Source organism: Helicoverpa zea, chromosome 26, assembly GCF_022581195.2.
Source record: "Helicoverpa zea isolate HzStark_Cry1AcR chromosome 26, ilHelZeax1.1, whole genome shotgun sequence".
Lineage (NCBI taxonomy): Eukaryota > Metazoa > Arthropoda > Insecta > Lepidoptera > Noctuidae > Helicoverpa > Helicoverpa zea.
This window is the reverse complement of record NC_061477.1, coordinates 3,426,884-3,538,803: the sequence shown is the minus strand read 5'-3', so window position 1 is coordinate 3,538,803 and position 111,920 is coordinate 3,426,884. Positions and strand designations below refer to the sequence as shown.

The 111,920-nt window shown below is 35.6% G+C and overlaps 8 protein-coding genes, 1 long non-coding RNA gene and 1 other non-coding gene across 12 annotated transcripts; 5 read left to right on the top strand and 5 right to left on the bottom strand.

Moving 5' to 3' along the window:
* The first annotated feature begins 289 nt into the window (after positions 1 to 289).
* LOC124643015 (zinc finger protein 26-like) lies at positions 290 to 13,928 on the top strand. Of its 2 annotated transcripts, none has more exons than XM_047181853.1 (3): positions 290 to 415; positions 9,550 to 9,855; positions 11,851 to 13,928. In XM_047181853.1, the coding sequence occupies exons 2-3, from the start codon at positions 9,571 to 9,573 to the stop codon at positions 13,873 to 13,875; spliced, it is 2,310 nt and encodes a 769-aa protein (XP_047037809.1). In that variant the 5' UTR covers positions 290 to 415; positions 9,550 to 9,570; the 3' UTR covers positions 13,876 to 13,928. The 2 variants fall into 2 exon arrangements, with proteins under 2 accessions (XP_047037809.1, XP_047037808.1); XM_047181852.1 differs by having other exon boundaries at positions 305 to 536.
* Positions 13,929 to 16,414: 2,486 nt separating this feature from the next.
* On the top strand, positions 16,415 to 31,028 carry LOC124642976. The gene is made up of 2 exons (XR_006985850.1): positions 16,415 to 16,477; positions 30,883 to 31,028. It is a non-coding gene; the product is annotated as an uncharacterized LOC124642976 (long non-coding RNA).
* LOC124642975 (F-box only protein 28) lies at positions 18,309 to 29,033 on the top strand. The gene is made up of 9 exons (XM_047181803.1): positions 18,309 to 18,565; positions 20,633 to 20,760; positions 21,447 to 21,567; positions 21,935 to 22,127; positions 23,196 to 23,311; positions 24,458 to 24,545; positions 24,835 to 24,924; positions 25,288 to 25,404; positions 25,953 to 29,033. Exons 1-9 carry the CDS (start codon positions 18,482 to 18,484, stop codon positions 26,258 to 26,260), a joined length of 1,245 nt encoding a protein of 414 aa, XP_047037759.1. The 5' UTR covers positions 18,309 to 18,481; the 3' UTR covers positions 26,261 to 29,033.
* A 7,088-nt stretch (positions 31,029 to 38,116) lies between the features above and the next one.
* On the bottom strand, positions 38,117 to 58,680 carry LOC124643002. Its single transcript, XM_047181836.1, has 3 exons — positions 58,533 to 58,680; positions 41,784 to 43,069; positions 38,117 to 38,713 (listed from the first exon to the last, which is right to left on the bottom strand). Exons 2-3 carry the CDS (start codon positions 43,062 to 43,064, stop codon positions 38,498 to 38,500), a joined length of 1,497 nt encoding a protein of 498 aa, XP_047037792.1. The 5' UTR covers positions 43,065 to 43,069; positions 58,533 to 58,680; the 3' UTR covers positions 38,117 to 38,497.
* Positions 58,681 to 64,415: 5,735 nt separating this feature from the next.
* Positions 64,416 to 64,487, top strand: Trnap-agg. Its single transcript has one exon. It is a non-coding gene; the product is annotated as a tRNA-Pro (tRNA).
* Positions 64,488 to 64,940: 453 nt separating this feature from the next.
* Positions 64,941 to 69,484, bottom strand: LOC124643124 (ommochrome-binding protein-like). The gene is made up of 2 exons (XM_047181989.1): positions 68,975 to 69,484; positions 64,941 to 66,921 (listed from the first exon to the last, which is right to left on the bottom strand). Exon 2 carries the CDS (start codon positions 66,884 to 66,886, stop codon positions 66,002 to 66,004), a length of 885 nt encoding a protein of 294 aa, XP_047037945.1. The 5' UTR covers positions 66,887 to 66,921; positions 68,975 to 69,484; the 3' UTR covers positions 64,941 to 66,001.
* A 147-nt stretch (positions 69,485 to 69,631) lies between these two features.
* Positions 69,632 to 77,197, top strand: LOC124643123. Its single transcript, XM_047181988.1, has 2 exons — positions 69,632 to 69,651; positions 75,973 to 77,197. The coding sequence occupies exon 2, from the start codon at positions 75,981 to 75,983 to the stop codon at positions 76,962 to 76,964; it is 984 nt and encodes a 327-aa protein (XP_047037944.1). The 5' UTR covers positions 69,632 to 69,651; positions 75,973 to 75,980; the 3' UTR covers positions 76,965 to 77,197.
* On the bottom strand, positions 70,477 to 72,663 carry LOC124643125. Its single transcript, XM_047181990.1, has 2 exons — positions 72,612 to 72,663; positions 70,477 to 71,351 (listed from the first exon to the last, which is right to left on the bottom strand). The coding sequence occupies exon 2, from the start codon at positions 71,343 to 71,345 to the stop codon at positions 70,506 to 70,508; it is 840 nt and encodes a 279-aa protein (XP_047037946.1). The 5' UTR covers positions 71,346 to 71,351; positions 72,612 to 72,663; the 3' UTR covers positions 70,477 to 70,505.
* A 626-nt stretch (positions 77,198 to 77,823) lies between the features above and the next one.
* On the bottom strand, positions 77,824 to 81,536 carry LOC124643097. Its single transcript, XM_047181951.1, has 2 exons — positions 81,483 to 81,536; positions 77,824 to 79,108 (listed from the first exon to the last, which is right to left on the bottom strand). Exon 2 carries the CDS (start codon positions 79,098 to 79,100, stop codon positions 78,093 to 78,095), a length of 1,008 nt encoding a protein of 335 aa, XP_047037907.1. The 5' UTR covers positions 79,101 to 79,108; positions 81,483 to 81,536; the 3' UTR covers positions 77,824 to 78,092.
* A 3,713-nt stretch (positions 81,537 to 85,249) lies between these two features.
* Positions 85,250 to 110,890, bottom strand: LOC124643064 (GTP cyclohydrolase 1). 2 transcript variants are annotated; one of them, XM_047181905.1, is made up of 7 exons: positions 97,850 to 97,956; positions 90,445 to 90,707; positions 88,736 to 88,843; positions 88,381 to 88,482; positions 87,979 to 88,144; positions 87,013 to 87,129; positions 85,250 to 86,345 (listed from the first exon to the last, which is right to left on the bottom strand). In XM_047181905.1, exons 2-7 carry the CDS (start codon positions 90,695 to 90,697, stop codon positions 86,216 to 86,218), a joined length of 876 nt encoding a protein of 291 aa, XP_047037861.1. In that variant the 5' UTR covers positions 90,698 to 90,707; positions 97,850 to 97,956; the 3' UTR covers positions 85,250 to 86,215. The 2 variants fall into 2 exon arrangements, with proteins under 2 accessions (XP_047037861.1, XP_047037862.1); XM_047181906.1 differs by lacking the exons at positions 90,445 to 90,707; positions 97,850 to 97,956 and adding an exon at positions 110,557 to 110,890.
* Between the last annotated feature and the right edge of the window lie 1,030 nt (positions 110,891 to 111,920).

The following is a 111,920-nucleotide window of genomic DNA, read 5'->3' as shown; positions in this document are numbered from 1 at the left end:
CGTGGGGTCCGAGTGCTCACGCGCTTGCGAAGGAAATTTCTAAGCGCCTTGTTGACACTTCTCGTGACCCAAGGGCTGGCTTTTATTTCGCACAGAGGTTGAGCATTGCCATCCAACGTGGCAATGCTGCCAGCCTTCTGGGTACATTACCCAGTGACAGCGATGAGGAGCAATTTTTTGATGCAATGTATTAGTTTTAAGTTGTATATATAAGTTTATTTTTAATTTATAAAATTAATGTAAATATTATTAAAAAAGAAGACCGTGTCAATAATTTAATCATTATTTTTGTGTTGACAACACAATAAATGTCAAAAATAAAAACGTCAATAATCTCATAAAAGGCCACTTTGGCCATTTTTCATAATGAATTATAATATAAATTATTGATTTTTAGCACAAAGGTGTCGGTTAGGTATGTCTAGTGAATAGTAGAATAAGATTTTTAGGTTTACAGAAGAAATGTGTGCGAAGTGGCAGCTGCTATAACTTAAGTTGTGAATTTTCGGTGATAAAGTTATGTTAGAGATAACTAGGTGAGTTTTATGACTAAATGACGTGTATTTCGCTATATCATCCGTTATTCGACATGAATAACCTTTAGAATCCATCGCTGCAATTAGTTATAGCATCTTTTACACTAATTTTGCTCCATTGTTTGAAAGAACTTTGTTTTGATATGTTACTTGATTAAAAGTTATATTTCCTTTATATATTTTATCTTTGGTTCGTCCTTGAACATGATTTATAGCTTTACGTTTATAATATTATTTCATCTAAATGTATTTATTAGTGTTGATAAGAATTTATTCATCTTAGTTAATTTAAAAAGAAACATTTGTGAAAACAGTTCTTATTCTAAATTTCCATTTTTGTAGTGATCAATTTTTTTCTGCATATATATAACTAGATCATAAGCTTTTTAAAATTTTAGTATTGATAATAATGTATAAAAGTTACATTTTGACCTGTAACAAAAACACAGTGTGTTTTTTTTTTCTTTTTCTAATAACAATCTTTACCTTAATTTTCAATTTTAAATGAACAATCTAGCAACAGTTGCAAATACCAACCTTATCTATGCTGTCATAATAGAGAGGATATTTTTTTTGTACCCTAGAGGCTCTGAAACTACTACTTAATCCAGTTTAAATATTCTTTCACTGTTGAAAAGCTACACTATTTCCAAGTAACATACCTAGGCTATATTTTATCTGGGTGTACCCTTAGAATGCAAGTGAAACCACATGAAAACAGTACTGCTGAATATCGCTAAATAGATTGCAATACAAAAATTAAAAAGAATTACCAACCTTTTTTTTTTTTTTTTTTTTTTTTATCGACGTAAAATCATCAAATGACCCCTCCCGCTGTGGGTTAGCAGCGGTGAGGGAGTGTCAGACTCTTACTGACTAAAATCGTCGTGTTCCGTCATAGGCCTTTTATGTACCAGGGCCGCGGTATCTCTTTCGAACAACCCGCAGCCCCGGCAGGCCTTGGCCCTGCTGGGCCCCGCTGGGGTTGCTGACGTCTCTTTGAGGAGCGCGTGGAACAACGCGCGCCGTCGACACGGGTCTGTCGTCTAGGAAGACAGAGGGACGATGAGCCACCCGAACTCACCGCCCACAGACCCACGCCTACGGTGGCCGGGAGTCATCTCGCGACACCCGGCGCCCATGGTGTCTACCTGGTCCAGCGCGGCGGCCGGGATGAGAGGTGCGGACTCTCTGGCGTTCCGCCTCCTCCTTCTCGAGCATGACCGCTTCGCAGAAGGAGGCGACGGCATCCCATTCCCTCTCGCCCCGGACCATGGCCTGAACCAGGGCCGGACGCGAGAGGTCGCCGCCGCCCAAAGCCTCGACGAGCACCCGGCGGTGCCCCTCCCATGCGGGGCACACCTGGACTGTGTGGTCCACCGTGTCCTCGGGGCTGTCCGCACAATGGTGACACCCGGGCGCCTCCTCACGACCGATGCGGTGCAGGTACCTCCCGAAACAACCGTGTCCGGTGAGGACCTGCGTCATGCGGTACGTGAGGGCGCCGTGACTCCTCCCGAGCCACTCCTCAAAGAGGGGACTTACCGCCACGATGGTGGCGTGCCCTGCACTGGGTTGCGATAGTCGCTCCCTCCAGGCCACCATGAGATCGCGCCGGAGCTCCGCCCGCTGCGCGACAACTTGCCGCGGCAACGGGGTTTCTCCCCGGCGCTGAGCCTCCTCGCGCCAGTCGTACAGGCGCAAGAAGACCCTCGCCTCCAGATCCCACGGTGGCAGTCCAGCGAGTAGGCCAGCTGCTTCGCGGGAGATCGTGCGGTACCCCCGGATTAGCCTAATGGCTATCACCCTTTGGGGCACGTTCAGGTAGTGCACAGCCCGCGGCCGTGCCGAACGTGCCCATACCGGGGCCCCGTAAAGGGCCATGGACCGCATGACCCCCGCGTAGAGTTTACGGCAGGGGGCGTTTGGGCCTCCCAGGTTGGGCAGGAGCCGCTTGAATGCAGCACCTGCCTTCTCCAGTTTGGGGCCCAAACGTCGGAAGTGCTCGACGAAGCTCCACCGGCCGTCGAGGACGAGTCCCAGGTACTTCATCGCCCTCTCGACGCCGATGGTAGCCCCCCCCACCGTGACTTGGGAGCCTGAAGGTGGCGCGTTCCGAAGCCCATGAAAGCACATGGCCTCGGATTTGTGCAAGGCCACCTCCAGTCCCAGCAGCTGGATCCTCTCGATGACTATCGCAACCCCGCGCGTCATTATGTCGGCCGCCTCCTGGTGCGACCTCCCTTGTGCCAGAACCAGCGTGTCGTCAGCGTAGCAGACCACGCTGACGCCGCTAGGGAGGTCGGCGCGCAGCACCCAGTCGTAGCCGATGTTCCACAAGAGCGGCCCCAGTACCGACCCCTGCGGAACACCGCACGACATCTCTCGCCGGTTCCATTCCCCGTTGTGACCAGGGTAAATGATGGACCTATCCGACAGATAGGCCTCGACCACGCGACGAAGGTAGGTCGGCACCCGGTGATACCGGAGTGCCTCCCTGATGCAACTCCAGGGAAGGGTGTTGAAGGCGTTGGCGATGTCAAGAGACACCGCCAAGACGACCCCCCCCCCGGGACACAGCATCCCCCGTCGTGAGAGCTCTCACGCGCATGATGGCGTCCACCGTTGAGCGCCCCTTGCGGAAACCGAACTGGTGGTCCGCAAGGTCCGGCCCTATCCCCCCAAGGTGCGCGACGAGGCGGTGTGCGACAACTCGCTCAAAGAGCTTGCCCACCTCGTCGAGCAACACGATAGGCCGGTATGCGGACGGAGAGTCCGCAGGGCGCCCCGGCTTCCGTATGAGGACCAGTTTCCCTGTCTTCCAACGAAGTGGGAACTGGCCCCTCTCCAAACATGCGCTGAGAAGCCCCCTAAGTCGAGGCCCGAGAGCCTCAAGGGCCAGGACCCAGGCCTTGCCAGGCAGGCCATCAGGCCCTGGGGCGGTGTTTTTGGCTTTCAGCCTAGCCACCGCCACTCTCAGGTCCACCCCAGTCACCTCGGGGACATCGTCGTCGTCGGAAGTGTGGTCCGTACTTGACACCGCGGGTTGCAGAGACATGGGCGGGGGAGAGTGTTCCCCGCGCGAAGGGAACAGAGCGCTCACCACCTCCTCCACCAGCTGAGGCCGAAGGCTCTGGGTCAGCGGGGGGGCCCATGGGCGGAGCTTGCCCCGCACCATTTTGTACGGGCGCCCCCACGGGTCCCTGTCCAGAGACCCCAGCAGCTCCGCATTGGCCACCTCCTTGGCCTGGACGATGGCCAATTGGAGGGCGGTCTTCGCAGCTCTGTAACCCTCGTACAACTCTGCTTCCCTGGCCTCTGCATCCGGAGGGCGGATGCGCAGCCTGCGGTGTCTGGTGTACAGGTGCCTCGCAGCGACGCACGCCTCTCGAAGGGCGGCGATCTCGCGAGACCACCAGTACACCTGGCGTCGGGCGCGTCCTGGCGGGACTCGGGGCATGGCCACGTCACAAATCTCGGACATGGTCTCCCGGAACCACTCCGCCTCGTCGTTGATGTCGGCGGGCCTGTCCGGTGATGACACCCAGGCCTGCACGACTGAGGCTTCCAGGAGAAGCTCCCGGTCAAGGTGCCTCAGCGCCCAACGTGGACCACTCGGGGTCTGCAGGACCGGCGCGCTAGGGTTCTGGGCGGAGACGTCAAACCGGATGTACCGGTGATCGGAGTAGGTCTCCACCCCCTCCTCCACGCGCCAGTCAAAGACACGCGGTAGCAGAGCGGGGCTGGCGAACGAGATATCCACCACTGACTCGCCCCGCATCCGTACACACGTGGGGACAGAACCCCGATTGAGGACGACCAGGCCTGCTTCCAGCGCCCAGTCCTCCACCATCCTACCCCGTGCATCTGTGCGTCGGGAACCCCAGGCCAAGTTCTTGGCGTTGAAGTCCCCTAACACTATCACGGGGAGGGAATAACTTCCGACGACGACGGACAACTCCAGGAGGGAGTTGTGGAACTCGGCGAGAGTTCGGCTCGGGGAGAAGTACACCCCCACGACGACTATCTCCCCGAACCGTGCTGCGACGCAACCCCTTCCACTCTTCACCCCTTCGAGGGAAGGAGTACCAGCGGCGGCCGACGATATGATGGTCACTGAGCCGCTAAGGTCCTTGACCCAGTCATCCCTGGGAAGGACAAAGTACGGCTCAGCGACCACGGCGATGTTGATCGACCACTGCGCCATGCTTTGGAGCAGCAGATCCTGGGCACGGGCGCAGTGGTTGATGTTCGCCTGGAGGAAGCGCAATGGAGCCAGACTAGCACTCCATCACGTCTTCCTCCTCTTGAGACGCAGACACGGGCGCCGCGACAGCAGCAGTGGCGACGGCGTTGACAGCGGCGGCAGCGTTGGAGGCGGCGGCGGCCGCAGGAGCTGCGGTTGTGGCCACTGCGGAGGTGGCGGTGGTGGCGGCGACGGACGGCCGGCCCTTGCCCTTACTCTTGGTCTTGGCGGGTGGGGCACAGGACTTGCTCCCCGCCCGGTGTTCGGCCGGCTTGCCAGCCGCCGCGCACGCAGTGCAGTGCGGCGTGGCGCTACAAGCCACGGCCTTGTGTCCGGGCTGACCGCAGCGGAAGCAGAGGGCGCTGCGGTCGACCTCCGAGGTGCAACGAACACCCACATGATGCCCGACGTGGCATCGGAAGCACCTCAGCGGTCGGGGGTCAAGCAGCTTGACCTGCGCCGACACCCAGCCAACCAGCAATCTTCGGCCGTCTACGATGCGCTTGGCCGCCGTCACGGGGCAGCTCACCGTGATGGTGCACGTGCCCCTGAAGTCGGGACGTATGGTGCCCGCCTTCACTTCGTCGGCAGAGCACCCACCCGTCCTAGCGACGGCGGCCACCACCTCCTCCGCAGTAACTGAGTCGTCCAGGCCCATGATGCGCAGATCCGCACACTTGTGGGGCCTGGAGACTCGGGCATCGTCCGCACTTATGGACGCCCTAAGCCTCTCGGCTAGAGCGTCTGCGGCGGGCCCACTGGCCGCTCCTGGGACCTCCAGCATACGGGCGCCCGTTGCGGTCACCCTGAGCCGGAGGCCGGAGGCGATACCCAGCTCCTGCAGGTTCACCGCCTCCTTTGCTTGGGCGAGCACGTCGCGGTACGACACGCCCCTTTTGACCGCGTCCGGCTGTAGTGTGACTACTACAGCCGCGGTTTTGGGGGCGCGGAGTTTCGCCGCGGCGGCTCGCTCCCTGCGCCGCTGTTTCTGGGCCTTCTTTTTGGCCGCTTTGGCCGCCCTCCGCCTCTTTTTCTTTTCCCCCACCACCTGCCACTCAGACTCAGTGGCAGAAGAGGTAGGGGCCGCAGACGGTGTCGGCTTTGGAGGGCGTTTCGCCACTGGTGCCGATGACGGAGCCGGTGCTGACGTTGGCACCGGGGGCCTCTGCGCCTGGACCGCCCTTGCGGTCTTGGGCTTTGGCTGAGCGGGCGCCCTCCTGGTCGGTCCGTTCGGCGCCGCGACAGGGGGCTTGCTCGGCGGTCCCCTTCTGGGTGGGAGTGCCGCTGCAACCGCAGCCGCATAAGAGGCCCTTTGGGCCGCTGGGGGCTTCGGCGCCGCGAGGGGAGGCCGTAGGACCCTGCCCTCCAGGACGGAGAAGCGGGCCTGGAAGGCCGCCATCTCCTGCCGAACCAGGGCTAGGACCTGGCTCTCCACCGGGGAGGACTGCGGCCGCTGTGAAGTGGTCCCGCTGCGTTCGGCCTCCTGCTCTCTCATCTTTCTAAGGTCCGCCCGGAGACTCCTGTTCTCCTCCAGGAGCGAGTTCAGGGCGGACGTGAGACGAGCCACTTCTTCTTGCAGCTTGGCCAGATCGCTCTTTGGAGCCTGGCCGAAGCTTGCTTCGGCTGCCGCAATGATTGTGGCGGAGGCCGAGTCAATCGCCTTCCGCTTGCTGGTCCCGAGACGCTTTTGGGACACGCCCTTGAACGCGGCCGCTACCGTCTTGGCGAAATTGGCCCTCCGCTCCTGGTCAGAGCCGACGGCCGCCGAGTCCTCCTCTGAGGAGCTCTGTTGAGCTGCTCCTTCCTTGTCTTTGGGCGCCTCAGCGACCCTCCCCTTCTCCGGCCTCCGGTCGGCCTTTTTGGCCGGGGCCCCGCGGCCGCAGGAGGAAGACCCCAAGTCGTCCTTCTTCCTCTTTAGGAAGGCATCGGCTCGGTGGTCCTTCTTACTTTGGGGGACCCTAAGGTCTCCCGCCGTTCCATCGCTGGACGCGGACTCGGAGTCCGAGTCCTCGTCCCACTCCCTTTCATCATCTTTGTTTTTATTATTTTTTGATAAGGTATCCATACAGTTCCCACGATTATGAGAGCACTAAACGTCGACCCCGGCAGTGGCCTCATACCGGGGCAAGCCTACATACTGTTGGGGGCGGCTGGCCCCAACAGGGGGGAGCGCTAACGACCGTGTCCCCCACGGCCATTCATCCCCTCGCCGCGCTCCCAAAACTTGGGATTGGGTGGTTTTTTATCTAAGAGGTGTCCTTCCTCTGGGCCGGGCGATTAAGCCAAGCCCTCGGCGGCGGCATTAGGCATGCCTCCGTCTGCTGTCCAGCCATCCTGGCTCAGCAAACCCGCCGAAAGGTTTGCTCTTCGTTGTCCGAAGAGCAAACGAGCACCGCTTTAGTGCGCCTGCACCTCCGCGGGTATGGCCGCATCCTTGCCATGTCCACAAGCGTCGACTGGTCAGGAGCGGCCCCTCCCTGGGTCCCTCTTTGTCTGGCCTCTCCCCTGAACCTTTCCGGCATGAGTATCTCTACCGGCAGAGCTTCAGGATCATTGAGGCACACAAGCCCCACCACGACGACAACGTGGGGACCCCCTCGGTGGGGAAGAATTACCAACCTGAGGTAGTTATCAATTAACTTCATCATTAAAAGGCCCATTTATTGCTTCTAGTTTACTATGAATTATGTACCAGATTAACGCAACATTGAGCATCAATCATATTTAATAATCACTCATAATAAATCGAATTTTAGTATTAACCTGTTGTATCGAGCGCAGATACACGCATAACATAATTCTTTTTTCACATTTTTATACTTTATATGTGACATACACAGCAGTTAATCATTGGGTACATCACTGTCCTAAAATAAAAAATAATGTAGGTTTCTATATAATGTAAATAATGCAACAAAAAACAAATAATTATACCTTCTCTTGTTCCTGACCTGTGAACTTTCTTAAAAACTAATTCGGCTATGATTTAAATAATCACTCATACAGTCTACGTATTTTCAATATATTTTTGGGACTTTAAAACAATAAAACATTAATTGCATTAGTAAAGATGTAATACGGCTTAATAAAAATAGACTGAAAACCCTGATAGCCTCTGAATGTGATGTCTTTTCACGGTTGAATAGTAAAACCAGTTTTATCTAAACGGAATAAACATGCCAAAAAAAGATTGCCGCATGTTATGTTACCTTCTTATTCAATAAAGGTCACACTTGTACATTTGTAGTTCTTTCCTGCATTAAAATAACGTTTTCTGCACTCTTTTTAAGAAATAGTTCAAAAACCATGTTTTGGAATACATCTTTTTACTCTTTGCCTAGCTAATTTCATGCAACTGTACTTTGAGAGCCTAGATTTAGATTTCACCAAAGCGAAGCAGAGGCAGAGAACTTTTTAAATAGCCAATAAACTTCGTTATTAATATTGTTTCCACCCCACTCATAAAACAGTGAAGGTAGAGTTTGGCCCTAGTATACCAAAAGTCTATGAACTACTATTAAGGTATATTCAATCCCACCCAAAACAAAAATGTGAAAGACTGCCAAGTTCGATAATATGGGAATGCTTCGCCTATACAAGAAGTGAGATCTGAATAAGTACCAAGTTCCATACACATACCTCAGTTAAAAATAGTTACTTTTTAATGATGTTACTTGGCAAGTTTTCACACACCTTGTTATAAACCTACTAAACGCAATGAATCAAGTATTTAATTTTCTATTAAAACTTGCCAAGTAACATCATTAAAAAGTAACTATTTTTAACTGAGGTATGTGTATGGAACTTGGTACTTATTCAGATCTCACTTCTTTTATAGGCGAAGCATTCCCATATTATCGAACTTGGCAGTCTTTCACATTTTTGTTTTGGGTGGGATTTCATTTATTTTTGTAAGGTTGTTTATTTTATTTTTTTCTTATGATGAAGTTATTTAAAGAAATGTCTCATTTATACTATCTTTCAGATTTTTTAATATGCACTATGTTTCTTACAAAGAAATGAACTAGATTAACTAAATGGACTAGATTTACCAACTGACTGACATGACATGTTATCATATATTATGTTCGTGGATTAAAGTTACACATTCGTTATTTTCGAAAGTGATTCACACTTGGCCGTTTTCAGATTTTTACTTTACTTTGACTAAATACAAACCTTTGTAACGAATTTCAGATCGGTACGACCATTCGAAGATATATTATATATATATAGATAAATTTAGTTCGTTTTAGTTCCTTAGGGGTATAAATTTACACCGGGTACAAAACACCTTTATTATTTTGAAACCGACTCACACTTGGCCATTTTCAGATTTTTCCCTTTACCTTGACATAAAGACCTACCTCCATGCCAAATTTCAAGTCAATACGACCATTGGAAGTGGTCTAGGTTTTTGATGAGTGAGTCAGTCAGTCAGTCAGTCAGTGAGTGTATAGTAAAAATAGCGATTTTCTGACGTCAATATCTCAAGACCTACAATAGGTATATTAATGAAATTTTGTATTTTAGATAAGTGAGGGGGTCACAACAGATACTAGAAATTTGATATGCGTAAATAAAATAGATTTTGAGTTACAGGGGGGTCGAATTTGGCCCGAAATGGTTCGTGTAATATAATGGTTCGTGTAATATAACCCACGGCCGGTGTGTCGCTTTTTTTGCTCGAACTTGGCGGACACACTGTCGTGTGTCTAGATTACGTTTTTAATGTAAGTAAACAACAATTTTTATTTTCTATTCCAGGTTAACTAAATATAAGCAACAATGGCAGCTCTAGACGTTAAAATAAAATATGAAAACGATGATAAAAAAGAGGTTAAGGTTAAAATAGAGAATGAAGAATCAAGAAAAGATCCTACCTCATTTCTGCCTGAAGAGCCAATGTCTTATGAAATTAAGAAGAAAAAGAAAAAAAAGAAGCGGTTGCAAGAAGATCCGTTTAAGGATATCGATGATAAAATGGGATGTAAAATTGAACCTATGAGTTTGTTGGATCCTGAAGTTAAAATTAAAGTAGAAGATATTGAAGTGGAGTTGGATTTTAATGATGTAAGTATTGAACTCTTGTATTTTTACTTTAGCCTTAAAAATACTGGTCTTTAAGTGTTAATTTATCTTCCAAGTTTTGTGGAAAATACCTAGTATTTCACGTAATAGCAGTTCCCACTGCAATACATGTTAATAGTTATACATGTTTAAAATATAGATCAGCAGTCCAGAATGCTGGCAACATCCATCTGCCTAACATTTTCCGAACTATGTCGGTGTTGACTTTCAATATAACCGAATGTAGCTGAACATCAGTATTTACATGGGTTGACTGAGTATCTGATATCAACCAGGTCACGCGGGCAACTCATTACCTTTTTTTTTTAACGACGTCAAAAATCATCAAATGATCCCTCCCGCTGTGGGTTAGCAGCGGTGTGGGAGTGTCAGACTCTTACTGACTAAAAACCGTCGTGTTCCGTCGTAGGCCTTTTATGTACCAGGGCCGCGGTAACTCTTTCGAACAATCCCGCAGCCCCAACTCATTACCCCTTGGTGAGACTGGTTGTCAGACTTTTTACATCTAACAAATACCTACCAATTTGAGTAAACTCTTTAGTTGTAATCATTTGAATGCGTAGTGAATCAGTTGTGACTGATTCTCGAATTCTCCGACATGCTGACTAGTTAGCCACTAGGCGTGGAAACTAGAGATGGGTAACTCAGGAGTGATAGATACAAATGATATGAATCATTCCATTTGAATCAATCACTCTTCATATCTTTACATATCCGAATGTGTCAGTAGTTCAGTATATCTTTCTTTACACCTCACTCACTCGTCGGTCATCGCGTCGGGTACTAACTAATCTGTGGCGTCGGATAGCTTCGTCGCGCGCCATTGGTTGAACGTCAAGCGAGCCGTCTCGCTCGCACCCATACGATTACGAATGTCGTTACTTTGACCACAATAAGTTGACACCCAATAATAAGTTGTTAACTCTATTGCTCACGCATAAGGCTTATAATTGTTTGTCCTTAGTGAATATTTCGGTATTATAATCTTGTCAAATGTATTGAAAACTTACCGCCTACCGAACAAACATGTTTTGACTCGAAATACACATTTTGAACTAAAATTTAATTTTCACGTAAATAATTTCGTAGGTAGACAGTCCTAAGCCTGTGTAAAGTATGAAAGGAAATCAGAAGGCTATTTCTATTTTTATTTTCTAATACTTACTAAACTAATGCTTATACTCAATACTAGATTGCGATTGACTATTCATTGAACTATTATAATTAACATAAAAGAAGTAGGTTGTACCTACAGTCATAAGAATAGTATTTTTTTTAATTAGAAAAAAGTTGTTCAATCGCAACCGCTCAATATATCAGAAAGATGCAAACAACAACCAACCTATCACTATATCTGAATGATCTATTTGAATGAGTGAGCCGCACACGAGTTGCGAGTTTAAACGAGCTACTGAGTTATACTGAACTACTGATATAAAGATATGAAAGAGTGATTCATATCCCAGTGATTGAAAGATGCATATCTATCTTTTCTTTTCAATGACACATTTTGCCCATGTCTAGTGGAAACCCGTTATACCTACCGTTATGTGAAATTATATTATAACTTGTTGTATTAAAAGTAATATTTTTGCTCTGAGTGTAACGCAGTACATATCAAAATTATGTATTTGCTAGGTTTCAAGAACGACTCCGCACACAGGGTTAAAAATTGTTTATAACCGTTAATCCATATACGGGCTATCTAACACTAAAATAATTTTAGTCAATACCTATTTACTATTTTGCGTGGTGGGAAATCGCTCAATGATTCCTACCGTAAGTTGAGTATTAGGCACTCTCTGAAAACCCATTATGTGCTTTACCCTACCCCTTTTGACCCTATAGCTTAGTGATCCATGGTTGCGGACGTTGCGGTAAATCTTTCGAACAGTCCCGCAGCCCATATTCTTCGCTTAGCTTCATCTTCTATGGAATCTTGGTTTAAATTTTTACTTGAATGTTTTTAAATTCCAGTTTGGTGACACCGGCCTGGTAGAAGGCCCCCACAGCGAGGAAAGTCAAGAGCCAACCGTTAAGATAGAACCAAACAACCACGAGGCAGTTCTGCTCACATTCGAGAGCGTCATCAGCCAAAACTCGCTCTTAGACAGCTCAGGAATTTACCCCTACAAATCTAACCTGCCCACACAACTCGCCCCTACTCACGTGTGCAAAGTCTGCCATCTAGTCTTTCAATCCCAGAAAACACTCCGCATGCATCAGAAAAGAAAACACAAGTCATTCAGGAAATACTTCAAACATATCTGCGATTACTGCGGAATGTCCTACGAAATGAAGAACAGTTTAGTCGCTCATATAAAGAGAAAACATGGACCGGACTCCTTGCCTGATGACCGGGAAGAAAGAACCTGTGACATTTGTGCTCTAGTCTTCAAAGGCATGACCCGGTTAAGAATGCATATGAGAAGAAAACATGGAGCTTTCCAGGATTCCTTCAAACATGTTTGCGATGACTGCGGATTGACTTATGATAAGTACAGGAGTTTGATCGTCCATATACAGCGTAAACATTCTCATGAGAAGAAACCTGAGATCAGTCAGTGGTATAATTGCCCGTTTTGTCCCAAAATGTTTACTAAAAGGGAAACTTATGCCCGACATGTGCAGCGCAAACACCATGTTTCGGAAGAAAATGTCCAGGAGGAAGCTGAATATTTCCGGAGTTGTAAGAATGAGGAAACTGGTGAAATCACGTGTAAGGAATGCCCTCTAGTCTTTTCTTCGATCAACTACTTGAAACTGCACATGAGGAGAAAGCATAACGCGCTGAGAGAAGACTTTAGATTGAAATGTCGGATTTGCAACTTGTCGTACGACAAGATTGAGAGTTTGAAGAGACACGTGCGAAGGAAACACGACAAGGGGTCACATTGTGAAGTATGCAACAAGCAATTTGATACCCGGGAGCTATATCTCAACCATTCTCACATGAAGGAGATAAAAGAGTGCAATATCTGCGGACTGATCTTCGCATCACAGGGCGGTCTAGCAAAACATCTTCGGTGTACCCACAAGATTGCCTCCCCTAAAATAGTCTTCTGCAACATATGTAACGAAGGTTTCCACGACAAACGGCAGCTGAAACCGCATTTAATGAAAGTGCATTTAAAAGTATCCTACACATGTATATACTGTAAAAAAGTTTTTAAAGCTAAAGAGAGTTATCGACGTCACATATTTGTTAAACACCCTAGTGTTAATCATTACAGTGGTCAGTTGCAAAAGTGTGACCAATGTAACGAGACATTTAAGGACGAATTTGATTTATGTAAACATATAAATGTTGTTCACGGTCAAACTGATGACTCAAAGGAAGAAAGAGCAGCTGTAGATATTAAAAATGAAGACCCGGATATAAAGAATCATTTCCAGTGCACAAAATGTCCTGAAATATTTATGGCATGGGATCAGTTAAAGTTACATTATGAAGCCAATCATCATAACGTTGAAGAAACTCAGTGTCAAATATGTGGACAAATTTTACCCGGTAACGAATTACAGAAACACATAAAAGCTCTCCATACAGATACAGAAATGCAGTGTAAATACTGTGAATTTAAAACAAACGTTAGAGTTAGTTTAACGCAACACATGTTAAGGCATAAGAACGCTGAGACCATACATTGTGACTACACCGGTTGTAAATACAAAACGTTCTACGAAGGTGCTATGGAAAAACATAAGAGAAAGCATGCGGATCAGGGAGTCAAACTCCAATGTACGCAGTGCCCGTTCCAAACAATGAATAAGTACATACTTAAGTACCATGAGGAAGCTCATGAAACCGGTAAGAAACGGTACATGTGTGACCAATGCGAATATGCAACGATATTGCCCGCTAACCTTGTGCAGCATAAATACAAGCATTCTACAGAGAAGCGGTTTAAATGTGAAGTGTGCCCTTTTGCAACTAAATACAATACTTCTTTACGGTTCCACGTTAGGAAAAAACACTGTGATCTCCCAACTTTCAACTAAATATTGATGTTTTTTTTATAATTATGATTAAAGTATTTGGTGTTATTTATGTTTTTGTGTGTTGTTTTTTTTTATTCTGACAGAGGAGTACTTTACCTATTCTAAAAGCTATCTATATATTTGAGTAGGCACTGAACTAAAGGAAAACAATCTTGATCAAGCATTTTACACACATACATATTTAACATGTAAACTACTGCATAAATGAAGTTTCAAGTGATTAAGTAACTAATTGTTTTTTATTGTTTTTACATTGATTTTAAAAATTAGAGAGACAGAGATTGTTCACAGTTATTTAAGTGCCTATCAAAATGGAGTATGGAATTAGGTACCCGACTACCTACTTATTTTGCCAACTGACCCTATAGGTTGGTCAATAAAAGGCAATTCATCATCATCATCAGCCTATCGCAGTCCACTGCTGGACATAGGCCTCTCCAAGTGCTCGCCACTGAGATCTATTTTCGGCTTCTCGCATCCAGCTCCTGCCAGCCGTCTTGCGCAAGTCATCACTCCACCGTGCCTGAGGACGTCCTACACTACGTTTGCCGAGGCGTGGTCTCCACTAAATAAAAGGCAATAACATCATTTAACCTATATAAGCAAATGCAGGATTAATTCACAACTCCAAAAGTCCCAATTTATTTAAAATAGGTACATAATAGGTCGCATGTTCTAGACTGTCACACACGAGAGCAATCAGAATAAATTCATATTCACGACTCTTCTAGAGATAACGTGGCACGTGATTAGGGTGTGGACATAGAAAAGATTTTTTTTTTGTTTCTAGCTACTTGAGTAATAGGTATGGGTAAGGTGTGTACTAGCTAACATGTTTAGGTACTTGCTTTTTTTATACAAGTTTATGTGTATAATTTTGAGTGATATTTTTTTTTTTTTTTTTTTGTATACGGTTCTTCAAACCATACAGACAGAATTGTGTTGCTGGGGAGTTTGTTCCACCACTTCTTCTTCCCAGCAAAAACACATAGGAAGTGGTGAAGGGCGGGCGTTTTGGGTTTGTCTTTTGTAGATTTGACGTTCAAAAAGTGCTGATTTTCAGCCTACTTTGAATGATTTTTGAAAAAGCGGAATGAATACCAAAGCCTTATAGCGTTTTTGCTTAGGTGTACCTACTACTATTGCAAAATTGTATAATAAAGATGTTTGACCGTAGGATTCCTACTCATTTTGTAGTTTGACGTAAGCGTCAACTTAACAAACATCCATTATAAGTAAGAGATCAGGGGCCTGATTCTCCTAATTTTACTTAAGCGACATACGATTCACATTTGACCGCGATCCAATCACGACTCGATTACGATTGAAGCGTATGTGGCATTCCGCTATTTTTTCTTTGAAATTAACGTTTTTATCTTTTTCTGTCATTCAATAATGAATCATTTTGTCTGCAAATGATTTACGATTGCTATATGATTGTAGAGCAAACTATCGTATAGACCAAAATCACCAAAATAGCAGACCAATCGCAAACCAATTGAATGTCGTTGGAATACGATTGGTCTTATATTAGTAGCAGAATGCCCGATATGGTTAAAACTGCTATTGCGATCATATTGCGATTCAATTTCTATTCTATTCTGACATTATTAAATTAGGAGAATCGGGCCCTAGGTAAATTGTACTTCAACCCTTTACACAGAATGAATCGTCTCTTCTTCATACGAACTAAGGTTTAATCCACCGAGGTGGGTTGAGCAGCAATTACTGTCAGTCAATAATTGGGTTACATTACAGTGGGTGAAGGACGCTTTAACTTCTTCCAGAAATTACCCGGCATTCTGCCCTGCTGATTCAATAAAACACTCATTGCATGGACTCAATACATAGAAAAACAAGTTCCAGTAAAAGTCTGCAATGGCTATAGGGGCCCGATTCTCCTAAGGTAATAATGTCAAAATCGAATAGAAATTGAATCGCAATATGATCGTAATAGCAGTTTTAACCATATCGGGCATTCTGCTACTAATAAAAAACCAATCGTATTCGATTGACATTTGATTGGTGTGCGATTGGCCTGCTAGTTTGGTGATTTTGGTCTAGGTATACGGTAGTTTGCTGTACAATCATTTTGCAATCGTAAATCACTTGCAGACAAAATGATTAATTATTGAATGACAGAAAAGGATAAAAACGTTTATTTCAAAGAAAAAATAGCGGAATGCCACATACGCTTCAATCGTAATCGAGTCGGTATTGGATCTCAGTCGAATCGAGTCGAACGTGAATCGTATGTCGCTTAAGTAAAATTAGGAGAATCGGACCCCAGCATTTTTGGCTGGCGCTTGATTGGTGATTAATTATCACAACTTCTCATAACTAAATACATAATATAATAAGGAGATATACTATAGTTCGGCCATTCAGAGAATGCGTTCCTGACACGTCGCGATTGAACTGACGACGTAACTACATTCATTGATTATTGATATAATAATGTTGTTTTAATGCTCCTCAATTGTTAAAACGGTAAACAACCAGCAAAAATATTTTTATCGTAACTGCAACGCCATTGCAAAGTTACGTCGTCAGTTCAATCGCGACGTGTCAGGAACGCATTCTCTGAATGGCCGAACTATAGGTACTCATATTAGTAAAGCTTACCCGCTCCGCTTGTCGCCCGCCAGTTTGTGAACGCAGTCAAAGCACGTGGGTCCAATGAATGACAGAGCAACGACCTTGTCACGTTCCGCCCCGAATTTTAAATGTTGTTATTACATTACGTGTCTATTACACTGAATTAGATAATGTTTGCTGTTTACTACTACTGTTAAACGTATTTACAGGCTTAAATTGCTCATTAGAAAGTAGGTTTGAAAGTTCTTAATATGTATTTTTGACGAAATGAGTGATAAGTAAATGAGGGTAGCGGTAGCCTATTAACCCTAGAAGCCTAATCTACGCCTGCGAGACGTACACGCATTCGAATATCGTTTGTTTTTTTCTGACGGTTGAGGCTAGCGTGTGGTGCTCTTCTGTTACCTCCGTGGCCGACGGGAGCTAGAGGATGGTGCCCGTATCGTTGAGGTAAGTCCCGCCATTTTTGATTTATCGAAGTGTTGCACGCCTGCGAGACGTATGTTTAGGCTTTCTGTAACTTTTAACTGAGATTGAGTGATTTTACTATTGTTTGTTTTTCGTATATTTTATATCTTTTTTCGGCATTGTTTCAGGTATAAATATGTCACGGTATAATATATTAGACGAAGACGATATTTTTGCAATTTTGAACGAGGAAGACAATCCTTCTCAGGAAGATTCAGATTCCGAAGTTGAGGATAACCAGATTATCGACAACGTTCAAAGCGAGGACGAAAATAATGAAGTGTCTGAGTACGTTTCGTCTTTACAACAATCTGGAGCCTCTGAAGAAACCGACCCCACCCTTGTTGCAGAAGCTGGTCCATCATCTGGCGCAGACCGTGTTTTACCACCTACCAACTCGGAGCGGATTTATCGTGTTCGTAATCGAACTCAGAATGGACATATTTGGTAAACTGTTAAAGCTCAAATCTGATTAATTGTAATGTTTGCTCTAAGAATAGATATTAGCGTAAAAAAAATATTTGGTATTCAAAAAAAATATATATGTTTTAGCTGATTTTGAAGAAGTTAATTTTTTTGTTCCAATTTATGCATATTGTTTTTGTTGTTGTAATAAATAACTGTAATTATAGTTATAATTAATAACAGTGTTGTTTTATTTTTAGTTTATATTCCAAATTAAAATGTCTGCTCAATAATAAAAATAATAATTAAATAATGTACCTAAAATCGGGGCTTTTATATGTGTACGCCTCTGAGACGTATGTTAAGGCTTTGTGTACGTTCGAAATAGATTAGGCTTCTAGGGTTAAACTTAGGTACGTATCTCTGAGGCGGTGTATAGTAAAATTTCTATTATAAAATTTAAAAATGAAAATGAATGATAGGAAAAGGCTCTGTTATCTGCTTTAACCATATTTTTCCAGAAAGTATTAAATTATATAGTTTTCGATATCGATGATGTCAACGATCGATCGAAGTTTCTTCTTTTCCATTCTATAGATTGGTTAGAGTAGCGTGAAGATAATGGTTTTGATAGAAACGCCATCTTACGGCTGTAGTGTCAACGAAATTTTAAACTATGTCGCTTTGTTTTTGTACATATCGAGTAACAAAACGCGTATGTAAAGATTTTTAGGCAATGACAGCGTAAGTGGCTACAAGAAATGGATAAAAGGCTGATTTTAAGCAATTAATTGCACAGTTCTCTGACTTTCTTTGTAGTAAAGTTACGTTTAAGCAATAAAAGATGGCGCTAGTTTCTTCGCTTTAGAATGAAGCACGATCTCGTAGCACGATAGCGTTTGTGGCAAACGTCAAATTTTATTCAGGGATCTTTTTTCTCCGTCACTCGTATATAAAATAAACACGTGCGAAAGCGATAGACGCGCTGCATCATGACGGAATCCAAAGAAACGTCGCGAATTATAACCACTTTGTTTTAATTTAAATGTGTAAACATTGCAATTATACTAGTTTTCACGTGTGGCTGCGATAAATAATATTGTGCCATTGAATTTGATGTTTGTGGAAAGTTACAATGGATCTACTGGGGCTTCCCGTTGTTATGATTGAAAACATTTTCTCATATTTATCCTACGATGAAATCGCAAAGAATAGATTGGTGAGTGATTATTCAAGCAATTTATTAATAGCAACGAGTTTGTAGGATTAGAAAATCGATTATTGAACGTTATAGTCATGAATTTCATTTCATAAAAATCACGTAACAAGTATCTAGATTCATCGCATCGTATAATCGTTCTAGGAGTTTCATGTACTCACCTACTATTATTATATACTTGTATGTCTATTTATAACTGTTTGCTGATGTAAATTCTTCTGTATTCTCGCACGTATAGCGTACAATAATATTGACGTGCTTCCTGGATCATTGATTTCAAGTTTCTTTTTCATCATGCCAAACCCAGTTATGAAATTTTTACTTAGTATTTACTGTTAGTACCTCTTTGTATCAATGAAATTATCCGACTTCCCTAAAAGAAGGAGGCTCTCATTTGAGTTCTGCGGAATCTTTGTTTTATCTTTCATGTAACTGTTGACTTATTAACAATATTTTTTATGTTCTAATTTTCCTTTTATGTTCATAATTCAGAAACCTTCAGAATGTTCTATAGAAAAGTTAATAAAAATAATAAAAAAACAATACTTTTTTAATCAGAAAGTACAAATTTTTGTCCCTTTTAATTTTAGTATTTTGCTAGCCTTCAGTTTTATCATTAAAACTTATAACGGTTTTATAAATAAAACACAGACTATTTCTAGACTATGTTAGAAGTTTTCAAAACAATAAATATCTATGAAGTCATGATTGTAATAAAATGCAAAACACATGCATAATATATGTACAAGTACATATAATAATATGTTTGCAAATTACACGTCCTTCTGATAAATAACTGGCTTCAAGAGTCATTTACTGATTGGAGTACCATAACACTAGAAAATAGCAGACATATCATATTAATATTTAATGTAAAACTGGGCTATTTTGAAACCTGATACTTACATACTATGGACTTACGCACGTAAATGTCGGTCCTGCGCCTGATCTCTCTCCGGTCGTGTCGGATTACCGTCCCATCGGGCTATGAGAGTTAAGGAATAGTGAGTGCACCTGTGTCTGCGCAAATGCTCGTGCACTATAATATGTCGTGCGTAGTTGGCTAATCTCCTTACGTGAGAACAGCCGTCGTAGCCGATAATCGGCTAGGAGGACATCATGGACTATTTATAGTCCATAGTATGTAAGTATCAGAATGATTGAAAGTTCTTTTGTTATGTTATGTTTTATGATAGATCTGGACTGTTTAAGGCAAAGGAAAACACTTACAATGTATAGTCTTTGTATGATAGATTTTAAAACAAAAACACTTGTACCCATATAAAATATATCATGGCTTACAATATTGTTTTTATACTTTAGCCACTTCACTTTCCACGATGGAGACACAATAGTAACACAATTAGTGTGTAAAACTCATGGGACACGGAAGTTAATTAAAAAAAAAACAAACTACCAATGGGTCACATTATAAGATTACACACATTAAAACTCCATATGAGGTTTTTGTATTCAGAATATCTGTCTATTTCATCACACTTCTGCCTTGTAAAATTATTCAAAACTAGCCGTTCCCCGCGGTATTACCCGCACCCGGTGTATTTTTTGCCGCTCTGGTACATGGTGAGCAGTAGCGTCTACCTACACTTAGTATACTCATATAAGTTATGCTACCCTGGTACACGGTGAGCAGTTGCATCGAAATTTCGTTATTGGTTATATATTTTGTGGTTCTGCGGCATTCCGTAAGTTGGTTTTTGTCTAATCACTCCCGTCCCGGGAATCTTACTCGCAATTTTTTTTTTCCTTATTTGCTCACCGTTTAGACCTACCCTGGACTACGACAAACATTTTAAAACTAAAATCAGCTCAATCGGCCCAGCCGTTCTCGAGTTTTAGCGAGACTAACGAACAGCAATTCATTTATATATATATATAGATATTATCAATCTATCTATCTTTTTTCATTAAACTCCTTAACAACTCCTTACCGGCTTTTTGCATTCCTAATATATATCTATTTCATCACACTTCTACCTTGCAAATTACCCAAAAATAACAACCTATCAATCTTTTTTCTGAGAAAAGCCATCAATATGATTGCAGGTTTCCCGAGCATTCAACGAGATATGCATGAGGATGTTGAACCGAGGCTTCATGATGATAGAGAGGAGACACGCCATGGCTCTCAAGAGTGTTAAGGCACAGCTGCCTCGCAGAGAGTCAGAGCGCAGGTAACTTGTTTAATACATACATTATAAAATGAGTTCAGGTATGGTAATTTTCGATATATCGATATATCAATGAAAAACTTGTTGATAAAATGACTTGGTTCTGCAAAAATACTGTACATTACTTTCTGAATCATTTGGGTGACTGTAAGCAGAAGCCCTGAAAATATCTATTAGTTGTAACCATTTCTGGTTTGTGCACTGATGACAAGTTGAGTTTTATGTTGGTACTATCCTAGATGGCATACTCTGAGACCTTATGTAACATGTCATAAGAGCATGTATAAGATAAAAAGTCATTTATTCAAAATAGGCTGAAAATTAGCACTTTTTGAAGGTCTTTACAAAAGACAGCCCCCAAAAAGCCTGCCCTTCACTTATAGAGAAACTAGCTTTTGCCCGCGACTTCTTTCGCGTGGAATAGTAACTTCCGGTAGATTTTTGGTTTGACCAATAGGTGGCGCTATATGTCCGGAATAAATTTAATTTTTATATTTTTTTTGTAATAAAAACTATCCTATGTCCTTTCTCAAGTTTCAAACTATATCTGTACCAAATTTCACACAAATCGATTCAGTAGTTTAGGCGTGAAGAAAAGACAGACAGACAGAAAGACAGACAGACAGAGTTACTTTCTCATTTATAATATTAGTTAGGATATTATTTTTTTAAATCCTGTTTTGTTTCAGATATCATCATCTTTCCCGTCACTGTGATATTCTGACATCTATTGAGACACGCATCTCTATGCTCAACATGACATACTCTAAGTTCATAGACAATGGACTCTGCTGCTTCATACCTGGGAAGGTTAGTTCACTTTGAATTTATTTTATATAAAATGTGTAAAGCTGTAAAACAATTGAAATAAATAATGAAAGTAGGTTTAAAACAAATTAGGCAAAAATCTAGGTACAAAGTTGTAATTTAAAATATGTATTCATAAAATTATAAAACATTGATTTGCCAGAAGTTACTCTTAAATATCTAGGATTTCATAACAATACAAATTCGGGAAAAAATATTTTTAAAAAATCTGGAAAACATTCTGTGACTATAACATCCAAAATTGAATCTTACGCCGAAGCATTATGGTTCAATTTAGCAAAACAACAGTCCAATTCTTCACAAAAATTCTTGATAAACACATGTAAAGGTTGGTAAATGCACTACCCAGGTTATAGACGAGATCAGACGCGTGCTCGCGCTAGTAGAGACGTCGACCACGCCGCCTCGCGCGCACGAGGTGCTGCAGGAGCTGCGCGATATATCCAGCATGGCCATAGAACATTTTGACGATAAAATTTCACCGGCTTTCCGGAAGAGATTGCAGCAGGGAGTTGTGCAGCCGACGCCTAGGCCTTCGCATAGTAAGAAAGATTTATTTAATTACATATAGTATTGTTTATTTTTTCTATTATTATAAATACTGTCCTATACCTACTGTATTTTTTCATGGTAATTGTGATGAAGTTTTTTTTCCAATTTCAGTACCCAAGTAAGAAGTAGACTTAATGTTAATGTTAATATAGCAGAAAACTTTATAATTTATGCTAATATTTTTAAGCTGAATGAAGAGTTGGTTGGTTATTCTTGAACGCTGTACGCTTGAACTATAGAATCGATTTAAAAATATGTATATCAGTGTAAGACATCCTATTTATCGAGGAAAGCTATAGATTTTTTATCGAAGTAACTCCCAAAGAACGCGGGTGAAACGGCTCGTAGAAGCGAGTCATTTTATCATATTATACCTGCAATTTAATCTATGGGTAATTATGTGTCAACAATAGACCATAGTCTTACTCGATAAATAGCCTATCAAAGTATTTTTCAAGGAATAATTCTTTCTTCATCATTATTATCATCATCTCAGCCGTAGGACGTCCACTGCTGAACATAGGCCTTCCCCTTAGATCTCCACAGATACCTGTTGGAGGCGACCTGCATCCAGCGTCTTCCGGCGACCTTTATAAGGTCGTCTGTCCACCTTGTTGGTGGACGTCCTACGCTGCGCTTGCTAGGCCGTGGTCTCCACTCCAGCACTTTTCGACCCTATCGGTTTACCCTATTAGTTTCAAATTATAGCTTTATAATATTATCATCATTGACGACCTCGCTGGCGCAATGGTCACCATGCCGGACTGCCGGACCTGAGGTCCCGGGTTCGATTCCCGGTTCGGTCGACATTTATGTGATGAGCATGCTTGTTGGCCGTGGTCTGGGTGTTAAAATATGTATTTATAAATAAATATGTATATATAAATAAATATGTATATATGTAGCTATATGTAGTTTATCAGTTGTGTTAGCACCCATAACACAAGTTAATTAATAACTTACCATGGGGCTAACCGACCGTGTGTAAAAAGGTGTCCCGACATTTATTTATTTATTTATTTATTTATTTATAACCATTCCTATTGGTATTTCCACAGCGGTTCTAGCGCCCCTAGCGGCCCGTCAAGAGATGATCCACCTGCGGCGACGTTCGATCCTGAACGCGAAGCTCTCGCTGTACCTCGCGGCGCAATACAAGAAGTTCTACAAACGGGTTAGATAGTTCTTTGTATTTAACCCTTTGGTACTTACTCTGTAAGATTTGCTTAACCCGGTTGGTGGTGAGATGGGTGGCCGGTGTGTTGAGGGAAGTATTGTTTTGATACATTTTTAAGTTAGCAAAGGCTGAAATATTCTATTTTTATTTTATTTTTAACTAGCTTTTGCCCGCAACTTATTTCGCGTGGAATAGTGACTACCAGCAGATTTTTGATTTGACCAATAGATGGCGCTATACAAGGTGTTGATTTGCATTTGTGCCATACTTCAGGAGGAGGACATAAAATACGTAAATAATCGATTGGAATTACAGTAGACGGGAAATAGCTAATATGCACTGTTTTTTTTTGTCATTGTAATGTCGTAGTATTTCAGAAGTAATCCAATTTTATGAATGAAATTAATGAATAATCGTTGCGTATGCTTTGTGTTCGCGTTTGTGTGAGGGAGCAGTACGGTTTTGAGGCCAGTAACATACGCGCCGAGTTTGAAAACGGGTAAGTGACATTGACGAATTTCCGAAAAAAAATTAAAATCAAAAATTTTCGTACCAATTTTTTTGTTGATTTGGGTTGAGAATCATTAGTATAATCACGTCCTTGACTATGGCACGCATGCAAATCAACAGCTTGTATGTCCGGAATAATTTTATTTTAATTTTTTTTTTTTTGTAATAAAAACTATCCTATGTCCTTTCTCAAGTTTCAAACTATGTCTGTACCAAATTTCACACAAATCGGTTCAGTAGTTTAGGCGTGAAGAAAAGACAGACAGACAGACAGACAGAGTTACTTTCGCATTTATAATATTAGTTTGGATAGAAAAATTGAATGTCTGAGCCGTAATTAACATTGTCTGGCCAGTAATGATTTTGTTTTTTTTTTTACATTATTTTAATTTTTAGGGGGAGTAACCTAACAAGTTTTATTAGCTCTTTCAGTGTTTTAACTAGAATTTAAATAAAAATCTTCAGAGTCCCATTCAAGTTCATAAAAAAGTTCCTCTTAGTATGTTTAGCCGATTATGTAAGCGCTACCTTACTACGTTTGTAAATTAGTTATCTCTTTGATACGTATAGAGAATTTTCCATTTTAAAACTATATTGCTTCTTTAGTACTAAAATATTACTCTGTTTTCACAGATGATGGATTACAAGAAAGTGGCGTGGCGTCAACAGAAAACTATCAGAGAGCTCACCAAGAAACAGAGGGATCAGGATGCTGCGATTGGTAAGTAATACAAATTATAGGTTATTATTATAGGTAGTTTGGGAAATTTTATTGTAAGTGTGATATTTTATTTTGCTAAATGAGATAGAAAATGCACAGAAGTCCAATGAATAGTTTTAATCCAATAAAACCTTTGGACTTTTGTTCCTAAAATGATGGATTCCCAAAGCAAGGATGTACAGCATGAAGGATGTTCATACATAAACTACGTTTTACGAAATTGAGGCTTATTATCATTACATAATTAATATTATTTTCCTAACACTATATTTTATTTATATTTCCACAGCTGATTTGAAGAAGCGTATAGAAGAATGCGATATAAAGTACAGCGAGCTCACTCACACCAACCAGGCTGTTGGAGGGAAAGCTATTGTTAGTGAGTACATTGAATTGCAAATATATTGACCCTATATGAAGTGACTGTTGGTTTTTTTCTAAAAAATGTAAGCAGATTTTCTTTGTAATCTACAAAGAGCGATTTTAATGATTTTTAAATTTGTTATGTTTTTGCTGGTTTATTTCTATTACTTTAACGCAGTATGCGTAGAAAGACATCGCGAAAGAAGTACCCACCCAATATGAATTATGTAACACATAACTTACATAATTTAGTTTTTTATACATATACATACAAGGTCAAATACCATGTATGTCAAATATCGTGTATTTGTATATAAAAAAAAATAAATTACAATAACCCAGTTGATTATTTTTTGATAAATATAAACTATGTTTCTAGCGAGCACAGCGGGCGAGGTAGCCGCTACATCGACACAGCCGCTGCGTCACTTCTCCAGCCAAATCAAGCTGGACCTGTCTGTGCTGCCCATCGGAACGTCGAAGAGGAATAATAAACGTAAGATATACATATTAAACACCTCTTAAGCCTGGTTTTTGTGCGAAATCTTCAATTACCGGTGAGGGAATATCAGTCTCTTACTGACTAAAACCCACGATGTTCCTTCTCAAGCCCTTTATGTACCAGGACCGCGGCAACTCTTTCGAACAATCCCGCAACAGCTGTTAAAGCTCTGTTAAACTTTTACTTTAGGACAAATTATTAAAAAAAAAAGAAAAATGTTACTTAATTGAAAAGTGAGTTTAAAGTACCTATTGAAAATCCTTATTATGTATCGTAAAGTGAGAAAGAAACTGAATCTATTAGTATGATTTTGGTACGTACATCTGCAAAACTAAGTAGCTAAGTATTACATATAAGCAAAAAATGTGTTTTATACATATTTCTGCACCTGGGAACAAAATAATTAGCCCATCTATATTAAGTTAACCCTAAACTTAAAGCCACAACACACGTATTGTATGATTTTCATACAACTTTGCTTTCGAGGCATTTGAAAAAAAAAACATTACAATTTAAGATAACCCTTAGTATTTCTCCCACAGTACTGCCAAACATGAAACCACGTAAACCACTGATCAAGCTACCCAGCCTCTCTGAAGACGATTCAGAACCGCCGCCCAAACTTCAAAAAACCGAAGACAGCCGTCTCAGCCCAGCGCCATCGACTTCCGTCGACAATAGAAGTCCAAAAACGAAGTCCCTGTCCGCTATCGCCAAAATAAGAGGCATTACTAACGAAATTAGACATTTAAGTAATTTATCGAAAACATTGGAGAGTAAATTAAAACGTCCTTTAACTTTAAGCAGTGACGTTAATGTACCTGATTGCAAAAAGCAGAAATTAGATTAAAATCTTCAAAATCGTTCAATTTTGAACTTTATGACGTTGGAATTAAGACGTAAATTGTATTGGTATGATAATTCGTTATGACGTTTTGAAACGTAAGGCTTTCGGGCGAATTTGAAATAAGTATGGTGTAAAAAAAGTATATGATGCGTTTTGGTTGAACAGACATACAAATTTTGCATTTTAATATTAAAAATGTGTTGTAAAATTGCCTGTAGGACTAAAAATCTTTCAAGTTTTATGTTAATATTCTTTCCACAACCTTAAAAACAAGATTTCGTTTGTTTGATTATTTTATACTTTTATTTAAAGATCAAATGATTTATTGTCAGTTTCACCAGTTACTGATAAACTCTCTGATAACCTATCAGACAGATAAACTATAACTTTTGGTTTCATAGGTCTTGGATAGCAATGAATAGCAGAAATTGTAAGCAGCCTTTATCTGGCTGATAGCATTAACTATCAGATAGCTAACTGATACTTATCGGTAACCAGTGAAAATGGCTTTAAGTGATGTAACTAACATTATTAGTGCATAATTTAAAAGTAAATGATGACGCTAAAAATGTAAGTACAACCTTATATTACAAATGTTTGTAATCATTTAGTTTATGTATCTGTAGATATTTTTATCTAAATTTCGTGTACTATTTAATTTTTAACTTTAGTGTAGTTCGTGCCAAACTGATTGGCGCTATATAATGCCTTTAAAAATCGGAATGGTGTATATAAATATAAAAATTAGGCTCATTAACGTTACGTTATATTTCTATTCTTGTCACACAAAAGTTACATTTCAGAAAGAAAACAATGTTTCCTTTCAAGAAATGAGTTCTCTTTATTTGGCTTTTACGTCAAAATGACGTCACATTGACGTATCAATTGTCAAAATGACAGCTGAAGTATCTTTTTATAAACTCCGCAATAAAGAGCAATAATTAGTTTATTCAAAGTAAAACTTATAAATTGCATGCTGTAGATATTTGGTTTAAAATTTTGTTTTAGTGTAGTATTTGTCAAAGTATAGTTATTATTTCATTTTAGTCTGTCAGATTGTAGCCCATCTTTAAATTGGAGTATGTTGAGCTAGACATTTGATTGAAGATTTGTCAATCAAAGAATACATTTTGAATATTGTGTATGACTGAAAAAAGTTGACTGAATGGCAAATTTTAGATATACTGCGCATTGAACTTGATCTTCTCCACTAAACTTCAATTTGCTGCCTTTGATTGTATCAGTGGAAAGAAAATTTAGTTATTTAACTAAAATTTAGTTGTATAGTTTTGGTAAAAACCATCTAAAATTTTTATTATATTTTTATTCTGATCATCGACATGACACAGACGGCAGCTCATCAAGCCACTGCCATCCGTAATATATTCCCCGATCAATATTGAGTCTTATACTTTTGAGATAAGATTGAAAATCTCTTGAAGAAATTTGATTTGAGTAACACTGCCAGGTATAATTGTATTTGAAGCCATACAGTGCCTTTTATAAAAATAGTATTTCAAATATTGGTGAATATTACATTATCTAAATTACTGTTAGTTTACATATTTTTTTATAACTTTTGATTTTATTTGTGTAGTTTAGTATTCAATGCGTAGCATATCTAAAGGATATTTTTGAAGTATTGAAATATACTTTTTAAAATAGCCATTTAGTCATACTTTTTTTTATTCAATTTAAATTCTGAGTATGTCAAATTCCGCCTCAATTTACTTGTAGAGTCTTTTCTTTAGGATTATTCAAAATTAAGGTAAATTTTTAGTATGTAGATTGTATAGTTATCGGCACGGATATTGAGCTCTCGGCGGAAGAGTGGGGATCGCTTTGCGCACTGTACACATATGGCAATAAACCAATAAATCGCTTCTGCGCAGGTGAAGGTCATGGCTCAATATCCGTGCCGATAACTATAACATTATTATTTTGTATATTTTTTCTACAATATACTTATGAGTATATTGCCAAAAACAGTGTGTTATAAATTGTGTTTAAAAACATATTTATCCATATTTTGATTAATTATAGCGACAAATAATTTTAAAAATATATACTGATATATACGTAAATCAGTACATGGGTATATCGACTGCAAGCAAGCAATACCTCCTATCTGACATTTTTGTTACAAAAAACTCGTATCTACTATTAACTACCCTTAGACTCAAAATAAAAAGAAAAAAACTTTATTAATCGATACTATCCGTAAAAAAAGAAAACTTAGATTTTCAGTATCTCATTATACCTTGGAATAAGGATATTATTAAGTTTTATTGTTCCCCTTTAAAATCCACCCGGAGTCAGATAGGAGGTATTGCTTGCTTGCAGTCGATATAGATTTTTAATACAATATAGTTATGTATTTAAAGCAACGATTACTTGTGTAATCTTAACATTATTTTGTTTGTTCCAAATGTCACTAAAACCATAATTTGGTTGCTTTTTTTTACTTTATTTAACTGCTAACGTATGAATGTGGTTGAAAAAAAGAAATATACACATACACCATTATTTATTGTATCATATTATTTAACTAACCAACATATTTAATCGTTTTACCCATCCAATGTAACTTACTCAAATTTCTATAATATTTTAAATCCATATTCATTCAAAATAATATACATACAACCAAAATATAGAATATGTTTCATAACTCTTATAACAATATAGGTTAATTTTTATAGTCCATTGTTTTAATTTAGTTAGATAATTATTTTATAGTTTATGCTCTATATAACAATATAACAAATTATTTAGTTAACTTCAAATTTTTATTATTGCCATATAATGCACCTTAATAAATATAGTTTGATACCGATATATCACCGACACAAGTATGTAGGTTTTATTTTGGTCAGAACAATCAGTAAAGAAATACTGCAATTATAAAATAAAGCTAGGAACAGTCAGCTACAAAAATCCATTAACATAATCAAAATTACTAAATGGCTGACCACTAAAATCTCTCATAGTAACTGTCAAAACTTTAGCCTATCCTACTCCTAAGTTTGTCGGCTCAATATGTTTTCCGCTTCCATGTCTGTCTGTCAGTCGTAATAATAACATCCCTTCTAACTCCGTTCTTTTTCATGTCTTCTTTCAATCAGTCAAGATCAGTCAATCAAGATTAAAGAACAAAATAAACTGGATAAAAGAGAATTATAAAATTCGCTGAACACAGCTTTTTACATTTGAGGTTTTAGTGTTCATGTATTTTGTTATATTTGACTGTGTTAAAGGACTGTTTTTGCTGACTGTACAATAAGGGGAAAAAACAGAAATATTACATCAGGCTTTTCTTGATAAGTTTTGATGGTAACATCGGTATCAATACTTTAGTTAATATTAATATAACGTAGTTTTTTTATCCAAAGCGTTCACAGTGCACTTAATTTTTATTAAAACTAGAAGATCTGCTTACTTCTTGTAAAATAATAAGCGTGAGCATAATTAAGTTTGTATAACAGACTATAGTTCGGCCATTCAGAGAATGCGTTCCTGACACGTCGCGATTGAACTGACGACGTAATAACATTCATTGATTATTGATATAATAATGTTGTTTTAATGCTCCTCAATTGTTAAAACGGTAAACAACCAGCAAAAATATTTTTATCGTAACTGCAACGCCATTGCAAAGTTACGTCGTCAGTTCAATCGCGACGTGTCAGGAACGCATTCTCTGAATGGCCGAACTATAATAGACATATTTTTTGTATTTAAAAAATAGTGAGTTTATCCGCAATATCGATTGAATGCTTAGTCGATTAATTTATCGATTGCCTTGGAGTGTGATGACGATTCGATTCGAATATTGTATGCGCTTTACAGGCATAATTTAAGATATAATAACTGAATATTTAATCGTGTAGGTATTTGTATTTTTTCTTAGTTGGGGTTCATAGCAATAACTTTATTAATATCGGCTAATTTTATTGAAATTTTAGTCGATTTTGGGATTTGTATCGTGACTAATAGTAAGTTTAGTACTAAATAGTAACTATTTACTTACTGGAATGTGAGAAACTTCTTACAAGTTTTTACTTATATACCTGACTACATATGCTTGTACTTATGTGTTCAAAGTTGGTATTGTAGTTCATTGAATGGAAATTGATTGACCGATTTAAAAAAATAAAAGACAGTTGTGGGCTTACGTAGTTAGCAGGACTGTTAGTAAAGCAGGATAACTAGTGAAAGAAATAGGTTGTGTTGTGACCAAGTATCGTGAAAAATCCTTAATACAATATACAGATAGTCTAGAGAGTGACACAATACTTGGCCTACTTTTTATCCAGGTACGGGAAGTAATTCCCTTGGGCGGAATGAAATCAAATCCATATCCAATGCATAAGGGAAAGAAAGATAGTTACAGCCTTCCTACAAAAACTTAAACATCTGTTGAACACTAAAAACGTTGAGGCTGCAAAACGGACCTTATTTCTACGTCATAATCCGACATTTTTTTAGACAAGTGTTCAACGGACGATTAAAAGTTTTTGTGGTACGACGGTTGCAGTATGATGACGAATGCAATATTAACCAACTTATTTAGAAAAGTTCAATGACTTAAGCAGTCCTGTTTATTTCAAGCCAAGCTTGATTAGTCTTGATTTGATCTAAGCATCTTATATAAAAAAAATACTAACTAATGTGAATAATATAGGCATACTGTATCTATACTAAAATTGTCTAAAAAGTATTATATATCAATACTCTTGATTAGAAAAATAAATATTTACTTAGTTATTCATTTTGTGGTTTTATTCATTTGCCACCATTTTGTTTACCCGACTACGGAAGGAGAGTTATGTTTTTCCAAATATTCATATGTATTAGGACATTGTGGTGTGCCTGAGATTCAGTTGAAAGGCTTATGCCCGTTTTCAACAAAAATCTCTTACCGTTTCTCTATATAAATGCCACATAGAATAAGGGCTCCCCCATAAAGTAAATAACCACTAGAGAGCGCACTCGCCAATTTCTTCTAAGAATACGACTCACCACTGCGGGCCGGGGGACGCGGCATTATTCGCGGCTACTATTGGTCAGTTCAAGGTCGAGTTGCACGAGTACGCCCAGCAAGGGATGACTCTCTTTCAATTAAAAAATATCGATAAAATGCATTTCATCGTAGTAATAAATACTCAATAAAAATCGTATAAGAATATTTAATCAAATAAGTCTATTACAAAAAAGAACTCTGTACAAGACAATTATTGATTCTTAAAATGTATTCATTTATATAGTATTCGTCCTGTATTGATGGCAATACTTAACAACCCCATGCAGTTTCTATACATATTTGAATGAATTGCTTCAAGGTCATATCTTTACTTGATTGCGACAATATTTAGCAAGGATACGGTGTGTAAAGATGAGGACTACCAGGGACTTTATGTGGTTGTTTTTGTTAAAACATTCGGTAATTTAGAATTTTATAAGCTGGCAAGTAGATACAGCCAGTATAGGACACACTTGAGAGCACGTACGGCAACTTCGCCGTACGGCCGCCGTGACGTGGTGTTGCCGTCTATGCTCACGGGCCACACGCGACAGCCTCAAACGCCGCCACAAGAAGCAAGAAGCGGCCACAAAAGTGGCTGAAGCGACAAAAAAAAGACTGGGAAGTGGGTCAAATTAAAATGCCAAGATTTCCTTACATAGTTACATACATACAGGTCGACCTAATAAGTAAAAAATCACTTCACTAACCATTCAATTCAGCAAAATATTGTAAAATTATGAACAAAGTGAAGTAATAAATTATTTATTTATTTATTCATACACTAGCTTCCGCCCGCGGCTTTGCTCGCGTAGAGTTCGGTTATATCGCGTTTCCAAGAGAATTCTTCAAAAATCCGGGATAAAAACTATGTTCTTTCTCAAGGTCAACTCTATCTCTGTACCAAATTGTATTAAAATCAGTTCAGCGAGCGGTTTAGACGTGAAAGCGTAACAGACAGACAGAGTTACTTTCGCATTTATAATATTAGTAGGGATTGTAATTTATCAACTTTATATAAGACCACATTGTGAAGAGAGAATTAATTATATTTGTTTTTTATTTTTATTTATTAATATTATCTTTTCGGGTTTATTGAGACCGGTACTTGAAGTACCTATCTTTCAGGCCTAAGCCAAAATAAGATCCCTTTTTTTTCTCAGCCTGTATTGTTCCAGTGCTGGGCGAAGGCCTCCCCATTTTGTCTCCACACCTCTCATCCTTTGAGTCCTACTACAAATCAGGGTTGTAGGCATCAAGGTCCTCACGCCATCTCTTCCGTGGCCTACCCCGCCGATGGCCATCCTGTGGTAGCCACTGTGTGATCCCATATTTCAGATTAATCGTTAATTCGGGAAGGTGGATTATGTACAGTTTTCTAACTATTCGGCATGTATTTAATATGGTACCTTTTGTAATAATACGGTTTTAAAACTTAATTTTCTAGTTTATTGTAACCTGGTAGTTATTTATTTACGGGTTGATTTGGGAAAACGAATTTGATGCTGCATTAAAATTATTGTCAAGGTCTACAAGGACTATATATCATTACCAGCGGTTTCACCCGCATCCCGTGGGAACTTCGGCACGAACCCGGATAAAAAGTTCCTCAATAAATGGGCTATCTAATACTGAAAGAATTTTTCAAATCGGACCAGTAATTCCTGAGATTAGCGCGTTCAAACAAACAAACAAACTCTTCAGCTTTATAATATTTGTATAGATTAATTAGGGCTATCATTTGAACATGTTTGGCAGTCATTATGGGAAGTCTTAAATAATAAACGATCGAGAGGTAAAAATCATATAACGCGGTCTAAGTTGCGTACATACTTTTTACTATACTTCGGCCGTTCAGAGAATGCGTTCCTGACACCTATCAGTTAGTCACGACTAGTGATGGGCACAACATAACACTGAGTTCGTTACCGTTCCTTCAAAATGAACCGCCGCATTATTTTAAGATTATTTTCGTTTTAAATTGGCGGAATCATTTGTTTTATATTTTAGTTATTTAAGTGGAAACCAAAAAAAGGTAATATTCATATAATAAAATTGTTTTATTTATTCTTTGTTACAAGTACATTGAATTGAATGTGCGAACAGAATATTAATCAGACTCCGATTTGCTTGAGGAGGTGGTGTCTTCATCATCATCTTCGCCTACATGTATAATTATATTATTATCAATAACAGAATCAATCCTGATATCTCGGTCTAACAAAAGCCGGGTAATCAAATAAAAACAGATCGAAAACACTTGAAAAACGTGGTCTATGCGCACGAAACGACAACGGACGACTGTTTTAGCGTCACAAAATGGCGGCCCATAACGCCATTTGGGGTTACCATTTTTAATCTAAGTATAAAAATGCGGTTTGGTCATAGTTTTATTTTTATTTTTCATAAAAGTTATAATTAAGTCTTATAGTCCATTATTTTCCAATTCTTAAAAAGAAAATCAAAACGTATTATTTTATATTATAACTGTATAAGAACAGATTACGATACTTGCCTGTTATTTTTAGCACAGCACTACAAAATATAAACCGCTGACATAACCTTGTAATAGCGCAGTATAGATTTAGAAAAATATTGTTTACCAAGTTATTTGACATTCAGTTTGGCACAAAATTATAACATTCATTGATTATTGATATAATAATGTTGTTTTAATGCTCCTCAATTGTTAAAACGGTAAACAACCAGCAAAAATATTTTTATCGTAACTGCAACGCCATTGCAAAGTTACGTCGTCAGTTCAATCGCGACGTGTCAGGAACGCATTCTCTGAATGGCCGAACTATAGTATGAGTTTTTCGAATTAATGTTTTAAATAAACGTCGGCATTGTTTTATTTTTTTCAAAACAATCGGGAGTGAAGTGCCTCGAGCAAACAACGCTGTATTTTGTTGGGGTCCAATTTTCACTATTGATAGTATATATCCACTTCTCTTTTATTTCTGGAATCTTCGAAAATCTAAAATGAAAATATTCATTTTTTTCGATTACATTAAAAGTAATTTGTGGAGGCACCAGGAACAGCTGCCTCTGTCGTCGCTATGGTCAGTTAATTAACTCATTAGCCAAAATAAAACATATTTTTTAATTAATGTAAATGTACTATTATCGATATCCACTTCAACCTTAAAGGTAACAGCCCAAATTTCATCGATAAGAATACAAAGGGCAAGAAAGAGATGGACGCATTAGAATTTCTTAATGAAAGAAAGGGACTTTCCCAAAAGACATCAACGAGCGGGAGCGCGGTTCACCAACCACCAATTTAAATAGACCCCTGTGGTATTTCGTAATATAATTAAATCAAAGCCAAATTTTGGTATTGATACTTGCCGATGCCATTCTTTTTGTAACTAGATGTCCTGGATTGTGTCCCGCACCATTTCATCACGCATGTAGGCATTTTTTTATTTTTTACTAAATAAAATCCTCAGTAATTTAGCATGTTCGCAGGTCATAGACTTGGTCGCTACTAAAGGATCGTACTGATCGTAGCCTTATAGTACGCGCAAAATCACTAACGTTTGGCGAGCGTCGGGGCACTGTATGCGCAGTCAAGTGGTTTTATAGTCTTTGGGCTCCCCCATTACTTAAGGTTATAAAGGACACTTAAACTTTGGTGAATGAAATTCATATTAAGTGTTCCCTAAATGGTCTTAGGGGATCCCTAAATTTAGGTATTTATTGTTTATATAGATTGTCTATATAGTCAAATACAAAGTAATCGAATGCGCTGTTAACATACTAAGATCATGTTTGAAAAATTGTTTTATCTTTGATTTATAAGTAGAGGAGGTACCTAGTTGAAGTTATATTGAGTTCAAACCAATAAATACACTTAATATTTTTTGTAGATATCCATCTACACAGGTGCCTGTTGATGTGTGAAATCGTGCACACATTTCATTATAGGTCCACGATGCAATCGACTAATTAATTGTTTTGTGTAGTAATCAGGAACTGACCTTAGCTTTCAACATTTTAAGTTAGTAAGTACGAATACTTATGTGTATAAAACATAATATGCTGTGGATGGCGAGTAGGTATATTCATAAGCACCTATCTACTTGTAGGTCATCATCATAATCATCAGCGGCCTGATTCTCTTAAGTTAATAACGTCAAAATCGAATAGAAATTGAATCGCAATATGATCGCAATAGCAGTTTTTACCATACCGGGCATTCTGCTACTAATATAAGACCAATCGTATTCCAACGACATTCGATTGGTTTGCGATTGGTCTGCTATTTTGGTGATTTTGGTCTATACGGTAGTTTGTTTGCTCTACAATCATATTGCAATCGTAAATCATTTGCAGACAAAATGATTCATTATTGTGTGACAGAAAAGGATAAAAACGTTTATTTCAAAGAAAAAATAGCGGTATGCCACATACGCTTCAATCGTAATTGAGTCGGGATTGGATCTCAGTCGAACGTGAATCGTATGCCGCTTAAGTAAAATTAGGGGAAACGGGCCCCAGGCTTTTTTATGTGTCCATTTCGACCGCGCGGCCAACTCATAATATTTGATGAAACTTTGCCAGGAATTAGTAGTAATTTGTTACTTTTCACTCCTCTTTTCCTGAATTTGTTACAAAAAAACCAAGACGCTATGACAAAGAATAGTTGGCCGCTAGAACCGCCACTTGCCGTAGTCATCGCCCGTGATTACACAGAAACTATACAATGCAGATAGACGAATGATACATCAAAAGAAAGGGCTTAATTTGTATAATTTGTTACAAAAATTAAAAAAGACAAAACGTAGATAAACAAAAAGTTATGCAATGTTTAGTTTTCAGGTTATGAGTATGTAGGTATATCACCTTAGGTATCAAATTAATAGAAGCTAATGTGTATAGACAATTAGTCTTTAATTTGTTACAGCGAAAAAAGACAAAAAAATTCTAAAAAGTAGGTTCAATAATATGTTAGAGTCGATTTTAGTTGGCCGCTCGGACGGCAATATGCCTAAAATACAATTTCGTTTATATCGTTATTAAAAGTAGGTTTTAGCTTAATTAGAGTACTAAGTAGTCGATGGATAACGTAACCTAGTTTGAATAAATATAGCGAATATAACTGCAGCATTCATATTTTAGAAGATATTTACAAAAACACAGTGGTATGAAACTGTATGAGATTAGGGTGTCCATGTATTTTCACATATTTGAAATTTTCGATATTCACATCTTATTTTTTTAGGGAGAGTGCATACTAGTAGATGCATGATTACATTAGTACAAAGGCATGTTGTTAATTTTGTTATATTCGCTATTCCTGGCAAAGTTTCATCAAATATTATGAGTTGGCCGCGCGGTCGAAATGGACACTTTTTTATTGTCACACTGCTTGGCCTGTTCTCACACAGAGAAGGAATGAGCGTTAATCCCACTCGCGCTCAATGCGGGTTGGTGATTTCAGAACTAATAGTCCTGAAGAGATGGTTTTCCTTCACCCTTCAGCAAAAATTGGTGTCCAAGATATACCTAGAAAGTACTATGCTTATTTTACTAAGATCAGTTGCTTTGATACCTCCTTACCTGACCTAAAATCAAAATATCCACTCATACTTGAGAGGCTGGTGCTTAAAACACTAACCTACCAGCTCGGTAGGTCATCATCATTATCATAAGTCTTTTTATCATCCTTCTGCTGGGCACGGGCCTCCTCTCACGCCGAGAAGATTTGCAGTTACCTACATAATTTTAATTACCACCGAATCTATCCAATTAAACGCGTAATTCTGGCGTGTCAACCATATTCCTTGAACTAGTTACCAAGGTTGTATATCTATTGTCCTAACTACAACCACAAATTGGTCACAACTGTGCTGACAGTATTAAATAACGCTGATTCATTTCCGTGGATTGTTTTTTTTAGAAGCTTGTCTACACTTGATATTGAGCTCCATATTGTTTTGTGTTTATTAGATACGGTTGACAGATCTGTGCGTTGTAAAAACATTAATTAACTTAGTGACTGCTCGGTTGAGTTGAGGCAAACACCAATGTTAGATAGAATTTTGAGAGTTTTACAGACTTCAGTGTTGAAACCACTACAATCCGTAAAATTATTTGATTCCAGCTTTACCTCTGAAGTACATAGGTACTTATGAGTACGTACTTAGGTACTTTAGATTTCAATGTGGGTTGGGATTTTTTTGCAGAAAAGAGTAACTTCATTTGCTGTAGAAGTTATCTAGTAGGTATCTTTATGTTTAATTCAACATCTAAGATAAAGTCTTAAGAAATTTCAAGTTAATTTCGTGACCAAACTGCGCTTTGAAACATTTTAATGGTCAAAAATTATGATCATATTTCCTCATAAGCACCTTACATAATCTAAGTAATGTCGTTTGCAAGCAATGACATATGACAACACTTTCTATTTTCACTCGCATTATATCATTTGCAACTTTTGTTCTAAGCGTTTCCGCGGCCCGCCATATTGTATAAAATGGCGCGCTATGATTTTCTTTGGCGCCATATTAGTTTAGGCGTTGGTGCGTGAACATACAGCCTGGTTGGTTTAAAGAGGCTGTATTTTATATATTTAAATATTTATATACTAATTGTAGCAGTTAGATTAGTTTAACTTGGACTTTTAGAAAGATTACTTAAAGTTTTGAGAGAAGTCAGTTCTTGGATAAAGTAAGCTTTTCTTAATATTTATTGTACTTTCTTTGAAGACGTGAACAAATAATAATCTGTATTCAGCTATAGTGTATAAGTCATCATTGTATTTATTTGGAAATAAAGAATTTGTTCTTGTTTTGTCTTTTATTTTTATTAAAATTATCAATTTTGTAGATTATGTACAAAATAAAACAAGGTCCACATACAATAACTTAATAAATAACACATACAATCATATTTACAAATTAACAACTATTATTTACATTTAAAATATCGACTGACTTGTCTATCTTACAACTAAATACAACAGAACAATTTAAATTAAGTTAAAAAGTGAAAAACCAATTTTCCTTTAATTGCCTATTAAATTCGTTTTTAACATCACTAGCACACACAGAACCTCATTTAATTTTATTTTAGCACCATACCATTAGTATTTTTTTTAAAACAACTGTACACTTTGAAAATTGAATACAAAAAATCCTAGCAAACAGTTGTTGTAAGAAAATCTGATGGAATCTTGCTCCAATCACATAAAAAAACATGAAAAGCTCCTAAGCATTTCCATGAAAATGATCATAAGAAATATCAGCATGGAACCCATCTGGTCCTGCAGAATACTTGACTTGCTGCAGTCTACCATCAGGGAGCAACACGTGGTAGGACCCTCGGGTCTTGTCTCCGGATTTCGCCTCTTGATGTCCGAAATCGTTGCCAGTTTCGTGGTCTCGAACTCGGTAACCGAATTCGTAGTTCGCTGCGTACTGAATCTGTGAAAATAGGGGATTTGGTTAGTATTTTTGCTTTTAGTTTTTTGGTTTGGTAGGCCAAGAATCCTTTAGAAAAAGGGGTGTAAGAAGCTTTTATTTTAAAAGTTGATCTCTGGCCCTTAAAAAAAAGGTATCTACGTAGGATATTGAGACCTAAGAAGGACCTGAAGATGCAAACTGCGAGTTTTCTTACAATACTATAATTTCCCGTTCTAGCTCCGAAGATGACTAGGTACCTGCTAGGGTACAAAGCACAACGCTGCCAACTTCAGAACGGCGAAGCTATTTGACCGGCAATTTAAATAATATCTTGGGTCAATTCCCACTGAAAGAGCAGCGGCCGGCAGCGGCCGTAAGAGCACGGAAAATGTAAGAGCGCGGCGCGGTACGGCGCCGCGCGGCGCCGCGTGGCCCGCCGCGCTCGCGCTCAATCCCTTGCAATTACGGCCGCTGCCGGCCGCTGCCGGCCGCTGCTCTTTCAGTGGGAATTGACCCTAGTTGCACTCTGTTGGTTTCATAGTCTTTGATTCCCATAATCTGTCTCGACAGGGAAGAATTAACTCTGTATCTGATATTTTAGGCAAAGAGGGAGACAAAGCCATCACTAACTATTAAGTATTCATGCATACAATAAGACTTTGTCTGACCTAGGAATTGAAATCAGGTAGGCTAACAAGACTGTCTGTAAGGACTTGTGAAAGTGCCTACTTCTACTGTTCAATATGTATTTATTCTAGGTCCCAAGTATTGTATCAATGTAATTGCTTTTTACACCTGTATACATACGCATCGTGGGTGGTCTAGATTTTGTATTAGATACCTACGCATTTATCTATTTCTCAGGCATAAATTAAACAATGGTATGAGGAACATTCAGATAGAATCACGATTCTTAAAGTAACATGACAATTTATTATCTACCATTTATACTACTACATATTCATTTCATTCTTTTATTACCCCTTGTAAAGGAAATACATTAGAATTAAATTTTATTGTGTAGAAAGGAGTTTGTGATTCCGTATTGTCGGCTCTTTGAGTGTGATAGCATCATTTCACCAGCTCACCGTGAAATTACGGAATGCTTTCCGGGTTTATCCGGATATCTTGTTTTAACAAATCTAGATGTTAATGTTTCTTGTACATTTTATGCCAAATAAGTCTAGGTAGGTTTATGAAGTTATCCATTTGAGGCTGCACGCTAGATTTTGTTATGTTTGAGTTCTTTGTCAGCCTTATTTTATAAAGTGGAGCTTATTGAGTATTGAACACCATCATCATCTGCCTAGCTTTTTCCCAAATACCAACGTTGGGGTCGGATAAAAGTCAGTTGATGTAGCTGTTTTATATGTGGTGACTCCCTATCTGATCTTCTCATTCCTCAATCCAGTTACCTACCTGGATAACCACATACCCCAGACTTGCTCAAATGGGTGGAAGATTTTCAAGAGAGACTTTCAAGCTCCAGATTTCCTCACGATGTTTTCCTTCACTACAGTAGTGTCCATGTAGGTAGGTACTTAGAAAGTGCCATGACTATGAAAAAATCATATTGGTACGTGCCAGATTTCAAATTGGCACTTGAGATAGGTGCCATAACCTATAGCCCAATACGACTTTTTATTACATCAGAAAATATCATGACTTTACCATTTTTAACCTGAATGAATAAATTAGACAGTACATGTTTAATTTAACAGATTTCACAAGTCAAGTAGCTTTGGGACAAATAGAAATTGCTGACTAAATGGCTGATCAGTTGACATTTAATCATGATTCAATGTGTGACATAATAATTACGCAATTTGAGAAAACTGCTGACTATATAGAGTTTCTTCAGTTTTAATTTCATATATTTTTACAGTTTTTAAATATTTGTAGTTTGTTAATAATATTTAATTGAAAACCCATTACGGTAAATAAATATATGAGAATCCTTACAAGCAAAAAAATATTTATTTAAATAACATAATAAATACTTTAGTCTTTACTTAAATTACTTAAAATTAATTTAATTTATTTACGAATATTATAGGCAACCTACGGTAACTGTCAGTTTTTATTTTGGCCATTATAAATTAAGAAGCTATATTAATCGGTTTGAGAATAATTAAACCTATATGTACCTAAAGCTTTTTTAATGGTATACTAACTTATTTAATTTCTTAAACTTTGTTAAATTCAATTTCCTAGGCCTCCTACGAGGCCTATGTTTCTTATTTTTCCTAGGATACCTATGTTTAGGCTTTGTCAACGGAGTATATTGAAAAACATCCAAATGTTGTACATTTACATGTCTTGGCCCTACAATGTCTTTCAATTGAGATTCCGTTAACATATACACAGGTTCTAAAGAATCCAGCAAACTGGTAACTTCTGGAAACTGAGTAGGAGATCCATAGTGCTGTTTAGGCCCCCTAAAATTGTATTTAGGAGGCCCATACTGGGTGCTAGGGTACCCATAACTAGTGCTCGGTGGGCCATAAATAGGGCTGGGTGACCCATATTCGTCACTAACTTCAGAATGGAAATCGTTATAGCTTGGATGTTTAAATCTTGTATATCTGTTTGAAAAAGCACTTTCGGAGTCTGTATTTTGGTTGAAAGCTGGTTTTCTTTGTCTGTTAGGATTATGAAATGGTGTTGGTGGTTTAAAATGGTTGTGTGCAGTGTAATCTATGTTTGGGGTACTGAAATCATCTTCTGGGTCATAATCCCCTTCGTAAGAATAATCTCTACTGTTGTCATCATCGTAATAGTCGTAATCTCTAGCTACACCAGCGGGCTGGTCATCATCAAAGGCTCTATAACGTTTCCATTCATCTGCTTTAGGCAATGTTTCATTTCTATCAGTAACATTAACTATTGTTTTATTAGCTGAGTCAATAACAATATTATTAGTAACTACAGAATTTTCAAAAGATTCTTTAAATTCTTTTGAAGTGGTGTTATTATTTTCACTAAACTCAATTTCATTATCAAGTACAGGTACTTGAGTTGTACTTTCGTTACCAAAGATAAATAATTCTGTATCTAACTGACGTTTAGTCCTAACTTTTGTTTTACTTACATCATCATCTCCGTATGCTGAGACTCCAGTGCCGTCTTGAGATAAATGCTGAACTCCTGAAACTTGAGGCTGAAGATATTTCACTCCTTCTGTACTGTGTTCAGGAGTATAGAAGTTCAAAGGTTTTTCATACTTCAGCGCCGCGTAATTTGGCTTATTTTGAGAGACAAACTCAATATTCTTCCCATGTTTGTTTCCACTTATAGTTTGCTCCACTTCAATTTTGTAATAATTACTCTTAGTAGTTGCAGGGTCTTCATAAACGTGAGGAATAGGAGTCGGTGCTGGCTGTTGGTACTTTTGTAGTTCTGCTAATTTCTCCTCATCTATATCATCCACCTCTTCTGTAATCGGTTTGTGATCTTCGTAATTTGCATACCCAGTTGCGTACGGTGCAACATAGGCATTTTGTACATTATATTTGCTGCTGTCTTCTGCTGTATTTGGGTTGTTTAAGTAGAAATATAGGTCAATAGGCGTTTGTAGCACATCTTTACCATATTCCTTGGGTTGTGTGAGTGTGTTTAATTCTGTTATTTGTTCTTGTGGTGATTTAGTAAGTAGAGTATTTAATGCATGAATATCTTCAGCAGACTGGTAGGAATGCATTTGATTGTACAATTTAGGGTAAACATACTGAGTTTTACTTGGTGATATTGCTGTGTACAATCCGGTGTGTTCTTTTTCATAGTTATTCAGTCCCACATTTCCATTAGGTTTGATAGTTACACCCTGATCATAAGTAGGTCCTGGTGCCGTATTAATTTTATATTTTTGTAAAGCATTATTATAATTATAAACAGAACCGAACGATCTATGATTTCTATTCTTATCTACTGCATCGGCTCTAGTTATTTTAATTGGATCTAAATTACTTCTGCTTCTTAGATTTGTTCTTTCCTGTCTTGCTTTAGGTTTTTTATCTTTTTGTGTTGATTGCATTTGTTCGAGAGCTAGTTGGTGGTTTTCCTGTGACTCATGGTAAGCTTTCATATAGCTGTCCATTTGCTGAGGAGCTTTGTTCCATCTTTGCAGCTGTGCTCTATGTTGTCTTACCCTTTCAGCGTTGAACATAGCTTGTTGATGCTGAGCATGTAGTTTTGCATTTTGTTGTGAGTTCCCTGCTAGAGGATTGCCGTATAAAGGTCTCTTGTCATCTATCCTCGCTTGTTCATTGATAACCTCGTGGACTGATGGTGCAGTGTTCTTAGCAGTTCTTGTTGTTGTAATGTGCAGTATTAGAAGTATCGCTGCAGCTTTCAGTTGATTTGTTGGCTGCATTTTGTCTGAAAATGAAATGGATTCATCATTAACTATGTGATTTTTTCAATTGGTAATGAGTTGATGTTTTATGAACGTTAACTAATCCGTTTTTTAAGTATCCTATTCTCTATAGTTTATGATATAATATTTATGTTAGTGTGTTGGATTGCTCCGGTTTCCTTACATATTAAATCACGTTCATAAATATTCTTCTTCTTCAATTTAAGAGCCCAGCTCTTGTCGGTGCAGCTCCTTCCATTTACGCCTATCTAGCGCCAACTCCTGAACTTCCTTATACGTCACAACATTCACCTTCTCTTTAATTTGTTTCATGTAGCTGTACCTTGGACGACCCCTTCCCCTCTTCCCTTCGACTTTCCCTTCCACGATGTTTTTTATAAAATCGTCGTGACGTGTCGTTCATAAATATGCATGTAACCAAATGAGTTCTTGCTGGTTTTATCCTAGTTGTATTTCAGACAGGATGTTCAAATTGACGTAGGTAAAAGCAAGGTAATTTCGCCCACTGTTCATGGTCACTGTTCTCATGGTTTTGCCCATGCTCTATTTAGTTCATAGACTCGAAAAATACCAGCCTATATCCTTCAAATGTTTCAAAGTGCTGGAGTCAAAGACAGAGTTGTACTTTTTAATTATACGTACATAGGGTATATTTTATTAATGGTTCTATGTTCTATCTAATTATGTATACTAAGTTTAGTTTACCGTTCCAATTATTATCATTATTAAGAAGAAATCATAATAATTTATGGCTTAACCTATTAACATACTTTGTCGCTGTGAAATATGGACGTTCATGAATACCTAATTATGTTATTATTGATGAATATTTTATTTTACTTTATTCATTACGTTTGGCTTAAAATGATGCATTCAATTTTTGTTATTTGTGTCAAATCAAAAGAACGTTTTTAATTGAACGCAATAGGTAATATGAATTGCTTTCATTATCTTGATGAGGGACAATATTATGTGCGACATTTTTTTTCTTGTTTTGAAAATCACGTTTAGTAATTTATAAAGTGCAAGGATATTTTATATACCTAGTGTATTCTATGCTATGTATTGTATGGCTTTCACTGGCTGAAAACTTTCGTATTTCTGCGAAATATTTACGATTACTTTACTAGTACCTACCTATAAATGATTTTTTAGTAACGTTATTAGATAACGTTATCTGGGAAGGTATACATAAATAATTTATTGCATTCTGAGATTAAGTTTGTTGGCAATGTTATTTCCTTGAGTACAGTCGGGAGAAAAACTGTTTGCTAAGTTTCAATTTTTTATAGCGGTTAATATGTATAGATACATATGCGATGAGCAAGCAGCTAATTAAGAGCCGCACGGGTTTCACGATCGGGATCGGGATTCACGATCAATCATAAGTTTGAGCAACGCTTGGCAGTCATTACTGGTATAGTCAGAAGCCAGAAAGTCTGATAACCAGTCTTATAGAAAGAGGTCATATAAGCAGTCACTCTATGTAAAACACCGGTACTCAGCTGCATCCAATTAGACTGGAAATCAATCCCAACATATTCTATTCAACATATCTGGGAGAAGGCAACTGTTTTCTAAGATTGTGAGTTAAAAAAATTGCACACCCAAAAATACACTACATCTAGCACTTTACCACTCGCCAGTACCGTAAGCGCAATGACCATGGTCCATGACTTCATACTTTCACTGACCGTACATACATACACACAGAACCAGTTTATATCTATGTCCGTTCGTCCGTTTTGGAAACACACGGCTACTGGCTCTGGACGGACACGTCCTGGCATTTTCTTTGAAGGAAACCGTCCAGTTTGGTTTCCTTATGATGTGGTAAATGACCTTGATTTGTTGGTGGGTATTGTGATTTCTTTTATAGCGTGTTTTGGAAATTAATGAGAATGAGAACCGTGTTAAAAATGGGAGGGAATTGTAGCACTAATACTGGCTTCTGACAGCGGTTTCACCGGAGTACCATGGCATATACCTTGAGCAGCTGGATAAAATAACATATATCTAGCCTCGCTATATAAATCGGCCGAGTAGTTCATGAAGTTTGTCCGGTCAAAACAACAAATTATTCAGTTATATAATATTGGTATAGACTCATATACTAAATTAAATGTTTCCGTTATCCATTTATGTTTCGATTAAAGTCTAGATGTCAAATATGTTATGAACGTCGACGCGCATTTCAAATTGCAATTAAATTAAACTCAGCTTTCAGTCAGTTAAATTGAATAGACAAGCTTTGTCGCTTTCAAATTGTTTCCATACATAAAAGGTATATTTTATCGTTGATTGCCAACATGGGCGTAGCCAGCTTTGGGCTCAGGGTGGGGCAGCAGTCAACAGTCAAAGGGCGGGGGCCCTCCGATTTTTCGTATCTTGACCCGTTAATCTCAAACTTGTTAATCTCTTAATTTGAGAGGTTTATATTTTCAGATACAGAAAATAAACAATCACACATAGGACAAAAGCCAAAAGTAAGGGCATATGGTTTGTAAATACGTGAGCGAAGCGAGCGCGAAATTTTTATCGGACTTAAACCAAATATAACGTAAAATTTTGCCCAAACGTACTTAACTTTTTGTTTGTTAAAAAATGCAAAAATAAGGGCATAAATATTCTGAAACCGCGAGCGAAGCGAGCGTGAAATTTTTATCGGACTTAAACCAAATATTACGTAAAATTAAGCCCAAACGTAGTACTTAACTGTTTGTTTGTTGAAAAATGCAAAAATAAGGGCATATAGTTTTTGAATACGCGAGCGAAGCGAGCGCGAAATTTTTATCGGACTTTATTACGTAAAAAGCCCAAACGTACTTAACTTTTTGTTTCTTGACAAATATAAATATAGTTTCTGAATACGCGAGCGAAGCGAGCGCGAAATTTAATTATTTTTTAAGACTCAAAACCAAAAACTAAAATGTCGCCCAAATATACATTTTCATGAATGGGGGGACTAGGTACGACACACCCGATTTACGTCCATACGAAAACCAACTCGTTCGCATAGATAAGTCGATAAAAATAAAGTTAGATAACGTATAGCAACGTCGCGCAGCTAAGCTTCGCGGACCACTCGGAATGCCTCCAGGGACCACCAGTGGTCCGCGGATCACCGGTTAAGAACCACTGTGCTAAACGATCGTTCTATTGTACAGGTCGTACATGGCTGGGCAAGCAAAATAGCGAGCGCGGTTTTTACACTAGGATAAAATTGCATTTCCGAAATTTTGATCACATCTACCAGATCCATCTCCTTCAATGCATTATTTTTTGGATTAGATGGATGGCTCGGCTCGCTACGCCACATAGCAACTATTCTTTTAGGGAATACTGCTCGCTTTCAAATGACGCGCGCACCGCGGACGTTCGGGAACTCGAGCGTGCATTTTGTTTTGATCACGCTCTTTTCAAAGTCGAAATTTTTTTTGTGCAGTAACTTATGGATAGTACATATGTTGTTGATGTTGTTAGTTAGAGTTAGTAAAAAAAACTTTGTTTAATCAGACACCTTATAGGTCAGAGCCAGGGCCCAGTGTGGGGCAAGTGCCCCAGCTTGCCCCAGTGTGGCTACGCCCATGTGAAAGAGTGATTCATATCCCAGTGATTGAAAGATGCATATCTATCTTTTCTTTTCAATGACACATTTTGCCCATGTCTAATGCCTCGCCTCTCGCGGCTCTCGCTCGCTCGACCCGCATCCCGCTCAGGGGGGGGCAGCTGCCCCTCCCTGCCCGTACCTCGCTACGCCCATGATTGCCAATCTAAGAAAACTATTTGGCTTAAATGAATACTTCCAAATATGGAACTGAAATAAAACGAAACTTTACTACCAACATATAATATAACATAAACTATAAAATTATTTTAACAATTCCATCTTCACCCATCTTTTATTACACACATCATTCTATAAAATCATAAAATATTGTTACAAAAGAATAGAAAGTAGGTACGTGTATGTGCAAAATTACGTATCGTATGTTTTCACGTATCCGGCGCAAACGCATGTAATAGGTGTATTATTTAATAATAGTCATAATATTGTGACAGCTGTCGGTTTGACGTCTATCATAGTTAATATTGTCAGATCTGTAGTAAGTTAACACTTATTAGATATTTTAGATCAGATTAGATTAATTGATTTAGTTTGATTTTTGTTTATTGGTTTCGTTGGTGTGAACTTATTAATAATCAAATTGAATGTGGGTGATTCATTAAGTATTCATATTCATATTATTTATTTGCATTCCACAATGTATAAATTAGGTGTTACAATTAGGCTTAGAGCTAGGTACAATTGTGGACCCTGTAGGGCACAGCAAAATAAAATAAAACTTACAACTAAAATAGTAATGATTAAATCTATAGAAAAAATTATATAAAAAAAAAATAACAATTTACCATAACATTATTAAACGATTTTTTTTAAGTATTTCATGTATATGTATATGAGATGAGTTTGGATGTATGCTACTCTCTTTAGAAGAAATAACTTGATGACTATGATCATTGACTATGATAAATAGGAATGGAAAATAATAAAAAACGTTTGTTTGCAGAGATAATTTTTCATGTAATTGAAAATCAATGACACACATCATTAGTAAAAAATAATATTGTTCGAATCTCAAAAAGTGCATTTTCTCAAAGAGTTCCAACACTCTCTGTTGCAAAAAATACAAAACCATAAGACTTTTAGCAAAGGCATCGAAATTGCCAAACAACAGATCGCGTGAAAATTACCAAATACCAATACCAATGTACTTATCGGTAGGTAAATTATTTGTTAAGATACAATGAAGTATGGCCTGACAATATATCAAGTTTTGAGATTATCACATTCAAGCAGAAACAAACATACTTACAATTAAAACAACATAAACTTAAGCAACATTCGCATAAAACAACTTAATTAAAACTAAATCAATTAGCATATCACAGTAGTCACATAAAGCGAGATTGCTTAAAACTCACTTAACTAAGTTACGATTAAGTAATAATTTGCTTGATTTTACTTAATTAACTTTAATATGGCCTCGATATGTATCTTATCTCGTTAATATAGATAACATTTTCCCAGGAGATTTGTGGAGGAAAACACTAATTAGTAGTTTGACGCGTTTTTGAAGGATTAAGCAATAACGGTAGAAATAGCCTTACTTAGTCGTAACATTCAAGTATATGAGAAATAAACTACATTCCTTGCATTAACTTTGCATTTCCGTTTGACACCTCGTACAAGCCAAAAGCGTTCTTGCGTAACTTTGTAATACTTAGTCAAAAAAATTATGAATAAAAGTAAATAATTTGTGCCAACTTCGGAAAGGAAAGACTCCTCAATAAGACATGTAAGAACAAATGTGCAAGTAAACGAACATCTTTGAAAACGCAATGCCATTTGGCACGAAAAGCAGGTTTAATCACCTCACATATTTATTTATTTATTTTATTTTTATTTTCAGTGTCAGAGTTTACTCAAATCCGCCTGACGGCCTCGGACGTGGAATTGTAACAACGACTGCTACTGAGTAGCATTCGGGGACGCCGGCTTAACGTGCCCTCCCAAGCACGGGGGTGTAACACCGACAATTTTCAGACTTCGGGCTGCTTTGTAAAAGTTTATAAGACCCTCAGAACTTTTGGCTCAACTTAGGTATCGAATCTGGGACTCTTTCACGGCAATAACAATTAAAAGAACCTAAATAGTTTTTGCAAAACTAAACGCTACAATTTTAATTATCTCGCGTGCATAAAGTCTTTATCTATCTGTCAGTACAGTCGCAACAAAAAGTGTAATTGAAAGTAACTTCGTGGGAACGTATTGCGATTGTACCCTTTCTTTGGCTAGATAGTTGTTACAAAATATCTAGTGTTTTGTAAGTTTTGAACTTTTCTTCGCGACTATACCGTGATTTCGCGCGGAGTTTGTTGACGCGTGACGTAATTGGTGACGTCAGTACGAAAGCTTCTAAGCATGTGTGTGAGTGTGTGTGTGTGTGTGTGAATGTTGTGGGTCTCTGTTTTGACTAGATTATACCTTATGTTATCTTTCTAGTTTTACTCGGTCAATTCCAGGACTAGTAGATTTTCATTCGCCTTTAGCCAGAGACGGCTTTTGTGTCTCAGAATACATAACATTAACCTATCAGTAGATAATTATAATGTATGTAGATACCTAATAATGTAAAGCGGCCAAGTTTCTTGATTTGTTTGAATACTAATCTCAGGAACTAAGTACTTACCTATTGATCAGATTTCAAATCTTTCACTATCATATGTTTCGAGGAGGAATAAAAGGCTACTTTTTATCTGCGTGCGATGCTTCATTACTGTTATATTGTTACAGATACTTAGATTGCATAGGTAGGTAGGTAATCCAAACCACATTTTGAAGATAACTTTTCCCTAAAAGGCTTTGTACCTACAATTTGGATGCATCAGGATATGATTCTAATTCCAAAATCTGAGTAGTGATAGGAATAGGCAGTACTGAAAAACAAAAGACGATTTTGACACCAAATCCTTGGCCGTATAATTCAACGCGTGCCATTACAAAATCGGTTAAAGGTATTAACCAATATCAACATTAAAGTACATTTATATCGAATATTGTGTTAAATTCTACAAGTTGAGACCTTTACACATCTCGGCTTTGGGTTGGCGACGCGATTATTCACGAGCGTGGTTACGTTCACTTTGTAAAGGACAATCGCTTGATACACCATTAATCATAGATATTATGGTTCGGTTAATAGGTTATTAGATGCTATGAGAAATCTAGCTTTTTAATTAGATTATTAATTACTAGCACAGGTAACTCCAACTCTAAATAAATCACCAACCCGCATTGAGCAAGCGTGGTGATTAATGCTCAATCCTTCTCCATGTGAGAGGAGGCCGCAGCCCAGCAGTGGGACGATAAAAAGGCTGTAACAGTTACAGTAACAGACAACTTACTAGCTGACTTCTAGCGGTTTTATCCGCGTTAAAAATTAGCCTAAGACTCAGACTCGATACCAAAATTCATTTAAATTGGTTTAGTAATTTCGAGATGAAAGCGTGGCAAACTGACAGTTATTTAAATTAGCATTTATAATAACGGCGAGAACGAATGAAATTGGAATTGATACCAAGTTCAAATTAATAATATACTACATAATAGATATAGAAACTGTTACATAAAATGATCATTAACTTTTAAATTCAAATATTGACCGAAAAATGTCAACCATGCATGTTTTAGTTATTTTGCATGTTTTTACCATAATCAAAGATTTCCTTTTGAATTTAAATGTGCAATTAGGTATCTAATACAATTCTTGTTAGGATAGGTCTTGATGCAGTTTCTTCTAATTTCTAAATCATCATTCTCCTGCCTTTAGATCATTTTTTTTGAGGACGGCGCAGCATACCATTATTTCCATCATTCTTCTTCCATTCTATTCTATCTGCCATCATCTCTCAAGTAGGGAACATCCTTTATGTCGCATCATTTGGTCGTCACCTTCTTCTATATCCATCTACGTTCATGCCCAAAATCTTGCTCATAACATGATTCTCATTCCTCCTCATCACATGCCCATACATTGTAAGAAGTTTTTTCTAAAGATATACATAACAGCATCTTGGGTGTTCAAATAGATATACGTAGAATTTGCAAATTCATCCTAATACGTAATAGTGGTAATACTAAGCTCCAAAGAGTTCGGACAATATTGTCTATTGACAGACATTACGATAGTCTATGACCAAGCATTTATAGCTTCATATTTGGACAAAAGTTCCGTAAGTATTGGCCGCCATTTTGAGTTTTTAAATTGTCTTGATTTTCAGTCTTGATAACACGGTTTTGTGCATTTAGTCTATTTAATTTATTATTGTAATAGAGCAGGTAACTGATGTTTTTAGAAAGTCAGTTTTTTGTAGTTCTTTTGAGTTTGAAATGAGGAAGAGTTTTGCTTACAATTCAGACTTATTAGTTACGATTGAGTGCAATAAATATAGTCACATTAGTCACCCATTCATGGACTGGTCGCTAGAGTGCATTCTAACTTAACTTCATTTTGAGTGACATTTGTATTGTAAGAACTTAAGACATCAAGAATTACTTTGAGATACTTATGCTTATTATTTTCGTAGATCATAAGATCATGCCTCGAAACTGATGTTAACCAAGATAAAACATTATATTTATATGTTTCGCTAACCATCGAAATATTTCCGTGCACGTTAAAAATACTAAACCAATTTAAAAGGGTACAGAGCCTGACAAATGTCATATTTCATCTACTTTTTATCCGAATGCGGGAAGAAGTTATTTCAGCAGTGGACCAGCGAAGAACGGTAACTATTTCTATAATATAATAAAATAACTTTTCCTCTCATCTCTTTACATAATAAGTGTAATAGTTATTCAGTATTGTTCATTGTTAGTAATTTCCCAAGTAACGGGTGACATAAGCGAAGTCGCGGTTTGAACATTGTCTGCGAGAAAGCTTAGCTATTGTGTGGGACGAGCAGAGTTAGCTCAGTTTATATAATGTTAGAGTATTCATTGAATAATAAGTGAAGTAGTTCAAATTATAATGCATTCTTTTGTGACAACTGTAGTGGTATCTCTATACAAATCTATAATTATAGTTATTATAGTCAAGTGAATGGGTGACCATCTTGAAATAACAAGTTCATCCGTGTTTCAAAAGGCATGATAAATTGATGGGTCATTTTAACATCTTTGGCAGTCGTTACAGGCAGTCAGAAGCCATTAAGTCTGACACCAGTCTTACTAAGGGGTTTCGGGTATCTGGGTTTGGGAAGAGATCAGATAGGCAGTCGTTCCACTAGTACTCAGCTGCATCTTGTTAGTCTGGAAGTCGACCCCAACATAGTTGGGAAAAGGCTCGAGAGATGATAGAATAAATATTGGGGTCCCAGCCGAATGTTGGCCACGGCATAAACATATATCAAAATACCCATTTTCGTTTATACCCGCTCCAGTTGTACCGTTCATCCATCATTTCTTCAAGTATACCTACCAGTTTTTTGTAAGAATAATGTTATTATAAGTTAACACAGATTACCAGTATCTAAGTAGGTATATAAAGATAATGAGGTATCACATTACTCCACATAATATGCATTAGAGAGGAGTTATGAAGTTTTTATCTCAGTTAAGTATATGTATGGTAATATTACGAGATCACTTGACCCAGTCGCTGCGTGTTATGTTTTATAGTTATTTTAACTGGGTTTTTTGGTTAGGGTTGACAGTTAGAGATGGCGTGAGAAATAAAATATGCTATTTATGTTTTGTTCATAAATAATTTTGTATTTTTAAAGGTATGTGCAAAAGTATGTACTTAAGTATCTAACTATTTGTATGTATTTACTTTGGAATCATATTGAATTTTTGAATTATTTCATTGCCTGTTTTTAAGATTTCGTACCTTAACTTACAATTTTGTAAAAATAAAAAAAATACAGGAAAACTCCATGTTATTAAATAATATTTTCATAATGTATTAAATAAATGATCTCTTTATTAGTAAAATGAATATTAATTTTACTTAAAACACCCAATTAAAACAATTAATTTAAATAACCATATCAAATTAATGCCAACCCTAAAAAACTAAAGCGAATGACACGCATCGTGACGCAACCGGAAATGACGCGATGACGTAACGTAATGGCCGCTCTTCACTTCCGGCGCCACCGAGGAATCGATCTCACTTCATTTCGTATGGAAGGCAGGATTTGACCGTTGCACAATTTATTTACTGTCAAAACATAAATAAGTTAAATTATTACTGGCCAGTTTCACTGATCGTCTCTGATAACCTATCTGGAGACTTGTCAGATAGATAAACTACCTATGTCTTATGGTTTCATAGGTCTCGGATAGCAATATCTAACAGAAATTACGGATAAGTAAATCACACTTAACTTTAACCAGTGAGAACTAGAAATGAGAAAAGTTTTATAACAAAGTCGTCTGTTTGTCTGTTTGTTTGTAACCATCGCGTGTGCATTTTAGATTTTTTATTAATGTTTCTTTATCAATTACTGAATATCTACCTAGATTTCCTACATATAAAGAAATATATAACATATTCCCCTACCAGGCCAGCCTTTAATTTGTAAATTATCACGTTATATGTTATGGCGAGATTCCACTCCGAGTCCACTTTTTAACGATATAATTGGTTTATTGTTGTTTTCCTTTTTATTTAATTTGTACTATGATTTTGTTCTATTATTTTAATGTCTTTTAACAAATAAAATGACCAACGAGGGCGAGGTTCGCATGCATTAACCGAACACCTTGCAGCACTGGCTGCTAACTAGCTGTTTTGTTTTTTAGTTCGTCTTTTGTTTGGGTTATCATCGCGCCGTCTCGCAGCGAGCCGCCCTATCGTTTTTCATGCCTTCTTTTAACTAATTGTTTTATTTAAGGCCCAGTTTTTCGGTCTATCTCGGTGTTGATATCGCAACACAATCAACAAAAATACAGTCCACCTCCCACCGAGCACACCACTTTTAGCATTTATGCGTTAATATGAATAAGTATTCGCGCGCAATTTGTAACTGTTTGCTAGAACGAGTAGACCAGACGAAACATTTGCGTGCCTCAGAGTGGAACCATACCAGTGGAACCTCACCTCCATATCTCTTAGCACTTTGATACGATATGTAGACCGAAACTAAATCAATTTTGCAGGCCCATAGATCAAGACCCACGCCTACAATCTTACCTAACACGCATTTTGCAAAACTTAGATACATGATACTATTTCCCTAAGTTGAGCAAGAAAGGGCGAGCTTTAGCAATTAAGCATATTAATTAAGGTACTGAAACTATTGAATATTCATGTACTACAAATATAAGGAAATTAGACAAGTTTGTATAATAGAAAGAGTTGAAACTGAAATAATTCTTACCATAGCTAGCTGAAATATTGATGAAAAAATTTAAATGGTAATTCTAGGTTAAACTGTGATTGCTGTACTTCATAATATAAAATTTAAAGGTTTCATCAAATAACTTTGCATCTCTAAACTTGGTTACGCAACAAAATATTTTTGCGCATGCTATGCTATGCTAGGCATTCAATGGCTGACTTTGGGGATAGGCAAAGTTATTTGGCTAGAACTGTGTCCATTATAAAAGATTAGAAACCAATTAAACAGGGCTATTGTGATATGCCCATAAAATGTATTGAAAATGATACTTTAAGTATGCTTATAAAGTAATTGAACAAAAGCTCGGTAATAACTAAAATAATAAATGTGTTGACATTTCACGTGAAGCCTTGTAACATATCGGCCGAGGTCTCATTGTAGGCGAGAAGTATTGTTCATCCTTAGTAATAAAAAATAATAGTACAAGTATTTTTACATGTATTTAATACATTGTCATCGGCAGGTGCCATAGTTCCCGTAGTTTCCCCATTCCTAGTCCATTAGCATCCCATCACAATAGCGCAAGTAGTTTTCATCCATAGTTAGCAATAGTTTAGCACAGAACCGGGTATTGTCCTTGGGTACATTTCTATAGTGTATACAGGGATAATTGTCGGTTTTGTGTCACCATTTCAATTGTCTCAAAAGGGCTTCAGCGTGTTGGCTTCGGCCCCACGTTCGCCTCCCAAAAATCTCTCTATAGTCCCGAGGTCTGGTACATACAAATAATAGTAAAATGCAGAAGTAACCGTGTCTGTCTGTTTATGACGGCTTTATGCTGAAAACTACTATGGTTAAATTGAGACAGGACATATAGGATTCTTTTTACCCTGGTGCGGGATGTAGATCCCTCCGGACGCGTTATACCTCGCGAAACAGCTAGATTCGTATAGGTCAGTTCTCAGACTGACGCGTACAGTTTATGGCAGCTGTATTTTGACCCCACAAGTTCTAGATTTGAATAGGCTAGGCAGATTCATTTCCCGTTTTTTTTGTAACAGGAGCTTATAAATAACCCGCTAACAGTATTACCTTGACCTAAGTGCAAGGATGAGTCTCAAACCTCTACAATATTATACTTGAAGCGAAAGTTGTATACCTTGGTACAAAATCCCGTTGCAATGCGCTTACGCATGTTTATGTTAATGATAATGTTTATGATCGATAAAATTAATTGGCGACAGCCCACCGGCGAGGGCGTTGGATTGGCAAGCTTAAGGTCGTGGGATCGAATCCGAGGTGGTGAATTTATCGATCAATGGTCTTGTCAGGTTTTGCACGCAAACGCTAGATCGCAAGATGAATGGATGTCTGCGAACTTTATAAGAATACCATTTTATTTAGATAACTAGTCAAATTGGAACCTATAACTTTTAATACTATGACCATATTTCGCAACTATTTAGGTACGTTATAAGCAAAATAAAACTTTTATATTTACATAAAAATAAAATACCCCACCTCACCATCTATTTACTGAATATTCGCAGCGTCTCTTTAAAATACATATTTTTGAGTTTTCTTTGCCAGCCTGCTAATTGTGGCATCTTTTATAACTTCTTAGATTGTAACGAGAGTTAATAAAGGCTAGTTCCTGTTTATTATTGGGTTTTGTATGTCTAGATTGTAAGTAATTCGACAACCTCTAAAACGTTTTCCTTCGCTACGATAATAATTTGTACAACTTTGAGCAATTGAAAAAAAAATTGAAACAAAGTAAGTAAGAAATAAGCGTAATATTTTTACCACCATTTGAAATACATATTGGATATCTTAAGGTCCTTGCAACCCCATTAACTGCCTGTGTTATTGGGTTGCGCAGATCAGACGGGCAGTCGCTCCATGTAAAACACTGGTACTCAGCCGACCGCAATATAGTTGGGAAAAGACTAGGTAAGTAAACTTCTTAAATGTTTCATACTAAATGAAAATTAAGATCTTTTAGCGATTAATCATCAAACTGCATACATGTTCCGATGACCCAAATAACTTGAAAACCAGATTATCTCACATAATCTTGTAAACGGTATAATTTATCATTTCCTGAGTATTTCGAAAGATCATGAATTACATCAGTATTTGTAACATGCATGGTGTTTACAACTTATGTATAACTAGCTTCCGCCAGCGGCTTCGCCCGCGTGGTGTGTTGATAAAAAGTAGCCTATGTGTTAATCCAGGGTATCACCTATCTACATACCAAATTTCAATCAAATCGGTCCAGCCGTTTTTGCGTGATTGAATAACAAACATACATCCATACATTCTCACAAACTTTCACATTTATAATATAAGTAGGATTATGAATTTTCATAAGAAAATTAATGATTGGCTGTTTCCCGCGGTTCCACCCGTGTCCTGTGAAAACTACTTACTGCCCTTCATTTCCCAATCTTCATATCCCTTACTGGAATAGAATATAGCCTATGTCAATCGGGATAGTAGCTTCTAAAGGATTTGAGAAAATCTTATATTAGGCTCATAAACACAATTAGAAAATCATTAGAAGAAGATAAAAACTAAAAACATTTTTTTTCAAAAATGAATCTTGACCTAGGCTACACTAAGTATATCCAGTATACTATATTATGTAGGCAAGTATGTAAATATATTTATATATACGCATTAATGTATATTTAAACTCGTATTTCGCAACTTTTTCTAACGTCAGAAGTCGTTCACAAATAGATTAAGATTTCTAACCGAGTTAGGAGGGAAAATCAGCCCATTCCTATTTATTATTCAAGTTAACTTTTTTCTTAGCGATTCTTGATTACTGGGTTTGTAGATTTGACCTTAATTAAATGCTAATTAGGTAGAAATTCGATAATATTACATAGCGTTATGTCAGTTTTTTATTCAGTGCGCGGAGTAGTATCCTCGGATTTATTTATTTATTTAACTTTATGCAATCATCATACAATTACAAAGGCGGACTTAATGCCATGGGCATTCTCTCCAGTCAACCTTAGGGTGATGCAGAGATAACATGGTAGGTGCATTAATTTATTAATATTATCATGGGCTATAAGGCGGAAAAATGCTTGCTCAAATAATAGTTGTTTGAATTATAAATTCAAACTATTAATTACCTAATTATATTATTAATAAGCCACGCTTTATACATTTTCATTGTTATTAACGTCTATAAGTATTTATTTATTTTGTACTTTCACTAAGTAAAGTGTTTTAAAGTACCATTTCTAAATGCAAAATAATTATGATAATGTTATAATTGCTGCCAAATTCAGTGATTTTGAAGTCATTCCAAAAAGTGCCATCTAAGTAAGGACGCAGAACTGAAGAGTATGTTTCTTTAAACGCACTAGCGACTGCCTATCTGACCTCCTCAACTCATTACCCGGGTTTCCCGACCTTTAACTACCCTGGTAGTTAGAATTTCTGGCTTCTGACTACCTATAACGACTGCCAAGGATGTTCAAATTACAGCCGTATGACATAGGTCACCCCATCTACAGGCTGACCGCGGCAAGCGTTGTTTTATCTTGAGATCGATCGACGAGCTCATTTAAATGTATCTAATTAGACCAATTTCAATTAGCGATTTTAATTATGTGTAATGGTTCGGGGAACCAATCGATAGTTCTTATGAGCGAAACCGCGGGCGTGAGCAAGTCATTATATCGGGTGTGTCGTTCACAATCACATTAAATTCTGTCGCATATACTTTATGATATTCTATGGCGAATTGTAAAAAAAATAACCTAATCTATTCAGTGGTTTAGCCACAGGAGTCATTTTTCGTTTTTATAATTTACAACATCATGTGTAAAGCAGAGATAAAGTTAGGAGTATCGAATGTTTTGATCAGTTGACAGCTGTCAGTTTTCAAGGGAGAATTACAGTTGTTTGTAATGACTGATTTATATGGTGTTCTAAGTTTCGCACATTTTTATTCTATTTACTTTGTTTGAAAATTCATTTTTTTATTTTTACGTATTTTTCTTTTTTCTTTGTGTTAATGGACATATATTAACCAGTATATTAACGTATCTCATTTAATGTGATTATGAACGACACACCCGATATAGGATTGTTATTAATTTTCCTACCTAAGTATGTTGGGTAATTATTGGCTAACAGGGTCAAGATTATATTACCTATTTATTTACTTAAAGCTGAGATTTTCCTTATATTCGTAAATTGAAAAAAAGATTTTTATTACATTCATTGTTTCGTATTGAGGATAAAGTACCTATTATGAAAAAGTCTTAGTAAGTTTATAGCTTTTATTTAAATAATAAGTATTGTGTTTATTCATAAGTGCCTATAGTTAATTAAATGTCAATTAAACATGACAATAGTGACAAATCCATTGTAACTTATTTTTTTTTCATTAAGTAATTCAATAATGCAAATGCAAAGCAAAAGTATACATTCTAATTTAATTGGTCTTTTAGTGCCTACCTAAAGTTATAATAAATTAAGTTTTCAACTTAGTAATATTTCAAAAAAATCCCAAAAACTTACATTAAATAAAAAATCCACTGCATGTGAGAACGAACTTAAAATTAGAAACTCCTTAATTCACAGATTTCACTATAATATTACTGTTCTATTTTCAAAAATTCGAATCACGATCTTTTTAAATTCACACAGCAAAAAGTATTCTACCTCGTTGTAGCATAAAATAGGTACTGGCCGTTTACTAGTTTGTTTTTCGTTTTAAACCATCGACCTCGTGTGTGGAGGTGGATGGCGTTAAATTCTAAATTCGAATTGCTTGGAATATTGCTATGTTTTTAATACATTGCGTGTTTTGTTTTGTAAGTAAGTTTGATGAAGATAATAAAATCGGTAATGTATAAGACACATTGCGAAATTTTCTTCGATGTTTTAATTTTAAGGTTGTTCTTAGTAGTGGATGTTAGTGCTCAGTCCTTGATGTAGCACATACAACGCTGGTTTTGATCTAGGACTCTAAAATATATATGAATTAAACCAGCAATGTATGTTATGGGAAAAATATCAAGTGAATGTTCCAATTGTAATGTTAGCTATTTAGTTTTTTGATAACTTTGCATAAAGGCTGCTATTAGAATTTTTGTATAACTTTACTTATTTGTTCATGTAACTTTATTGTTATTGTATACGGATAATCTATATAAATAAAAATGAATTGTTGTTCGTTAGTCTGATTAAAACTCGAGAACGGCTGGGCCGATTTAGCTGATTTTGGTTTTAAAATGTTTGTCGTAGTCCAAGGTAGGTCTAAACGGTGAGCAAATAAGGAAAAAATTAAAAAAGTATTATGTCGTGTGTTTGTGACTTACTAAATATATATGCCTCCAATAATTAGGCGGTACGAAGTTCGCCGGGTCGGCTAGTTTAAAATATTTTTCTTAGGTATCATGATGCAAATTGATTCTATAAATATGGATAAATCATCATCATATCTTTACTTGATTATTTCAGTGATGTGTTTTTTTTCTTATAACAAAAAGACTTAATTAAAATCTTAAGAACAATTAAAATTAAATCTTGAGACACCTTGACATTGAACCTAGGACTCGGCGGTCAAAACCTTTTTTACTATTTTAGTAGTAGTGTAATTTAAATGTTTTTGTAATGTTCCTCAATGTATTTTGTGGATAGAACATGTTAAAATTAAAATGTAATACTTACTGATAATCAGCTTTTTAAGAAGAAGAGTGGATATACCTACAAATATCTACAAAATATGTAAATTATCAACCCCACATAATATGTTATTATTTACCCTCCAAGACATTTTTTAAACCAAAGATTCATCTCAGAATGTCTATGAACATCGATAAAGTTTAAAACCTTTTTCGTTGCAAACGTTCTCACGTTGCAACTCACGCTTGACCGATAATCGCAACAATACTATGTCGATCACAATCTAGTTTTTCAGCCATGGGAGACTAATTTCACTTTTAAAAACAAAGAAAACTAAAGTTCGTTTAAGTTGGTGGGAACTTGGCTTGTGTTTAAGGTTATAATCCATTGGTACTGTTTTATAGGCGAGCATTATGGAAGAAAAACAATAATATATTTTTAAATAAAATTATTATAAACTTTTACATTATGTCATAGTTAAGGTGATGATCGTTTGTTATTCTCTGAAAAAACCTTTCTTTTAAAACTTTTAAATGGATCTTGATGAAACTTTAAATAACAGTACGGTTGGTCCGTGGATGGGTAACCGTCTACGTAGATGATGATATGTCATTAATTATGACCTTTAAAAAAATACTCGATTATGGTATTGTTAGCTGCCAGTAGTTACAAAGAGGGCAGCAGAGACGAGCGACCATAGACATCTCGCCATTCAGCCGTTCATCTATGCTTGGAGGATTCTTTTTTCGAACGTCATTGTAACAAGACATGTTATAGTTTGACAGAATAAGATTTTGCCGCGTTCTTGACTAATCTTAGTTGATTTTCATGTTTAAACTATTTCTTGTAATTTCCTCGTTAAACAAACCTGCTTCTGGTTTTTAAGAGTATCATATCGGGTGCCGTTTAAACATATCGTATGTACTTCGTATGTGTTGCAAAGTTCTGTTATCCGGTTTTAACAGTACGATTACTAGGTTAAATAAATAATACTTTTTGGTTTTAATTTGTTTATTAATGTAACTTATTCTTTTTTGACTGTTGAGAAGCTAGACTATTCCCGAGCAATAAAGGCTACATTTCATCCATGTTCGGAAGGATGCTCTCCAATGTCGCGGGTGAAACCGGGGGAAAACAGCTACTTAATTTAGTATACCTAGACTTTAACTAAAGACGTAAAGTAACGCACCGCACAAGATATAAACAAACACGACCTAAAAACCTTAATATATTACGCTTAGATTTTAACCGACCGTCACTATTATATCACTACATTAACAAGGAAAGAGGAACTAACACTATAATCCAAAAATTATCATAAATCATTCAAATAAAAATTAACATCATTTTAAACTTAAGCCCGCGTAGTTATGTCATAACTAACTAAAACCGCTCTAAGCACAAATATATTTACGAAAAAGTCTACCGATTCGGCACAGCAAAAGTTGAATAAACGGAGAAAAGAAGTCAGTCAGATTATTACGCGAATATCACGAGACACTGAAAACAATTTGTCCAGAAATCTGACTTTCTTGAATCAAGCTACTTAAAGGGTTCGGTGCAATGTGTTTTTTTTGCCCCTGGCTTAAATTCTAGGCATCCACAGGGAAAAGTCCGGTTAAGCAGTAGGTACACGGCCTCCTAGGCTGACCTGCGAGATGCCATACAAAAAAAGACTTTTTTTAACCCTGGCATTTTGGCAAAGGTCTGGTTACGTAGTAGGAACAACGCCAACTATCATTTTCTTGGGAACAATTTTTTTTTTAAGAAAATCCATTGCATTTAATGTGGTGCGAATTACATGTAGGTAAGTTCTTATGATACGACTCCGGAATGTTAAATTCTCCAAGGTTTGTAGTGGTTGTTACGTCATAGTGTATAAGTACCCTTATTATTGGAGTTTCGTAATTACATTACGTAGTTTAATGACAATAAGTGCAGTTTATGACGGCCGTTTTGCTAATTAAATGTTGCTATTAAAATATTTAATTATGATATTATTCGGTATTTTGACTATCATTTTATAATCTGTAGGTGCTTACTGCTTAGAGCAGTGGTTCTTAACCTTTTTGACATGAGGGACCACTTTGACTAAAGTTTGTCTTGCCAGGGACCACCTCATCGGTTTACCTAAATTAGCACTCATTTCTTTATTATTTATAAAAAAAAACTGAATTTTTGGGTCAGTTCTACTCAAAGCTAAAGCATGTCGGCAGTTGTGTAGGTAAGCAAATGCAAATAAAGAAAAACTAGGCTATGTAGTTGCCAAATGCGCGAGCGAAGCGAGCGCGAAATTTTTATCGGACTTAAAACAAAAATTACGTAAAATTTAGCCCAAACGTACTTAACGTTTTGTTTGTTGACAAATGCAAAAATAAGGGCCATAATATAGTTTCTGAATACGCGAGCGAAGCGAGCGCGAAATTTTATCGGTCTTAAACTAAATATTACGTAAAATTTAGCCCAAACGTACTTAACTTTTTGTTTGTTGACAAATGCTAAAATGAGGGCATATCGTTTCTGAATACGCGAGCGACGCGAGCGCGAAATTATACACGTCCATGCGAAAACCCCCGCTCGCAATTATAGGTCGATAAAAATGAAGTTAGATAACGTATAGCAACGTCGCGAAGCCAAGCTTCGCGGACCACTTGGAATGCCTCCAGGGACCACCAGTGGTCCGCGGACCACCGGTTAAGAACCACTGGCTTAGAGTTATTAATTACTAGCTTTTGCCCGCGACTTCGTTCGCATGGAATAGTGACTTCCGGCATATTTTTGGTTTGACCAATAGATGGCGCTATATGTCCGGAATAAATTTTATTTTTATATATTTTTTTAAATAAAAACTATACTATGTCCTTTCTCAAGTTCCAAACTATGTCTGTACCAAATTTCACACAAATCGGTTCAGTAGTTTAGGCGTGAAGAAAAGACAGACAGACAGACAGACAGACAGACAGACAGACAGAGTTACTTTCACATTTATAATATTAGTTAGGATTTTTTTGACTAGACTTTAGTTCAATTCTTAAAGTTGAAAACTTCTTCCCCATAGTTACATTCACTTCCCGAGGGAACTGTTTCTCGTACCCGGCTGAAAGGTAGCTTATATCCGTATATTTTCCGTGCATCGGAGAGCACGTAAATGTCGGTCCTGCGCCTGGGGCCCGATTCTCCTAAGTTAATAATGTCAAAATCGAATAGAAATCGAATCGCAATATGATCGCAATAGCAGTTTTAACCATATCGGGCATTCTGCTACCAATAAAAGACCAATCGTATTCGATTGACATTTGATTGGTGTGCGATTGGTCTGCTATTTTGGTGATTTTGGTCTATACGGTAGTTTGCTGTACAATCATTTTGCAATCGTAAATCATTTACAGACAAAATGATTCATTATTGAATGACAGAAAAGGATAAAAACGTTTATTTCAAAGAAAAAATAGCAGAATGCCACATACGCTTCAATCGTAATCGAGTCGGGATTGGATCTCAGTCGAATCGAGTCGAACGTGAATCGCATGACGCTTAAGTAAAATTAGGAGAATCGGGGCCCTGATCTCTCTCCGGTCGTGTCGGAATGCCGTCCCATCGGGATATGAGAGTGATGGATGGAATAGTGAGTGCACCTGTGTCTGCGCAAATGCTTGTGCACCGTAATATGTCCTGCGCAGTTGGCTAATCTCCTTACATGAGAACAGTCGCCGTAGCCGATAATCCGCTAGGAGGACATCATTATCAGTTTATATCCTTTCTCTTACTATCTTATAAATTAGTTTGGCGTGAAATCGCGACATAGGCTATAAGTAGTTACTTAGGTTTTTAATTAGGTTTTTAATTGAATCAGGTTCATAACTTTGTTTTTACCATTAAAAATATTAGGTAGCGAAGTTTTGCGTGTTATTACAAAATATAATTAGTTTCGCTTGCTTGAAGGCGAACATCTTTTACTTTTAACAATGGACCGTTAAAATACTAAATTGATCTTAAACAACCTTAGTTATGGCATAGTTAGATAATGATAGGCAGGCAGCCTAGATGGGTATAGTAGATATAATAATTATCCTAGTATCTACCTAGGTAATTAATATTTTCTGAGTTTCAAATGTTTTTTTTTTAAGTTACGAGTATGCGGTTCCAAAACTGATTTCTCTTTTGATCGATTAGATAACAAAATAAAAATTACTAAGAGAACTTACGTCAAAATATTGCAGGAATAGGGTAGTGTCCAGGGTCGAAATAATGAAATAATATTTAGTCCGCTTTTTAGATAATCAAAAAATATTGGATACGTATTTTTTCTTTTTTTAATTAAACATAAAATGACAAAGATAATACACTTCAAAAATTAGGAGTGGGGGCCTTTTACGTCACAGTGTCCTGAAAATTGTAGCAACTTGTGACGTCACACGCAACTTTAACACGCTATATCTTAACAAGTTCTGATCCAATTTAAAAAAGAAAAAATACGTATCGCTTAATTTTGGACAATCTACAAGACGGACTAATTATTATTTTTTAGGAAACTAGCCTATTAGTAGTTAATGTCCATTATATAGGATATCAACTTGTAAAGTAGCAACGGATTAAAAATAACAATATGAATAGACACATAAATTCACGAGTTGAGAGTTGAGATTGCAAACCTTATTCCTTCAATTTTAAAGTCGGTTTTTAAGGAAGTCTGTGTGGAGCCCATTCAATGACGTTTAAAGTATTTATTTGTTAAAGCAGCATTACATGAGAAATTTCAACATTTCTCTCACCGGCTCGTTGGTCTAGGGGTATGATTTTCGCTTAGGGTGCGAGAGGTCCCGGGTTCAAATCCCGGACGAGCCCAAATCTTTTTGCCATTTATTTTGTGAACATTATTTATAAGAAAGAGATTTTTGTTTTTCAGGATGGCCTAAAAACTTAAATTAACTAAATTAAAATAAGTTCCAAATATGTATTTTCATACATTTGCTGCTTTATCTACGAATTTTACTTGTCCATGTCTTATATTAACTTCGCTACAGTTTATTTTTAATGTAAACTATTTATTTTGTGGTACATAATTTTACAGCAGCTTGATGGTACTCTATAATGTATTTATGATCAATGATTGAAAACAGTGAAGTGCAGCGCCATCTGGATTTATTAGACAGAAGCCTTAATCGATTACTTCAGTGCGTTTACCATAGAGGGCGCTGACGTAGCTAAACATGTTTTATTGTATGGGAAATATTAAATGATTATACTTATTTATTATTTTATATTTATAGTATTATTTTTAAAAATAAAATGCAGTTGTGATTTGTAAGAAAATAAGCATTTATTCGGTGGACTTTACAAAATAACAATTTTAAATAAAAAATATCGTACTAAAAACGATATAACACAATAAAAGTAATTCCGAAGTAATAATATTACCTAATTAATAGTACCTATTGTTTTTGGCATTTTCACAAGTGCAGGTGGGGTAAATTTTACCCATATTTTAACTAAAAACTGCAAATTGTAGGTAATAATGTACCTACCTACAAGCTAGGGTGATAGGCAAAATAACTACAGGTAGTAAATAATAATACCTAACAATACTTTCAGTTTTTCTAATCTAGAAAAAACGCAAAATCCAAGGTAACTCTCGCTGTCGTTTTGAACATTTTAATTAGAAAAGTGACATTGATTAAAAAAAGCATTCATCCACACCATGCTATCCATTTTTTTGATTTTTATAAGCAGAATATTTTTTTTAAAAAAGCTACGAAAATTATAAAGCAACTCTCCGATTTACATAAAAAAAAATAGTATAAAAAACTTAACTTGTACCAAAAAAAATAAACTAAAAATTGTAGCACCCTCTAGAATCCACATAATACAAAGAAATATTTCTAAGCATAAGCACAAAATAATAGCAAAAAAAAAAATGGTCCAAAAACTATGACTACAAAAAAACCGACTATATTACCTACGTCCGTAGATACGGTTTTTACACCTAGGAAGCGTTTATCAAATCAATTAAAACCGCAAATACCGGTAAACCAATGCATTCAGTAAAAAAGATATTCACTCGATACCGCATTCGTAATATAATTATGTTTTTCCATACTTTTATCAATGCTACTTTTCTAATATCGACGTAGAAACAAATTTAGTTGCTCAAATGTATGAAAATACTGATTTAAATCAAGTTAAAATTGAAAATTGGGAAGTTAATTGCAAAATGAAACACATTCCTTATTGAAATCAACGCAAAATATACTTTTTATAATGTCACGTTTACATTATTTTTTGCACATTCTATTATCAAGAGTTTTTCTTGAAAATCTCCGAGCAACTAAACCTGTTTTGCAATGTTCATTAAGAATTGTTTATATGCTAGACAGAAAATAATCATCGGCAGGGCAGGGGTCATTCGTATCGATCGGTTTATACCTATAAATCTTTCCTTTGGTACCAATAATTATATTGTTCTTTTGGTCAAAAGCTAAACCTGTGATTTTGAATCCTAACTGACCTATTTTCACTGGCAGTATGCTTTTTGTGAAGAGCCTAAATAACGACCCTTTCACAGCAACTATGGCTTCATCATTATTGTTTAACTGTAGTATGTATTTCAATTCTCTTGTAAAACCTTTATATTGTATAGGTTCATATAAGTCTACTGAGAAAAAATACAATCTCCCATCGATGTATTCATAGAAGGCGTTCCCTTTGCTGTCCAAAATAAAGCTGTAAGCTTTAGGAATCTTCTCGTATCTTTTGACAGCTGCAGACCCATTCATAAATCGAAATATTTCATGGTTGGATCCTGTCGCTATATACATTTGGTTGTCAGTTTTATCAATAAAGATACTTCTAACGTCATCATCACCTATCGGTCTTTCTGCAGTGATTTCTGTTCTTGAATAATCGTACGTTACTAACCCTTGATTAGTTCCTATGTATATTATATTGTTAGTCGTATCTATGGCAACGCATTGTCCTGAAAGTTCGTCCGAGACGGGCAGTTCTTTGATGCCCAGAGATCCATGCTTGAGCAAATGTATTCCTTTAGTGTAATTCCGTTTGTGCAGGATGAAGAATATGTGGTCAGTTCTAGGGTCTATGACCATGCCCGTGGGGTACCCATCGATGGTGGCTATTAACTGTCGCTTGTAGAATTCGTTGCCTATTTTGATTCTCTCACATTTTTCCGTGTTAAATCCATTGAGCAGTAAGGCGATGATGACTGGGAAGATGAGTGTCAGGCTCATTGTAAGGTCAGGTTCATGACAAACGTTTGTGGTATCTGTGGACAAAATAATGCTAAGATTAGACACAGAAATGTTTTCGGCATGTTGACTAGTTCAGTACAGTAAACAGTACACAAGGCGGTAATAAAACTACAAATCAATGATGATAAAATATTGTATCGCTGTTCATATGTAGTGGGTATAAAACTTAAACTAAAGGATGCAGTTTTCTAAATATCAAGTATGTGAAATAAAATACATAGGAAATAGAATGAATGTTTAAATGATGATAGGAAAAATATGTGATTAATATTGTCACAATGACCGACTCGTGAAACAATGGATGTAGATCGTCAAAACAGTTATTATATTGGCACTAGAAGTTTCAATACACTACATAGTACATACAATGGCACTTATTGTCATCACATTGTTTGAGAATCGTGTAGGTTAGTGGGCCAAAAGCAGTCTCAGAGAATGTAAGTCCTCTTGCACATATTCTCTTAAAACGAGAAAAAAGAAGAAACGTTAAACCTGAATGACACATTCGACTCTTTGGAGGGTATAAGTGACGACAAGCTAAACTAAGGGTTGTGGAGATCAGATAGGCTACCACTCCACGTCAACCACTGGTTCCCAGCTATAGTCGAAAGCCGCCCCAACAAAATTCAGAAAAGGCAATGCAGATGATAATGATGATGTTAGAGATGTAAGAGAAGCTTAAGTTAAAGTTAAATCCATGGATTGCAACTATTGCAAGGTCAATACTAATGTTTAGAAGAATATAATTTGCAGTTACTTCAAATGTGACTACATTTATAGTTCGGCCATTCAGAGAATGCGTTCCTGACACGTCGCGATTGAACTGACGACGTAACTTTGCAATGGCGTTGCAGTTACGATAAAAATATTTTTGCTGGTTGTTTACCGTTTTAACAATTGAGGAGCATTAAAACAACATTATTATATCAATAATCAATGAATGTTATTACGTCGTCAGTTCAATCGCGACGTGTCAGGAACGCATTCTCTGAATGGCCGAACTATAATACATGTAATAAATAAACTAAGACGTTGAAAATGGGATAAAAAAATTAAAGGACGCTGGATGCAGGTCGCCTCCAACAGGTATCTGTGGAGATCTAAGGGGGAGGCCTATGATCAGCAGTGGACGTCCTATGGCTGAGATGATGACGAAAGGAAAAGATGACCTTAGTCAATAGTTTCAAAAGTATATGTAGACAAGTTAAAACTGAATTGAATGATATCATTGGCAAAGGAATGTAAAAACAATTGATGAACAATTGCCGAGCTATGAATGGATATCCATATCATTCTTAGTCAATACCAAAACATGACAAGTGTGATTCAAATCATTGCTCTACTGTACTCTATGATTCACATATGTTAACGTTTTTTGTATGGAGTTTCTTGCCGGCTCTTCTCCATGAGACCAACTTTTTGGAACCGTGTAACTAGTGTGAGGTTTCATAAGATCCTGCAAAGGCTTATTTGAAAGCATTTGACTTTGAAATTCTGATATGTCAATTGTGGAACACATAATACATGACACTGTTTTTGACACAAAAAAAATAGACAGAAGATATGACCATGATAACAAAAATATAACAACGAAGTATAGAAAAAAAGAAATGCATAGAAAAGGAAATGATTATTTACGAAACACAGACAAAGATTATTAATCTATGAACAAAGCTAATAATATTAGTAGTGAAAAGAGATTTTCAGACGTTGATATATGATTCAAATTCTTTCAGAGAAACAACGAAAGATATGTTTACATTGAAATAATTTGATTGGATAAGAATACTCAAACGCTCCTACCTAAAGAATGAATTTGTTCTACCTCTAGGCTTAGATTTATTTTGTCTAAGCCTTTCCTCCACCCCTTGTTTGCACCCAAAAGAATCTTTGTTCGATCACTTCTATTTTTTTAAACTTAGATACCCGATGAGATAAATCACTGAATCCAAAACTTTGAACTTATTGGCTTCTAAAATGACAGCCGGGACCTATAGTTCTTCGTGCCCTCCAAAACACGGTTTTTCACTTTAAATAAAATTATTAACAATATAATAAAACAAATACCTGTCCGTCCGTCTTCTCTGCTGGTTTGTTATGAAATGGTGGTGGCGTGAAAGATTTTGAACTCTTTATAAAACATCTGCCATTGTGTCATGAGCGTTCAGTGTATGTAAACATGGAGCCTGTTTATATTCTGAATAAGTTATATAGGCTGTTGGGTTTTAGACTGCAGGTCTATCAGTAAGAAATTCTCTATTCAGGCCTAGAGATTCTCTGTTAATAGGTACACTATTATCGTCATCATCAGCCTTTTTATCTTCTCCTTGCAGAACACGGGCCTCTTCTCATACAGAGAAGGAGAGAGCACTAGCAACTAATCTTACTCACGATAGATTGGCGATATCGTACTTTAAAAGAGGTTTTCCTTCACTCAGTTAAAGGAATTGTTGGCAAGACTGAGAAGCGACTGCTAAAGATGACATAGTCGGCCACCCTTTGACGGATCGACTGTGCCAAGTATTGCTTAACCATAGGAGACATTGTTTTATCATTGTTACATCAGTTTTCATGGAACACCCTGTACATAGACGTCGCTTGTCTAATAGTGATGTAATCTGTGTAATCATGACTCGAAGGATCTCTCATCATTGATTGGAAAAAATATTTCTATGATGTGCTAGATACCTAGCCATTAGTTCCCAGCCCTTTGAAAGGATCAGTACTGCGAAGTTATCATAAATGTAAGTTGTTTCTTTTTAATCTTTATTACTTTCTTTGGTCCTTGGTTTCTTGAAGAGAGTATTAAGTCTTGGGTTAGTAATGTATTAGGATTAGTAAGGGATTAGGTTGATGTAGCTTTGTTTTTTTTTGAGTTGTCAAGTAATCGTGAATTTGTTGGGGTCTCTAGTAATGGCAGTCATATTGAGTAACAGTTCCCAGTGCAGATTCGTATTTGTGTCAATTATTATCTGTAGCTTTATTGACGCTCTTTTCTTGTACAATCAAACTGCGTTTAAAGGTATAGTAGTTTGATGACGCCGACTGATTTTGTGCTGATTAGGTTCCTTCTTAATAAATGTCAGGTCGACCACAGAATCTCAAATCGTCTCTGATCTTATCTCTTATGATCATTGAACATTCTAACCGAGTCTTTGTAAAGAATATTATTTTTGAAAAGAGTCCCCATTGAGCTTTTTGTCGGTTCTTGTCAATGGGATCCACTTTTTAGAACAGAGCCACCAGTGTCTGACTTTGCTATTTTTTAGCAATCATTTCTTACTACAAAATAATATTCCTATTGAATGAATCAGGTTCTTGTTATCATGTCCAAATGTAAATGTTGATAGAGTGAGAAATTTCGTTCATATTTTCTCCATTAGTAGATAGTAAGTTGAGAGGATGGTAGTTGGAGGCCAGAAAGTCTTGTCAAGGAATATCGGGTTGTCAGGTTAACTGGGTTGAAGACGTCAGACAGGCAGCCGCACCTTTTAAAACGCTGGCACTCAGCTGCATCAAGTTAAGAAAATATTTAGGTTAATATAGTGATTTAAAAATAAAAGTCACGATAAAAACTTAACAACAATTTCCAAAATATTTAATTTTCTTCAGTCTCACATTCGCTAGTACTGTACTTATAGATAATACCGTTAGTCGAAACATACACATTATTTTCATCAAACGCTATTCCTGAAGGAACATAATCCAAATCCATCAGTTTCGTTGGAATAATATTATCATATTTCAACCAGTATAGGCCATCATTTGTAGCCAAAATTACCCTATTTATATAATCAACGGCCACCGCTCTCGCGGCATTTTTAGGTATTCCAACGAACTCTATAGGTTCTTGAAAGCCTTTGAGCATAACTTTAACATATTTAGAATCGCATTCATAATAAATATTGCTCCTATCATCAACAGCTAAAATGAAAGCACATGGAACATTCTCGACTTTTCTTTTCTCGTTTTTCTCTACATCGATTACAAATACCTCGTTTTCAGGGAAAAGTACTGCATACAAGTCATCACTGTGGCGTGGTTTGAATAGCTGTACTATGTCTTCATCTTTGAGGCTTAAGAACTGTGCTTTATCGCTAGCATTAAGGAAATTGAGTCCATCATCACTTGCTATATAAACTCTTTTATTTTTCGCGTCAACCGCAGCCGCTTGACCATTTACGTTGTCAATTTTGATTGGTTGATTATCTCTAAGTATGTATTGTTCCATCTTTGTTTGCACATTATCGTTTTGTAAGCTGTCTATATCTATAAGAGTGAAATGAAGATCATTGTTGATAGGATTGTATACTAAATTCGTGGGCAATCCTTTGATTGTGAGGATAGCTGATCTTTCATATGCCATTCCATCGTATAGGTGAGAGCATTTCTCGGAGTAAACTGGTCCTAATACCGCCAGGAACAGGAGAAGCAGCATTTTGATCTGTAACGTTTAAACAATAAGGTTTAGTTTTGAATGCATAGTTTGTTCTTTAGATGAATGGGAAATCATTCATTACTAGTTCCAATAGGTATCTACTACGAATAGTTTATGAAATTATTGATATATCGGTTATAGTGTCATTGGATCTATCTAACTGGAAAGTCAATCGATTATTTTCTTGCAAGACTTCAATATTGCTATACCTATAGTAAAAATGTTTATTTAAATACTGCTACATAGTGAGTGCTAGGCCAAGCATAGTATTATCAATATCATATAGATTTGTTTACAAAAACATAGCCTGTATGTAATAACGATTCATTCCTCAGCTATCAAAATTAACCTTGCGTTGTATAAATATATCAGGGGTCACTTTTGCTTCAGTAATTAAGAAGTAGAAAAAAAGTAATTTATTAATTTTATAAACCCATTTTAAACAAAAAAGGGAAACAGTCCAATTAAAAATAATGATATTCATGCTAGATAGATGAAATATTTTTAGGTAATATCTAAGTCGATTTATTTATTAACGGTCATTCCCTATATTCTACCTATTTTTGTGGTATTGCTTACCTCAGATAGGACTGAAGGTCTAACTGTAGGTCCCGGCTGTCATTGAACATCCTTGACAGTCGTTACGAGTAGTCAAAAACCAGTAAGTCTGACACCAGTCTAACCAAGGGGTATTGGATTGGCGAGTAACTGGGTTGAGGAGGTCAGATAGGCAGTCGATTCTTGTAAAGCACTGGTACTCAGCTGAATCCGGTTTGACTGGAATCCGACCCTAACATAGTTGGGAAAAAGGCTCGGAGGATGATGATGATGATGGTTACTTCAGATAGGATTTTGTCTTTATCTGTATGGGGTTAATGTCTAAATTCTATATCTACTAAACAAAACAACAAATACATAAGATATTGAAAATTACCGTTACAAATCAAACCTTATTGACATTCCTTTTATGAAAATGTCCAAAAGGTGGTCTAGGAAACAGGTGTGTTTTATATAGACACCATATTTAGGCGAACGTATTTTTGTCCTTAATTCAAAATAAATAATATAAAATTAAGTATTTTATTTTGAAAAATATTTTTAGCTTTTCAAATAGTTTAGAAGACATTTGAATGTCTAATATTCTAATATAGTTATTTATATTAGAATATAGTTTTTATAGTTATTTCTAATATACTTATTATATTGATACTGTAAATATCGAATAAAAAATGTCTTTCGTTACTACATCACGATAATACCACTTACCTACAAGTAAAAACTTATTAACTTAATTCACAACTTGTTTACGAGAAATCGGATCACTTACTGCCAACTTTAACTTGCATAGTTTAATATAAATTAATAACAATATTCATATCACAGTTAACATTATCTGGTGTCCTACACTGGGGGTGAATGACCCTTTATAGGGTCATTGGACATGTACGAATTACTGACACAAATCTATTGTTATTTCCTGGTTTAATGAACTTTTGCTAAATTAATTATTTGTTAAAACTATATCTACGTTTATGGTCTAATTATTTAAGTTAAGAATTTGTTTGTTTGCTTCAACTTGCTAATTTTAGAAACTATTAGACCGGAATCGGCTTTATACTAATATAATTAAGAGGAAACATTTTTGTTAGTTTATAACCTAAAGGCAGTTAATTACTGACGTAAAAAATAGTTAACGTAGTATTTTGTTAGCAGAAACACGACACGATCTTATGTAATGTGAATTTCATAACGTGTTTGTTTACCTAATAAACGCGATTTGAACATTTTTCACTAGTTTCGTGTTCATTGACTGACTTACTGTTTCAGCGGTGCATAATCTAAACTTCTACACTAACGTTATAAAGACGAACCACTTGTTTGTTTCTTCTAACTTAAGGCTCCGAAACTACTGAACTGATTTTCAAATCTTTCACTTCACTCCACTATCCCAGGCTGACTAGGTTAGTTATCGGGGTAAAGGAAGTTGTTTCCACAGGCTGCGCGAGGAAACGCCGGAAAAAGCTAGTACACTATATTTTGTAAATGTAAAAACTTAATTCACCAGCTATTAAAACTTTATCAATCTCACATAAACAAAGATTGAGGGATTGATCGCAGTTCTAGTAACTGGTAGTTTTGATCACGTCTACCATATGTTATCGTGACCTACAAGAAGGCGCCTGACCTACCTTCCTTATGGCATCTCTGCTATCTCTCCTTCGTACATAGACTTATCACTTCCTACTTCATTAGAATCACTAAAATGTACATACTATCTATACCAATATTATAATTTTGATGGATAAACTCAATAACTACTGGACCTGCGAGTAACATAGGCTATATTTTATTCCGGTACGGGCAGTAGTTCCCACGGGAAAACGACTAGTTACTTATATAGAAGTTAACGCTAACAGGATCACAAATTAACTGAGCTCTTTTTAAAAACGTTAGCAGATGTAACGTACTAAGTAATTCTACATGTATTGTGGCATCCGTACAAAGGAACATAATTGTAGGTAGAGTTACAATGACAACCAAGCCTTTTATCCTATATTTGAATGAGTATTTAGACCGTGAAGTTACCCTAATTAATAACTTTATTATCGTCTTAACGAAGTAATATTAATGCCTGCTCGTTTTCTGTGACGATTCCACCATTATTACCTATATGGTGAAAAATTCAAATGTTAATGTAAAATGCTCTTGTATCTATAGTTCGGCCATTCAGAGAATGCGTTCCTGACACGTCGCGATTGAACTGACGACGTAACTTTGCAATGGCGTTGCAGTTACGATAAAAATATTTTTGCTGGTTGTTTACCGTTTTAACAATTGAGGAGCATTAAAACAACATTATTATATCAATAATCAATGAATGTAGTTACGTCGTCAGTTCAATCGCGACGTGTCAGGAACGCATTCTCTGAATGGCCGAACTATAGTTAAACGAAAATTTTAATTAATTTTGTATTATATTAGCGGAAATAATGTACCTGTAAGTATTTTGTGTGGTTCTGATAAATTTGTGTAACTGAAAAAGTTATTTCAATTCAAATGTTGCATAAAAACTTGTTAATAGAAACAGTTACAATATTACATTGAGAATTATATTGGAAGAACTTTCGTCATTCATTTTTTACTTTTGGTCGTAATTAGAAAATTTCTATATCTAACTGTCAAAAATGATGAAAAACAGGAACAAACAATGAAAAAGATGTCTTGCCAAATATACTCTCAATAACCCGAAGTGCCTGAACCATAAGTTTATGTAAGAACCACAAAGTAAATCACATTAAATGCATATTAAACGAATAGCACAAACTTTCACTTATTAAAAAAAAAACACTAAGGTAACTTCGCATTTAAAAAAATCACTTCAGCACTGAAATAATTATAAAAAAAAATAAAAATAATTACCAAAACTATAAGATGTTTTTTTTTCAAAAAAAAAATCTTTTCAAAATTTTTCTTTTATATATTTGTCTGTTTGTTTGTTTGTGTTGTATTAGTAAATGTTTACTATTCTTCAGTTAAGTGCTATATATCTAGTTGCGGAAGGAAGTATGTAGTCTGTTTCCATTGAAATCACATTGAAACGAATTGATTTGACGTGCCTTCAGAACTCTAGAGTTAATTTTTTTCATGTTCGATGTAAATCATTAAATTTCATGGTTCAAACATTCACAATCAAACATTGGTACTCTGCTTCATCCAGTGAGTCTAAAAGCCTACCCAAACACCTGTAAGTAGCGAAAGGCTAGGCAGATGATGAAATGATGATATGGCTTTGTAGGACTTACAAGGATTTTGTGACTGACTTTTTGTAGGACGTGTTCACTGCACCATTGCTGTCAAAATGTTATATTTTTCACCTACAAAAAATCGGTCACTGCTTATCGGACGTATAGGCGGGCAGAAAAAAAAGAGAAAGAAATTTTATGAAATGGTCAAACTATAACTTTATAGTATGACCATTTCCGTCATTTCCCTTCTAAAATTCCCTGACACATGATAGCAATGGAGACTCACACAAATTTCGTGCACGGTCCGTCGAGCAATCGCGTGCATTCGTTGTATAACACCGTCATGCGAGGTGAAACTGGGGTATGTTACATGTATGCCAGGGTCGGTCAGGGTCTACTGATGATTGTGAGGAACACTCCAGAATTTCTGGTATTTCGGTCTAGGCTGTTTGGTTTCGTAGGCCTTCCCGGGATGTTTGATGATGTAATTATTTATTATATACCTGTATAAGCGATCCCACCTAGTTGCGCCTAGGGCATGTTTAAGTATATACATAATACTATTCTATTTATATTTCTTAAGAATCACTCTATCTATTGAAGAGAATTGTAGGAAAATCTGCGCGATAAATTAGTGTATAGCGAAATATTAAAATACATATGTAGATTTTACAATAGATGTAGCACCTAATTTTGAAATGTGATATAGTTATATATGTGGTATATAAGCTTAGAGTTTTCTAATATTAATTTAGTAAACGTGCTCTACGTCTGAAGACATGACTTTGCGTATCCCTGAAATCTCTTTTATTTCAATAAACATTTTCAGTATAGTGCAATATGTACTTACTATATAATACGATCATTTTATTTGTTCACAGATCCAAAAATGCGCTCAATATTCCTCACAACATTCTTTATAACATTATGTGCTACAACAAAATTCGTGAAATACACGCCAAAGAACACAACCATGTTCAGAGACGAACAAATCATTTTCTCATCTCCATTCAACATTACCAAACTGTTAGTACCAGCTGACGGTCAGAAATACCTTCAAGCAGAATCGTCTGACATCCCATCAATATTTTTCACTGTGTCAGACCCTAAGTCAGAAGGAGGCAGCTGTATCTACGTCCTCGAAGGATTTGCAGCATACGAAATTCTTGAAGGAGGGAGAGATTCTACAGCAGATTACAGCTTCGAAAAAGCCATTTATTTCGGAGCCAAAGATGGCTTATACAAGTACCACCCAGATACATTATCAGCCAAGAAATTCGGGCCATTCAGAGACGATATAATACAACTCCAAAAAGCAAACGGTACAGATGCAATTTACATCCTAAATTCCGAACATAAAGTCTACAAAATTGAAAAGAATGGAACTGTGAAAACTAGAATGCAGGGCATTGGTTGTGCGCTAGAATTTGTTCTAGATACTTCTAATAACATTTATTATGTTTCCTGTGGAGATCGTATGCCACATATTATTAAGTCAGATGGTAACGTACTAAGTTTAACTGCAAGTGTAATAGAAGATTTTAAAGATATCAAATTGTTAAGGCCGGCTTTCATTATGGAGAACTGTATACCGTTTTTCGGAGATGGCGTGCTATATATTTTGTATTCAAACGGTACATATGAGAAAAAGGACCTGGTTATAAAGGAGAGACCATCAGCTTTCAGTGTCGATGCTGCTTTGTATCTGGTTGCAGCTCTTAATGGTAAAATTTACGAATTCAATGTAATGGAAGTATTAATCAGATCAATGTTTGGTGTAGCTGCAGAATGGCCTAAAGATGTGACAAAGATTATTATGTCGATCATTGAAACAGCTAAGGATTCTATTTTTGGATTTGCTAGAGAGGGATAGGAAAGTAATAATATTCCTTGTGATCAAGCTTACTATAAGAGTCTCAATTTTATAGAGCAGCTTTGCCTAATGGAGTGTTACTGACAAATTATAGATGGTTTCATGAAAGAGCTCATTCGCTTTCGTCAGATGAAACGGCTATTAACGGAGCTTAACTTATAATTGTATGATTATTATTGTCAATGCATTATTGCACTGATTTAAGTTGCATTAAATTAGGTATAATATTAACGTTAAAGGTGCATAATAATTATTAAATACTCGTACTTTTGTAAGATCTTGTTTTATTTTCCCTACTTTTGATATGTTAAAGATATCAATGGAGTCGGTAACTGTCAAAATGTCGCTAGTAGCTCAAAGACTAATAACAAAGCAGTTTTTGTATGGAAATAGTAGTGAATTCGTCCCACTGCTGGGCACAGGCCTCCTCTCACACGGAGAAGGATTAAGCGTTAATCACCACGCTTGCTCAATGCGGGTTTGTGATTTCGGATTTTATAGTCCAGGTTTCCTCAAGATGTTTTTCTTCACCTTTTTTATCAGTCATTGGTGTCTAAGATTTACCTAGAAAGTACATACAAACTTAGAACAGTTGCATTGGTATTGGCCTGACCTCAAATCGAACCCACACCCTCATACTCGAGAGGTTGGTTCTTTACCCACTAGGCCACCACGACTTTTTAGAGACATTTCTTTGAGATGAGAAACTTAAAAATGGCAGGCAAACCTTGAGAAACGTCTAGTTACTAAAAGCATGATGATTTGAAGCTGCATAATTTGATATTATATCAAGAAAAAGACTGTAAGCAAGTAAATGAATGATGAAATCTTACTGAATCATATAAATGAAAATAATACAAAAAGTTATATATCTTTTATTTCAAGCGTTAAACTCATATTTGGTGTTATAACAGTGGTCCTACTTAAAACAATATGGCGTAGTATTAATTTGTTACATTAAGTTAATAGATATTTTTCTACTTTATTAGATATGTTATAAATATGATTAGTATTTGGCTGTTAAGAAAAATATCATTTCGTTTTTTTGGCACTTCAGAATATACAGTTTTGACTTTAATTCATGTTCCCTCGCAATTTTCTAATATTTATATGTTCTTAAGTTAGGATTTAAGCGCGCAAGTCACTCCTGGACCTAGTGGCAATAGCTTGGATGTCATCAGTCTTGTCTTCCAAGTAGCTCTTCAGTTCAGACAAAAGTTCGCTGAACAGGATGGTCAGAACATTGTACTCGTAAACCTTCTTCTCATAAGCGTAGAACTGGATGAGGGTAGCCTCCATAGCATAAGCGGTAGGCTTGATTTGGAAGTCAAAACCGGCCAACTCACTGGTACCATTTTCATAAGCAACGTAGGCCTTGTTGTCAACGATGACAGGCACACCGTTCTCAATGACGAAAGGTGGGTTGATAATGTTCACGCTAGACGCGTTTTCAGGGAGACCAGAGATTTGTTTAACTTCATCACCAACCAAAACGTAGACTTTGTTGTCGTTTGTGTAGTAGTACAAATTGTTCTGGTAATCCAAGATCAGTTCCTTCGCGTTGACAATTTGGTTCAACTTCTCTTTCTTTGTACCTTCCTCTGTGACTTTGTATACAACTTGGTCAGCGGTCAAGATGTACAAGATATCGCTGCCGTTAACTTTGGCAATGCTGATCAGATCGTCAGTAACTGTGCCGTATTTCTCAGCTTTGTTATCCTTGGCATTGTAAGCATAGATACCATCGTTGGCAGCGAAGTAGGCGGTCTTAGTGTCATCGTTGGCTGCAGCGGCATCCCTACCGTGATCGAGCAGTTTAGTGGCCTGGCCGTTCTTGAGGACGAAAAGACCTTGGTCTACTAGTCCTCCATTCTCATTCTTATCAGCTTGGACGAAGAAAACGAGGGCATCAGAATCAGAGCTTGATTCTTCTTCCTCATCAGCATCATCTTCAAAGTTTAAGGCGTTTAATGGGACGAGGAGTTTGACAATGTCGTGTTCAGCGGTGTAGACTGCGAGAGACTCTGGGAAGAAGTCAGCAGTAACTACCAGGGTATCGTCATCATCGTTAGAGGTTGGAGCGGAGTATGCTAATCCCGCTAGGAGAGATGCCGTGAAGAATAGAAGCAGCTTCATGTTGGGACCTGGAATTGAGAAAGGAAGTACTTAATACCAAGAAAGGAAAGGAAATATAGTTCGTAAGAGACCCCAAAATAGTTTGGATAACATTAGTCAGATAATGATTTACCTCTGTCTACGTAATTATTAAATGTTATTAATTGGGACATAGGACTCCTTAATGAGTCCATGTAGGTACCTAACTCTAACCTGAAGTAGAAAGAGTATTTACGTTGTACGGCCTATGTGTGAGGGTGGTGTATTGAAATAAGTTCAGCTGTTCCAGAGATAGCATCCACAAAATTAACAGAACTTATAATACAAGCATATACTATCAAAATCATAACAATGACAACGTAAACATTCACGATAAACTTTACCTCTACTTTATCATTTTCGTTTCAGTTATCAAATGAACTCTAGAACTTTCGTAGATTACAATTCGAAATAGGTAATACTTTTAACTAAAACAATCCATCATTCAAATATTTAGGTATGTAAGTGTTTTTACACGTGTAAGATATGACCTAGAAAAAAAAATTACGTCAAGAAGAAACATGTATATGTTTTAAATGATAACAAAATTCCTAGTAATGTGCGATTGTACCTAAGTTTTTCTGTATGGCACATCTATTTGAATGTGGTTTATAAACCTATTCGATGCCGCAGCGACGAGAATCTTAAGATGAATGAATTACAAGAAGAGATAAAGTAAATGAGAATAAGTTTGAAAATAGCACCGGTGAGAACTTGCTGTCGATGTTGATGGATGGATATAAAGAAATTGGAAAACCTCGTAATTGGAGTGACATGTAAAATTAATAGTTTTTTTTTACTGTAACTTTTTGTTACCACCTACTTCAAAAAGTACCAATTTCAGGTGTATAGTATACAGTTTCTGTAGGGATTAAGAAATATCAGACCAATGTTTTGGAACCGTGCAACTTGTGTGACGTGTTATAAAAGCCTGCAAAGGCCTATTTGAAATAAAAACATTTAACTTTGACTTTGATCGCTTTTGATCGTTGAATACCTTTACATTAATCGCTAATTAAAATAATTATTTTACACAGATCGTCTAGAAACTGGAAAAAGGACAGGCTACTTTTTCCAGTCGCGAAAAGTAATTCTCTCAGGACGCGAGTGGAACCGTGGGAAACAGCTAGTTCTCCATAATATGAGATATTCGAATCATGCCAAGTATTTTATGCTTATTATAAACGAGACATTACGTAAAAAGTTCCTGATCTTTGACATATAAACAGTGAATAATCTATGTTCATACGTATTCTGTTCTAAGTATTTATTATTGTTATCTTTAATAACATCTTCTATATTAATAAATAAACTCATTTTAATATTTTAAAATGAGTTTATGTTTTACTAAACAAACACTGATCGGATTTTGATGGAACTTGCCAGAAAAGCTTGCGTAACAGATAAGCAAAAAACACTTAGATTTATTTTTATCCAGTGGGACGAAGCAAGTTAGAGAATTAAGTAAAGCTTTGACATAAACATCAATTAAATATTCTAAAGCTGAAGAGTTTTGCTTGGCTAACCACGCCAATCTCAGAATGCTCGCATATAAAAAAAAGATTCACTGATAGTTAACCCTTGTAACTAGGTAAAAATACAGCTAGTTAATTTATTAAGTGGAATTCGTGTTTCAAATGCCTTGATGGGGTTAAAAACAAAGGCAAAAGTTTAAGCGCCTACACTTTAAGTTACAAAGTGCGGATTTGTAACATTGCAAATATCATGAAGAAAATGTAAGTAAGTAAATTACTAGAAACATTTTGTTTTGCTTACGAATCGTAGCTATTGAGGTTTATACTATAACTTCATATTTTATTTTTATGGGAATCGGGATTGAGATAAAGACTGATGATCAACGATAAAGATTGTTTAGTATAAGATGACTTCTAACAAAGATTACAGTAAGCAGACATGTAGTATGGTGATTAAATATCAAAAGAAAACATGCTGCGATAACCCCAAATAAAACAGGAATAAGGGTAAGAGAATTATGATGATGTTTGTATCGTAGAGGCTCCATAACTACTGAATATATTTGAAAAAATATTTCACTAATCCCCGACTACACTATCCCCGAGTGACAGGTGCTATAGTTTATCCCAGTACGGGAAGAAGGACCCCGGTACCGCAAGTAAAATCACAAGAATCCGCAGAGTTCTGTATGTATGTTAAAAAAACCCTAGAACTGGATACTTGATAAGTGTATTGCAACCCATAACAAGGTTAATTTAATAACCTAATTTAACCTAAATCGAAAATAATTATTAAGATCTTAACAGCCTTTTCTAATAACAATTGATGCTAACCATATTAATATTAGGTACCTATATCTTAACTGAAAATAAATAATAAAAATCTTACCTAATAACGTGCTCCCGGTTTGCAAGATAATTACAAACTAACTCGCGAGTATGCATCCATAGTTAAATATACAGTTTAATGAGATAACTCTCAGTTAATTAAGCTTATCGGTATGTTTGTCACGTTACAATTATAACTTGACCTTACTTTTTGTTAAGTATTATTTGGAAATACACTTTCTGATGAATTTCGTTTTTTCTTGGGTTTTTTTTGTAAATATTAACTATCTAAGAATTGTTAAAAGTATTATTTAATTATTTAATATGTATAAATGTGTATGTTAGTACTTTTACAGTATGATATTTGACGCGATTCAAAAACATCATATTCTGCCTTGTCTTTTCCCAAATGTTTGGGGTTAGCTTCCAGTCTAACCATATGCAGCGGAATGGTATACTTAGTATTCAGATATCTTTTGGAAGTGATTATCTGTCAGACTCTCTTAATATTTGCAACCCAACTACACCTAACGACTGCCAAAGATGTTCAAGTGACTACCAAGACCCACGATTCCTATGCCTTTCGAAAAAGGATTCAGATATATTCAGATATGAATCTTAACCCTTTATTACCGATTGCTGATATAGTGTTTTCAAAACCTGGATTAAACATGAAGAACAGTTTTGAGTCAGTGGAATTACCAATCAAATGTTAAACATTTATTTTGTGTTTGATAACCTAATTCTTATAGAAGCATACATTCAATTTAATTTAAAATTCGTTATGGCCTAGTGGTTAAAGCACCTGCTCCTTCAGTACGGGGATACAGGATCGATTCCAGGTCAGGCAAGTACCGTTGTAGCTTTTATAAATTACTATTTGTTTCCCACGGTTTCACAAGCTTCCCGGTGGAACTACTACTACCCGTACCTGGATAAAATAAAGCCTAATTATATAATTCAAGGATGTGTAGTAGATTATACATAACAAAAGAATTTTTTAAATCGGTTCAGCAGTGCGATTCTATAAGACTTCACTCTAAACTTCGAATCTGAATCCGCCGTGAGTTACTACACTAGCGCTACTCTTTCGAGCGTGTTTGCGAGTTGAACTAAATTAAACTCGAGATTTTGATAGGTAAAGTATGAGATGACATTTAGAACGTTTTGAACCGAATATGAAGTGAGAGTGAATAGCGAAGTGAAATGTGAAGTGAATTGCGAGTTGTTGTTCGAATTTTATAGAATCGACGTACAGTATAGTACACACACACAAACAAATTCCTCTTTAAAATATTAGTTTAGAAAATTATTTTTCACTTATTTCACGTAGTCTAGCAGTTGTTTACAAAAAAAATCCTACTAATATTATAAATGCGAAAGTAACTCTGTCTGTCTGTGTACGCTTTCACGTTTAAACCACTGAACTGCTTTTAATAAAATTTGGTACAGAGATAGAGTTAACCTTGAGAAAGAACATAGGATAGTTTTTATCCCGGACTTTTGAAGAATTCTCTTGGATACGCGATATAACCGAACTCTATGTGGGCGAAGCCGCGGGCGGAAGCTAGTAAGTAATAAGTAGCCCATATCTATATTTTCTCTGTATTTCCCTACATTTACAACGCTTAGTCATAGTTGAATAGAAATACTTAAGTATATTTTAATGATTTAAGGAGAAACATCATGTATGATTAATGTCGAAGGTTAAAATAATTTCTAGATTACTGAGAAACAGAATTTCATATGAATATTGTTCAAAGAATTATAACAATTATCTAAATTATAATGAAAGGAGATGTTTTCTGATCATCTTTGGTAAACTATTTGTTTTCAGATCACAGATGTATTGGTGAGCTCGTTCTTAGATAAATAATGTATTTGATTCGCTACAATGAAGGTAGTATATAGGTTTCACCCATGTTCTGGGATCATCAATCATTGCCCAGATAAAAATAGCCTCTGTCCACAGGCTCAAACTGGACTTTCTGGGTTAGTCATTTATTTATCGGTTCAGTAACTTTTGGTATATTAGCGCGATAGACCATCCATGTGTTGTTTACTTAGTCCGTACACAGATTTAGGGGAAGAAGCAATGGTCAGACATGGAACTTGATATATCTTCCTCTTATCGTGGCTTTATTTTTATGGTGTATTTGTGTTAAGCTCGTGTTCACCAACAACATAAACGTCAGTTATCTTAAAACAACTGTTTACTATGAATTTTCATTGACAATTTTCAAAATGAACAATTGGTTTAAAAGAAATTGACAAAATGTTGTCGGCTAAAATGGGACTAAAGAGTTTATATGAAAAATAATAAGGAAACGATCTAAATAAATTAAACATGATTGTGAAATGAAACGCTATGCCAGTAAAATATATTTATTTAGTTATAAATGTAGCTATGTTTGTAAGGCAGTTTCCAGTATTTGTCGTAGATGGCGCCCCAGGATGATATGGCATTCTTGTTACCCTATGATGGAAAAAGGGTATTGATAAATGAATATGTTCTGATGAATTGAACCTATGAATTTGGTAACTATAGATTATTTGGTGATTTAGCTGTATGTGAAGCGCTAGGAAGTATCGTATGTTCCTACCGGGGCTGCGGGGTGGTTCGAAAGAGCTACCGGACCTGGTACATGAAGGGCTTAAGAAAGAACATTTATGGGTTTTAGTCAGTAAGAGTCTGACACTCACTTACGCTGCTATCCCACAGCGGGAGGGGTCTGATGATTTCCCGCAAAAAAGTGTCCGATTGTTGCCGATAAAATCCATCTATGTTCTTTCTGAAGCTTCTTGTATTTTTATTTTGTAAGTACTACTGGCCCTTTGAGTCTGAGACAAGCCTTAATAGACGTGGGTCTATTACTAAATATAATCATCGGCACAAATCTTGAGCCCTGACCTTCTCCTGCGCAGAAGTGATTTATTGGGTCCCTTTTGTGGTATGAAGTGAGGTGCGGGGGCGGGGTAAAGCGGTGATTGGCCCGCAGCGCACCGCGTCATAGCCGTCACTCGGGATTGGTTCTTTGCTAATAAATCACTTCTGCACAGGTGAAGGTCAGCGCTCAAAATTCGTGCCGATGATTATACTTAGCTTTGTTTGTTTGAATAACACTTGGTGTTCATCTATCGTACATTTCACAGGGTTTTATCTGGAGCAAACCTTTTCCTGCTTTTACAGCGCGACATGAGAGTCAATTCCATTCCTTTTTCTTGCTTGCCAATTTACATATTTACTTTCTGTGGTGTTTCTTATTGTGTGTATATTTGACTGTGACTATTATGTGCGTACAATGTATTATCTGAAGTTTTTGCGAAACTACGTCGGCGTCGGCTGTCAGTCTAATTAAGAGACTGGCTATATAACCCAATACCGTTTGGTAAGATAGGTTATAAGTATTTAAATCATTGTATGGTGATACTTGAATGATAAATTTGTATTCATGCTAACATAGGTAAGAGTGATGAATAATATTTGATAAATCTATAATAATACGGTAAAGAGGTAAGTTTGTACGAAAAGCGTAATTTCGGACATAGCTAAAGAAAGGCAACTTCTTAAACACTGACTTGCATGTTTTCTTTTCTTCAAGAGCAGTTTTTTCGGCAAAAGCTATATTTAGGAAGCTATATTGTTTTTGTTTTTTAATTATAATTTTTGTATTTTAATGTGGTATACATTATAGTTATTGGTTCCAATACATATAAACAGTTAAAATAAAAACTATGAATTGAGGTAAATGATGTATCGAAAATAAATGAGTATCTTTTTTTGATGATCTGGGTAAAGTGTAAAGAGGTGTGCAATAAAAAGCATAATTAACTTAAAATAAAAAACATTTATTTATAAAATCATGATATAGTTAAAACATATCAAAAATTCGTACATTCACATTTTAAGGCAACTTCATCGGCTCTTAGCTTTTTTATTAACTACTAAAAACGAATAAAATAAAATATTTTACAAAAATGTCAAACATCAGCCATATTATGCTTGAGATTTTTGTTCAAATTAAACTAATCGGTCCAAAAAACGTTCAACAATTTTCATAAATTATTTTAATAATATTTTTTGTACTAAATCTCTTATTAAAATATAATTTTATTTTGGAAAATGTGATAAGTTTGGGCAATATATATTTTGTTATCACATTCCCCACTAAAATATAAATTTAAATTAATAAATATTGTTTTGTCATTATTTTATTGTCATGTATATTTTTATTTGAAATTAGAATGGTGCTATTTAATTATTACAAAAAATAATTAAAGAATAAACTAAATAAAATAAAGAGATGCAAAAAATATTAAATTATGCTATTAAACTAAGGCAGTATTGTTTGTCTATTTTGAGAAATTAATACCTATTTTCGTTGTAGTAAATACTGTTGTAGCAGTTTATTGAATGTTTTTTGAGTTTTTTTTTTGCAAATGAAAGAAAAATTATGAAAAAGGAACGAAAGTATAAGCTGCTTTGTTACATTAAATTGTTCTTTAGTAATTATAAATTACTATAATAGAGCAATAAAAAGCAATAACTTAATTAGATAACTTATTAAATAAACCACGGTTTAAGTTGGACGTCCGTAATATTTTTTTCCCGAAAACTCAACAAAAAACATCAATTTTTACATGAAAGACAAAAACAAGAAAAAACAGTAAAAAATTAGAGATTCAAAAATAGAAAAAAAATGCATAAAAGCAAAGAAATCAGCAAAAAAATCTTGAGAAAATTATAAAAAAATATTATGGACGATGCAACTTGAGTAAATGATGATCTCGCTCTCACTTGGAGTGCACGAGGTTAAGGAACTCCTCCCTCGTCTTGGGGTCATCACGGAACACTCCCAACATGGTGGAGGTGACTGTCTTACTGTTGATCTTCTGAACTCCTCGCATAACCATGCACATGTGCCTGGAAGAAGATAAAAAATATGATTAAAGCACAACATCAATGCACGAAAAAAACATGGGTATAAGTGTCGCCATCTAGCGAGACTGTTTGGAATTAAAACATAGACAGTAGCGACCTCTACTCGTTTGTCGGCAAACTAGACAATCAGTATGCTAGCAGGCATTTCCTAATTCAGTAGTAGCGACATCTAGATATTTTGTGGTACATTGACACGGTGAATATTGATCCGTGCATCATATATTTTGGCATACTTAGGTATTTACATCCGCGCGCATTCAACAAGGTCTAAAACCTACTAGACCACTAGCAAGAGATAAGATCTAGATCTAATGGTGGGTTAGGAAATAACCAGACATTATTAGGTAAGTCTCAAGAACTACTGGAACAATTTGAAAACATATTTCAGACTAGACTACATTTTACCTTGGTACGTGGAGTAAATCCCAAACATCTTTCAGAGTTAGAAAGCCCATTTATCGAGGTAGACTATAGACTATTCTCTATCTAGGTGTGCGGAGTACTCACGCAGGTGAAAACGCTGGCATAGCTAGTAAGGATATAGTCAGATAGGCAGCCACTCCTTGTAAAATACTGGTACCCAGCCGAATCCGGTAAGACTGGAAGCCGACCCCAACAGGAGATGATGAGCTAGTAAGGGTATACTTACACTCCTTCGATGACGACAGCAACACCAGCTGGGCGGACGGCCTGAGTAACAGCCACCGCAATTTGCTTGGTCAAACGCTCCTGGACTTGGAGACGGCGGGAGAAGATCTCTACGATCCTGGAATTTAGAAAAAAAGTAATAAGATTTTTGGCTTCATGTAAATCAATTACAAGAGTGGAAAAATAAGACTTCATAACTACGTACAACGGTTTGTGATCGGTTGAATTCGTAAAAGTTGTGATGAAATGACATTGATTTGCAACAACAATAACTTGAAACTGTTTGGGAAATATTAACCCCAGATTAGGTTTTCAATGTGTCAGTCAGTTTTTTAGTTTTGCTTAAATCTCAAGCATTAATATAGAAAAGTTTGACATATACGGCATTGATTTTATAAACACAGCTAAAAGGGCTGCAGATCTTATTTGTTTATTATCCATTAGCCGTTGAAGTGTACTTATTTCTTTGACGTGGATATTTGTTTATTTGTACACATTTAACTAGATACCACTTAATATCATGCAGTTTGTTTCTTGAAGCTATTTGAGGTGGCTTCATTATAATATTACTGTCACCCACTTTCCCACACAACTTTCCTAGTGGGACACACTTTGCGGGTGTATTATTAGCAAAATACCTAGCTGATGATTGATTGCAGAACTTGAAACCTTTAGGATTAGACGATAAAGCACATTATGGTGACTTTAGTAGAAGACTAGCATTAAATTTATACTAATATTGTAAAGCTGAAGAGTTTGTTCGTTTGCCTGAACACGCTAATCATATTTGGACGCTGATTTGAAAGAAACATTGTATGTTAGATAGCCCATTTATTGAGGAAGGCTTTAGGCTACTTTTTATTCGGTTTCGTGCAAAGGTTGATGAAACGCTCGCAGAAGCTAGTACTTACTAAGTTGATGAAGATGAGTTCTTTAAATGAGTAACTATATGGCAATGATTCCTCACCTAGCCAGCTTGCTCAACCCAAGGATCTTGCCCTGAGGCAGGTAGCCAATGGACACCTTGCCGTAGAAGGGCACCAAGTGATGCTCGCACATGGAGAACATTTCAATGTCCTTGACCACGACCATCTCATCGGTGTCTTCATCGAATATGGCGTTGTTCAGGACCTCTGAAATTGCAAAGTTTGGTATGTTAAGTAGTGCTTCAGAATCAGCCTTTTTAATAAATCTCTTTATGTCTCAGTCGGGTAAAAGGTAAAGTTTATTGATCATCCCGAAATGGAATCCTATCAAAATGGTTCTTAAGGTTCATTAATTGCAGACAAAACGAATAACTAAAGTCTTGGAAACATTTTCTCCACTAATCTCATCATGATCATAATCAATGTGTTTTGTTCGTACATACCTTCAAGGCTCTGGTCGTAACCCTTGGTGAAGAAGAGCATAGCTTTGGCAGCACGCTCAGGAGTCTTCAGCAGACCTTCCCTCTCTGGGTCCTCTCCAAGACCTGAAGGTGAAGAAAATATTAATATGTTTACTGTAATATAAAAGCTTTTGTAGTTTTTCAAGTCAAGACAATAATTTCAATTTGTTGGCTCTAAGAGACATTGCATCTCAAAAATCATATGAAATACTGGTGTCACTAAGTATTGAAGAGCCTAACCGTTTCTTCGTAGCATCATTTCTAATTAAAGACCATTTTAGATTACAGTCTACTACTAAAATTACACGAAAAGACTGGTCTTTTGGTCTATTCTTACCTGTCAACAGGAGTCTGTAAGAGTTGGCCATGTCGGGGAGAAGTGCCTCCCTGGTGGGGGGCCTGTGGTCCAACTCCAAATCATGGTGGAATGTGCAGTTCTCGTGGCCTGTGAACAAGAGACATGGATTATTAGAAAAATATCATAGACTTCTGGTGTTACAAGATCATCATTTGCATCTATAGAGGTTTTGTCTTCTATTGAATGATTAATAATATTTATTTCCAATAATTCATCATCCTAATCAGCCTTATTATCGTCCCACTGCTGGGCACAAGCCTCTTCTCACACAGAGAAGGATTGGGTGCTAATCACTAACGTACTAAATGCGAGTTGGTTTGAATGAATAAATTGTTATTAATCATTAAATGGAAGAAATAGTTTTTTTTTTATTTTCGTGTACTTGAATCCATTGTTATGTATAAAAACTTTCCATTAAATTATAACATTAAGTTTGTCATTTGATTCTGTAGAATTTTTTATAATAGTAGTCAATAAGCGTAACCTGTGAGATAGTTTAAATAACTTATAGGAGTTTTAAATCCATGTCAAATAAGTATTTTTTTAAAGATTTCAAATACATATAAATCGTAATATTTTTAAGAATGCAGATGAGACAGCAATTTTCAATAAGCATTACGCAACATTATTTTGAAGTTGCACACTATTTTTTTGCAGACTGTACCATTTAATTAGAATCATAAAACAAACATTGGATGTTGCAATAATTCCGTGTAGTTGCGTGTTCATGAAGTATTAGATTTGTTGTTATAAAAAAATGAATTGAAGCCCACCTTGAATGGAGATTGTTCAAAAATATAACAGTAAAAGTTGTACAGAAAAGTTAATACGTAAGTCACACACAAGTTAATATTTAGGCACATCAACATATACTAATATAAAATAGACGGAATATTTTTTGTGTATTTTACCCTTTAGGGTCTGAACCTTCTCTGTTAGGATGCTAATCTTTCCCGAGTTACATAGGCTATATTTTGTCCAGGTATGGGAAGAAGTTCTCCCAGGACGCAAGGTAACCGCGGGAAACCACATTAATATTGGTACCAAACACCCAAAAATCAAAATCATTGGAAAAACCTAGTCCTGAGACAAAGTCTCTCAGCCTTCAGAATCAAGATCATTTATTTAAGTTTTACCTTGAAGTTAACAAATGAACATCACGTGTGTGTGTTTATTTGTTTACTAGACTGTTACAAGTAAACTCAAGAACAATACACATAGAGTTTATAGTGCAAATGTTTTTGAGAAGCCGTGTAACCTTTGTTTGCTAATTTTGAACGAGGTTGACGAAGGTTATTTTCAAAGTTTGATAAATGCTGATTAATATTGAACTGATTAGTTAAGTTAGTATGAGTTTAACTTAAACTTAGGGCTATCAAGCATGTTATATCCGTAAGAAGTGCTTAATATCCTGGATAATAATATCCCGGAATAAATCTAAGCCAAATCAGAACTTTAACAAAGTCAGTAAGACATTTTTGCCATGGCATTGGCTCCCAAAATGAATACAAGAAACGCCATAAAGGGGCTCAGAAACCGGCCATACGTCAATCAATAGGAACGAAAACAGTAAAATAAATAACCGGTATACCTAGGTATATATGTAATGTTAAATAACGTTGTAAAATCCTGCAAAAAAAAACAACATAGGTACATAACATATAGGTGTATTGTCCAAATATACAAACCAGGGGTAGTAGAAGTTCTAGGTGTCATGGGCGTTCCAGGTACCTCCAACTCACTCTCAGCATCAGTCAAATGGAAACTCTTTAGTGCCTCAGGAGCCTTCTTATATTTACTCACAAAGGATCCCTTGATTGGTCCATCTCCATTCTCTTTCTCCTCAGAAATAGAGTTTCTGACAGACCTTGAACTCACTCTTCTAATCAGAGACGAAGGAGGTACGATAGGGTCTGAATCCTTTCCGTTAACAGCAGCCATTTTGTTTTAACTAAAAATTCGTATTTCGAAATTTAAATTCAGAATTACTGTTCTTTTTTCGAATTTGAAATACGACCGTTTTGTGCGAATGTTGGTAAGATACTGAGTGAATTTAATTGTAAGGCAAATAACCTTAGGTTATCTATTTTAAATTGTGACTTAATTTATTACTGTGATAACCCCTGCCTCCATATATCATTTCGTTATTAAATGAAATTGTTATTTCATCAGTAATAACTATATTTCCGTGTAAACAGTTTTTTTTATAAAACTGGCAAAATATTTTTTTGGGTTCACTTTCGGTTTAAAATATTTTTCGATTTTGAGATCCAAAAATAAACTGCTGTTTAAATGACATTACTGTTTTAGTTAATGCAATTTGTGAAATATATGTTTATTAGTTTTTAAGAGTATCAATGTGATTTAAGGGTTCCGCATATCCATTTCATTACTAAAACTTGAATTTCGAAAACGCAAATTCCGAAAAAAATATACCGAAGAAACTACGCAATTTTAAATGTATAAGGTTTCAAATATCACTCAAGTATTGCAAACTAATACTTTTAATTCGTTCAGAAAACAATGTAATGAATAAAATTGCATTGAATGCAGTAACTAAGTCAAAGTGCATTGCCATAGTCACGCGCTAAAAGTATTTAAGTACCATTATGCAATAATTGCTTAAGAAATGACGTCGGTCTTATGACTATGCAAATGTTTGTCACCAATATTGGGAGACGCATTTGGTTTGAATGTGACTGTGGATGTTGGGCAAATGGTTGGCCGATTGTTGGCTAGGTAATATAAGCGAAGCATTTTTTAGAAGTTAGTATAAAATCAGCTAAGTTGAGTTTTACTAAAACATGAATGGTTTAATAACTCGCACTTTAGGAATAAGATAAATATTTATAAAATGGCTTTTGAAAACCAAAGTAAATACATTTTTCCTGTCATCTATGCTACTATAATAAAGAGGAAGAATGTTTTTATGTTCTTGTACCCTAAAGGCTCCGAAACTACTACACTGATATGAGTCTTTCACTATTGGCCACTAAAGTAAAGTTATAAAGCCACTATTCGACTTCCTAACATACGCTATATTTTATCACGGTATGGTAAGAAGTTACCCCGAGACGCGGGTGAAACCGCGGGAAAGCAACTAGTACTTAAATAAGTTAAAACAATTAAAGCACAATGCTTTCGGTTTTTCAAATATCCTCTAAGGAACTCTAGAGCTGAGATATTAATCTGATATCGAAAAACCGGTAACGACCGGTATTTTGATATGCAACCTTGTTACGTTTTCGGTTCGTTTACCTACATATGAAAGTTGAGGTCGCAATCAAGGTTTCCTTCCTAGTAAAGTGCGGTTTTTTAGTTTCCGGTTTTTGTATTGTTACGGTTATTGGAGTATTGTTAAAAAGCTCTTTATTGACGTAAAAGCTTACATAAAATTACTTTGATCTTCATCAATCGTTAGTCGAAATTCGGAGACTAGAAGGTCTGACAACCAATATTACTTACAACTAGATTCAAGAGTTTAGATTTATTTATTAAACAGATGGTCAGCTGACTAAAACATAGTTAGGAAAGGTCTAAACAGATGATGATGACACATTTGCTATAGATCGACTTCTGCCAAGAACTATTAATAAGTTTATGTTAAAGAATCAAGTTGAGATGTGTAAAAGTAAGAGTGACGTTATGAGATGAAATAGATAGTTTGATAGCAATCCCAAAATAAACAAATAAATTCAAGAGAAATCAGCGAATCAACAATAAAAGAACGAAAGTGGTGGTTTACGTGATTAACCTAAAAATTGATGTAAACGACGGTTTATATTAATTTAAATTCTTGACATGTTTCGAATACCTCGCCATCAGATTATAGAAGTTCAAACGAGATGGTCTAGATAGATCTTTAAGAAGGGATTTCTCTTGTTTTAATCTTTAAATAAATATAAATAAAAAGTGAATTTGTCTGTCATCTACATAGTGATATATAAAGCTGTAGATTTTTTTTTGGTTGATCGTGCTAATCTCTGGAACTACTGGACTGAATAGAAAACTTGTTTCGATAGCTCCGGTGTATGGGGTAGAACGCATGTAAATTGAAAATATAAAAATATCTTTTGTAAAGATATTACATGATCGAGCACTAATTTAGGAAGGTTATTCCTTATACCCCTCCTTATAGGTTACATGTGTTTTAGCGCAGTCGGGTAAAGCTAAATGCTGTTATCGCTAATATTTGGTGTTTTAACTGGTTTTAAATGTTTTAACTTTAATGGTAGGTATAACTATTATCAGTCCAGCCATTTAACATGACAACGTAAAAGACAAACACACTCGACATGATTATAACTTAGCATGACATAGCAATTTGAAAAATTAACATCTTTCGTTAATTTTTTTGACGATGTTATGTCATTATGAACAAAAATCATTTTGAAATCATTATGACTTACTAAGAATTCTATCAATTAGCTTTAAAACAAAATAAATGAACTAAGAATCATTTGCGAGGATATAATTGTGTAAATCATTAGATTTGTGCATGTAAATACTGGGTAACGAATGATTTAATAAATGAGGTTCCGTATGTGATTAGGATATCTATGTCATTGGAGTGAATCATTATCTAATTTATTCAAACTATTAGATTTTAAAAACTCGTTCATTTTTGTTAATTAGAATTAGCGAGAAAATCACTTGCTTTAGACTTCAAAGTTTCCCGAAACAATTAAAGTCAAAATAGGCAATCAAACTAAAAATTTGGTTCAATGTCAAAATAAGCTATCTAAGAAAGCAGTTAGGTACGTTATAATTGTTGTCAGAAATTATTAGAAGTTTAAATAATATCTTTTTATAACTATACCTAACCATTTTATGTATTAAAAACTGCATAAATGCATAATGAAACTTAGAAATAAAATGCCAAAGATGGACACCAAAGACTGTTATTTCCACGTGCAACCAATTCAAAGCTTCTGTTACTCTTGTGAACTTTATAAACGGATAAATTAACCAGCTTTTATTGTTAAGCCGGCTTTCACTAGCGGTTTAAATGCAGTTACTTTGTAGTAGCTTAACTGAATTGTAGTACTTTGATATCAGTAAAGGATTTGAAAATAGTTTTTATTACGTAGGTTTAATTGTACTATAGATAAATAAAGTTTTGTATTTGAGTTTTAAAAACCAAATTGATTTTTATGTGACGATAAGGTACAGTGATAGATTATAGCATAGAGAAAAAAAAGTGATCGTTTTTATCTCGGGGCGCGTTAGATTTAAAAAAATAAATGTAAATTTATGTGAAGTAGACAGTTTAATAATAATTGAAAGACCTGTTACACTAAGATGTCCTTAACACACTTAAGAAAATATAGTAAATTAATCATTGTCGTGATGTGACAACTAGTTGTGATTATAGAAATCATGGTAAAGCTGTTTCCCGCGGATTTACCGACATCCCGAGAGTATAACTTCACGTAGAACGATAAGTACTTAATTATCCTACTAACTTTTCATTGGATTCATATAATCGTGAAATAAAATAGATAAATAAGGTCTAACAATACAGACAACCTAACTTTTTGTCTATGGATCCCTAAAACGATTTGTCATCTGTCATTTTTCAAAAGTTTTTGTCGACTTTTATAAATCAACACAATGCATATTAAAGTAAAGTTATATGTAAATAAAAACTTGCAATTTACAATATAATATGTTTTTTCTCACGTTAAATATGAATTTAAAGTAGCAGTTAATTTATGCAGGATATAAAATAGGATTTATATTTTGTTCCGTTGTCTGTGACTGATTTTAAAATTAGAACTGATTAATCATGGCGTTTTACCGGGAAAATTGTTACAGATAATCAAGTTCTTTTTTCATAGATTATCATATTTGATTAGTTAAGGATAATATGTTCAGATAGGTTATTAACCTTATGGAAAAAGGAAAACATAGGCCATTACCCTTTTTATTAATACAAATTTAAATGGAAAAAATGAAGATGGTACGATATTCTGTCTTTGGAAACAAAAATAACGACAAATTATGGGAATTGTTGTGCATTTTAAAGAAAAATTAAGTTAAAGTTTCGTAACCGAACATTGGGCAGACGTTTCAAACTATAAATTTTTTACAGTATCAAAATTTGCCCACACAAATTCCCCTTCACTTAAAATAACAGACGGTATTAATAACAATAATTAAATGTATAGTTCTAACGGTAGTTAACGTCCTTGCTGCAAAAGTGAACGCGTGTCCTTAAACTGCTGAGTACCGTTAGTGCAAAAAATCTGGATTTTTTAAGTTAAAATATGTACTATTTATCTCCCGAGCCTTTTCCAACTATGTTGGGGATGGCTTCCAATCTATCCAGATGCAGTTCAGTACCAGTGTTTTACAAGGAGCGACCGCCTATCTGACCTCCTCAACCTAGTTACCTGGCAACCCAGTAACTGAAGGTAAGACTGGTTTTGAGACTTACTGGCTTTTGACGATCGAGGACAATGACAGTCGGGACCTACAGTTTATCGTGCTCTCCTAGTAATAGTAGGTACTATTTATAAAAGGTTGTAATACTGTAATTTCGTAAAAGAATAGTTGTTTTTTCTCCCTTTACAAGTCTCGAAGTTTTGTTTAACAAAACTTTCGGGGCTTCGGTCAGAGAAATTCAATTTTATTTTATTTTATTTATTTGGGACAAAAAACAGTTACATGCTTAGCTTAATACAAACAGATCCTTATGTTTACATATTATTCTACGAAAATACACATAATTGCATGCAAAACAGTGTTATTATACATGTAACCCACACTATTGTCCACGAATTAATAAAGAAATTCAGTAGAAAAAAACAAACATACAGTGTGCATCACAAAAAAAAATTAAATTGAAGACTGTTATGAAGATCAGATACAGAAAGGTAAAAAAAACTAAAATATCTTATGTAGTTAATAACTCTACTGCTTTTGCCTTAAAACTATTTTTGGAAAGAGTAAAAATGTCAAGCTCCATAAAATGAGTATTGTACGCGTCAACGAGGCGACGGAGAGGCATGCGTACCCCAGCGTTAGTTCTGCACGAATTTGTGTGGAATAGTCGAGGCACACGTACCCCACGAAGCATGACGGACCTAGGTACTGTATAATTTAAACTATTTGATAAATCAATACAGTCGAATCTATTGTTGCATATGCCATATAGCATCATTACACCTAGAAGAAGCCGTCTAGATTCCAAACTAAGAACTTTATAACGTGTCAGTAATTGTTCATAGGAGGCTCTAGGACGATAACATTTAAAATTCATAGTACGTAAATACTTTTTTTGGACAATTTCTAGCCTATCCTTGTACTTATCATATAAAGGATTCCAGATTTGAACGGCGTATTCTAATTGCGAGCGAACCAGGGTTTTATATAATAATAAGAATGTAGATGGTCGTACAAAGTTACAAGAAAATCTCATCACCAGTCCATACATCCGAAAGGCTTTTTTCACTATATTATCAATATGAGTATCAAAATGTAGACGACAGTCAAGAGTAACACCTAAGTCGCGGACGGATTGGACTTCATTTAGACTTATGTTCAATTTGAATCGAAATCAACACGTTTTGTTTAGTTCGGAGCTATATTTAGTTCAAATCAATATTTCTATTACTTCGGCATACCAATCAAATACGCAAAAAAGAAATTGTTTTAGGATCGATGTCGTCAATAAAAATAACGTAATATCGAAATTGTAACGTAATTGTAATAAATATTAAGGGTATGTCAACAAATAGGGATTTCCTTTGAACTATAATAATAATTTTAGCTCTGTACCCAAAGCCGACCCCAACATAGTTAAAAGGGCTAGGAAGATGATGATGATGATGACCCATAATGTTTGACAAGGATGAAATATTATAGGATGGTTGTAACGTTATAAGGGTTATGTCGTCTAATTTGGGAAAATGTGAGAATAACATCATTATCTTATATGTACTAACCCTATGTAGGTTTAGGTTCAAATTGAACTCCTTCTGAATTATCACATTTACGCAAATTAAAATGCCAATTATGAATAACAATAGCTACAAAAACAACCCACTATATAATTTTTTTACGTTTTTCATTCTGAAGTAAAACAAAAACCAAACAAAATTAAAAGAAAACAATACGTTTGGAAATATTGACTCAACAATTATAAAAATAGTTATAAATATGACTAACTATTATAGTCAATATTCTGACCTTACCGATAATTGCATAAACCGCGATTTTCGTTAACTGCAACTTTGGACGCACCAGTTAGGTTAGTCATCAATAATAATAAAACAGAAACTATATTTTATCTTTGAGACCCTAATTAATTAAAATATGTAAACCTTGATTAAAAATATTTTATCTAAATTTTGGGTGCTCAATCAAAGTTTTATTTCTAGCACAATTAGTTTACCTTTTCATGTTTATTGTTTTATTATTTACGGTTTATTGTAAAAACCGATATTATAAATATCATAATGGAAATCGTAATGGTGAGAAATTTTGTTTGGTTTTTTCCATAACACAAAAACTGAGCTGATTTTTCGCTTGCACACTATATATAAACATGCTCTACTATAATAGTCAATATTTTTACTTTTACTAAAAGATTAATAACGAAGAAGAAAACACTGAAAATATCAATGTTTCCATACGCCTCTGCTTGTGCCAAAAGGGCAAATGTCACGTCAATATTTAGTGCATAAAAAGATAACTTCTGATGGAAACTAGCACTGCAGATTAATCTTCAAGATAACATTCCAATTACACACAAATCATTATGAATGAAAACGTAACCCAAACAATCCTTGGGCGATTATAATCGTTCTTATCACGCAATTGTTTATCGATAAAAACCATTATGCAGTTAAAATTAACTAAACATTACAGCCTAGGTCAACTTCTGACCTAGGTTCTACCGGAACCGGAACGATATAAAAAGTAAATCACATTGATATCTCGTGACAAATCGCGATATATTACAATCATGAAGGCAAACTACTATTTGTTTTTATCACAAACGAAACGCACGTTTAAAAAAAAACACAAAAAAAACAGCACAAAAAGGTCGTATTTTAAATTGGAAATATTTCTGTTGTCTCTACTTACGGTTTCGCGGTTTTTTTAATAACACAAAAACACGGAAAATAAATACAAAATTTCGTGTGAACGAGGTATCGCGACACGGGTCTATGGCTGACTGACTGTCTCACATTCAACAGATGTTATTTGTACTTCAGCTGCGAATACTACGCATGCGTCAAAACTTGGGAATCGATAATTGCTGTGAATGAGTGTAGGTATCGATATTTTGAGTCAGATTTTTGATGAATCGATTTAAACATCGTTTTTAATCGTATCGAAGAGGTTTTGATGATATCGAAAATAATGTAATTTTCAGTAAAATAGATTTTACGTAATTAAATTGTTAATAAATAGAGCTTTTTATAATAATATTTAGTTCAACCTTTTTCTATTTATATTGCGTTAAGAAAACTTTAATTTGAATACATTTACATATAAAAATAATACGTGGGCATGACCTCGGGCAAAGTTTTAGATTTTCTAAGAATGTAACTACCCTATTCTCTCACCCTTTTAGTAAATGATAAATTGACCTAGTTTTGTGAATTGTAAATAGTAGATAGGTACATATTATATATCTTGTGCAAGGGGCAGAGTAGGTTTGTAAAAAAGGTTTTTATCAAAAGTTAATAATATAATCCACATAAAGAATGCTATTATATTCCTTTCATTAGAAAAAAAATCTTCTAACTTTAATATTTTGTGTTTTTGTGTGACCTAATTGTTTTACCACCACTACATCAAACTCATATAGGTTAGTTGAAAAAATGCACATTGTATTATAACTAAAATATTTCCATAACTAATCGATTATAATATACATAATTATAAAAGATTCCGTTGTTCCAATAAAAAATACACTAAATATCGATATAACATCAAGTTTCTATGTATTCGATAAAATTAACATAAATTCACCAATACCGGTAGTCGATATACATAAAATGTGGTTATCGACATGTAGATATGTGACAACACTAGTCTTCAGCCGCGGTTTTATTCGCGTCTTGCAAGATACATTTCACGAATTTGATTAAAAAGTACCCTTTAGTTTTCTTTGATAAATAGGCTATATAATACTGAAATGTATTTTTTTAAACATGCTAGTTTTCGCTCAAATTATCGCGTTGAAACAAACAAATTCTTTAGCTTTAAAATATGTACATATTTGTAAAGATTACAATGAAAGTCTGACTAGAATTGATGAGCTGTTTAACAACAGAAAATTCGGGCTTATTATCTACAGATGTTCAAGAGATTGGGGCGTCCACGGCCGATTTCGGCTACGGCGGCTGTTCTCATATAAAGGAGATCAGCCAGCTGCGCAAGACATATTATAGTGCACGTGCATTTGCGCAGACACAGGTGCACTCCCTATTCCTTCACTCTGATAACCTGATGGGACGGCAATCCGTCACGACCGGAAAGAGATCAGGCGCAGGACCGACATTTACGTGCTCTCCGATGCACGGGTGAATCAATCACCAACTTCCAGACTACGGGCTGCTTTGTGAAAGTTTAAGAAAACCCACAAAGCGATTTCGCCAAGAGATAATCCCGTACGTACATGCAGACAATTTGAAAATAACATTATTACCACAGAACATCCGTTGGACTTTGAATCAAGTAGATATTTTATTTGAAGATTGCTTCCTAAATTCGTGGAGGTCGATACATACATTTTTTGTCGCAATTACTTACATAGTAACTAAATTTATTTCTGGGAATTAAGAGTATTTTTCCTTATATTAATTACCCCTTATTTAAGTAAAGGTTAAAATAAATACCAACATAAGGTAGTGTGTATTATAAATCTGAGTTGTTTGTTGAGTTGAACGGTTAAATCTCTGGAATTACCAGTCCGTTTTGAGAAATTATTTTTCAGTGTTAGATAGCCCATTTCTGAAGAAAGCTATGGATTACTTTTGACTGGGTACGGTAAGTAGTTTTTGTAAGACATGGACAAAACTGCGAGAGAAAGCTGGTTATAAAATTAATGTATATCTCGTGCAAGCACAGTGCAGTATGATCATATCTATAGATTGGCGTAAAGGATAATAAGTACCTATACGTAAATGATAATACTTATGATTAATGTACGTTTTAAAACCCATTATACAATGTTGTCGTAGGTCTGTTTTATCTTAATATAACAAAGCGGAAACATTTTTTGGTTTGTTTGTACCCAAAAGTCTCCGAAACTACTGAATCAATTTGAAAAAATCTTTCACTGTATGAAAGTTACACTATCCCCAAAGAATATGACTACATTTTATCCGGTTACGGGAAGAGCTTCCCTCGGATAAACTCGCGGGAAAACAGTTATTTATAAAATTGCACAATATTAAAGGAAAGTATTAAAAAATAATGATGAAATATTAAGGCAACTTTACGATCATTAGATAATTAATAAGCACATAATAGTTAAGACAGTAATTAGTGTAGTAAAGTAATTAACTTAAGAGTTGCGTTTAGACCAATAGTTTCACAATAATTTTAAGAAGCACAATGAGTTAGGGCTGCGGGACTGTTCGAAGAAGTTACCGCGGCCCTGGTACATAAAAGGCTTACGACGGAACACGACGATCTAAACTACCTCCCTTATAACTTTCAGCTTAAGCGGTTCACCCATTCTTGAGTTAAGTTGTAACAAACACGACTTTACGATATTGAGAAATGCTATTTTTTTTAAGTGAAAATTTTATTTAATTTTACACTGTTGGCGATAAAAACCCAGTAACCAACAAAAATAATAGATATATTGCCAAAGAAAGTAAAAAAAAACCGTAGATATTTTATTTTGTTAATAATACAAATACATATACTTCTAGTCACGTAGTCGTGGTGGCCTAGTGGGTAAAGAACCAACCTCTCGAGTATGAGGGTGTGGGTTCGATTCCAGGTCAGGCAAGTACCAATGCATCTTTTCTAAGTTTGTATGTACTTTCTAAGTATATCTTAGACACCAATGGCTGATAAAAAGGTGAAGGAAAACATCTTGAGGAAACCTGGACTATAGTCTGAAATCACCAACCCGCATTGAGCAAGCGTGGTGATTAATGCTCAATCCTTCTCCGTGTGAGAGGAGGCCTGTGCCCAGCAGTGGGACGATAAAAAGGCTGTAACAGTTATTTATATACTTCTACGTCATCGAAAAATTGTCACGTTATGCTTACTCACGTTTTAAAAAACAATGTTTGATTTTACCAACATTTGTTTAATGAGTCATGTGAGGTAAAATACAAAACACATGATAACCTGATCGTCAAGAAAATGTTTGCGAAAGTTATACGTCATTGATGTTCTCAATATTACTGCAATTTTGCTGTCGTCATCATTATTACAAGAATATGATACGAGCTTCTGCTCGCGGTTTCACCCGCGTTCCGAGATAACTTTTTTACGTACCCAGATATAAAGTAGCCAGCTACAGTAAATAGATATTAATATAAAATACATATGTATAATCCTGGCAAAGTTATAAATTACCAGCAGTTTTCCCGCGGTTTCACTCGCGTCCCGTGAGGACTTCAATATAGACTAGGGTCTCTAAGGCAAGTTAGCTTCCCAACAGTGAAAGCATTTTCCGAATCAGTTTAATAACTTCGCAACCGGTACAAACAAACGAACAAAAATGCTTCTTCTTTATTATATAAATATAGATAGTCCAGTGTTTATATTATATTGTGAAATGCATTTTTGTCATAAACAAACAAAATTCACGTGTTACTGTCATACGTCTTATGTAACCTACATATTTAGCAAAATAGCAAAAAAATAAAATATGATTATATGTTTTTTTGCAACGTCTTGTATCAAGCAAAATGCAAGCAGTAAGTAGGTATTATTTTATGATTTAAATGATTACCTATGTTTTTCTACACCTATTGATGTCATTGACCAACAGTGAAGGAAAACAACATGAGAAAAACAGACGTTGCAAAAAGCCTATAATCGCCTAATAGTCATGAATAGGTTACTATAATAATTGTTTCGTAACCAGAAACGTAGATCTGTATCAACTAAGTACCATAATAAAGGCTGCTATTGTTTTTATTTTTTATAAATTACCTACTAGGTATGTACTTTATCTAAGATAAAAGTAGTTAGTTCTAAAAGAGCCAGCAATCAACCAAAATTTTTACCTAGGTATATGTTAACGAGAATAGATTTTTCACAATGTTTTTGCTCAGTTTTTAAGATGACCTAAATATAATATTCTATCTTAATTTTATTTTATACACTAATTTGTAATGACTCATAGATTTCAAATCATTCAGCATGTCTGTTTAATAATTAATACCCTAATGAAAACAGTCACAAATCTGATCTCTGGAAAGACCCAACAGAAAAACCTCGACAGGTACTTTACAATACTTAAAGACGTAAGATGAAAACCACAAACACTTTAATTTCAGTAATTAATGAAAAACATCGACAATAAAACGTGACCGATGACGTTTAAAAACAATGACGAATCTGTCATTTCGCGCGCAAATAGACGTCACATTTTGACAGCTGTCAATGTCATGCACTCTTAAATAAATATGGCGGCTTATTGTGAACATTAATTAGTATTAATTTACGGGTTTATTTTAAATGGGATTTTCAAGGCAACTGAGTCATATTTGAGTGATAAATGTCTCCTGAGATTTGCATAGTGGGGTAAAAACCCCGGTTAGTTATATATTTGCGGTAAATTACCTGCGTTTCAATTTCTGTAGTAAATTCTTTGAAGTTGTTAATTTCTTTGAAGTTGTTCCTCTTATTTTGTTAAATTCTAACAGTTTTTTATTTAATTTGAACAAATAGTAAATGAATGACTATGCTATTAAGTGTAAACTGAATAAATAAAAGTGTAATTAGTATATTTTTTGTACATCTAAAAATCTGTAATGCCTTTAAATCACGTATAAAAAAATATAAATAAGAACATCCTCCTTTTTGACAAGTCGCTTAAATGCAAAAGACTATAACGAACAGGAAACATACAAAAAAGTATCTCTTACGTACTTTCTACAACATGATTACTATCGTCATCACGTCTTTATCCTTTCATGGCAAAAATCCCCATAGCAACTTATCCTTATAACATCAGAGACAAAATCTAGACAGACTCAAAGGTAAAAGGAAACCGGTTATGACTGGTTACACTCTCATCGAGGGATATTCCGTATGCGACTGTAATTTTCCCGAGATGTGAAATTCGTTTACCTGGTTCTATCAGTCATCAGTAGACGTATTGTAGTGTTGTCAACGAAAGTTTTGATAAATTATTTTTAATATGTTTATCTATGCAAATATATGATATAGACGAAATATTTTTTTGTCCGTTTGTTTGTTCCCTAACGGCACCAAAGCTGAACCGATTTAAAAAATGCTCTCACTATTGGGAGTTACATTATTCCCGACTTTATTTTATCCCGGGATGAGCTGTAGTTCCGACGGGATGCGGGTGAAACCGAGGGAAAACGGCTGATACTTTATAATTAACTATGAAATGTATTAACTGTGAAAACGTGACATGTGAAAAATGCGTATGAAGTAAAATAATGTTACTAAAAATAGGCAAGTACATATAAAAATATATATAAATACATGTATGTATATAGGTCAGTAGAGCTAGAGGCATACTCAGCCACTAGTTTGCACAAAGGTTCAAAGAATTCAAGTGTTCTTAAATGTAATTTTATACGAATAGGGATTACTGTAGGATGGCTATGTAAAAAGTATTTTTAGGGATCGTCTAACATGAGAATATAAGGAGAAAAGAAAAAAAATGAATACTAATGTTATAAAACTGTTTGTATTTTTGCTTGAACGTACAAATCTCTTCTTGTCCAATTTAAAAAAATCTTTCAGTGTTAGATAGAACATTTATCGAGGGAAGCTATAGGCTACATTTTATACGGGTTCGTGCAGAAGTTCCCATGGGATGCGGGTGGAATCGCGCAAAAACGGCTAGTATTATATAAAGTACAAAGAACAAATATACGAGATACTTTTTGCGAAATGTGTACCTACATGGAATATTTAGCAGAAAAATCATGCGTTATTTCTCCTAAAACTTTTATATACAATTCTCTATAAATAAACACACATGTATCAATGAAACAAATGATTTTATAAATACAATTTACAGTCGCCATTGCCTTGCATTTCGGCAATCAATTGAATTGACAAGGTTTTTATTAAAATAACCTTGGCCAAGACATTGACTGACCGAGTGGCAACACTTTTTAACAGGTAACATTATAATGTAAGAAAAAAACCTGTTTCGTGTTACGTAGTTTTGTTGTTATGCAGTAAACCTTTCGTTTTATCAATTCGGAAGTAGTCATTTGTAACTGACTTAAAAAAGGAAATATGTAACTAGTTTTTTTTGTTGTTACTAACTTGTAAGATTTTAACTGTTTCGTAAGATTTTAACTGTTTCGTAAATGACCGTTTTCCTCCGATTTCACCCATGTCCCATGGAAACTACGAGCCGTTAGGGTACAAACAATAATATGTTTTCTCTTCATTATAATTAGTATAGTTAATGGTGTACTGTTGTTTATTATTGTTTGAATTGTGAAATATATTAAGTGAATTTATTACAGTAAAACAATATAAACTTATTGAATTAAACCCCCGGGATATTCTAAGCCTTCTTTGATTTAACTCTTTTCATGGTTGCATTCTCGTGCGTCACTTATATTCAAATATTTAAATGTATATTAGTTATATGACCTACATTATTATGCTTGGTCCATTAAACACAGTTTAACCAAAATAAGTTTAACACAAATTAATAAATTAAAAGTAATTATATGATACGATGTAAATAGAATATAGAGGGTACGATGGGGTTGATATATCCTTGTGACTAAAAACCCCGAATAAAAAATAAATACAAAAAAAATATTAAACACTATCAATAAAATTGATTCGGTTTATACATATAGTTTGGTATTGATTATCTTTAAGGCTTTAAAATTACTAACAATTTATGGATCGCTTAGTTATCCGAAATAAACAATTTATTATTTATTATTATTACTTAAAAAAATACGTTCCCTTCCATAAACAAAAAAATACAAAAAGAACTTGATTGTCCTTAAAATCCATATAATATCATGGTCATCCTAATGTTAAATGTGCAAGTGAGCGTGAAGAGGGTGAGTGTCGGCTAGTTTCAGATAAGCTCCTGAAAGATGGGCTGTATGTGGACTGTCTATGTGTGTATAAATATGTATGCTTGTTTGAATGTGTGTGTGCACGAGGACTGGGTAACTGTGTATGTGTGTATCTTAATGTATGTGTGAGTGTGTGTGTGTGTGTGTGTACGATAAATCTTTGTCTAGTCTCTTGGATGGCACTGTCAACAAGGCGATAGAGGGATTTAAGATAAATGTTTTTTTACTCTATTTTTGTTTGAATATAGACTTTCTCTGTTTGTCAGATATACTCTGCCTAGCCTTTTCCCTAAAACGTATTAAATAGAATTAATATATTTTATGTTTTCCGCTTACAATGAAAGAAAATCGCTTATAAGGCTTCCAAAATATGATTAGATTTTTAATTTATTTCTGTGTCTAAGTCGATTATACTTACAAAAAAAAACATACTAATACCCGAATTGACGCCTCTTCCTTTTTGGGAAGTCGGTTAAATTTTTATGACTTATTGTATTTTTGTACTTACTATATTTCGAAATGGCACAATCCAATTGTATTCACACTTATAGGTTAAAAACCGCTAACCAATATGTTGTAATATCAGTATTATTAACACCTATATGGTGTAAAATTACTCTTACAAGTAATATAAAACTCACGGTTAACCGATCACCGCAAAGAGGTTATTGTTCTTATTGAGATAACTTTGTTCATATAATTTGAACTCCTTATCTGTCGAGCCTTTTCGAAAATACGTTGGAGATGGTATTTTATCTCATCTGATGCAGAGTTTAACCTTTTCAATGTTATTTAAATTAATATGTTATGTATTAAAAACTGAACTGTAACTGACTGGAATGCCATTTGTAAGGTTACGGGTTTGATTCTTACGGCCAGTTCCTTCATCAAAAGTTAAAGTAATGTCTAAAGTAAAAGTAACGGTCAAATACGTTTTTTCAAGGCTAAAGTGACAGCAAAACTAATAGAAAAATTGAATTTGACCGTTACATTTACTTTAGACATTACTTTGACTTTTACTTTGGTTTTAACTTTTGATGAAGAAACTGGCTGTTAGTAACTTAGTTTATCAACCTCAATTCTTCTACAGAAATGCTTGGTAGGTAACCTATGGGATTTTTATATATTTTAGTTATCAATGTCTCTGAGTGGAAAGTCGTGGTGGCCTAGTGGGTAAAGGACCAATCTCTCAAGTATGAGGGCGCGGGTTCGATCCCAGGTCAGGCAAGTACCAATGCAACTTTTCTAAGTCTGTATGTACTTTCTAAGTAAACCATTGGCTGTGTTTCGGATGGCACGTTAAACTGTAGGTCCCGGCTGTCATTGAACATCCGTGGCAGTCGTTACGGGTAGTCAGAAGCCAGTAAGTCTGACACCAGTCTAACCAAGGGGTATCGGGTTGCCCGGGTAACTGGGTTGAGGAGGTCAGATAGGTAGTCGCTTCTTGTAAAGCACTGGTACTCAGCTGAATCCGGTTAGACTGGAAGCCGACCCCAACATGATTGGGAAAAAGGCTCGGAGGATGATGAGGATGGATGTCTCTGAGTGGGGAGGTAACTTTACTTGACATTAATTATAATTCAATGTACCAAGCACATAATTGACAAAGATGTTTTTGATAGGTATACCTAAATGATTATTTTGCAACTTTTGTTGGTGAATATGCAAAATTAGGCCAATAACATTTAACTAAAATAGCGTTATAAACAAAAAAAAAATGTCGTTTGGAGCAATGGTTAAGTGATTAGCAGTGGTTCATTGTTTTACAGGTTCTATTCAGATTGTGTAAAAATATTCTTTGGTATCAGTTTTTTTTTGTTATATGGATAAATAAACGATATTGTAAAGTTATATTGAATGCTATAAACGCAATTAACACTAATAGTTTCAACGGATTATTAAATTATGTTGCAGTGACCATCTATACTATTATTGTATAAAGAGGAAACATTTTTTTTGTTTGTTTGTACCTTAAAAGCTCCGAAACTACTGAACCTATTTGAAAAAATATTTCCCTGTTGGAAAACTGAACTGTTCCCGAGTAACATAGGCTATATTTTATCCCGGTACGAGCATTTGTTCCCACGGGACGAAAACACTTAAAGATATATATGGTGATAATGTAGGTATTCTAACTGAATTGCTATATTAAAGAATGTAAGTAAGTTATGTAACTTTGGCAATGAATTAAAATCATGGCAATGAATGAATCATTGGAGCAAATAATGCATAAAGTACGGCAAGGTCATTGTTATTAGTCTAATATACAGCCTGATTTTTATCGTTATGTTAAACCAAAGTTAAGATACATAATGCAGATTTTTATTCGTAAAAAATAGCGCTCAGGTTGAAATTAAATGTTTTTTCGATTTTCGTATTAAAGTTATATTTAAATCAACTCTTCGTGGCAGTCGAGTGAAAAGGAACTCAAACGATACGATTTTTTAATTTGTTTTAAATCTAATAATTAATATTTTCTTCAAACACTAAATGCTTATAAAAAAAATATATTTATATATTTTTTTCTATTGTCCCTATCGAAAAACACCTTAAGGTTGTGTTTTAATAGATTCTACCCTAAAAACCAACTACGACCAGTTGCAAAAAAATGAATTTTGTCCTACAAATCCAAAACATATGGTCACCAAACAAGTTAATTGTTCACGTTAATCATCAGTTAACCTTGGGTTTACTAGACCGTGTCGCGTGGCGCTACTAACTAGCCGGAAAATAGCTTATCATGCAAAGATTTGTTTCAACACGATGTTTTTAAACTGTAATTAATATAACCTAGAACTAAACTCAAAATAGATATAGGTAAGGTCTTTATTCTCCAGTGAACAATACACTAAAAATATCATCATCTGCCTAGCCTTACCCAACTATCCTTGGGTCGGCTTCCAGTCATATCGGATGCAGCTTTCCAGTCATATCTGACCTTCTCAACCTAGTGACCCGGGTAAGCCATGATTCCTAAGTAAGACTGGTTGTCAGACTAACTAGCTTTTGACTACCCGTAACGACTACCAAAGATACCTATTCAAATTACAGCTAAAAAGATGATACTGGATACAGTTTAAAGAATTCTGTAAATTACTCAAAATTTTAGCATTTTTTTGTAAAATCAGAGAAATAGGACCCTTGATTTCAGTAATAAACTCATTAAAAAAATCAAAAATATTATCTCAAGTTCTAAATAAAATATTTTGCCTCAAAACATAAAGAAGACGATAAGATTTTTTTTTTCAGTTAAAACTGGTTGATAACTATTTATTTTTTAGAAGTAAACATATTGATAACAACTTATCAATTATTATAACATTATTTTATTATAAGCATAATATAGTAAATGCCTAGTAATTTAGTTAATTGACTCTTGATAGCAACAAAATGGAGATTAAAAATAAAAATATTTGTTTTTACATAAGTTCAAGTGATTTTGATTATGTTGACCTTTTGGAACAAAATATTTTATTTCCTCTTTAAGATAAGTTGGTATTTTTCATGTTTTTTTCAATAAACATGTGGGCTAAGTGATACCTATTAAATATTTTGAGTGTATTAGGTTAAAATGGCTGACAAATTTTTAGTTTTTTTTTTTTTGTGAAATATTTAAAATTGACCGCTGGAACTTTTTGAAAATTTTTGAACCTTCTTTTTGAAAATAATAAGACCACGAAACTAAAGCATGGATTATAATATGCATACCTAACATGGTTTAGTATCAGTTATAGGTGAGTCGTATTCATTTAATATGTAAATCTTACAGGATGATGGGATTTAGAAATAATGAGAAAACTGATTTAATGATAACGAAAAAATGACGTGTTTTCTAAATGTTTCAGATGATAAAAGTACCAATGACCCTCTTATATTGCTGATAGTAAACAAAATAGTAATTTTGAAAATTCTTATCTTTCATGAACTTTGACCGCTTTTTGAGGTATACGTTTTTTTTAAAACGTCATAGTAAAAAAAAAACTTATGCAAAGCGAACGTTTTTTCGTGAATGATTGTAAAAAAAACGTATTATCTAACACGAGCCCTGGTGATTATGATGTAATTATTTCTGAATTGTAGAGGTGAATGTCAAAGGCAATTAATTTACTAGGTAGTTGATATAATTTTTTATCGAGAACGGAGCATTCATTTGAATGAGATTTGAATGGGTTAATTAATTACCTACATTAATATAGTTTTTTTTTGTTTGAGGATTTTTTTCTTTATTAATGACATGACGGGTTAATTATAAACTTTTTTTTCAGAATTTGGTACATTTCATAACTTTTTAAGAGTTTTATTTTCAACAAAAGCATTAACTTATTTTTTTTCAACTTATTTTATAATCTGTCTCATTATAAACCCGGATATTTTTCTATATTATTATGTCTTAAATATACAGGATAAACCATAATCCATGAGACTACATCCTGTATATCAACTATGGAAATATTTATGATCGAGAAGTACCGATCGATTGCCAACTAATCATTATTCTTGATCGATTACACTAGGATATACAATGATTATAATTCCAATGAGTAATTAAAAATTACTTTGTTTTAAACGGATTTAATCTTGTTATTGTTGCTTTGTTATATTAGAAGTTTCTTTATAACTGCTACTTATTTAGAGAATAACAACTCAATTTTTTTATTATTTTTTTTTAATAAAAAAATAACCATCAATATTGTAAATAAATCACCACGAGAAAATAAATAAAAAGAAAATTAAGAAAATCATTGTCACCCTATTTATTTTTTAACAAAACTTTTTTATAAAAAATATTTTCTTTTTTATCTAGTATTTGAATAAATACAGTAGCACATGTGTAATAATTTCTTGATGAACCACAATAATTAGTAAGTACAATACTAGACACGTGGTTTAAGAATGAACTAATCTTACGTACATTGTAATCCAATCGGACACGCTCAGAATATCTGGACGCACGTGATTGGTGCTCGTGGCAGCTATATATTGTATCAGGACTAATTTTGGATAAAGTTGTACCTAAAGTTGAGTACTAAAACCTTATTGGTGAGACAATAGTTAGCCAACTTCTTAAAAAGAAGGAGGTTGGCAATTCGAGCGCGTTTATTCTTTGACAAAATCAAAGCATGTTACATGTCTGGGTTCAGGCTTAAAGCCTTTTTTTATAGTTCAAGAAAAACCGTAAATTATCTGAAATTAATTAGTAACAATTTTATTGTAACTAAAATATTAATTAATGATTCACATTCGCAGAAAGGCAACGTGTTAATATTAAACTAATGTAAATTTTCTTTTGGTGATGAAAACTCGATACTAAAAAAATACACTGAACATTATTTTGTTAGTAATGTAAAGTAGGCACTAATGTTACAACAAATTAGTACCTTATTCGGATAAAATCCTAATTCATTATGAACACGCAACTTTATGTATTAACCCATAATATTCATTCAATAAAATAGATTCTAGTAGGTACACGACAAACAATACTATAATATTTTCCTTAAAACGATCAGTATAACGGAGTTAAATAATAATGAAATAAAAAGAAAAACTCACTGTTGCCGTTCTCGGTCTTCTTTTTGGCCACAATAACTCCATTGTTTTCGATGGTGGTAGAAACTCCGTTAAGCTCCCTCATTTTCACGAATTAAAAAAATAAATTTAAAAAAGGAAGGACTGATTCGCGCGTTTTCAAACGTCACTTTGACACTTCGCTTTGGCGCCAACTGGTGCAACTACGTTATACAGCCAAGGTAATCGCGATCGATAAAAAAGGAGAACGGTTATAATTGTTTGATTCTTAAAGGACTAGGCTGTGAATTATTAAAAATTTACAGCGGAGCTGTGGTTTCGACAACGACGTATGCAGAAATGATCGCTGTGACTCCAAAGTTTCTTATATTTATACAAAAAATACGACGTTTTATGCTACAGTTAACGTTGTGTAAGCCAGCAGTGTTAACTGTCCGTTTTGTTGATATTACAGTTTTTTTATTACACAATATATTTTTTTTATTGCGCCATACTTATCTTGGCTAATTAATAGAGTAGCGCTAGATGGTTTTAAGTTTTTAATATAATATTTTTATCTTGGCCTTTGTTCCCAGGCGGGAGATAAAGTGACACGCGAGTCTAAACGTGATTGGTTTAACATATCGATATCGACCGACATGGAATAAGAAGGCACTGTATCCGCATCTTTGTGAGAATAACAATCTAGATTATAATATGTCTAGAATTAATCATCATCTGCCTAGACATTTCCCAACTATGTTGAGGACGGCTTCCAGTCTTGACTTTCCAGACTGAATGCAGCTGAGTACCAGTGTTTTACAAGAAGCAACTGTCTATCTAACCTCCTCAACCCAGTGACCTGGGCAACCTAATAATCCTAGGTAAGATAATACTTATATGAAGTTCCATAAAATAAACATATTCTTCTACGCAAGGAAGATGGATACATTTTTGAGATCAATCTAGGAATGTTTTTCTGTAGGATTTTTGTAGCGTTTATGGTAAACAAAACGTAGTCCATGTCAAAATGATGGCTTCTATAATGCTTAGTATAATATTAATTTATATTTTATTTATATATTGAAAGTAATAAATAAAATATTGTTACAGGCGGTATTTGACGGATTTGACTGTTTATGGATTATTTAAAAAGAAATTACCTTTTTTAAATTGGAAATATAAAAGTGTAATGTAATGTTAATAAATATCTGTAAAAGAAAGCCGTGTTAGTAATATTACTCATAACTAATAAAAAGTGGCTGAACCGTCTAAGCTGAAAATAAGAGGAGGTAGCTTACAGAGAACTACATAGGTATTTGTCACCATCCGGTCACGGGAAAAAGTTATCTCGGGACCCGGGTGAAACCGCGGGCGAAAGCTAGTAAAGAACAAGTACAAAAAAATAC

Coding starts and splice junctions, on each gene's coding strand:
- LOC124643015 (XM_047181853.1), top strand. CDS start 9,571: ATGGCAGCTCTAGACGTTAAAATAAAATATGAAAACGATGATAAAAAA. Junction 9,856..11,850: donor TGGAGTTGGATTTTAATGAT/GTAAGTATTGAA, acceptor TTTAAATTCCAG/TTTGGTGACACCGGCCTGGT.
- LOC124642975 (XM_047181803.1), top strand. CDS start 18,482: ATGGATCTACTGGGGCTTCCCGTTGTTATGATTGAAAACATTTTCTCA. Junction 18,566..20,632: donor AAATCGCAAAGAATAGATTG/GTGAGTGATTAT, acceptor ATATGATTGCAG/GTTTCCCGAGCATTCAACGA. Junction 24,925..25,287: donor TGGAGGGAAAGCTATTGTTA/GTGAGTACATTG, acceptor CTATGTTTCTAG/CGAGCACAGCGGGCGAGGTA.
- LOC124643002 (XM_047181836.1), bottom strand. CDS start 43,064: ATGCAGCCAACAAATCAACTGAAAGCTGCAGCGATACTTCTAATACTG. Junction 38,714..41,783: donor CAGCATACGGAGATGATGAT/GTAAGTAAAACA, acceptor CTATTTTCACAG/ATTCAGTACGCAGCGAACTA.
- LOC124643124 (XM_047181989.1), bottom strand. CDS start 66,886: ATGAGCCTGACACTCATCTTCCCAGTCATCATCGCCTTACTGCTCAAT.
- LOC124643125 (XM_047181990.1), bottom strand. CDS start 71,345: ATGCTGCTTCTCCTGTTCCTGGCGGTATTAGGACCAGTTTACTCCGAG.
- LOC124643123 (XM_047181988.1), top strand. CDS start 75,981: ATGCGCTCAATATTCCTCACAACATTCTTTATAACATTATGTGCTACA.
- LOC124643097 (XM_047181951.1), bottom strand. CDS start 79,100: ATGAAGCTGCTTCTATTCTTCACGGCATCTCTCCTAGCGGGATTAGCA.
- LOC124643064 (XM_047181905.1), bottom strand. CDS start 90,697: ATGGCTGCTGTTAACGGAAAGGATTCAGACCCTATCGTACCTCCTTCG. Junction 88,844..90,444: donor TAGAACTTCTACTACCCCTG/GTTTGTATATTT, acceptor TCTTGTTCACAG/GCCACGAGAACTGCACATTC. Junction 88,483..88,735: donor TTACAGACTCCTGTTGACAG/GTAAGAATAGAC, acceptor CTTCACCTTCAG/GTCTTGGAGAGGACCCAGAG.